At 41.8% G+C, this 144179-nt stretch overlaps 3 protein-coding genes across 10 annotated transcripts; 1 reads left to right on the top strand and 2 right to left on the bottom strand.

The window, feature by feature from the left end:
- Window positions 1-28560: 28560 nt before the first annotated feature.
- DYRK3 (dual specificity tyrosine phosphorylation regulated kinase 3) lies at window positions 28561-49908 on the bottom strand. 8 transcript variants are annotated; one of them, XM_044446306.1, is made up of 3 exons: window positions 49724-49908; window positions 47314-47425; window positions 28561-33947 (listed from the first exon to the last, which is right to left on the bottom strand). In XM_044446306.1, the coding sequence occupies exons 1-3, from the start codon at window positions 49810-49812 to the stop codon at window positions 32376-32378; spliced, it is 1773 nt and encodes a 590-aa protein (XP_044302241.1). In that variant the 5' UTR covers window positions 49813-49908; the 3' UTR covers window positions 28561-32375. The 8 variants fall into 8 exon arrangements, with proteins under 8 accessions (XP_044302241.1, XP_044302249.1, XP_044302296.1 ...); XM_044446314.1 differs by having other exon boundaries at window positions 47314-47429; window positions 49724-49904; XM_044446361.1 differs by lacking the exon at window positions 49724-49908 and adding an exon at window positions 49027-49048 and having other exon boundaries at window positions 47314-47429.
- Window positions 49909-61080: 11172 nt separating this feature from the next.
- EIF2D (eukaryotic translation initiation factor 2D) lies at window positions 61081-86033 on the top strand. The gene is made up of 15 exons (XM_044446282.1): window positions 61081-61285; window positions 64177-64367; window positions 65790-65873; window positions 67936-68026; window positions 68921-69028; window positions 70523-70809; window positions 72908-73025; window positions 74020-74065; window positions 74461-74564; window positions 80495-80653; window positions 81108-81197; window positions 82320-82415; window positions 83841-83961; window positions 84483-84657; window positions 85839-86033. The coding sequence occupies exons 1-15, from the start codon at window positions 61230-61232 to the stop codon at window positions 85907-85909; spliced, it is 1797 nt and encodes a 598-aa protein (XP_044302217.1). The 5' UTR covers window positions 61081-61229; the 3' UTR covers window positions 85910-86033.
- A 951-nt stretch (window positions 86034-86984) lies between these two features.
- Window positions 86985-142533, bottom strand: RASSF5 (Ras association domain family member 5). Its single transcript, XM_044446296.1, has 5 exons — window positions 142033-142533; window positions 96958-97071; window positions 93835-94132; window positions 91909-92024; window positions 86985-90241 (listed from the first exon to the last, which is right to left on the bottom strand). The coding sequence occupies exons 1-5, from the start codon at window positions 142150-142152 to the stop codon at window positions 90089-90091; spliced, it is 801 nt and encodes a 266-aa protein (XP_044302231.1). The 5' UTR covers window positions 142153-142533; the 3' UTR covers window positions 86985-90088.
- Between the last annotated feature and the right edge of the window lie 1646 nt (window positions 142534-144179).

Genomic DNA, 144179 nt, shown 5'->3' with positions numbered 1-144179 from the left:
CCTAGCACATTTCCTTGAGCCAATTCCACTGAACTCACTGGGTCTTACTTCCAAGTAAATGTGTGTATCAGCTTGTAAAACTGGGCTCAATAACTTGGGGCCTTCTCACCATCTTGGCCTTCAGCTCTGATCATCCCTAACAAGTGTACCTATTAATGAGGGAGTATGGGAGCTGTTGGAAAAAAATACAGAGTCACAGGTTGTGCTCTTCTGCTATAAGAGATGCATGAAATATGGAATTGGGAACCAGTTATCATTGTCAATTTCCAGGAGGCTGTGGAGACAGAGGAACTTGATGTGCTTTGATCCATGAAGAGTTGGACATGGCTTGATGACTGAACAACAACAATAATTGTCTGGCCAGGTAGATCCTTGGTGTCACTTTGGATCTAAAGGTAAACTTACATAACAGAAGATTGTACCGAAGATTCACTGGGTGTCATAACTCCAAGCGTCAAATCTCACATCACATGCTCAGCTTCACAGTAGGTCCCTGATGTATGTGCTTGAGCCTTTTCCAGTGGATGAGGTCAGAGCATCTGTATTAGAACTGTTCTATAAAGCTCCTGAGAGCTACCCTCTAAATATGGATTTAGCAACATTTGGCTTCATCCTGGCTCTGGGCTCTACCTAAATATAACTTCATGGATTTAAAAAAACATATTAGGGGTGCCAACCTATGCATGGTTAGACAGAAAAGGCCTTGTAAATCCCAGGTTTTTCTGGCCAGCAGTGCTGTCTAGGGAATGCTAGGATTGGCAGGGTTTTTGTTTGTTTAAACTTGCATAGGATTATGCCTTAAGAAACTTGAAGAACAAATAGCTAGCTTTGTAAATCTGTGTCTTGAATAGGTACTAGCAAGAGAACAGCATTCTCCATTGTACATGAGTTCAGCAGGCTAGCTTAGGGGACTTAAAGCTAACAAGGTACCATACAGAGCTCATTCCCCCAGCATCCCCCCCACCTCCCCCTGCCTAAGGTAACTGCCTTGCTTTGCCTAATGGTAGAGCTGGCCCTATTAAAGACCTTCATAAGACTACTTTGGGACCCTTGAGAGGATGGAAGGGCATCTATGCATCTTTTAAAAAAGCAATAACACTTCCCTGCCTAGAGCAGTGGGAGCTGGGAAGAAAGATTGTGGCAAAAGTGTTATAATTGCTCATTTGTCTTCTCTCTTTAAAACTGTGTAAAAAATACATCAGTGTAGTAGTAACACAAAAACATCACAGAGAGAGAGAGAGAGAGAGAGAGAGAGAGAGAGAGAGAGAGAGAGAGAGGGAGGGAGGGAGAGGTCCTTTCTCCTTTTTATGGAATGATCATAATCTAGATCAAGATGGTCCGTCAATATCCTAGGAAGTCAAGAAATATGGTGTTATAAAAGGCTTAGGGCTTTTTCTCCCTGTGCATCCAAAGCGATGGGTGAAAGGATACTCTTTGCCTGGCTGCATGAATGGCCAGCAAAGCGAGCTATTCACTAAGCCAGGCGATGACAGTAATAAAACCAGCTGGGGAGCAGCTCTCTTCATGTGGCCGTCTGTTGGGCAGCTTCATGTCAGCAGTTCCATTATATGCTTCATTTTTGGGGGATTTAGAAAGCTCAGCCACAGAATAAAATGTGTTTGAGGCTATATTGGGGGTGCACAGCCTTGTATCCAGAACAGCAGTTTATATGAATTCCAAAAGGGATATTATACAGGTAGACTTTCTTGTTAAATATGACCCCAGTGAGTAAAACCTCGGCCAGGGAGATGAACAGGCTGCCACTAAAATGGTGCAGTGGGCAAGCAGGAGAGTGAAATGACAACTCTCTGCTGCAAATGCATCTCTTTCGTGCCACCGTTAAGGGGCTGCTTTCATTCTTACGCCATATAAATAGTTCAGATTAGCACTTCAATGGTGGGAGCAGAGAGGAGGACTCTAGGCCATTCTTTCCACCACTCCTAGAAGGATGGGTGCCACCTTCCTTGAAATAACTCGCACTGTTGGCACCAGGGTGAGGTGATAGAAAGGATTCCTCATGGGCACTACTGCTTTTAGGGAAGGAATGTAGCCTGCTGTTACTCATAGCAATCTCTATGCTTTTTCCACAAGTGGATCTACTCAGACAGCAGGTGCCAAGTCAGTCACTCAGAGCTATCCCACTAACTTGGGAGTCCTTATAGCTTGGTCAGGGGACTCTGGGGTTAGGAGGTAGAAGAGTGATGACAGGAGAGGCTTGGAGATAATTTCCAGGTATCCTCAAGAGAAGGACAGCTCCAGTGGCACATGTGTAATACATAACATTTGTAGAGGTGGAGCTGTGATTGCACCCACTGGTCCTGCTGCCTTCTGCTTATGAACATCCAGCATAACTTGTGAAAGGAGTCATGTGTTCAGTGAATGACTCTACCTCACAAATCTGTCCAAGGATGGCATTCCATAAACAGGGCCCAACAACAGGGAAGGCCCTTCCAAGTAGTCTCTGAAGGCAGAAGGACCTAGAGGAGGGCCTCTACAGCAGGTGTTAAAAACCTGGCAGGTAGCTAAGCACAGGTGTACATCTGCAGGTTCGCATGAAAATAATCTGCTCAAACTTTTATTAATAACCGTGTGACTGCCTACTGACTTCTAATTTTTAAAATCGTTTTAGCAGTTAAGGGTTAAAGATAAGTCTGCCTCAATGAAACCTACAAAATTGAAATGGGTAGGGGATGTGGCTTGGCAAAGACATGAATTCAACTCATTCCCAATGATTTGGAATCTGCAATTGGTGCTCACTGTCATTTGTTCCTGCTGCCTGAACTTGTAGCTCTGCTGCTACTATGACTAAGCCTCTGGTGGTTTTCCTACCTGCCTGCAAACTGCTGGCCCCATTCTTGAGCAATGGCCCAAAATGGCCATAGCTATAACTAGTGCATTCATGTGTGCATGCCAAGTGGCAGTTGGAGGGATAGGAAGAGATGCCAACAATGTAAGCATAAATCCACAGCCCAATGTGCAGCTGTGGGAAATAACAAGCAACCACTCACAGCTGAGATTTCCCTCATAACATTGGAATTATGTGATTCCAATAGAGAAGTTTCATTTAGATAAGCAACGAGATTTAGCCATGTTTAGAGAGCTACTCAACGACTTATGTGCCAAGCTGATGGTTCTCCTTAATACTTTATTGAAGTGCTTACTACTGTAAGTAAAACATAAACATGCATGAGGCTGTACAGGCCACCTCAGGAATGAACCGTTATTAATTTATTTATATTCTACTCTTCCTTGAGGGAGTTCAGAATGGCATACATAAGTCCTTTCCACTGCTCCCTTTATTTCTTACAACATATCTGTGAGGTGGGAAAGTCTAACAGTTACTAATTGGCCACAGTCACCTGTAGTGCTGACTCATCCTGACAACAAGCCATGGTGGATTGGTTGTTGTGCAAACTACCAACTGAGCCTGAACAGACAACTGGGCTCGTCTCATGGGTTGAGTCCCTCCATTTTGTTCCCTTCTGTCCTCCTGCAGGTATCCCAGGGGACACCACAGAAGGACCAAATTGCTTCCTCAACCCCAACCATGACTGCAAGCTGTTTCAGGCTGACCTTGACGGTTTTCTCTTTCAGTTTCCCTCACTCTTCAGACTGCAAATTCATAATCCCCATTTTGACAGATACAGACATTCCCTTCAAAATACTCCACTGCTATCATGCAGGGATGCCTATAATTGCCATAAATAATGTTTATTTTATTTTTGCCCCTCTTAATTTTCACCAATACCACTGAAATGTTGTCCCTTTTTTCTTTTTTGCTTTCATCTGTGCATCTGTGGGATTTGCAGTTGTGCTGGAATGGAGACCCTCATGTGGGCAGGCACCCACCTGGGTAGATAAGTTTCTTTTTTTCTTTGGTTGCATCTGGGTCTATGTCTGCAGCCACCTCCTCCATTCCCTCCCTCCCAAAAGTATATTTCATGTCCAACTGCTGCATTACTGGTTCAAGTGATTGCAGGGGCGGGGGCTGGGGGGGGACTTTACAGTCAATTGCATCAGTTTCAGATTGTTTTAAAATTTTGACTCAGCCTCATAAGGAGAAACGATACCTCCCACAGTGGCATAAGTTTTGGTTGTAAGCTTCTCATCTGATAAGATCAGCTCACACAACATGAGAATACTTTCAAACGCGCGCATGAAACTGATGTGGCAAAATTACCTCATGACAAATCCGAACATGTTCCAGCAGGACACGCCTCAGAAGATAGGCCTCGGAAAGCCAAAGACCCTTACCTTGACTTTGACAACTTATGTAATGGTAGCTCGCAAGTTAGTCAGGGACCTTATTTGTATAAGAACACATTAAAACATTAAAAAGAAACTAGGAAGATAAATGGCATTTATTCAGAAGAGCTCAGTTGCCACTCCACTTGACAATAGGATGCTTTTCTCCAAACCCTTAGTCCTGTGTTTTTCTGAAAGGTATTGCCAGAAATAGTCAGACAAATAAACGGTCATCATCCAGAAATTAACTTGTAAAATCAAGTTCTCAGAATAAACAAACACATATCTTCAAATCATCCTCTCTCTCCATTTCTCTAAAAAACAATAAAACCAACATGTTGTAATTACAGTTACATATTTGAGAGATAATTGAGACATTCTACTTAAGCAAGCTACTGGGAACTTGGCCACATCCAGATGTGTTAGCACTTTCCCAATTAGGGCATGTATAAGTCATCTGATCTGACAAAGATTCAGAGAAAAAGTTGAAAGGAGGACAAAATCTGAACAAGAAAATACAGGGAATGGCTCCCTGCACCAATAAGGAAGAACAGTGAGCACAAAGTAATGCAGATGTGGTACCCATTCCAGGGAGATTTCACAAAGTGGCTGCTGTGCTGGGGTGTAGGAGCAGTATAGAATTAGAGCCTGGTAAGCCTGGTATAGAACAAGAGCCATGCCAGTATATGCACTGCAGTATGGTTCATTGTAAGTCACTTGTGCTGAGTTGATCATTTATGGGAGGAAATTGTGGTCCTGCTAACACTCAAAATGCTAAAAACCAGTTCTGAAGCCATTGAGCATGGGCCCTATTCAGAATTCTCTAGGATGCATAGGAACAAAAAACACCAGAATAAATACGTGGGACTTAAATTCCAAGAAGGACCTCAATGAATTCTTCCTTCTGTTCTTTTATAGGTTAAGATAATGGAATGTCATTTGAAGGGCATCGTCTGGAAGGAAGAGCAGGCTAATCAGAATTCTTTCCTCTACTCACCATTTCCCCCAATGCATTCCTCTTATTCATTTCTCCATGAGCTGGCTCTAAAATGATTAACATGCCCCTAGAAATGATTCCTTTCTGAAAAATCCAGAGTATGGCTTCAAACTTCTCTAGGAAGCTTCTCTCCCTAGTGCAGTTACCCATCAGGTAGAAACTTAGCAGGTGAACTTTTCTCTAGCTCTTCATTACTGCTGTGGGAGTGGGGGGATGATTTGTTGAATTTCTGTGTGTCATGCAGCTCTCAAAAGCATGGGAACCATTCCAGGAAAAAACGTGGTAGTGATGGGCTGCTGATTATTTTATGGCCTTGATCTTGCTAGCACTTAGCTATTTTGGCAAGCAGCCTGTAATGTGAATAACCTAATTCTGAGATGTGTCTGTTTGACAGAGCCTAGCCGGTTCCAGAGTTATTCCTTTAGGAATGTTAGATACCTCCGCAGAGCCATTACTACCTCCTGCAGAACACAAGTGCAGAATCCACTTAAAGCTTTCCCATCCATCAACCCCCACTTTGAAGTAGTACCCAAACTGAACAATATTACCATCCTTGATGGGTTTCTTTGGGGAAAAGCCAAGTAATTAGGAAGTAATGAACAGCCTGTCAACCATTCAAGGTGATTCAGGGTTAGACCGATTACCGAGAACAGGTTAGGGTTGTAGGCTGGCTGCTTATTCTCCCACAAGACTCTTGAAGACTCCTCCCTGCATGAAAATTCTGAAACCACTTTTCCATTCATGATAAGTGGCCAGCACAACATCTCTCTGGCATAAATCTATCAGTTCATTTCCAGCTCCTCTGATGGGATGAAAGAGCGGAGCTTGTGTGCTAGCAGCCGCTGCCGTGCCTTCTCAAACCCTTACCCCTCTGCCAGCAGCAAAAGGGTATTTGCCCAGCACAATTTACAGAGATTAGCTCTATTAGCAATAAGCTGCTCGAGTCACTGGCCTTAATCCAAGGGGACATATGCAGGCCAGGTCGTGTGGCCCACATGGTAGCATTTATTGTATATATTGATATGCCCTCCAGGGCACAGCGGGGCTACAGGAGGTTTTTTCCATTAGTCAGGCAGCAGGCTGGAGAATCAAGTGACCCTCCGAATTCTTAAAATAAACGACACCTTGTTAGGTCAGCTAGTCACTGACCTAGTTAACCCGATCAGAAATCTTCCCTCCTTTAATTTGGTTTAAGATTTCCATTTTGCACATTGCTCTGAATTCAGGATAGCAGCCATGGTGGGCTGTTGCAGCAAAACAGTAAAGGCTTCCTCAGATCAGGCTGCCTGATCGGGCTCCCTCAATCCCATGATGCAATGAGGCTAGGTGGGGCCCACAATTGCCAGCCCTAGGTTGGAACAGGGTTTCAGGTGTTAGAACAGAACAGCAGTTCCCACACATAGGTTAGTGCAGGCTCTAGGGCTGAGGCTATGGCCCCTGTGAGGCAAGTGCAGCCACCATTTTGCATATCCAATCTCACTTGGAGGTTGCTGCATGATGCAAACCCAGCAAGCCTGGGTTATTTGAGTCGAAAGAACCCTCACAGAACCCTCAAACAGACCTAGTTAAGTAACCTGCAACAAGCTTGCAAACCAGGTCATTCAGTCAGAAAATCCCCACAGCCAGAACTTCTGTTAAGCAAATGGATTCACACACACCTAGCAAGAGTCCTCTACTCAGACTCTTCCCTAATATGAGCCCAGCTGACTCATTGGCAGAAAATGGGACAATTTCTGCTAGAACAAAACATTGAGAGAGTGACCATGAGTCCTTCCAAAGTCTAATTTGTACCCTTATCACTCTGCTTTGCTGAAGTGCAGAAGCAACCAACAACTCTTCCATAGCTTTTTAAAAAATAAATTGTAACCCTACTGACTTATTCAATGCCATTTGTCAGGCATTGATTGCTTTCCTGCATGACCCATTTGTAATAAAGATTGGTTTTTACTTTCTTCCTGTTTTGCTTCCTGTTCACCCTCCATGAGCACTAATGCTGGCATGTCTACTTCAGGCGCCAAGGCAAATGGGTTTCACTGAATGCAGGGAACCAATTTTCCCTTTCCCTCTCATTTAGCTGATACACACTAAGCTTGGCTTCAATCTTTCCTCCTCAGCAGTTTCTCTAAAAAGCTCAATCCAAACACCAATTTAGCAGGAATCTCAGGTTTACGGTACATCAACACCCAGCCCCCCTGCTCCACCATCTAAAGAGACAAACCTTGCAGTTTCACTATGAACTGGAGGAGGGCAGATATTATGCAAATATAATTGGATCTACTGATATTTGAGTTTTTCCATCAGTCAGACTTTATTTAACAGAAGGACAAAACGCTGTCTGCAACCATTGCTGGTAACAGAAACTGGCAGGGTCAGAAAGAAACCAAGACACAAACCTTGCAAATCATACTCTGCCCAGGGATTCTGATAGACATTACTTTTACAGGAAAAGAAAGCAACGCAGAAGGAAATGGCACTGTTTCTAATCTGTTCTTGCCCATCCAAAAGTGCACCCTGTTTGCTCCATGCATACCTATTAAAGTATCATATGACTCACACTTTATGATCCCTCAAATCCAGAGTTGACTCTAGATGAACCAAGCCCAGAAGACAAAAGAATTTGCATCTTTTCTTTTTTCTTTCTTTCTTGGGTTAGTGTATTTGCCCAGACAGGAATCATCCTAGTCTGATTCTAATTAAGTTTTCATTGGGTGACTCCAGAAATATTAAACAGTCATATATTTCTGCAAAGGATTATAACATTTTTGACGGCCTAATTATCTCCCGTCTTCCTGAGGAAAAAAAATCTCCTACTCTCAGACAGTGGCACAAAGGCCATACAATGTGTATCAGGGTTACTTGGGGTCCAGCTTCATTGCTCCAGAACCTAAGAGTATTTTGGCATAAGGTTTTAAGAGCTGGGTGTTGCATATTTACTAAGAGACTGAGTGCTAAGGTAAAAACCCCTTGTTACTCCTACCAGGTTTTCTCTGGTCACTTCCAGATTCCTCAGAAGTACCCAAAAGAAAGTTGGACATGATGGACACTGGTTGGGTGTCATCTCCTGCAACAGCAAATCAGTATCAGCTCCCTATGACCTTTCTCCTCCCACCCCCACAGAGATCACATGGTCCAGCTTGACAGCCAGGCCTCAATTTCCATTGTGATAGCCACTGACAGTGCTTGAGCAGCACATGAGAAGGGTTGTCAGAGGCTGATAATTTATTTTTTTTTTTTTAAATGCACTTACTGTAAGTATTTTTTAAAGGAGGGGTGGTGGTCATACACAGTTCCACAAGTGCAAAAATCAGGATCCTTGACTGAGGGTTGTGGAGAAGCGAATAACTGCTGTCAGAAAACAGCAGGTGCGGGCCCTGGGTATTGACTGAAAGAGACTGCAGATGGTGTTTTTCTTCCCTTTCCTGCTTTCAAAAGGCAAACTCTCAAAGAAAAGCAAAGGGACAATTATTATTAACTTGTAAAAAGTAGGCTGTACATTTTATACCCCATTCACAGCAAGATCCTCATTTTTTTTAACCCTGGTGATCCTCAGGGTGATTAACATTTTTCACTTGGGAAGATGCAAAAGCTCATCGTACCACTTTTTCTGGCAGCCAGCTGATCTGAAAGGAGTTTAGCTGTTAAAACTCTAGGCAATCTAAGAGCAACCAGGCTATTAGAAAAAGCGCAAAATGTGTATCACCCTGACAGCTGTTGGGAGAAAGAAAAGATAAGGACCTCACCATAAAGAGTGTACATTGCACCACCTCATTTTTATAAGCTAAAATCACTCACACCTTTGCTTCCCTTCAACAGTTTGCCTTTGGACAGAAACGGGAGAAACCCCCTACCTGGAGCTTCTTTGGGTCAATGCCCAGGGCTGGCACTACTGACTCCTGATTTTGCATTCTTGGAAATACTCCTCCACATTCCAACATTGCCCAGCTAAGGACCTGCACTCCTGCATAATTGTGCAAATGCAACCAATTTATTTTTAACAAATCAAATGTTTGCCTATTCAAAAGACAAGATTTCTTTTTTAAAAATGGCTGCCAACCCCGACAGCACCTCCATTGTGCTGCCCAGACACATTAAGGGGGCTGTCAGTGGCAGTCAATTCAGAGGTCTCAAAAACCTACCTATCAAGCCAGATTTCTCAGTGTACTATGCCAACAGTTCACCTGACCCCAAGTATGGATTTTGGGGGCTTCCTGGAGATGAGAACATAAGAAACCAGCTGGGAGTTTAGGAATTCAAACACTGCATGTTATGAGAAGGTGTGACATCTGAACTGAAATAATCAAGATGGTCAGATCATACTTCATTCCTACTTTGAGTGGGTGGGGAACACAATCACTTTTGGCATTAGATGCACAGATGTAACTAGAGAGAGTTTTACCCTAAAATAATTGTAAAGAAATAAAATAATGGAGAGGAAACCATAGGATTCTTTGGAAACACCCAATATAGTCCATGGTACAATATCAGGAGGAGGACGCTGGAATCTGATCCCGACTAGTTCTCTGCCACCATGGAAAGAACCAGGTCAGCTACATCACAAGGTCATGAAAATGTCATGGGAAGAACTCAGGGAGGCCTGGAAGGTAAGGAAGGGCATATGAGAAGTTCTACAGCCCCTTCAGCCTCAGCCTCGCTAGCATGTCTCCTCTCAATGGACTAAGAGGTGAAAATTGTCCCCTCCCAGCCTGCCAACAGCGGTCTGCAGGCCAATGAATACTCGGAAGCCTCTGAGATCATGGTTTCCATGGCTGAAGAGGAACAAGTCCTGCTCTGCCCCCTTTTTTGGTGGTGCATAGCAAAAATACCACTACAGTTTTCTAAAAACAGAAATGCACCACTAGAAGCAGAGAAGCGGAGATAGGAGATAGGCATAAATGTTGTATATGCTACCATATAGTTATACATTTTATATTTATCTTTAGGAATAAAATCTGCGATTTAAGCAGGGATAAGTGGGGTGGAATCCTGTGTGTACGCGAAGTCTGCAGCCCCCTGCTGATGGGCTACCCTGAGCCTCCTCCTCTCCCATCTCATGGCTCTTGATTTTTAAGCTTGACTTGGATAGGACAGCCCTCTAAAGAGCAAATACCTCGAAACAGAGGACTGTGCTCTGCAAACGAGGATAAGTGGCCACTGTATAAAATTAGAAAAGATTTTGTCAGGTTTCTAGCAATCTCTGCCCTGCTGGACAACATTCCTGTGTCAGACTCAGGCCTGTCATCAGCTTGTCTTAGCAGCATTCCTTAGCAGGTGGCAGCTATTTCAGCCCCAGGGAAGGAATATCGGCTATTTTTTGTTGCTGATGAAAACTTTCAGACCAGCAATGGACCTTGGGTGGCAACTGCTGTTCTGGTGGCCAGAACAGCTGCCCTCGGGTAACACTGAAGGAGCTTTCAACTTGAAGTGGACGAAGATTGCAGCAAGTATAAACCCATCATGAAGGATTACACAGCCCTGACCTACAACCTGGTATGTGGTCTGAGCCAGAAATAAAACTGTTTACATAGTAACCAATGTAATAGCAACGGCACACTAGGTTAGACATATCTATTCTCCCCCCGGCCCCCCATAATTATTCCAGGTTGTTTTTTTTAAGATTAGTTTGTTTACATTTGAAGGTTCATGCAAGTCTTTGGTTCTCTACATATATTTCTTCTCTCTCTTTTAAAAGAACTTATGAGAGAGTCAGCACCAAACTTGGTTTTCAACTACCCCACCTTATAACCTCAGAGAGCTCTCCAGCTGTTAGTGGTTGTTTAAAAACAAACAAAGAAATTTAAAGCCACGAAAAGTACGATCGCCAGCTGCTGGCACCATAAACGACTTCAGCTAGTATGCCACCTATGGCCCAGCTATGAGAGCTCGGCCCTGGTGTTCCAGGCATTGGCAGCCTCAAGACAGGATCATTGTAGCATGCTCTATGTGGGGCTACCCTTGGGCTTGGTCCAGAAGCTGCAGCTGGTGCAGAATCCAGCAGTAAAGCTGCTAATGGGGATCTCCTTTCAATAGCATGTTGATAAAAGAACTGCACTGGCTGCCCAAGTGTAAGGCATTGTTGTTAACATATGGAGCCCTAAACAACTTGGGACTGTGTTACCTTACAGACTGTTATCTGTCCTTACCTGGCAGGGTTGGCCCAAGACATTTTGCTGCCTAAGGCAACAGAGAAGATGGAACCTCTCCCCATTCTGTGTGCACAAGCCAAACTAACTGGCAGTTAAATCTTATTTTGATACTCCACCACATCTGAAGGTGGAAGACTAGTTTAAAGAGTGTGAGACAGGCTGCACTGGCGTGCACCATTCTGTCCTCCAACAATTTGCCACTAGTCCTTGCCCTCAAGTGCCTGCAATCCAAGGCAGCTGCCTCATTCTGTCTCATGGCAGGGTTAACCCTGCTGCCTGGTCTTTGTGATTCTCAGAAGGAGCAACTTTGATGGTTCCACATGGTCCTGAGCTTAATGTTTCTGAGTACTATCAGCAGAATATGTTGTGTTGCAGCCTGAGAACCCTATTATCTGGAAAGCATTTCCAGCTGAAACGAAGCAGGCATCGTCTGTTTTCCCTTTTAAACATTTCCAGAAGACTTATCTCTTTACAGATGTTTCCCTGGGGTGTGACCCAGCTTAGAGTTAGGGTTTTATTGCTGAACAATAGCATTGTTTCATTGTTGCATTTTATGGTTATATTTGAGTGAGGAATTTGTTGCTGTGTTCACTATTCTGATAATTCCGTTGGAAAACACTATATAAATTTATGAAATAAACTAACAGGGTTTCTTTCAGGTAAAGGAGAGAGCCTTAGAGTGCCTCCAGTTCGTAATGCTGCCTTTTGAAAAACATTGTGCGCTATTTTGTGATTCCCTTCTCAACAGATGTTTTGAGGTAAGAAAAACCATTGGAAGAAACAGAACTTTTCTAATCAAGGCTGATAATTGCCATGTCTACTTTGGTTTTCACTGCAGAACTGAGATCCAAGCACTACACAAAGAGCTTTTCCTTTCCTGCTTTTTCGCTACACAACCTCTAGGTGAAACTGTGCGTTAGTGGAATAGCAAAAACACACAAGCAACAACTGCACTTTCAGAAATAATACCCCATTTTCCCCTGTTCTAAAAAAGAACGCTCTGAAAAAAACAAGTGAAACTGAAGGATCTCAATATCATCTGAAACAAAAACAAAACCCATCAACTATCAGGAGTAAAGAATCACAACTCCAAATAAATATTTCATGTAGAAAAGCACACAGTGGAAAACCAGAAGCATGGTTCCAAGTGGACAGCAGTGAACCTCCTTGGAAATTTCTGTGGAGGAGGCATGGCAACCGCATGATAAAAACCCTGAAATGATCTGAACTTCCTTTTCCATGGAAGACATGGTAGCATAATCCTCTACTAGATTCATGGTGGTTTCTACCATGGCCAGATGAGACAAGTTTCTTTTGTTACAATCTAAAGCAGGGGTCCTCAAACTTTCTGGAAAGGGGGCCAGTTGAAAGTCTGCGGTGACCGACCATTGCAGGCTGGTGAGGTGGGGGTGCCGTTGGGCGCGTGCGAGGGGGCAGCGGGCACGCATGGCGGTGGCTCACCCGCTCGCTCGGAGATCTCCCAGCAAGCCCAAAACCATCTCCGAGTGAGCAAGTCACCACCTCCCTGCCCGCGCTGCAAGGCAGCTGCAAGCGCGCATGTACAGGAGGCAGGCGGCAGTGGCTTGCTCAGCCAGGGGCCATCTCTAAGTGAGTGAGCCACCACCTTCCCACCTGCGCCGCGAGGCAGCGGTTAGCACACACATACAGGAGGCAGGCGGTGCTGGCAGCTTGCTTGCTTGCTCAGGGACCATCTCTGAGCGAGCGAGCCACCACCTCCCTGCCCATGCAGCAAGCACGCATGCGGGCAGCAAACGGCGGCATGGGCCTGATGGATGGCCATGGCGGGTCAGATCTGTCCTGCGGGCCATAGTTTGAGGACCCATGATCTAAAGCATATTTACTTGGAAATAACTTGCATTGAAAAGCAGTGAGACATACCATATTTTTCCAGGTATAAGACGATACTTTTTCTTTAAAATATTTACCTAAAAATGGAGGGGCGTCTTATGCACAGGGGGCCACGCTGGGAGGGGGAGGCGGGTGTGGGCACACAGGGGGAAGACTGGCGTGGGGAGGAGGTGAGGCAGTGAGGCAGTGGGTGTGACAGCAGCTTGTTCGCTCGGAGGTTGGTAAGAAAAGTGGAGGGCATCCTATACATGGGCGCATCTTATAGATGGAAAATACAGTATTCCCAAGTATCTAGGATTGAAGCATGGGTTTGTCTGAAATATGGCCATCTTTGCCACGCATATGGTGAAACACAGCTTGTTTAAAGCAGAAGTGGGGAGATAGAAGTCATTGGGATCTTATATCGCAGCAAGGTTTTATAAAAAGTGTTTATCCCAGTTAAGAGGTGAGGGAAAGATGGGCATCTGGGGCTCCAGTTTAGAGTTTTTAGCGTGGATTGGAAGGCTTGCTGCTTTATTGTAAATTACCTTAAGATGGGAGTAGGCAACATACAGCCCATGGGCTGCTTTTTTTGTACACCCCCCCCCCATTGTCCCTGCCACCTACTTTGCAGCAGATTTATAGCAGCAGTGAAAGGGAGTTATTTTAAAGCAAAATAGCTCCTCACTTTGGTGTTTGGTGTTATTTTTCCTCACTGGATGTAAGGACATGTCCCAACCCACCCCTGGAAGTTGCCCTCTCCTGCGTTAATAACTTAGTAAGGCTAACACAAACCTCAAGCTTGAGTAATGTCTCTAGATTTTATTATCTTGATTAATTCAGTATACTCAGTAATTTGTCTGCTTAATTTGTTCAACAGAAAAGAGATTTTAACATTTAACAGTCAATCACAGACAGGATAAACTGACAAGCATGCTAATTAGTTGATCAGAAAATTAATCTCAGACAATTCAAATATATAATAACCATCCCCATATACACTTCTCTAGCACTAGCAAAGCAACATTTGAATTGAAATTTAAATTGATAAAAATCTGTAAATCTCTGATTTTGATTCCAAGTATTAAAATTGTACTTTCTGTAATGCTTCCAGGGTGTAACAACTACAATTTTATGAATCCTCTGGTCAAAAATACTGATCTGGTACCTACTAAGTTCCAAGAAACATACATTGAAAAACTTAGGAGCAAAAATAAACAATTTAGCAAGGCTGTACAATTAGATAAGGCTTTGGCCAGCCACACATAGTTAATTTAGAAAATATTGAGGGTATAGTTCTCAGGGATATAAGCATCAAAGGATTTTTTTTTTCAAAATGTGTGGTTCTTTAGACTTTCTGTCACATGGAGCTTTGTCAATAGGTCATGCTTGAACCAAGCTCTCCCTACCATCGCCAGAAATAGCAAAAGGATTTGGAAACAGTTGTGATTAAGCATACCATCAAAAGGAGAGGAAAACCGACATTACGTCCCCTTCCTGCAATGCACACACATGCAGACTTATCCATTTGGTATTGTCCTATTTCACCAGTTGGTCTCATCTGCCTCACACAGAGGGGAACAGCTACAGCAACTAGGAGATGGTGCCACGCGCTGCTTGCATTGGACTGACACCAGCCACGTAAATTGGATTTCCATGGCAGCTTAATTCTCCACAACTGTTACTGCCAAAAAGTCATGAACACCACCAGCTGGCTAAGGGATGGATGGATGCTGCCAATATTCAATCCTTCCTCCCTCTCTCCACAACTCCTAAAATGCAGAAGTCCCCTCCCTTTGGACTTTCTTCCACTTACTAAAACCAGGAGAAAATTAGTATTATTAATTTCATTTCTATAGTACTTAATAGCCAAAGCTCTTCATGTAATGTGGGTTCTGTAGGACACTGGGTATACATATTTGTCCATCCCTGTGTATTAAACATTGGAATTGGTCCAAGACACAAGACAAACCACACTTATTATCTGCTGTCAGAAAATATCTATCTAATGTATGTTAAGGACATTAATCACTTCTTGTAATCTTGGGCAAAAATGAATTATATATTTATAAAGTACAACAGTTAAAAGTAATCCGTGCTACTGGACCTAGGAAGCTTTGGTTAACATTCTTTATAAATTGGTGTAAGAAGTATGGATGTCTACTTCAGTGCATGCACTGAATTTGCAAATTGTGTTTGAATATTCCTTTTTTGCAGAACACAAGAAAAGCAATCAACACCAGAACTGACTCAACTATTTCAGCTCCTCAGCTAGAGTTGATAAAGAGTTTCCCCCTGTGTATTGTGCTTAAAAAAAAGATATTCTGAACCAGTTCCTCATCATCATCAGAAGAAAAGCATTAGATTTGCTATTCTTTCTTATTTTGGAAGGTTAATTCCCTCTGCAAGCCATAAGGGTAGCAGGAGTGTCACAGAGAACAGCCATCCCTTGATCCAAGCACATCTTTTCCATTAAGCATTCCTTTAACTTTAGAGATTTCACAGACATTGCTAAAGTCTTCAAAACTACAAAGCACATGCTACTAAATGCAATCTGAGATTTTCAGAATATGGAATCCTACCCCTCCCCCATTCTAAATGTTCCTGAGCATGTGCAGAATTCCACAGCAGCCTCCTTTTAGCAGCTGAATCTCTCAGAAAATATGCATGATTGTGAAAGAATCAACATGTCTTCATTCTACCTAGCTCAACCAGATTAACTGAGCTAGCTGTCCATCATCAAGCCATCTTAGGGACTGTAGTTCTGCCACAAAATTAAGATTCTATAGGGATAGGAGCTAAATAACACAACTGTGGCACCGAAATCCCAGCACAGCAAATTGGTACTGCTGCTTGGAGTGAAGAGAGGGACACCACAGGGTGTTTAGAAAGAAATAAACATGGGTGTGTTTCTAAAGAACCCCAGTGCTTTAGAAAGGGGTTCAGTTGTTTGGCAAAGAAAACACACGCTTGGAAGACTTCTGGGTCAGGAGAGGGAGAGGGAGAGAGAGTTGCAGTGAGTTCAAGGCAGCCAAAGAGTTAAATGCACAACCCTCTTGCAGTTTCTTATTCAGCTTTGGAGAAAATTGGGAGAGTCATTTTTGGATTTGGCAATATGAGCTTATGCTTAGAAGTTTTTTCTTTCAGCAGCTGCCTAGAGACAATAGCAGGAAGTTGATCTTCATTTTTTCCAGCTCTCAGAATTCTCTGTATTGATGAATGATTCTAAGACAGTGCAGTGACTGTCAAAGCTAGGCTTCAGATTTTCATTTTTAAAAGGAACCCCAATACAAATGTAAAGAAAAGGAAGGTAAAGTACGGCAACTCCTGCTTTTGTTTCCGTTACTAAGCAACCCAGGCTTCAAACACAACTCTTAAATGCCTGAGTGTGAAAGGCCATCTTCAGTAGCAAGGCTCTTGCCAACAGAAATTAGCAGGGCATAAAACGAGCCGGTTTTCTTGATGTGTTGAGCTCTGGATGGGCTGGGTCCCAGATGGGGTGGATTCTGCTGAGAAATGCCTTGATTCGAACACATGCTGTGCCTGCTTCCCGGGATGAGCGGGTTGCTATTGCCAGCATAGCTGTAACTACATCAGAGCTCAAGTGTACACTTATTTAGAACAGACTGCTTGAGAGAACTTTCTTTAGGTGTCATCACATCCTCATTATAGATAATGGACCTGCTAAATTTGTGAGTACTTAACCCTTCCTCTCCCAAAACAAACGACAAAACAACATTTAGGAGTGCAGAGGGCCATCATTCTTGAGACTTATTTGTCAGTCCTTTAAGGAGGTTTTTAGACAGAACATTGAGCTACTTAGCCCACCACAGGGGCATCTAACTTCTTTCAGCCTGAGTGCTGCGTGCAATTTTGGAAAACTCTCAGGGTTGCCTTCCAGAGGTGGACTGGGCATTTCAGCCTTTCAGAATGGGGAAAGCATGCACAAATACTAGGAAACCACCCAAGGATTTTCAGGGAAAGGGTTCAACCATCTCCAACACCTGGAGGGCTGGATTTGGATCCCAGATAAGCCAGGTTTGGCCTGCAGGTTTGAAGTTCAGCACCTCTGGTCTACTGGCAGAAACTCAGGAAAAATCTGCTCTTTACATGTTCCGCACCCTCCAACGCCAAAGTTTGTATTTCTCTGCTTTCAATGTATTCTATTATTCAACATAAGGTAGTAGTTACTGGTTTGTAACACAGTGTGGGTTATTGTGTCATCTAACCTGCCCATTGTTTCCTGCAGCTCCAGAAAGCATTACTTTGGGAAGCTTCTTGATAATTTCCTTGTAGGATCCAGCTAATGCAGGCACCCAAGCAAAGGCCTTATTTTAAATTTAGCATGCACACAAGAACCTGTAGCATTTAACAGCCACTCAAATAAGCCAGAAACAAATCCAGAGGAATATATCAGGAACATTGCAGAAGTAATGAAGACCAAATGATGAACTTGACAATTATGTTTAAAAACATCCATATGGAGATATGACACACTAAGTGTGGGAATGGGACGTCAATTGCCTTTATCACTCTTCTTCACTACAAGTGTTGAGATTACCTGATTTACACACATTTCTACCACCATAGCCTAATGTAGGCTGTATTTAGGCTGACCGATAATCCACATAAACAAGTTATAAGGTTATGTGATACACACAGAGAGTTGGGAACAATCTGGCATGTGCCTGTCTTCAAGCCAAGAGTGAGGTTATCAGGAGGGCAATGCAGGAAGAATTATTAATGGCATTAACAGCTATCGTTAACAACAGCTGAGCAGCAGAAAGAAGTAGCAGGCTTTAAAAAATCTTAACTGGCAAAAATACTTCCTAAGTGCAATGGCAGTTCATAATCAGCATTAGGCACCATAAGCAATACAGAGATTGAGAAAAAGTAGCAATTTGAAGTTGCAGTCCTGAACACACCTGCTGTGGATTAACTCCAGTGTGTGTACACATGAGGAATTATTTCTGAACAAACATGCATGGGAGTTCACTGTTCCTTTTGCAGTATCCGGAGGAAAACAGCTTGCCAAGACCGAATTGAAGCAGCATTGAACAAACAAGAAATCCCATTCCAAAACTTACCATCGAGAAATTTCTTCCTGAAATTTAGGATTCCCACTTGATATTGACTCCCCTATCTTTAGTTCCCATCCTCTTTTATTCAATTTCTTCAGCAATACCTGACTTATAAAGCATATGGGAATACTCTCACACTTCCAATTGATAGCAGGATCAGTCTACCTCAATGTCAGTCTCAGATCAATATTTTGGATTCACCTCCACCTTTTGGCCAAACTCCTCCCTCCTTTTGGCTGTATCCTTCAGAGGCCCATGAAGGGATAGTGCCATTTATTTTGTAGGGTAGGCTGCCTCAAGATACTCAGCAAGAGCAAGCAAGCAGGAAAGCAAATTTATTGAACTTGGCTAGAGTTCATATGAGATTTTCTGAAAGGCTTCTCCAAACTGGGCACCCTCATACAGTCTTCCCTATTGCAGCTTCTCTTGCAGTTCCAGGGCTAGACCTCATCTCAATCCAGAATTGAGCTCAGGTCACAATAATTGAGCTCAGGTCACAATAAAGCAGTATCATCAAAGTAAACCAGACCATTAAAGCAACTCAGTCACATAATTTGCAACCAAAGTAAAAATAAAAAAGAAAGAGTGTGTACATTAGGTAAGCAGACATATCTGGGCAATGTGTATAGTTCTATATAAATATCTGGGTTTTCTAGTGCCCTGTAACTAGAGAAAAAATCCACCAACAATATTCCCATTAATGCAAAAGTTGCCACTGAATATCTGATGGACACATTTGGGCATTGATTTCAAAATCCTCTGAATTGGCATCCATTCTTGATCTTCATTATTAGAGCATCATTCTGTCTGCAAAAGTAAAGAAGTCAAACACAGAATGTTCATCAGGGTGGCTACAAAATAAGTATAACCTATACAAGAAGCAGAAGATTATACAAAAGAGAGGAATTCAACACCAAACCTTTGCAATTAATACTTGTGCCACATCATTAAGTTTCCAGAGAAAAATGATGCATCTATTCAGCTCTGATAAGAGCAGCTAGCACAACTACACATCAAATTGGCCCTATAGATTAATTGTTATTGCAATAAACTGATACACTTCAATAGCAGTAAAGATTCCATGAAATGTCCATAACATGCCTTCTCCACTTGCACTTCTATATTATACTTGTACCTATTTAGTTACAAGTTGATGCAGAACACCACTGGTGCAAATTACACAGGGAACTTTTCCAATTTGAAAAGTTCCAGCTTACTGGATACACAGAGTTCAAATATGTCATTTGTATTACTAGCTATCAACAACCTGCAGTAATCCAAGATGATTGTTTTTTAACTTGCACAAACGGAATCCAACATTATAACAACATAGCAAGTTCCAAGATCATGGTGTGTGTCCAAAGAGAATTCTTTGGGTATCATCCATTTGACTAGCAGTATAAAAAGCAGAAATGAAAAGCAGAATTCAGAGTTGTCAGATGAATGTGATTAAAACACGAGAAACTAAGAGGAGCTATGGTCTCTCTTACACACAGCCACTGTCATCTTTCTGTGGCCCCTGGAACCACTCTGTTGATTCGAACTAAGAAAGTACACAGTATTTATGTTGCTTTAAATCTAGTTAGGTGAACCTGAAACTTAGAATTTAACTGTCACCATTTCTCCTTAGCACTGAGCTCCTTTTATCAAGCCAATCTGAGCCCACATGCTCCATGAAAGCATTTCAGGCCACAGCAGCTAGCAGGGCTCTGCCTACACCCTTTCAACAAAGACTTGATGTTATTGTCCAGGATGTCAGGCCTCCATTAAGCACCCTCAGAGAATGAACTTGCACATTCTGGGCCAGATGTCCCCTGGGAACAGGTCACCAAGCACTACCTGATTGTCCTGGGTCCCAGGGGTGAAGCTTTCAAAATTTGCCTCCTCAGGATGCAAAGAGCTCAGTTTTTGAGGCAAAGGGGGACACTGCAGCAGAACCTAGGACCCGAGGATATCAGCACCTTAACATACAGGCTAGGATGATAGGCGTCCTCAAGACTAAACGACTTCTAATGAGTAGGGCCTTCCAGCATAGAAAGCTTTCAGTCATAGCCTACAGCATCTGTTAGTTCCAGTGCCTTGAATTCTTGCTGCTCTGACCTTGCTGGACTTTTATTTCTGTGTGTGTGTGCCCTTTGCCTATCTATTGACTTTGGCTCACCCTTAGTTTGCCCTCTCACTGAGCTGGATCTCAGCATAACAGAGTTAAGTCAGTGCAAGTCCACCATCAAGAGAGGTGAAGCAGGCAGAGGTCAGGAAGGGGACTGTCAAAGGAGCAAAGCTCACATGAAGAGCACTGGGTTCTCATATCCCAGGGGAGCAGATGATGTTCACCGCCCATAAGTTCTGTTCATGCCATTACATATACACTGTAATTCAAGAAAGGGCGCAAAGTTGTTGAAAATCCCAAGGGGATAGCACTGCCTAACTTCTTTCCACCAAAGCTGCCCCTCACTGGCCACAACATGCATGTGTAGGGGATGCACTGGGGCTTATAATCCACACAAGCCACGGGCAAGCGGGGTTAGTCATGCTATCTCACAACCTCCTCATGCATGCTTTCAACCTGTTGTGTTGTTCACCAATCCATGACTTATAGACCATGGTTCTAAATCCGGTCTGACAGAAGTTGCTCATGGAGCTCAAACTTCAAACCCCATAAGCACCCATTTTGCATCCAGCTACCCAGCACTAGACTGCTCACCCAATGCAACATCAAATGGAGGCCAGAGGGACTGCTACACCTCAGTTTGCCAAGCCTCACAGTCACCTCACAGTGTATCAGAGGGGATTTGGAGTGGGGAGCTGAACATGGGGCCATGGGGAAATGCTTACCAATACAGTTTATACATTATTGTCCTAGATGAAGATCTCTGCATCAGAGTTGGGTTCAAACTGGCTTGTAGGGCAGAACAGGAAGGTTAATGTTCCATCCAGTTTTAATGCTTGAGTAAGAAACCTCCATGTGGAGTTTTCCATGTAGAAATACTATTAACACCCAGAGATGGTTTTAATGGCCTAAAGTCCTATATCTTTATGTAGCCATTATCCTTAAGTAAACTTTATTAAATTTATTTTTATTTGGATAGGACACATCCCCAGCAGTCTCTCACATTGTCACCACAAACTCTGGAAAATATATATAAATATAATGTGTAATCAGCTGCAGAACACTGCAATTTAGGTTTCTACATAAAAGGAGCAAAGCTGCAGCACAAGAGGATTAAAACCAAAGGAGGAGTCCTTAATCTGATGACACAAAGGTATAGAAGCATGGTTGCTATAACCTCGTCAACCAAACCAGCAAAAAATAATTCTTTTGTTAACATTAAGGATGAACAAATCGTTGGTTTTGCTTTCTGCCACATTTACATTTTTTAAATCAAGTTTTGGCAAATTCTTATTAAAAATGCCAAACCAAACCAAATTCTTACCCATCCCTAACTAACATACAACCTCTGACCAAGCAAAGCAGTTTTAGGCTGACTTTTTCTAACTGCAGAGAACAGCTGTGGCATAGATTCCTTGAAGTATATACATGGAATAAAAGACCTGGAGAATATACCATGCAAGCCAATTATTATTTTTCTCAACTCCTTTCCTGTTCCTTTTCTCTCTTCTTCCTCATCTTCCACTATGCCCTTCCCCATTCAGTGTCTCTAGTCCCACTTTCCCAGAAGGATCAAAGTGAAATAAGCAGCATGTATCACATGAAAAAACAAAATGGCAAAATAAAGAGGTGGAAAGAGGGAAGATTGTGAATCAGTGGGTGGGTGGGTGGAGAAATCAGGAAAGTATAATTATACTTGCTGTAACAAATGCCAGGGGAAAAAACCTGTTAACAGCCAGGAAAGTATTAGTGTTTTCTTCCATCCTTAGATTGTTTAGAATGTTTTTACAATGTTATATAAACTACTGAACTTGTTCAAGTTTTAATGAAAAAGAATGAAGTGGACTTGCATACCTTCACTACAGATAAAAGTTCTGTAGTATTATAAAAGACATGGAAGTAGGTTTGGATAAGAAGATGGGGTTGTATTACACCACAAGCTGTACACATGGAAATTAACCACTGATACTAGATCTTGTAGTAAAAATATGACATACCCTAGAAATGTAGCATTTGTGAAAATAAATGCAAAAAGGGTCAAAATTAAATAATGTCATCTATTGACACAGAACTACTTATACCAGCTATGCTTCAGTTTGGGCTAACTGCATTACTTTAAGCCATGGAAATGCATTCCCAGACTAAATTTGTGCTATGAGATGAACTGGTAGTTATTTCTGCTGAGCTTGCACTAAATACTGGCTTTTGCTTCTTCACATCCCCTCGTGTTCAGTCTGCAGCTTCTCCATTTTCAGTCCTGTCAAATTGTATAAAAGACAGTTTCAGTCTTGTAAAAAATATGACTATTCCTCCTCACAAAACATTTGTTTTCTGTTCTGATCGCTGCAGTCTTCACTTCCACCCAGCCTTTAAATGCCAAAAGTATTCTTTTTGCTCTAACCATATGAAGCAGCTATTTAAATACTGCCTTCTTGTCTTGTCCCAGATCCTGTATTAACTTCTTATCCTTACTTTCCAAGACCTGCACGGTCTTAAACTTGCTTATCTCTCCACTCCTATATTGCAGTACATCCAGGCCCAAGATATCCCGTGTTTAGCCCAGAACCCTTTAAACATTAAAAATCCTGATGCAGCCTTCCCCTTGCTGGTACTCTGCAGAAGTTTTGGACTTCAAGTCCCATGAGTTCTAGTCAGCATGTTAAATGGTCAAGAATGTTGGGAACTATAGTCCACAACATCTGAATGTCATCAAGTGGGTGAAGACTGGTCAACTGCCACCAGAAAACCCCTTCACCTTTTCTCTCTTGCTTCCCTTTATGAAGGGAAATGCCTCTCAGAATGTCCCTATGATGTCATTTTTACTTATTTCTAATCCGCTCAGAATCAGTCTGTGAAGTCTTTGGCATATGGGTTGTATTCCCTAAATCCTACCACAACTAATGGTCAACCTTTCCCTAAATCCTACCACAACAGCACATGATTTTGTGCTGTTAAATATGTGACTTAGAAGCACGTCATATTTTGTTTTACAACATTTAAAACTAGGGTCCTGGGGGATTTTTCATCATCACTGAAGAATGTGGGGAGGTATTTTTCACACCTGGATTTTTAAAAAATCTGATTTGCTTCCAAGTGATCTTTTTACCTTCATGCCCCAGGCATAAGTACATGAAGTTGCAATAGTACCACATTCTTTTTTTCTCCCCTTCCTCATAATTCTTTAACTACTATTTCTTCCCACACTTCGGTATGAGCTCCTTTCTTATTCAAGATGGAAAGGCATTGTCTTTTTCATTCACTGCTATTAAGTAAAGCATGGAAAATCCAGGTGTGCCTACAGTGCAAAAATACAGGCCTCTCTTTCTCTACAGGAAAGAATTAAAGATTTCAACTTGTATAGAATGAAGCTTTCCTACTACTTCCAAATTGGCTGAATTTGTTCTCAATTGAAATAAACTGAGCAGCAATGCAAAGCAGGGGGCTGTATTGCCCATGGAAAGTGGGGTCATTCCTAAATCTGTTGCACCATGGTTTCCCATTTTACCATAAATGTTATCATGTTTTGAAAGTGGCCTAAAGCATTAGATCAAAAATCCTACACAAAGGAGTTACTGGCTACTTATTGACAGCAACTGATTTCATGAAGATTAAATGTTGCTCCACAAAACTCTTGAGCTTATCTTCTTGTATTTCACAGCTGTGAAAGCCTTTTTACAGCATGTAACTTCAGCTCCAAAATATGTAGCTATCTAATTGGGTAACCTCCTGTAACAAAACACAAGCTTTGATTCAAAGAAACTCAATCTTACATGATTTGTGCTAGATTTTCCTCCTCAGCAGCACTTTTTAAAAAGCACTCTGAGTTTCTGTGAATTTCATGTGAAGAGTAACAAAGAATCCTGGAGTGTCTCTAGAATTTCCAATCCCATTGTACAAAAGAACCAGAACTGATGTTTGGCAACTGCAGGCCGAAATCATACCCAATTGCTTTAGGAAGGGCTGGGTGAAGTACAAGGTGGGGAAAGGGAGGGAAGGCAATTACCAGTAACTCCACTGAGAGATGTGTAAAGTGTTGCAAGATCTGGCCCTTTCCCAGGTCTAATACATTAGTTTAGGTGATGTATATTAAAAGTAACTGCCTGTGCTTACACATAGGCATGACCAACTACCCATGGCCAATACCTGCAAGGCTAATTTGCTTCAACAATATTTACAAGTAAGCAGTATCATCACTTGAGGAAAACCAATAGGTGCAAAATGGTGCTTGAGTTTCCCCCACCCCTGACCCAATCACAAATTTGGATGTCAACAAGGCTTTCCTATTTTTCTCACACATGTACATACCAACTGACACTCCTTGCAATGCACTGGAACACTCTGTTGAAAACTCTGGGATATTCCAGGCAGGGCCATCTTAATGCATGGACCTGATGGGCACTTGCCTGTGGGTCCCATACTAAATTGTGTATGTTAACCCTTGGAAAATTGGAAAACTTCCAAAATTAACAGTAGTTGTAGTTGTCGTAGGGGCCCCAGTACACTGCTTTGCCCAGGGCCCATAATGCTGTTAAGATGGCCCTGATTCCAGGAGGCACTTGTTGGAAAATATAGAACTAGAGCTGCAATCTGAAGGGACTTCATATACAGCTTTCTTTCCACAGAGCCCTTTCAATGCAAGTTCTTATTTAAGAAGAGTTGCACATATTCTGCCCTAGGAGTAAAGATCAAAGCTAAGTGTTCCTGAATTTTGCACCAACAAAATTTGCACTTATATTTTACAGAGGTATATATAAAATGTCACATATAAATGTGTTCCTTCTTAGTGCATACTAATCATGGCCTGGGGACAACTGTGTGGCTCCTAATTTAGAGAAGGCACCAGTATCCCGCTTGCAGTCTACTGGGCTTATTTCCACTGGATTCAGCTATATATTCCCTCTGCCTTTGAAACTAATTTTTACCATCTCTCAGGTGATAAACTGGCTTTAAAAATGAAAGATTCTCAGGATATGCAATTCCAGTGACAACTTCTGCCTTTGCACTATGTTTATGAAACATACACACATACTTGTATGCAGTGAGACTTACCCATGGTAATAAAGGTCTGCAATTATTAGCAATGTGAAATACTATCTTTGAAAATCTAATAACTCACAATGCTTTATTTTATTTTTCCGATTGGTCTAGGTAAGGTTCTTGTACCATGTAGCTAATTTGACTTGGACTAGGATAGCATATTTACACCTGCTTGCATTTGTTTCCCTCTACACACATCTTACAACAGCTCCCATAAGCCACAGTGAGCATGACCAATAGTCAAGAACTAGGAGAGTTGTAGCCCAAAATACCAGGCGAGCAACAGATTACCTTCTTTGTTTTACATTAAAGTATTTCCAACAAACTAGTGAATGTTGCTGCTCTAGGTCACAAGACTTTTTACTAAAGTCTTTGTAGAGGAAAATTGATTTTGTTTCAACTTTATTTGGATATGCATGCAGCCTGAGGTATTGCATGGAAATAGCTGCAATAAACAAATGTACAATAAACAAGAAAGGGAACATTAACATTGTTCTTTTAACAGTGCACATTCACTAATTCTCTTAAATTAGTCTGAATGGACATCTGTTTAATAAGTATTATTGCACCCTGTGTATGCACAATTACTTCCTTGAATGCCTGACTATTCAGAGATTTAGACTTCTTTTATAATGGAGACTTGGAAACAAACACACAACATGATTAACATCAATGGAGTTTTGTACTGACAGAGACATTCCGTCTCACCTACAGTAATTACACCACATGACTACCTCTACTTTGGGCTGGAGATATTGTATAAGGCTGAAAAGATTAACTTATGGAAGAAATCAGATAACACATTGAAATGTCAACATTCAATTGGTTCTCCTATTTGAAAGGATACTCAAGGCTAATAGCACAGCACCCAATTGACGACATGTGTTGGGAATAAGAAGGATGGCAGTCTTGGGCAATAGTTCCCAGACACTGCTGGCTGCTTTCCAGACAATTTAGAATTGGAAAGTGAGACATATTTCAGTGAGACTGGGGAAGACCGGCTAGGTCAAAATTCTGAGATGCAACAGGCGGAGGTGTTTTATCTTAAGGCCAGATGCTTCGTCAAACCAGACAGTTCCTGGAAATGACCAAAATGTACAGTCAGTGGGAGGAGACCCTGAGGATGAGGAATTCTTGGATGCAGACCAGCCCCTGCCCTCCACTCTCCAACACAAGTTGAGGTGTCAGCAGTGAATGGAGGCAGAACTGAATGAGCAGCATGGGGAGGAGGCATGCTCGTCTTCTGAGAGCCCCCCCTGAGGGGACGGGGCCCAGGCATGTTCATAAGGAGAGTTCCTGGAAGCAAACACTAGATTGGGTCCAACCAACTGCTCTGTGTATGCTCAGAGATCCATTCTGGGAGCCCGTGTGTGTGATGCAGAAAGACCACTAAGAAGAACCTTGGTTCATGACATGTGGGCAGTATCCAGTGCTACCATAATACTAATGTAGATAATGCTGAACTCTTAAGGCACTTTTAGTGTGACAATAATAGCTGGTGTGATGGGATTCTTAAACTAGTGTGCATCATAATTCTTACACTAGTGTGCACCCATATGTGCCTACCTGGCCTTTGAGATCTATGCAGGGGGCCCTCCTGTGGGAGCCGTTCCTTAAGGAGGTGAGAGGGATGGCTGCTAGGAGGGCCTTTTCTGCAGCTGCGCCTCATATTTGGAACGTTCTCCCCAAGGAGATTCCCCTTGGGCCTTCCTTAATCTTTTCAGCAACTTTTAAACAAAACATTTTAATAATTGCCATAGAAGTTTGTTTTGTATTTTTTACTTTATTTGTTGTTTTTAATGTAGTGGTTATCATTGTGTTTTTTTTATCTTGTGTTGTGAGCTGCCCAGAGGTGCTGTGGCACAATGTGGCATACAAATGTTTTAAATACTTCCCCTCTGCAGCCAGGCACACGCCAGCTATCATACCTGTGTGCGCCAGGTATGAAGGCAGCACATCCTGGCAGGCATTTTCTCGAGGCAGCCTGTGAGCATCTGCTTGAGAGTTCTTTGGATGGTTGCTTGAAAACTATTTGTCACAGTTTTTGTTGTGGGGGGCGGGCAGGGAACAGCCATGCTTCTTGGCAGGACCCAAGTACTGTCAAGGACAAGACAGGAGCAGAGGCATGGGTGGGAGGTGGAACAGGAGACAAGGGCTCCTTGGGGCACCCACCCTGTTGGCAGTATCTCACACTGTCCATGTGCCTCCTGTGCAGGGCAGCCGAGACCAGAGCTTCTGTGCACCAAGGCATAGAAACAGAGTGAGTCAGAAGGGGCCTCCCGGGCCATCTAGTCTGACCTCCGGCACCAGCCGGCTCCGCTCACAACATGCCCACCATGTACATGTCAAACCATGTAGACCAACCAAGAACCACAACAGTACAGTGGAGCAATTGGAGAGGAGTGCCAGGCATGGGCACTTCCAAGGTTGTGCTGCTGGAGGTGGCGTGGTGCAATGCACTGCTGCTGAGATTCTGAAGCTGCAGGTGGGCATTCAAAGGCAGCACATGGAAAAGGTGGGGAAATGAGCACAGAGCAGCCTATCAGTGCACGGCTGGGTACAGGTCAGCAGGTGCTAGGCAGTCTTGAACAGCAGTAAGTGCAGACTGGCAGCTGTGGCCACTCTTTGTGCAGTGCACCTGCTGCAGATGTAGCCACTCTGTGCAGAACTCTATGGAAACCACGAAGAAACATTGTTTCTGGGTTCAGACATGCAAACAAGCCATAGTGAAATGTGGAAACCATACCATTGTTTCTCTCTGTGGCTCCAGGGAGGTCATCCTTATCATGCTTCAAACCATGGTTGCTGGTTTCAGACATAATGACAAGCCATGTCCCCATTTCTACTATGACTTGTTGTTAGTTTGGTCCTAGCCAGTGTTTGGCATAAAACAGGAGTGGCCAGACTTGCTCAACAGTAGAGCCACATACTGTAAATGTCAGATGTTTGAGAGCTGCAAATAGATTCAAAGAGCTGCATGTGGATCGTGAGCCTTGGTTTGGCCACCACTGGCATAGAATCAGGCCACCTAGTTCAATCCCTTATATGATACAAGAAATCACCAATTAGTTAGATTTAAAAAAAGAAATCTAACATTGCCAAAGTTATCGATCTCCTTTATCAGAAAGGAGGATTGAAGTCCAAGCAACTCTATAAAAAAGACTAATTGGAATAGAAGATTACAGATTCTTTTAGGTTAAGCATCTGCTTTTGCTCTTTACCGACTAAGTAGTACAAATCATTCAAGATACATTTAAGCTCTTCATTCCCACATTTCTATTGATCTATTCCAGACAAGGGAACTTTTGCAGCCAAGCCCTTTCAACATAAAACCCTGGGTGCACAGTCAGCCTTTTGCTTGTTCTCCTGGAATTAGCAGAGCTCATCATTTGTTTCTTTTCAGTCAAACTGACAGTGGACAGGATGCCTTGACAGTTACCATTCTAAAGAAAACAAATGCATTTGCTATTGTTATTATTAAGCTTAAAGGGTGATAAAAGTTTTATCAAGAGTTTATTTCACTTCCCAAGTGGACTGGATCTCAATCCTGGTGACTTAACTACATAAGTGCAGATAAGTGAGCTTTACTGAAACCAATACAAGATATTAACAAGCCACAGATGTCACTTTAATAAATTTAAACAGTTCATAGCTATCCTTGGGAAAATCTAATGTTAGTGTTTCATAGGACAGGTGACAGAAAGAAAATGATAGCAAGATGATAACTATACTGAACTATAAATATGCAACTGACTCTTAAGACAGCATCTTTTAATTTTGTATTTAAGTAAAATTAAATTAAAATGATCTTATTAATGTATTTTATATTTTAACATTTGTGAACTACCTAAAGGCCTTTGGCTATTGTGCAGTACCAAAAGGCAGTAAAAATAAAGGACACAGCCCTATTAACCTTGCCCTAAATGTGGATAAGCCTCAGAACAAGGCCCTGCTGTGCCTCACACCCCAACCTGTATCTAACTGACTACTGAAGGAGGCTGAGAGGTCATTAGGAATCAAGTCTTTGGCTGAAGCCTCCCCTCTCCCCATTGCACCCTTCTTTCTCCACTCTGAGGCTCATCTGCAACTGTGGGGTTGCAATGAACATTTGCAAACCATGGGGTTGCAAAAGAACAGCCAGCAGTTCTTTCCAGGCTGATTGGAACTGTGGGGGAGGACTGACTTTTGGATCCCCATCTTCAAGATCACAGGATCTTGGAACTGGGACTTCAAATAATCCTATGCTGCCCCCCTCCAACAATGTTGGCAGGGCATGGGAGTGCACCTTTCGTGTCTTGCAGAAAATTCCATATGTACTTTCTTCCCTAATCTGCAATACTAATATCTTATGCGCTTATTTCAAACCATTATAGTCATTACCTCTTACATATAGTGATTTAACGCATGCAACACAGTACATGTAAAAAATAAAGCATATAGGACCATGATGAATTCTATATTTAATTCTCCTGATATAAAAAACTTTAGGCAGATAGGTGGTAAATTTACATTTACTATCACAGCAAAGATTGAGTGCAGCCTGTAATGACTGGGAAACCAATTTGGATTTGTCAGGTTTGTTAACACAGAGAACAAAAATATAAGACACTACCACAAAGACATTATCACTGCTTTTGATAAAGCCTATTTAACCATAGTAGTGAAGCAATTTCAAAGCTGGTTGCTTTCTGCAAACACCACTATCAATTGGCCATATAGTTCATAGAGAGTATTTTAAGATAACAAGTCAATATAACACATATATTGAGATTTCAGTAGGTCTCTGACACCACCCAACTCCTATGAAGTTTATCTACATGCAGGAACATTAAATTGTCATTTTAATTTCAGTCCTATGAAGTTCAGTTATAGCTACAAAAATTCAAATAGAGGCATCCAGCTTTTTTGCTTCTGAGGACATAAAAATACTTCGCTGCAGTACAAGTTCCCTTTGGCTGTAATCCTTTACATGTTGTAGTTAGCTAGGTGTAACACCTGTTAAACTCAACGGGGCTAACTTTTGAGCTGGACACATACAGGATTCCATTATTACATTCTTCTTTTCTCCACTCACAATATTTCCTCCTAAGAATCCTTTTGTCTATGAGCTATCTTAAGGATTCCAATCAATAAAATGGCTGTATCTATACTGTGATAATTATAAGTGTTGTTAGATTTGCAAAATTAACAATGTATCAAATTAGAACCTCATGTGGATACATATTTTATCGCACTCTGATGACACACAGGGAAATTTAAGTTATTTTATTTTGAATCAGGGTAATATGTGGGTGAAGTACCTGAATAACTGAGGTGTCTGAAAATATAATTCTCACATTTGCCCAGTTATAAAGGTCTATCATCAATGCTTTGCAACGTTATACAAAAGCAAACTTCTATTCAAATAAAAGTCATTTGTGATAAGAGTATATGACATGGCACTTGTAACTTGTGTACAAATAACTAATTCAAATGCAAATTGAAATACACATTACAACTACAAGTGAAAGTCATCTTAATTTAAGATAGGCAGGACTTTAGAGAACAGAATAAATAGTCTTATGGTATGTTCCAAGTAACATTCATGACAAAATAATGAAGCAATTTTGTCTCTCAGTGGTTGGCAATTATATTACATTATAAGATTTATAAGCTATTAATAGTCTCTGAACAGGTCAACAAATGAATGTGACCAAATGCAGAAAACAGAATATAAATTATTGTTAAGATCAGTTGCTGTAGTTAACCAACTGGTTGACATCAGACCCAAGGTTTGACCAATTATGTCTTTGGCCTTGGACACTAAGAATTCCTTCTCTCAGCAAGCAGTTTCATTCAGGGATATCTGCTAGGTTTGAACAATATTTCCACAAAATATGTCTCATCATCTATGAGGCTTGGCAAAAGATCAGGTGTTGAGGATTAAGAAGCAACTGAGCTTGGAGGGGTGAATTTCAGAAGCAAGCTTGGATTTATCATTAAAATATATCTGCTACTTTATTTTTCTAGTATTCAGATGCCATTCATTACATTTTACTGCACAACAGTTCTGAAACATCAGTCTGCTTATGTGAGTTACTCAGAGACAACAGGCACTGTCATCTTAAGTTACTGGTATTTCTACCTTGTCCATACTTTTGGTAGAGACTTGAAACCTGCATGACTAAAACAAGAGTTTGTGCTTCAAGGAATTTTGTGCAATTCAAAGCAACTTAGGCTGAAAGACAACAAACTCTTTCTGGAGATTCTGACTACTGCAGAGATGAAAGGCCAATTAATTGAATGTAGCATGATCAGATGCAGAAATAGAACCACCTGAGTTAGACCTAGAGCCCAAAGACCAGTCTTTTCATAGTCCTGTGTCAACACCTACTCTTCTTATGAGTGCTTTATTGCCATGGACTGCAAGTAATTTGAAGGAGGGTCCTTCAGTGACAAAAGGCTTCCCAAACATTGACAGCTGGCACTCAATAATTGAACTTACAAGAGTAACCAAAAAGAGAGTAAAATTTGTGCTTTTTGACCAGCATTCTGTGATGCATTCACTAGTTGATCAACCAAATGCATAGCTTATCTTCAAAGTGGCTTGCAGCAAATTGTCTGCTGAGACTGTCCGCATGAGAAGTGGTTTTTGAGTTTTATTACAACAGCGCTATAAAATCCATCTGTTTCACAGTGTGTAACTTCACTGAACAAATGTGCTGACTTATCAGAAGTGATGTAACAGGCATCACATTCCATCTGAAACAACTTGATAAAACAATCATAGCCCTTATAATGCTTATGTTTTGATTTTTTTAATACAAGATTTAGTGCTCAATAAAAATTATTTTTTTCAGACCTCTACATCTTTTGTATTTTAAGGAGATAATTAAAAACACAGCATATCTACTCTGGGGATATGTAATTCTCTATTAGCTGACCAATTTTGGTAGCACAGTACATAGAGGTATATTGGCATTTGAGTCAGACATTAGATTAGCTCGCAATTTGCTGGCTACCCCAACAACTGGGGGCAATCTGGAACCTATCCCTGGGAAAGAGCTTGTATAATGAGCAATCCGTTTGCCTGTTGTTTTATCCATGCTGGGTGGCTTAGGTACTCGTTTACAAATCCAAGGATGCCTTAAAGCTTGGCTAGGAGTCATCCGTGCTGAGGGATCCCAGTTAAGACATTCTTTTAAGAACTCTATGAACAAGGGGTCATCACAGCCTTTTAATGCTGTAATCCAGTCCTTGTTGCCTGGAGCACCACGCATTTTACCCCTGCGTGATCTGCTGCCATTAAGAGTCATTTTCCCATCTGCCTGTGTTGTTACAGTGCAATAGCGAGGATGACCTTTTGAGTTGATGAAGTTTTTGGCTCGTTTGGACTGGTCCAGCAGCTTCTGTGGGGGCATTCCAAGGAGTTCCATCATACAAGCTAGCTGGTCACCCTCATCCTCTCCTGGAAAGAGAGGATAACCAGTCAATAGTTCCACAAGAATGCAACCAAAACTCCACATGTCTATGGGCATTCCATAACGGCTTCCCAAAATGACTTCTGGGGCTCTGTAGAAACGAGACTGTATATAAGTATAGACTCTTTGGTGTTCGAAACAGCTGGATCCAAAATCAATAACTTTGATTCCACTCCGCCCTTGCTGCTTTAGGAGAATATTTTCAGGTTTCAGGTCACAATGGATGATTTTGTTTTTATAAAGAGCCTCCAGACATTGCAATAAAGAGTGAGCAAACTTACGTACAAGCTGCACACTGAAACCTTGAAATTTATTTCTTTTGATCAGTTCATACAGATTCATGCTCAAGAGCTCAAAAGTCATACATATGTGATTTCGAAAGGTAAAACTCTCTAGCATGTGAATAACATTCATGCTTCCAGTTTTATCTTGCTTCTTGAGATGTTCCAAGATTCGTATTTCTTCTGCTGCTTGCCGATGAAACCTCTTCTCATTGCGTACCATCTTCAAGGCCAAATGCTGGTGATGTTTGTGGTCATAAACTTTAGCTACTTGGCCAAAACTACCCTTTCCTATTATTTTAAGAACTTCATATCGATAGGCAAGATGGTCATGAGGCACATGAATGTAGCTGCCTTGTTCATCATCATATCCACCATTGTTTGGGCCACCAATGACTCCTTGCCTTTTCTTTGCATTTGGACCCACAAAATAAATTTCAGAGTAGTTAAATATTTCTTGTTGCTCATAGGCTGTTAATTGCGATTTGTATTGTTTCAGTATTTGATCTGGAGACTGACCATTAGTTTTCTGTACTTTTGTTGAGCCACCACTATTTTTGGTAGTAGTTAGGCTGTCAAAGCTTTTATCTTTTGCTGGAGTTGGAAAAGACCTTTCAGAGCCATTTATTCCAGAGGACTGTAGAGTACTGCTCCTTCTGTTGCCAGAGTCTTCAAACAACTGCTCAACTTTGACCTGGCTCCCACTTAAAGGATGATCTTTCATTGTGATTGTGTTACTAGTTACCTGTAAGGGCGAAACAAAGCAAGTCAATTAGCATTCAGTTCTCACTTTAACAACTAAGAAACATCAGGAACTCTTCAGATAGAATAAACACAAACATACTAATCTAATCTTATACTAGCATACATAAGGAGCACCCATGCAGCACCTACTCTTTAACCATAATAATGTCAAGTACTGAAGGTTTAACATAAACCAACTAACAACTGATGCTCCTTTGCTAACTTACAACCATAGCCAGCAGACTAAAAAGAAGTAAAATTAGAACACATTACAAATAAGCATACAAAGGAAATGGACAAGCAGAAGGAGGTTATGAGAGAAACCTTTCCAAAAGGCAATCAGGAAAGTGGCCAGGGCAAGGGGTGAATGCTATTTTGGTTACCAAGGATTCCATGTTACTTTCAAGTTATCTGAATCTGTATATGAGGCATAACTGGGTTTTGCATCTCTCCTAGAATATCACCCTGTCCCAGATTTAAGTCCTGCAAAAGAAACTTTTTGTTATCCTAGGCCAGCAAGAGACTATTTTTCCTCTAATAAGAAGAGTAAATTGCTAAAAAACATCATGAAGAATAATTTCTTTTTTGTTTGATGGAATGATTTCAAATACCATCCCAGGAAGGGTAACACATACCTGTATGGTTCATATTAAATTCTATTGTGCAACAACTGTGAGTAGTGAAGAAACATCTGTTTTCCATTCTAGCCTCTAATCTCAAAATAGAGACGAGCCCTTGAAACTGAAAATAGCAGTGTCTATTTCAGAAAAATATACATGTATCCGCAGATAGCTAATGAGTGATGCAAGTAATGCTATTCAATTTCTTTATAGCAAGTTACTCTGCATCATCCCAACATAACAATAAAATAGCAACTCTTGCAGAATATAACTTGCATACCCCTTTTCACTGAAATGCAAACACAAAATCTATGACATTGGCTCAGAAAACACAGAGCTTTAGGTGATCAAGATGTATCTTCTTCCTGATTACTGCTTAACTACTTTATCTGTCTGGAAAATGGAAACAGTACGATTTAAACATACCTTTCCAGGAAGTCATAGAAAATATGATCCAGAGAATTAGCACTTTAGTACTACATTCTTTGCTGATCTTATGGCTGACCTTTAGAGGAAGAATGATGGACAATTTAAAATTCTGAGTAATGTGGTCCCTCACTGAACATAAATCAAAATGGCACCAATTCTCTATGCATTAGAAAGGAATCTAGGTTTTGGAGAGGAAAAAAGCTCTATATTTGGAAGTGTCTGCTCTCCTGTACCAACTACAGTGTGTAATATTCCAGACAGATTCTTGCTATACTTTTGCACACATTGTTGGGTAGTGGTGATGGAATCTATGGATATGGTGTTCAACTGAACCAGAACTGTTAAGTTTGTCCAGCATTGAAATGTTAGCTGTAGCCAACATTTCAAAGAAAATTTCAAAGTTCACTATGGTATTTAAAAACTGTTCCCTGCTTGAGAGTAACATACAAGAATGAAGTGACATGGAATTGAAAGGAGATATTCTGCTACCTGTTAAATAAGAAAAGTTAGAGCAAACTATCTGGCAACAGACCAAACAAGAAGGACGAAGGGAAACTTTGGAAATGCATACCATGTTAGGCAGCAGGATGCCTCAGACTGAACTATTTCAGTATCCTCCCTTTAGAAAGAACTGAGAAACATTCTTCCACTCAGACCCTTGTCTGTTAGTCCCATGAGTGGTGGAAATTTTGCCTACAAACTATGACACATGAAATATGGCACAAAAAATGTTGATGTGTTTTTATTATTTTTAAAGCAAGCTGCTAAAACATGGACATGAGAGGAAAACGCACACTTAATAGATTTGGAAAGCTACTCATTAATATATGGTGTTTCTGTACCACTCCAGATCCCTATTTAGCTTCACAAACACAACCTTAACCCTGATATTTCTGTATTCAAAATACCAAGTGTAGTGAACAAAATATTTTGATCAAATTAACTTTTACAACATGCACTGCACACAATTCATTTCCTGAAATGCATAATATTAAATGCCTGTTCAAAGTCAATTACCTCCTTTCCCTCTCAGTTCTGAAAGAGTTTATGGTTAAACTTTATACCTTGGAACAATATTTTGTTTTTCAACATCTTTTCCATTTTGACTATCATCCCACAAGGAAATTAACTGAGGTCATGCTGATTTAAAAAAAAATTGCTAGATTTTGTAGAAGACAATGGGTGCATCCTCTACATGTTTAAATAGGAATAAGGCCCTATAACATCCAGAATTTTCCAGGCGACATGCACAAGACTGTCTCCTACATTACTAGTCTTCTGCTTCTACACACAGAAAACACAAACTCCTCACACAAACTTACAGAGAATTCTCAGAGAAGGCATTAGTTCAGGAAAGCTCCACTTCACATTTTCTGCACTGCTTATAATATGGCATTTGCCTATATTTTCTAATATCAAGCAACAATTCCACACACTATGTCAATTTCAGCCCAGTACCCATTATTATCCACTCATTTCCCTTGAGCATGGTGGGTATGGGGAGAAAAGAGAAGAGGAAAACTAATCTTCTCTCCTGAACAAACTACAATTAAAAACCTATAAAACAGAGCATCTGTTTTGTGTTTTCTAACCCAGAACTGTCAAAAAGGCATTGAAGCATGCCAATGGGCCTTGAAGGTCCAATTAAAACATATGTTTTAAGACTGTAATTACTAGCCAGACTAGTCATCTGTTTAACTGCCTGATCTAGTCTATGCAACCACTATTAATAATAATCCAAGAGATCTAGAAAAATTCTTTGAATGTAATATTCCCCAATGCATAAGAATTGTCTCAGTTTGAAAAGAAATAATTCAACAATGATAACTTTTAATAATATCTTTTTAATATTATGTACGGAAGTACACAGGCATTGTTAGTCCAGTTATTCAAAGTATTTGGCAAAAATAATGTCTGAATGTCTGCTATTTCCTCTTTTCCAAAATGTTTACAGACCAGGTTCAAAGGTAAGACATTTTGCCTTAGTCTGCACATCATAACACTAACGTATAGTTTCTGTATAATCAGAATCTGGTCATATTAACAAACTAAGTTTTGCTAACAAAATCCATTGTTTGTTGTTGGGCTGTGAACTCTGGGTTGTCTAACTATGGTTTGTCAGTGTATGAAATTAGAACTGTGTGATTGTTCATGGGCTATTTTGCCAAGGCTACAGAAAGAGGGCCAGAGTGGTTAAAAAAAGAATCCAGTATATAGAGTCCCAGACATTCTAGATACCAGTACCGCAGCACTGCAAAGACATTAGGAATACTGGGAGGGAGTGGAAAAGGAAGCAAACTCATAGACTTAGTATGCAATGACTATCCAAAGTATGGGTTGTTATTGACTTGTTGGTTGCTTTTCACATGCAAACCCTACAGCATGTTTTAACTATTTTTAACCATGAACAATCCAGAGTTCACAACCCAACAACAAACCATGGATTCCCTTCTTGGGTTATTCATGGTTAACATAGCTAAATCATACTGCACAGTTTACATATAACAGCAACCCACAATTCAGTGACAACTGATAATTCAACCCATACTCTGGGCTGTCACTATTCGCAAACCAGACCAAGGATAGAGAAAACAAGCCACAGATTGTTTGATAATCTGCCACGGGTTGATAATAAGTGTGAACCAATTTAGTGCGTTAAGGGTTGGTGGCCTTCCTTTCCTGTAGCAAGTCAATGGGAACAATGGCAACCACAACATAATCTGTAGACCCCAACATATTGTGAAGTACAACTGGTCTAGTAATTCTGGATACTACAATCCCTGCCAAAGTTAAAATACAAACGTATGGAATCCTGCAACATACACTGCAAGTGGACAATGCAGGATTGACCATAACAACCTGTTACTGGCCTATCCTTAATGAAAAGCCTGTCAGGGACTGGTCCTGTCACCCTTACAATCTACAACACTGCAAAGTCTTATGCTTCAGTGATGTGATTCCCCCCTCCCCCAAACAGAGCTCCCTAAACAACCTCCTAGATCAAGTGGTGAGCAACTTGTGATCCTCCAGATGTTTTTGAGCTGCAACTTCCACCCTCTCTCACCATTGGCCATACTAGCTAGGATTAGTGGGAGATACAGGCTAGCAACATTTGCTGTACCACAAACTGCCCACCTCTGACCTAAAAACAGGAGAATCACATTACTGAATGAATGCAACAAGTGTAGGCAATGAGAGTCCAGCAACTGAAAGCCTTCAGATATCCCATTACACCATACACATACAGCATAATACTTCTAGTTGGTTAAAAATTAAGTCACAAGGCTGCCAACTGGAGTCAGTTAAAAAAAGATGTTACCTAGTCCTTGTACAGGTTTTACCACTTGCCTTTCCATTCTTGGAGACAATTCATGGTGTTGTCTTCCTTAAAAGCACGAAATAGTTTAGGAATACTTTAAAAGACCACCCCAATTAAATGATTCTGCCTTTCTCCTGAAATCCATTGAGATCATTTTGCATATCCCACTGCTGGGACAGTGGTTGACAAGAACAAGTCCCCCACCCACACTCCTATGCAGGACATTTCTTTTGCATTAATACCATTAATTAAACAACTCCTCCTAAGAAACTTGCTACAATTCCTCTTCTATGGCCTTCTGCCACCCAGTGAAGACTTTCCTCTTTATCATGCATTTTGCTTCATCTTTTTATCCTCTCTTTCTTGGTCGGTTTAGTGCTTATTAATTCATTTTATAAGATTTTAATGAATTCATTTTGTCTTGCATCATTTTTAAAATATTATGCACCTCTGAAAGCATGAAGGAACAAACATCCTGTAATAAATTGATGATACTAGCTATGTAAGAGGGAAGGACTGGCAATACAACAGAACCACCCAGATAACTCACACCACAGAGCTCCAGGATACAAAACAGGCAAAGCAGGTTTTAGACCTACCAGAGGGATGGCAGAAGCAAGACCACACCTTTTAATTCCTTGCCAGCAGCCATATATCAGAAACCCCAAAAAATAAAAAATTAGAAAGTGGGGGGAGCAGGTAGGACTGAACCCACACAGCACACAAAACAGAACAGCTGAAAACACAGCCTAGCAATAGGCAGGGGATTCTATGTCCTACCACAGCCAGCAGCTCATGGACCCAAATACACAAACCAGGAGAAGAAGGCTGAATGAGAATAAGAGTGAACAACAGCTCAGTTGCAGAGCACACTTCTACATACAGTTTTCTGTTTTCAATCACTGCAAACCCCACATAGAACTGAAAAATCCAAAAGGAGCCACAGCCAATCCACTGTCAGGCAATGCTATATTAGATGGAACAACAACATTATATCATGTTGGTCAAGTGAAAAGTGTATTACAGAGATCTGGGTGGGAGAAGGGGCGGGTGTGTTTCTCTTACTCAACTGTGCCAACCCGGGTACCTGATCCAGCACTAGCCATGCCCTGGGGTGGGGGAGGGAAGGGGGTAGCCCTGGTTCACTGACCTTCAATTTCTCTCGTGGGGCTTCTGGTCCCCTCGAGACCAGGTCTAGAGTGTTTATACCTGGCGTTGGGTGATCGGGACAGATTAGGGATTCTGCTGGTGTACCGTGCACCCTTCTTGCCCATCTCCCTGCCTGAGCTGACAGGGATCATCTCGGACCTGGTATTGAGGACCCCCAGGATGCTGGTTCTGGGGGACTTCAATCTCCACACCGAGGCTGTTCTGAGCGGGGTAGCTCAGGACTTCATGGCTTCCATGACAGCCATGGGACTGTCTCAACATGTCACTGGCCCAACCCATGAAAGAGGTCACACTGTGGGCCTGGTTTTCTTGACAGGGCAGGAATACAGTAATCTGGAAGTGGGGAACTTATGTTTAACTCTTTTGTCATGGTCAGAACATTTCCTCATGAGGTTTAAGCTCGGGACTGACCTTCCCCTCTGTAAGGGGAAGGTCAGCCCTTGGAGCAGTATGAATTCTGATGAATTCCTGAGGGCTCTGGGGGATTTTCCGGTTGATAAAGCTGGTGCTCCTGTCAATGCTCTGGTTGATTTAAGGAATGGGGAAATGACCAAGGCAATCGACACAATCGTTCCTAAGCATCCTCTCCCGCCAGGTAGAGCCCGCTTATCACCATGATATACACCTGAGTTACAGGCAATGAAGCAGACTGGGAGACAATTAGAGCGCAGGTGGAGGAAATCTCGGGATGAATCTGCCCAAACATGCTTACATACTATCAAGCCTATGCTGTGATGGTGAGGGCAGCGAAGAAGAAATTCTCCGCTTCCATTGCCTCCTCACAATGCTGTCCAGCAGAGTTCTTTCAAGTGGTGCATGGCCTGATACATTCTGGCCCAAAAAAAGATCCAGTGGCACCATTGAGAGCCTGCTGTGACATTTTGCCCAGCAGTTTAAGGAGAAAGTTGCTCAAATGTGTCATGAACTGGACTCGACGGTTGATAGGGCTCCATTACAGGAAGCATCCAGAGCCTTCATCATTGCTGGATGAGTTCCAGTTGTTGCAGCCTGATGATGTGGCCAAGGTGCTTGGACTGGTACACCCTACTACCTGCTTGCTCGACCCTTGCCCTTCCTGACTGTTTACCAAAGCCAAACATGGAATTGGTACCTGGATCCAGGAGGTTATTAATGTTTCTCTGAGGGAGGGCCGGGTCCCTGCCCCTTTGAAGGAGGCGGTGATCAGGCCTGTCTTGAAGAAGGCATCCTTGGACCCAGAGGTGGCCGCCAATTATAGATCAGTGGCCAACCTTCCATTCTTGGGCAAGGTGTTGGAGCGGATAGTGGTGGGACAACTCCAGGCACTCTTGGATGAAAGTGATTATCTGGACTCATTTCAGTCCACTTTCAGACCCAGTTACGGTACTGAATCTGCCTTGGTTGCCCTGTATGACGACCTGTGCAGGTAGAGGGACAGGGGGAGTGTGTCCCTGTTGGTTCTCTGGGACCTCTCAGTGGCTTTCAATACCATCAACCATGGTATCCTTCTGGATATGCTGGCCTCTTTGAGAGTAGAAGGCACTGCTTGGCAGTGGTTCTGGTCCTATATGGCTGGCCAATTCCAGAAGGTGATGCTGGGGGACTATGGCTCAGTGGCATAGCAACTCTGCCATGGAATACCACAGGGTTCCATTTAGTTCCCCTTGCTGTTTAACAACTACGTGAAAATGCTGGGAGAGGTCATCAGGAGGTTTGTGCTGAGGAGTCACCAATACACTGATGACACAGAGCCCTATCTCTCTTTTACAACTAATCCAGGTGAGGCAGTGGCTGCCATGAACTGGTGCCTGGTTGAGGTAATAGGCTGGATGGGGGCCAATAAACTGAAACTCAATCCAGGTAAAATGGAGGTCCTTTTGGTAGGTGGTTCACGTTTTCAGGTAAGTGATTTTGGCCCTGTCCTGGATGGGATTGAACTCCCTCTAAAGGACAGGGTGCGCAGCTTGGGAGTGCTCCTTGACCCGGAGCTGTCCCTTGAGGTCCAGCTGGCAGTGGTGGCAAGGAGCACTTTTCTTCAGCTTTGGCTGATCCATCAACTGCATCCTTACCTGGACGAACACTGCCTAGCAACAGTGACACACACTCTGGTAACCTCCCAGTTGGACTACTATAATGTGATCTACATGGGGCTGCCCTTAAAGATGGTCCGGATACTTCAGCTGGTTCAGAACAGAGCTGTCAGGGGCCAGTCGTTATTCTCATATAACCAGTCCTCTATCAGCTTCACTGGCTTCCAATTGAAGCCTGGGCCCAATTTAAGGTGCTGGTATTGACCTGTAAGGCCCTAAACTGCTTGGGACCTGGATACCTAAAGGAACATCATTTTCCCAATATGCCCACCTGCTCCTTAAGATCTGCAGCAGAAGCCCTACTCCAGGAACCCTCCTTGAAGGAGGTTAGGAGAGAACATACTCTGCGTGGTGCCCCACCTATGGAATGTGCTCCTTAGAGAGGTCTGCCTGGTGCCAACATTATATGCTTTTCAGCACCAGTTCAAGACCTTTTAATTCTTCCGTAAGTTTAACATTTAATATTTTAACTATGTTTTATGCTCAGTTGTGGATTATTTTGTATTATTTGGGTTTATATGTATTTATTGGGTTTTGACTTGTTAGCCGTCCAGAGATCTGCAACATATTGGACGAGGTAAAAATACCCAAATAAATAAAATAAAATAGCCTGTGTGGTGTAGTAGTTAAGAGCACAGGACTGGGACTCAGGTGACCTGGATTCTAGTCCCCACTCAGCCATGGAGCCAGCTGGATGACTCCGGGCCAGTCACAGACTCTCAGTCCAGCCTATCTCACAAGGCTGTTGTTGTGGGGTAAGACTGAGAACAGGGGGAAGAGAATTATGTAAGTCACTTGAAGTTTGTTATAAGAAAAAGGTGGGATATAAATCCAACCAATAAATATTGGATGGAACAACATTCTGACTAGTATAAGGCAACTTCATATGTTCTTATAAGCCCTAACCCTGAACAACAACATAGGTCTCACAGGCAAGAGATCTGAGGTTTTAAGCCTTAAATGTGAACTTGCACTGGAAACAGAGAAGCATTCAGAGCTAATCAGAGTGAGGGCTGCATGGACCACTTACTTGCCTCTCACAAGTCACAGCTTGCCGGCTGACCCACCTAAGGTTATCCATTACTCTATCTGTTTGCCCGGACATATTCAGTAACACCTCCTCCCCCCCCCCCCCCCCGCAATTCACGATCTCATTCATCATGACAGCAGTGATCAGACAGCTTTAACTCCACTAAACCTCAACAGGCCAGAGAAGATGCAGATTCTAATCCCTGGTAGTACAAGACATCTCTGCTCTTTGTACTATTTAAAGTCTTGTCCTCAGGTGAGAAAGGAATCACTTCCACCCAAGTTCTATCTGCTCCACACCAGTAACAAACAACCACTGTGACAAAGCAGCTATGTTTAATAACAGCATCAGAGATGAAGTGATGCTTCTAAAAAACACACATGGGTGAAATTGCCAACTTTCTTGCTCTAGCATCACTTGTACAACTTTAATAGCTGCACGACAGACAGCAATATGGTAGCTGCTGTTTGCACCCCTTTCCAATTCTGATACTGGGTATGGCTTCACTGCAATATATGTCTGTTAAGCAGCTTATACAGATATAGCACCTTCAACCTTCATCAACATGAAGGTTGCCAACCCCACAGAGAAAAAAAGAGAATCAGTCTGGTTACCATTGCTGGTCATGTTACAGGCTTCCCTTGATCTGCATGCTGCTGGGACTAAGGGCTATCCTTATCACTATACCTGTCAGGGGACTGCCTATGGGGAGTCAAGGAGCACAGAAGAACATCAGTGATCAGCAGTCAGCAGCTGCAATACATATTTCCTAGATCCAGATGCTCAGTAGATATTTGTAAGGAAGTACTGACACCTAGGTCTACCACCAATGCCCTTCCTTCAGCCCTGCTGGGGAATGAACTGTAGTCACTACTCACTAAGACAATACCCACTAATCCCCTGTAGGGAATTTACTTACTTGATTTATATCCTACTTTTTAAAAAAAATAATGAATTCAAAGTGGCTTACATCATTTTTGTTCTGCTGCTCTGAATCTTATCCCCTCCACTACAACAACCCTGTGAGGTAGGCTGGGCTGAGTATCTGTGACTGGAGAGTATGGAGCCAAGAGTATCCCTGCTTGGCTCCATGACTGAGCAGCGACTAGAACTCAAGATTGCCCGAGTCTCAGTCTTGCACTACACTGGCTGTGGGAGTTGCAGTCAAACTCTGCATGCAACAAACTAGGCTGTGATCTCCATCTTCAAAAGGAAGTGGAACATCTGGTATTCATAACAGAAACACACCTTCCTGACCACCAGACCTCTCCACTTTCTGCATGATGTCTTCATCCCCTGTGCAGATGACATTGCTGCTAGCAGCTAAGTGAGGTAGGAGAGTTGGCCAATAGAGTTGGCCAGTGTGCACGCATGCGCAAGTTGACGGGGAGGCAGAGGAGACCTTTGTAGCAACTGTAAGGCAATGTATTTTCTTCCTCCTTTTCCTTACCCTCATGGAGTATGTTGGCCTTGCAGCCCTAGCTATGCTGGTGGAACAGAACTTCAAGTTGCTTGTGTGAGTTATTGTGAGTTTGAGTAGCTGTAGGGGTTCTGAGATGATGACTGTTAGCAACCTGCTCTTCCTATAGATGTCCTGAAGCAAGGCAGATTTTGTGAAGCATTTTTTCTTCATTAATACAATTATATGGTATTATATATGGTATGCCCTATCATCTCAGTTATGTGATCCCAAATAAATTCTGCTCTTCACAAGCTGCAAATAAGAATGTTAGTATTGTGATTAGAGCAGCAAGTAGAGGGAGGCAGTGTGTTCAGGAGGCATATTTTCTCTCTTTTTTTCAGTATAATTGTTGTCGGTGTCAACAATTGCAGGGACCCAGGAACAGTGTATCAGATACAAGGAGGTATTCCAGCAGGCACTATTCTGATAAGACTGCTGAATGTCTTTCTTTCTTCTCATCCATAGTGTTTGCCTCTAGTTAAAAGGGAAACTCGGAACCTCCTTTCACTCCACTATCAAGATGTTTTGCACACAGAAGTCTACATGTTGTTGCTCAACTTTGGTAATCTTACTGCATTTGGACAGCTGGGATATGACAGATCCTCCCTCAAGTAGAATGATCCAATGCCTTTTGCCAGACTGACCCACATTACAAATTTAACTTCAAGTTCCATTTCCAATCAGATGACTTCAGAGTAACCCGTTACCCTGCTTCTAACACTTCCTCCTGCAAAAGCTGGATCATACAGTTTACTCAGCTCATGGATAGACTAGCTATTAGCAGCCAAGATAACTGATTGACAACACATGTGGTGTGTTGTTCAGGTCAGCTGTAGAGTTTTTGGAATGCTCCCAATACATGCTAGACTTGGAAATAGCTTGCTACATTATATACACTATTTCTGAGTAAATATGCTCAGGGTTGTACTTTAAGTACAATGGACATTGAAGCATTAGATATTAACTGTTGGTTTTGAAGATATGCCATATTAAGATTTTAAAACCACTGCATACACACAAGAAAGTTTATTTCCCCATATAATGCTCATGATGGAAACAGATAATGGGCATTTTAATCTTTTTTGATCCAAATCCTTATTTATAATGATAGAAAGACAAAAAGCATGGCAGTTTACAGATTTCTCATTTTCAGTTGTGCTAATCATGCTAATGCCTTTACATATATCTCATTCTAAAAAGAGGACAGCAAAGAAGGCACTACATTTAGCACCTAATATTTAGCACCTCACAGATTTCTCATCAAGAACAAGCAACTTACAGCCTGACACTATACATGTTTACTCTGAAGCAAATCAAATTGTTTCAATGAGACTTACTCCCATATGTGTGCACAGGATTAGTCTCAGAAGACTATTACAGAGGACTGCAACAAAAACATTTCACAAACTAGAATCTCTCGACATCAAGGTGTCTTCAGCAGGAGGCACATCAGAATTCCTATTTATATGAATATGATTTATTTCAAATACGAAAGCACACACTTGCATTTTGCTTACCCCACCCCCCGCCCCTGAGATCAATGCTGGGCTGTGATTTGACAGACATCAGTTTATAACATGCATTATCTGACCCAATGTATTTGTTTTCAAATCTCTTTGTCACATTCTTTTCCATTTCTTCCCTCTGGCTTTTAGTTACACACTTCTAATAAGTGATCAGAGCATGAAGGAATGACAGTCCATGTACATGTTAGGTTTTACTTTCACTGATCAGACTATTTAGACAAGCTTTGGTTTTACTCAAAATAGAATCCCTTGTTGCTGGAAACTATTTACAGTGCTTCTTGCTGTTAAAGTAGTTGGCACAGCTGGGTATCATTGCTGAGCCTAACCAAGCTATTACAGCTAGTTTAAAAAGTTGTAAGACTCTGATTAAGACATCGATCATTTCTACAAAAATAGTATTCAAGTCACAGAGCACACTACTATTTCCAAAACAAACAACATTCTTGTTTGACTGTGAACACATGAAAAAACTGTTTCTTTTAAATAAAGTTTACCACAGAACCAATACTTACTGGACATAAACTCAAAAATACTTTTTCTTCCCTGCAATTAGGCACTTGCCTAGTTAGTAGTTACAAATAAAAAATGTTTGAGGATACAGGACCAGTTCTAGTGCTCCTGTCTATGCACTGAGGACAAATGTAGCAGTCACAGATATTCAGATAAAGACAGCACAGTACTACAGCTGTAATGCAATTTCTCTCATTTCTGAGCCACAAGAGACAGCAAATGCAACAGCCGATCTTAAACTACATTGTTTGCTTCTTCCCCAGTGGAAGAAGTATTTACTGCTACTGTTTTTACTTCAGTCTAGTATATTCTAAAGTAAATTGACTTCAATAGCCAGAAGACAAGGCAAGATTCAAGTTTACCAGTCACAAAAACCCTACTTTTGTCATATTCATCGTGAAGCAAGCTAGAGAATAAATTAAAACATTACATTGAATGTTTTAGTATGTATGTTGATGTTTGACCTGAGGAAAACCTTAGAAAACTAGGAGTCAATCCTATTAATACACTTTTCATGCATCAACTGAATATTCAAATGAGTAACTTTCTCAAAGAGGAATGGATCGGCAGCTAATGGAATAGCACTTATTATTATATAGACTGTGTGTAATGTATAGTAGATAAGCGATACAGAGAGAACATGGAGGAGAGTAAAAACAAGCAAGGAGAATGTATTTCTAAAGTGGCGGGTCTACTGGCTGCCCATGGGTTCAGCAGGGCAAAAGTCTGTGGGGCTGCTTTGATGAGTTCATTTTCCTGCAGTTGCTAAGGCTGTTATATGGGTATGCCCGTTGAAGTCACGAGGTCATTTCCAATGCCAGGAAAACCTTCCCAGGCTATGATATGATGGTGGAGGGAAGAAGGCACACACTAAGACAAGCAGAATAGCAGGTGGGTGACTACCCCAGAAAACATAGTTGCAAAGATCCATTTGTTAGAACAGGAACGAGTTACTAACAGAGATATGTACTTAGTTTCATCATGGTATTAACTACTGTACTTGACCATGCTGAAAAATTTAGGGAAACTCCAAGCAAAATACAACAGCAACAACAATAATGTGATAATAGTAGTAGTAAAAGCAATAATAGCAACAACAATGCACGGCTTTATTACTGTCTTCCTAAATAATGCAGATGTATTAATATACTGCTTTGAAAATGGGTCTAGTTATAAAACTTATCTGTGTTGTACCATCACTAACACAATATCAAAAGCTTCAAATTACTTACATTAGGTCTTCCCAGTGCAGGAAATACAGAAGGGGTACATTCTTCTTTTGCAGGATCTGAATATCTAATCTGATCTATTCTCATGTAGGAATCATAAAGGCCATCTCCAAACCTGGCTGGAAATAACAAAGATGGTCAATCAAACCTAACACCAATTCATCTAAGTAGTACTTTCACTTTATTTTATTTTTCATTTGCACAGAATAAAAACACAGCAACTATTACCACAACTAATGAGTCACTTGCTAGTTCTTAAGGGTTTACTTGCTAGTTCTTAAATGAGGGTTTACCTCATTTTGGAATTTTTTTTAATATGTTCTCAAACTAACCATCACATGCTGAAATGGTAGTTTTAAAAGCTTTCACCCCAGCAATGTGCTTTAAATTAAAAACTGTGTTTAGCTATATATGAGGTAAGAATTTTTAAAGTTATATTGCATTGTTCTATCAGCATTTATGAATTTACTGACTGAAGCACAGAGAATCATACTCTCAAAAATGGTGATGACTTAACAGTCACTTCATATTAGAACACAAATTCAATAGTTTATCAATACCTTATTTAAATGAAATTCAAGAACTCAATTTTAAGATGTTTTTAATACAAAGGATGGAATCCACTATACATTTATCTGGAAATAAATCCCATTGAACCCAGTAGCACTTGCTTCCAAATAAACATGCAGATGACAAGAATATAAATATTCTCTTAGAGCACAATCCTGCACAAACAGAAAAAGTCCTATGCCTCTCAGCATTTTCCAGCCATTGGAAGCTGTAGGACTTTTTCTGTCTAATCCAGCATAAGATTGTGCCATTAATTCCTCGGATTAAACCATATCAAATTATACCTTTCTCATCTGAACACTATTCACATATTTTGGATTTTAAAAAAAACCAGAAACAAAATAAATGTCACACAGATACAAGAATATGATAGCAACATATACAAAATGGTAGGATAGCCATTATTCTTGAAAGTGCTCTACTTTTAGAAATGTGCACACTAATACTGAAAAACCTATAATATGAAAGGAATAGAAAAGAAGTGGCTCCCCCCCCCCACACACACATGCAGAGAAGCTGGCTCTTTCTAAAACTTGGATTTCAAGCAAAGCCACAAACACATAAAACAGTTACACGAGAATTACTGCTGACTGCAAGGAAGGAATGCTCTGTTCCCAACGTTAGTTGAGAACACAGTAAAATGAAGCCAACCAATTTGCTGAAGGAAAAATGTCAAAAATCTTCCTTATGCAGAATTTGGCAATGACCTGAGAAATCTGGCCTGCTTCAAGTCTCTTAAAGTCAAGTAATAGAGACCATCCCAGACCCACGCGGATTACTCTTCCCCAGCCGTTAAACACGCTGAGACGTAACAAAGCAACTGTTACAAAATTCAAGAGTCAAAGCAACGGGAATCCACGCCGTTTCTTTTGTGAGGTAAAGGCAGCCCCGTCAACCCTTCGGATTCAGGCCAGCTTGTCCGTTGGTTGCGGACGCCGTCGGCTTTGTTGTTTTTTTTTTTCCCCCTTTTCTTTTTTTTAAAGCCTCTCATGTGCTGGGAGTTTCCACTGGTCTCCTGGGCAAACGGTCCTGAACATTTGCTTCGCTTTTCCGTCGCTAGAGTCCATCCTCTCCAGCTAAAATACTCATTCACTCTCACCAGGGCTGCAATCCCGTTGCACGCCTCACTTGGGAAATGTGTCCCACCTCGAGGCTTATCGCTGAACAATCAAATCCGCCCGGGGATCGGGCTTTAACGTCCCGCCGAACCGTGCCTTTTCCTCCCACGTGGCTCCGCGATCTGCCTGCGAGAGACCCGGCGGCCCTTTATGGCAAAACCACAACCTAGGCTCATTTCTGCCCCCTCTTCTCCTTCTGAGGAAGCCTCCCCATAATGCTGGTTCCCATCCGCACCCACAGCCCGATTCGCGTAGCCAGCCGCCTTCCGCCGCAGAGCTCTCCTCCAAATGGCTCAAAACGGTTTAGCGACCTCTCCGAGCCCGCACAATCGGGCGGGCAGGGGGAACGCGGGGAGCAACGGGAGCAGCGCCCCCTCTTTGGCCCTCGCCGCCGCCCGACGACGGATTTCGTGGCAAACGGCAAGCCCAGCAGCGGATGGCTCTGCGGACAGCCACCCTTGTGGGCGATCTGCACAAAATGTGAATGCAGGCGCACGTTACGCTCTTCCTCTGCCATGATACTTTGACCGCAGAAGCCCCTGCCCGGAGTCTTTGTCGGCGCGCAACGGCCCTGTTGCCACCCTGCCGCGGAAACAGAGAAGTGGAAGGCTCCATCGCCGGCAGCGGGAGGACGGGGAAACGAGTCCCAAGGTGAACCCAGAAAGGGCCCCACAAAGCTCCCCCCACCTCCCATCCCCACATGAACTAGGCCGGCCGATTGTTACCTGCGGTGAGGGGACCCTCCGGCTTCCTGCTCAGCAGCATCATGGCGACGACGGTGGCCGGGGGGAAGCCTGTGGGCCGTACGCCCCATCACCCCGCTCAGGCCTGCACGGCGGCGCGATCCCCCACTTCGGCTTCTGCTGGCTGCCTCGCTCGCCTCCAGCTCCTCCGAGGCTGAGGCAGGACGGGCGGGGCCGCGGCAGCGCTCAGGGCGCGGTTGCTAGGGGAACGTGCGCTTGGGCCGCTCTGCGCTTGCGCGGCAGCAGGAAGGGGCAAGGAAAGGGAAGAAAGGGCGAAGCCGGGCGCGCTGGCAGGTTCCTCGAAGGCTTCTGCACGAATCTGCACCCAGATGCATGTGCACGGCGTCGGCGCATCACGGGGCGCGCTCCAGCCTGTACACAGCGGATTCCCGCAGTACCCACGACCTGTGCTGTACCCTTGGGATGCTGAGGAGGGCGAGGCAGGCTTGAGTTTGTGTGTTTCAAGAACATAGCTAAAGGGAGCCTTCGGCTTAGCGGTCGGTTGCCTCTACAGTGCGACGTGGTATACGATAAGCACGCGGGGGCCTTTTAAGACGGCATACGTATTTGGAAGGATTGCAACCTGACTAAAACCAAGCCAGGTTGCAATCCTATGCATGCTCTTACTTTGGAGGAAGTCCCATTGAGCTTCGTGGACTTTCTTGCTAGTAGACAAGCATACGATTGTCTTACCCGTTTTGAGGTACCTGAAAGACTAAACATACGCTTTTGTAGATTGAAGTCCGCTTATCAGATGCATGAAGAGTTGCCATAAGTCGGAACAAAACTTTCCTTGTAGTGCAACAAACTGATACCTATACTAACCTTTTGGAAATCAACTTAAAATTAGCACAGTACTAGTTAAGAGCCACTTTTGTCCATCAGACAGGCTTAATGAAAAAGAGTAAGGCAAGAGGGAGTGAACAAACGGGTTGTAACGGTGGGGAGCAGGGGAATTCCACTGGGCTATTGGCAGTTGTCCCTGCTGGGCTGTGCATCCTTAGGTGGCCAGCCATGTGGTCCCTCCCCTACGTGCTCCATACTCTAAACCTTTGTCTACTGCCTTACCTATAGACAGTAAAAATCTGCTTGAGTTTTTTGTTTGCCAGCTTGTTCCTATTTGCAGAATAATCTAATTTGTTTTCAGCACAGTCTGTGAAATTACAAGAAAGCTATTTGTAACATTTGTGCTCCCTGCAGATCCACATGTTCTCCTCTTGTAAAAATAGGAGGTTAGCTTGGGCTAGTGGCTACTGCCTTAAGGCTAAATTTAGCTGGCATAATCCTTCCTTTCTGCATGGTGCAGGAATGTGGTAGTTCTGTAGAAGTTTGAGCTAAATTAAAATTTATGCCAGAGGATTCAGTACATAATTGTTGTGCTCCCAGAGAGCAAGAACTACAAAATAAAGGGGTTTTTTGTGGGGGGTGGTGGCATTTTTTTCTATTTGACAGGTTTGTGTAACTTCCAGGCTTGAATATTTTCAGCAACAGACTGTGAACAAGGTGAACCAAATACATCATTGGTTTACCTTGTTGCATTGCATTATTGCATTTCTATATTGCCCAATAGCAGAAGCTCTCTGGATGGATTTACAACAGTTTATAAAGAAGAGCAATATAATTTGGCAGAAGTAATAATAACTATTGACTTTTTGTGAAACTTTCTAATATTTGTGCAAAGTCCCTTGAAATCTTTTTCTTCTCTTTTTCTTCTTTTTAATTATGAAAATAATTACAATTATAAAAAGGACAATGTAATAAACTAAATGTAATAAAGGACAAGCCCCATTGTAGACACACACAGGACTGTGATCTTTTTTTTTAAGTAAGTCTTTTTCTGGCATTTTGCAACATTTATCTTCAAAACCTTTCAGGGTGTGATCCTATCTATATTCAGACACAAGAAAGTCCTGCATTTCTCAATACTCTTTGTCTACAGATGCATAGGATTGTGCCTCATATACTCAACAGGAGCAACAGTAGATGGCAACCTATTCAGTCTTTCACACAAGCCAGTTAAAGCTAAACTACATAGATGTTCAGTATAAGTCCATTCAGAAATAAGCCCTATTGAGTTCAGTGGGGATATTTTTAAGCAGGTACGGCAGATTTCTAGGAGACCTGCAATAGATCAGCAAGGGTTCCTGATACTAACAATAGCAATACAAAATATTATCCCCCCTTTCTTAAATTAGGCTACTCGAACAAAACTAGGATTTGTGTGTGTGTGAAAGCACTGAAATCACACAAATATTTCTTTAGCATTACAGAGATCTTCTGTGCCTCATCATCATAAGCATACAGTGTGCAAACAAAATACTTCATACATCCTATTCTCACATTAAAAATATGTTCTGTTCTAAGAATGGAAAATACTGCCATTATCCCAAACAAGCATTTTATGCTGGGCTATGCCTGTCTTTATCTGTACCCCTAAAGTAAGTTTGTACCCAATGGTCCTTCTTTTAAGTGAAAACTCCCACTGAGCTCCACACAGTTTTTAAGGATACCTTTTGTTTATTCTGCTTAAAGGCTTGAGTAATCAAGCCTTGTATAAAATACTTTAAATGAATACCCAGTCCTCACCAATATCATTACTATTTTCTTTCCTCTTTAAGGGCACATGAATACTTTTGCATAAAGGAAAGCTGAGAGCCATCTGGTGCTGTAAGCAGGGATCACAACCCAACTTTTGTCCCTTGGAAAACAGGTGCTGTGCCATGCCATTTTCCCTAATTTTCACACCTTTCATCTTGCAGGAAACCCAAGGTGGCTTACATAGCCCCCTCCACTTTTTATTCTCACAACAACATGCTTGTGAGGTAGATTAGGCTGAGAATGAGTGACTGACTGAAAGTCACCCAGGGAAGATCATAACTGTGTGGGCACTAGAGCCAGGATCTCCCAAGTTCCCAGTCCAACTCTTTAACCACCACACCAAACATTAACCTTCCCTCCCCAAAATAATGCTTGAACATTTCAGATGGTGTTCTTTAGAATCAAATTGCAACAGTATTCTAATGCTTTCTGTCCTTTGTAATCCTATCAGGAAAAACAGTGGCTGTGTCTACAAGGCAGGGCAGTCCATCTAGTATACTGTGTGTGTCATGTCACAAGTACTTTTTCCTTCCATACGGTTTAGATCAGGGGTCCTCAAACTTTTCCACCAGGGATCCAGTCAAAAGCTGCTGGCGCTGGGTGCGGGCCAGAAAGGTGTTGCTGGTGGCACGCGCGGGCCGGTGCGGGAGCGGCATGTATGGGCGCGCGTGCTGCAGTGGGGGTGGGATGTGCGACGAGGCAAGGTGAGGCGCAGGCGTGCAGTGGGGGGAGGCGAGGCGAGGCAGGGTGGGCATGTGCTGCGCGGGGGGTGCATGAGTCAGCGGCTTGCTCGCTTGAAGATCGTTTTCTCCAAGGGAGCAAACTGCTCACGTGGTGAGGTGGGCGGCGGTGGGCGCACGCATGGCAGGTCCAAATGGGCATGGTGGGCCGGATCTGGCCCCCGGGCTGTAGTTTGAGGACCCATGGTTTAGATTAACCCAGGCCACATAGGCTCCACTTTGGAAGATGGGGACAGGTCCACTAAATTGTCTCTTGAGATACATGGCTGGATTTTGCATTTGTGGTACTCCTGAAAGAGTGGTAAAATGGTGCTTTCCTACAAGAACAGAACAGTGAAAGTATCATCTTTATAAAGACCACTGATTAGTGATACCTAGTTTTTGACAGACTTTCACTAGAGAGGATTAACTATATTGCGTTTTTGGGCAATGTGCTGGAATGGGTGGTGGCGGGACAACTCCAGGTACTCTTGGATGAAACTGATTATCTGGACCCATTTCAGTCTGGCTTCAGACCCGGGTATGGTACTGAATCTGCCTTGGTCGCCCTGTATGATGACCTGTGCAGGGAGAGGGATGGGGGAGTGCGTCCCTGTTGGTTCTCCTGGACCTCTCAGTGGCTTTTGATGCCATTGACCATGGTATCCTCAATAGGCTAGCGGGATTGGGGGTCGGAGGCACTGCTTTGCAGTGGTTCCGCTCCTGCCTCAATGACCAATTCCAGAAGGTGGTGCTGGGGGACTTTGGCTCTGTGCCATGGCAACTTTGCCATGGAGTAGCACAGGCTTCCATTTTGCCCCCCTTGCTATTTAGTATCTACATGAAACCACTGGGAGAGGTCATCAGGAGGTTTGGGTTGCGGAGTCATCAATATGCTGATGATACCCAGCTCTCCCTCTCTTTTTCAACTAACCCAGATGAGGCAGTGGCTGTACTGAACCAGTGCCTGGCCGAGGTAATGGGCTGGATGAGGGCCAATAAACTGAAGCTCAATCCAGATAAGGCAGAGGTTCTGTTGGTGGGCAATTTGAGCTCCTGGGTAGGTGACTTGGGCCTTGCCCTGGACAGGGTTGCACTCTCTCTAAAGGACAGGGTCCTCAGCTTGGGAGTGCTCCTTGACCCGGAGCTGTCCTTGGAAGCCCAAGTGGCAGCAGTGGCGAGGAGCACTTTCCTTCAGCTTCGGCTAATCCATCAGCTACGTCCCTACCTGGAGGAAGATTGCCTAGCAGCAGTAACACACGCATTGGTTACTTCCCGGTTGGATTTCTGTAACATGCTTTACGTGGGGCTGCCCTTGAAGACAGTCCAGATACTTCATATGGTTCAAAACAGAGCTGCCAGGATGCTGTCAGGGACTGGGCATTATTCTCATATAACCCCGGTCCTCTATCAGCTCCATTGCCTTCCCATCGAAGTCTGGGCTCAATTCAAGGTGCTGGTTGTTACCTATAAAGTCCTAAATGGCTTGGGGCCAGGATACCTAAAGGAACGCCTTTTCCCCTATTTGCCCTCCTACCCCCTGAGATCAGCAACAGAAGCCCTCCTCCGGGAACCCTCTGTGAAAGATGTTAGGAGACAGATTACCCGGAGGAGGGCCTTCTCTACGATGGCGCCCTGACTATGGAATACGCTCCCCAGAGAGGTCCACCTGGCGCTGTCATTATATGTTTTTTGGCACCAGGTTAAGACCTTTTTATTTAATCAATATTTTAATAAGTTTTAATATTGAATTGTATTGTTGTATTTTATTAATTGCAGCCAGAGTGGGTCATCAATTTATTTATGCTGTTAGCCATCCAGAGATGTTAGCAATTGGATGGCATACAAATTTTATAAATAAATAAATATATTGCTATTACCAATGTCAGAACACAGGCTACTGGGAAAGCAAAAAAACAAAACAAAACAAAAAACAGTCTGATCCACCCATCTGGGGCACAAATATGAGAATTATGGAGGCTATACATTACTGATACCTGGCAATCTAGGCAGCAACCCCAGTACTAAATTGTGCAGAATATTTGTGGAAACTTATTTCTCTGTATCTATGTTCCTGTTGTCCAGATCTTGTGAGATTTGCTGATGCCAATCAGAAATAATGTTAAGAACAAAACACTGTGAACAGTGAGTTGCTGATTCAGGACCTTTTCTAGAACAGCATGAAGCAATGTGCCTGTGCAATTAAACTAGGACATAGTTTGAGAGACAGAGAGATGTGAGCTTCCCTGCATGACATGCTCTCTTAAGAACCACCCTTCACAAAATTTGTTATGGGATAGATAGGACTGCCAGCCAGCTACAGAAAGGATTCTTACTGGTTGAATAGAACAGCACTAAATGTAATTAGTGTAATTTCAGAAACTTAGCAAGTGCAATTTGAGAACTGAAGAAACTTACCCCATGTCTAATGAGATTGCATGTATGGGAAGAGGTTCAGTTTACAAGTATGTACTGAGTTCCCAGAAATGATGCTTGAACCCTGGGACTATTTCTGTGGTTGTCAGAAAAGTAATGCTCATATTTTGTTATACTGTAAACTGAACAGAGCTGGTGTGGCATAGCAATTGGTGTGTTGGACTAAGAGCCAGGAAATTGTAGTTCAAATCCCCATTTGAGATGAGCAGGAAGATAAAGGGGTAAGTGGGAGAGAAATAGCAAGAAAAGGGATTGGGGAAGAGAAATAGGGAAGCTAGATGCTGGGAGTGGAGAGAATGTATGCAGAGGGGACAGGTCCATGTAGAAAAATGGATAGGTCAAGAAGCAACATCTTCCATTTTCTCCTCGCTTCCAACTTCACAATTTCTCTACCCATACCACCTCAGGCTCCTAAAATAGTCATTATACAACTAGCAACATCCTCCATGGGGCCACCCATGTGGGGGTGCTCAAAGCAGTTTCTCAGATTTCAAATGTGCCTATGGATTCAAAAAAGTTGGGAACCTTGCTGTACAGCAAGAATGTTCCTCCACCCACAAGCCATTTTGAGAATTCAGAGTCATACTTACAACCTGTAATTTTTATTTCTTTTCACAAAGTTGTGGGGTAGGGGGAAAGTATGACCTTGCTGAAATATATCTTACTGTCCAGAAGTGTCTCCAGCTATTTTCTAGACATTGTGGGCCATTTCTCTGCCATTTCGGTAACCAAAGATGTGCCTGGAAACTTGGCTGCTGATAATTATGGAAGATTAATGTTATCAGTCATGTTGGCCCTATTAACTCTCTCCAACCAAACCACGTAATATATCTGAATGTATTAGTCTAATTCTCTTGCCTTTGGGACAGTCTGAAGGCACATAATGTAATTATAATAATTAAGCTGGGTGTCTGACCCTAAACATTAAACAGATAGAACGCAGAGCTATATGCAAGTTGTTGCATCTATATGCACATTCGAATAAAGAATTCTTGACCGACTTTACATAGCAACAATAATTCTACATTGAAAATGAGTTAACTTTTATTTATTTAATCAAGTATTCTTATTAGCATTTATACTCTGCCCTTCCACTGAGATTAAGAATTTGACTTTGTATAGTCAGTATATCTTGAGTGCAGTATTTTAGTTTTTAAAGAATTCAGATTTGTAGAAAGTGGTGGTGGTCAAGGACTGGAAGCAGCAAAATGTGGAAAAATGAAAGGAAGACGGTCTGTATGGGTACAGAGGAAAGCAGAAATGGTAGGGTGATTGGAATTTAAAGCCATAGGGGGAAAAACTGAGCTTTTTTCCAGTCATTTGTCATTAAAGGCCTTAGTCATTAAGGGCCCAGTCCGGTGCATATTTATGCACAGGGAAGTCCTACAACTCTCCGCATTCACTAGCCAGCTATGCTCTCTCCAGGATGTTGGCAGTTGCAGGCTTTATTTTTGCCTAAATGTGCACAGGATCACACCCTAGAAGTAGTACCTTGTAAGATCATGTTTAAGCCTCTACACCTTCAAAGTCTTTAAAGTATTTCACCACAGTTTTGATTTGTGCACCCTTACCCTGTCTTTGGCCAGGAAAAAGTGAAAACTGTAAGTCTTACAAAGCCAGATACCCATTTCCAGGATTCATGCTTTATTTTGTAAGCTTATTATGGAAAATGAACAGCTGTGAACATGAATGTAGATTAAAAGCACTGCTTATTCCTTCCAGTGATCAAGCTACTGAGCAGCATAACATGAAAGTAATGAGCAACAACCCTGCTATTACTAGGTTCCCTTTCCCTTTGAATCAAAACTGTGATTGCCTACTACAGTAATCTCAATATATTTCAGAGTGTGAGCTAATGGTTTGCTATTTATTATATCAACACAACCTGGCCACTTCACAGAGCATTGTGTATAAAACCAACAATAGTAAAAGCATTAAAGTATGACATACCTCATTTCTCACATCTTTTAAGAACTTTTTTTGGGGGGGAGGGAGGGTGAATGAACTGCCAACATTTTTAAAAAATCATGTCTTGATTAACATATGGCAGAGCTACAAAGGACTATATAAAATCACACAGCTCACTAGTCACTACTTTGTCTTCCCTTTGCTATCACAGGATTTTTAACAATATAAGCTTTTGTAACCTGCATGTGTTTAGACACAAATCTGAGGCAAGAACCGGTTGCCGATCACTCAGATGGCTTATATTCGAGGGATGTCTCACCGTGGGGGTAAGCAGCTTGTGATCCTCCAGACCTTTTGGCCTAGAGTTTTCATTAGCCCTAGCCAGCTTCGCAAACAATGAGAGAAGTTGTAAGCCAAAACATCTGAAAGGCCGTCGGCTGCCCACCCCCGCTTATATTATCAGTGTAGTGGTGGGAAGAAGATCCTCACCAGCCATCTGCCAGCATGGTATCAGGCAGAACAAATTGGTCTGAAGGCAGACCTCGTTCATACCTTCCTCTTCAGAGCTACATGCCTGCAGTAGCAGCGCCTTGGCAGAATTCACAATGGCCAATGTCCTTACGTTTTTATGCAACCTCCCATTCTGCACATACTTTATGTTACCACCTAAAACCCCATTAGATTTTTCTAGACTCCTAATATGGTAGGACCAAACTTCTGTTGCCGTAGACAATGACACACTTCTCGCTTAACTGTTGTGAACTGCCCAGAGAGCTTCACCTATTGGGCAGTACAGACATACAATAAATTTCTCTCCAGTATAGCACAATTCTGCTGCTAAGGCCCTGAGAGGCTGTGGGTCTCTGGTGCCACACATGGTGTGAGTGTCTGCTGTTGTTGCCATTGGCCCAAACAACCAGTACAACTTAGATTGTAGTTGCTGATCCTCTGTGGAAAGAGGCAGTCTGAAGAATTAGAATGACTGAGCCATTTGCAAGCTCTTAAGAGCTTTCATCTTATACTGCTTTCGAACTCAGCAATGGTGCCAAAATCCTTGCCAATACTCTGAGATTGTCCTCCAGTATTCAGGATTTAGAGGCTTAATCCCCAGGATGCTGCTGTGAGCCATCCATGAAGAATGTTAAGAAATGTGTAACATGGATACTAAATTGGGAGTTCAAACTACATCTTGTTAATTCACAGAGACACTTTATTCAACTTTGAGTCCATTGTGATAGTTTACTATGCATACTGATTCTTATTTTCTATTGCAGAAAAGCTATCTCAGCTTTTGAAAATCAATGTTAGGGTTTTCAGTTAAAAACACATATGGAAAAACAGTATCAAGTGATGAACTTTCCAGGAAAAAAAAAATCTGACAGCATTATGGGACTCAGACAAACATCCTGAAGCATATTTTAAATTCAGCCAAAAACATACAAGGCAGAAGCAGTGGCCTGAATTCAAAACACAAAACTACTCTTTTGACCCCATTTTTTCTGCTGCAATAGGCTCAGAAGGCAAACTGACGAGGCTCAGAAACTAATGTTCAGTTCTTTGCCCAAGTTATAAGGGAGAGATGAGATGTGAGCCCCACATACCAAATCACATATTTGCCTCCAAAAAGCACAACAAAATACTCATTTCACAGAAAACAAAACTGATGCTAGAGTTGCAAAACATGCCCTTATCAGTTCCAAAGTACACACAAATTGCACTCACAAAAACCATATGTGAATCACAGACAGTATTTTTAAGTAATGCAGCATGCTAGCCTCCCACTCAAAAATAAAATAAGATATAGCTAGCTTAAAAAGAAAAAAATGCACGCTCGAAGGGGAAGGGAGATGGAGGGGCAAGCTGAGGACACATTGGTGTGCATAGGCACCATACCGGGGACCTGATACTGCACTGGTCCTGGTGTGCCACAATACCAACCAAAGAGAAAAGCTGTTTAACATGGAAAAAAGTTACAATGAATCATTACAGGCTCTTCCAATTTTTCAATAAGGTATTTTGTTGCAATTTCTTAAGTGTCAAACCAGGAGATGATGTGGCTTTTTTTGAAGCTCTAATAGTTATTTTAAAAACTTGGCCACTATGTAGCATTTTTAGTATAATGCAATATAATATAAGCCACCCGGAGAGCCTCTTGGGTATGGGGTGCAGCATACAAATGCAACAAACAAACAATATTAGACTGTTCAGTTGACTAAGGGTGCAATCCTCCAACTTTTGGGACAGAAAAATTCCCAGAGCTTCCTCAGTCAGCCATGCTGGCTGGGGGATTTCAGAAACTATAGGACTCTTTCTGTCTAAACATCCATAGAATTGTGTCCTGCATCAGCCAGCTCTACATTACTTTTGACAGGGGTACAGGAAGAAGCTGTGGCATTTTAAATATGAGGCTCTGGCGTTCCTTACTAAGATCTACTCCACCCCACCCCCACTTCCTGTATATTCTATAACACAACCAAGTCTTCTGTCAAGAAATGTATCACCAGGATACCAGTAGCTCTGTGCACTGCTACCCAAGTTGCACTCTTGTCTGAAACTTTGCCAGTCAAGCTGCAACTTTGCTGAAGACTGCATGCAAGATGTGGCATGGTGTTGCTCGTTCCAGAATTCCAGGATCGGAACTCCTGCTTTTCCTGGTGCAATGCTGCACTCCCGCACCTGAACATTTAGTAACCTAACCTATGATGGGAACTACTATCATTAGGTTGCCACATTATTATTGCTGCCCCACATCCATGGGAACATCCAGGGCCCTCCATGCTAGTCACAGCTTAACCTGAAGAATGCACATTTGTCAGATAAGTCAGTGAGCCAGAAGCAAGGACTTGATTGACACCGAGCAGAGAAACCCACTTGTACAGCTATCAGTAAGGCTGATGCTTTTAGTACTCACCCAAGAGTGGCAGCCAGGCAAGGCTCCCATTTATAGCACCTACACTTCCAGCTGACATTCGCTACTAGTAATCTTGTAAATGCAAACTCTGTGGACGTAAGGACTAAGTTTACTCATCCATAGTGCTGATGGAAAAGGCTTAACATGTTTTGGGGTCAGAGGTGAAAACTCCAAATGGTGCTTGCCACTGTAGGGGAAAAATTGTGAAAAAATGAAGGTGGGATCCTATGCGAGTTTAGACAGAAAAAGGCCTACAACTGCTAGTGTGCATCAGACAGTTGTATACTCTTTTTTTTTGGGAGGGGGGCCGGACGAAGCATGCATAGATCAGCCCTAAACCATTGCCAATTTATAAGATGCCCTCATCGACTCGGTTTCTATTACCACCAGTGAAGTTTACAAGCATACAACAGAGATGCAAATATACATCAAACACGGGCCCTAGTCTTGGAACTAGGTCCTTTACAAAATTCATAATAGTCGATGAGAAGCAGCCCTCCCCCAAAATCCTAGCGCCAAAACTCAAGATGCGGCTGCTTTAAATGAAGTTTGCGGCTGCTGCTAGGCTTTCTGCTTTCTCTGCAGCCAACAAGCCTCCGTTCGTAATTCTGAGCGAGGCAAAGCGACGGGGAAGGCAGCCTATCACGCTTCGACGTTGCTCCTAACAGGCGATCACCAGAGCAGGAAGCGGTAGAGGCAGCAGCTGCTTCTCGGGGGTGTTCCTTGTTGCTCCACGGACTCATTTCGCTGGAACACTGCATAATGGCTGCGCCCATGCAGTGAAAAAAGAGGTCGGGGGGAATCTCGTCGCTTCGTTCCTGGGCGCTGCCTTCTAACGATACGTGCCTCGCTGGGGAACCCGCAGGAAACCTGGGAGATTTCAGCTGCCTGCTGAACCTTGGAACTTTTTTTGACCATGTTTGCCAAAGCTTTTAGAGTGAAATCCAACACTGCTATCAAAGGGTCTGATAGGTGAGCTTTCTTCTTTTTTCTTTCGTAGTAGGTTATCTTAATCGTTCAGCTTTTCAGGACCGCTCCCATCCGTATTTAAATTAAAAAAAAAACATGTTGGGAATTTTCCTTTTTCTAAAGATGAACAGGATTCTATGCAAAGGCTGTTTGAACGGAGGAGTTTTGAAAGCAGATGGGGTGAAGATTGTAATTCTACATAGTGACAAAGATTGCTTTTCAAATGGCTTGTTAACTTAATGCCACCATCAGTGTAATGCAGTCTCTCTTACCCTTTGATTTTATGTTTTGTTGCTGTTATTGCTGCTAATGTGAAATGCCAAAGTTGCCAGTTGATGAGGAATGTATGGGAGTTTGATTTAGTTATGTGTGTATGGGAGTTTGATTTAGTTTGATTTATCTGATGCGCATCTTTGAAGAGTCCTTAATTTAATGGTCTATTTAAAAAAAAAAAAGTTGAGCAATTTCTCTTCTGGATTTAAAGCAATAGACAAGAGTTTCAGTAAGTGGAGATGAGTAATACCTTTAGTAGGAGTTTTATTGGTCTTAATAAAGGTATCCATCTATGCTTGAGATTGCTAGAAACTCAGTATTGCAGCATTGGGGTAGAGTTTAGGATTTTCAAAAGTTAGAACCCAAGAACTGTGTTTTAAAAATGGTGAGAGAGAGAAAAGAAAAAGTGTTCTGTATCTCCAAAATGCCAGATCAAATTAAATAATTGACATAAAATGGAGAGCCATCTTTGACAGCAGACCTGCAACTTTCAATGTTAGCATCAACCCACTCTTACTCCTGGAATCCACTCCTGGCCTGTATGCCTTTTTGCCTTCAAACACTAGCTCAGAACCTATAACTTCCATGAAGGGATGACCTAAACTTACAGTACAATCCCAAATGGGTTTGGGGTAGGAGTGAAGTGGCCAATCTGCTACTTCCAAAGCCTTGCTGGCTTACACTGCCCAAGACAAGAGGTCTATGTGAGTGTTTGGGATGGGTGCAAGGAAGAACTTTGCTGGGCTTTTCAGCCTGGCAGTTTTTAATTTTTTTTAAGTTCTTCTCCAATATCACCAGCTCCATGTTAGTGTAGCTGTAAGGACCAGTCTGGGCCACACTTGGTATCAGAGGAACTTTCAATCCCTAAAATCCTTCATCACACATTAAGAACTGAAAAGTCAACACAATATTGGGGAACCTTTCCCAGCCTGCTTTCCAAATGTATTGGGCATCAGCTTTGATCATTCTCAGCCATTACGGTTTTTAATGTATGGGCTGTTGAAAACATAAGGTCATGCTTAAAATTGCATTTTCCTGAACTTGCCAACCCTTTTCTGGACTATACCATGCTACTAAAGTCGCAATGGATAATTTGAGTACTTGAATGTTAGAGTTTTTATATGTAATTATCTAAGTTACGTTACTGTGATGTACTCTATGTGGGACAGCCCCTGGAGACTGTTCAGAGGCTGCAGCTTGTGCAAAATATAGCAGCAGAGTAATACACAGGATTTGGGGCATGAGCACATAATAGCAATTGTGGCTCACTTCATTGGCTTCTCAGCCTGATGGAAAGTGCTGATTTTAATCCTTCATACATGGCTTGACCGAATTCCACTCATAACCTCAGTGTACTATTAACTACTGTCAACATCAGACCCTTCCACTGAGGGCCATCTCCAAGAGTGGCCTGGAGGCTGGTAACTAGGGGTAGGTCCTTCTTGGTGATAGGCCCTTGATTGTGGGATGTTCTCCCTGGTTATCCTTTTGGAGCCAAGTTAAGAATGCTTTCTGTACTGAGGCATTTAAAGATATAAAGTTATCTAATGGCTAATGGAGGTACCTATGTCTCATTTTTTTTTTCAACGGGTCTACTTTGTATTAAATACTGTTTTAGTTGTTAAATTGTTTTTAAAATATTAACTGTTTTTGCATTCTACTTTAATGAAATGTTTTATTATTTTTATTGTCTCATGGTTCTCTTTAGGAACTCTTGTTAGGCTGTTATAGAACTATTAGGTAGTATGAAAGTTACTAATAAAAACATTTTTTCATGCTGGGTAGGAAGTATGGGAATTGCAATCCAAAACATTTGGAGGACACCAGGTTGGGAAAGGGATGGCACATTGCTCCAGTGAAGGATATATTTTTTAAGAAAATAGCATGGGCAGAAGATGGCTTCTGCATGCAGAAGGGCATCTTTGGATCCAACTCACTGATTTTAAGAGAGCTTTAAGACAGACATTAAAAGTAGGCTAAGATGAAAATAGCAAAGAAATGGAAGGTGACTATACATCATGAATGGAAATGTTTCTGAAATGCCAAAGCTCAGCTCGTTTTGATGTGAAAAGCTAGACAGAGGATGATAACTTTGTAGTGTAATTGTTGCTTTTTAGGTTAACAGAAGAGAAAGTGTGATTAAAGCACTGGTCCTGAAAAATGATGATATATGATTTAAGAGATAGGGTAATGATTTATAGTGAACTTACTATTTTAAAAATGGATCATGATCTTCTCTTTTTCAAGTAATGGTGCAATTGGATTGTTTGTATGGTTTTGTAAATTGCCACTGATGGAGTGGTGGGATAAAAATGTATAGTTAAGCCCTTAAAGGTGCCATGCTATGCATGTAGAACATTTTCTGACTAACAACTCCCAGCCTTCCTAGCTGGCATAGCTATGGGAATATGAGGAGTTGTAGGACATTTTCTGTCTAAACATGTATAAGATCGTGGTCTGAGACAATGAGCATTGTCAATTCAAGTAGTAGACTGAAAGTAAGCAAGCAAACTTTCAAATGTTTAGCAGTCTCAAGCAGGAAAAGAAACTAGATGAAATGTTAGTGTTGACTATATTTCAGGAGGTATTTGTAGTAACAAATGGCTGATTGACTCTTGCAGGCGGAAATTGCGAAGTGATGTCGCAGCGACGTTTCCTACCCTCACTCCTGAACAGCTATCTGAGCTTGTGCCAAATAAAGAGGAGTTGAATGTTATTAAATTGTATGCTCACAAGGAAGAGGCTCTCACAGTCTATGCCAATAGCAGAAATCCAATCCTTTTTGAAATAGAAAAAGTGCTGTATCCAACAGGTACAGAAAACTTTCAGTGGACAATTTGTTATTCAAGGACTGGGGCGGTTTAAGTTTGGTTTTCTGTTTCACTTTGGACCAGTTCCATGACAGATTTAATCTTGATGATACCAGCTCCCTATTTCTAAAAGTGGAAGGGTACTCCGCTACTTCTCAGTTATGCTGCTGACATATTGATATTGAGATAAGTCGTTCGTCTGCTTCACACACTTTGTTGACAGTGACTGGCAATGATTCAATGTTTTCAGAAAACATTTTCTAGCTGTGCCTTTATATGCCAGAGATAAGAACATAAGAAGTGCCATGTATGATCAGATCAAAAGTCCATCTTGTCTAGCATTTTGTTCACAAAGTAGCCAACCACCTGGCCATGGGAAACCCATGCAGGACAAGCACCCTCCCACCCATCTCTCCACTGGAGTAATTTTCTATTTATTCCTACTCTCTGTTTTCTGTTCTTTGACAGTTACTGAGCCATTAAAAGATCTTTTGCTTTTATTCCATGGCTGTGGAGTTTGCTAATGAATCTTGGGTTTGTGAGTTGTCAAAAACTTTTTGAACATCCAATTAACAATGGCTATGAGGTCTCCCTGTCCAGAAGTAATTGACACTCTGAAAAAATAAAACCCTCTAAATTATTAGCAAGATAGGACATACCTTTGCTGAAGCCATACTGATTCTTTCTCAGCATGGCCTGCCCCTTGGCATGCTTACTGCCTTTATCTTTGATAATACTTACAACCAATTTACCTAGAACAAACTGAACCTGGGACCTTCTGATGCAAAGTGTGTTCTCCTGATAAAGTGTGGCCACTCCCATTATCAGTCATAGATGAAATACAAATACGTATGTGTTTCAGCCTGCTCCAAGAATAGCACATTTCTTTAGATATTGACTGTAATGTAAACCCCACATACCTTCTTTCCAATGGGATTTTCTCCCAGCCGGTTATGAACATTAGGCAGAATACTTAATTTCCTTCCCTTTTTTCTTATAGACACACACTGATTATTCCTTGCTAAAAGATTGAATTCTTTGTGGCTTCATAGCACTAATGAGAGCTGGGAAGAGACAGATAGAACACAGTCTCTAAAAGCAGATGGTTCCAGGTTCAGTTCCCCAATTTTAATTGCCAGGTAGGATTAGGAAAGAATTATACCCAAAGTCCAAAACACTGGTGCCAGTCAGTGTTGACAATTCTGGGTTAGATGGACCAATGGTTTGGCTCAGTATAAGGCAGTTTCCATATCAGTACAGATATTAGCTTGAAATTAAGGTTGGGTTATGCAATCTGGCTTCTAGTCATGTATTTATTTCTTGATTCTAAGCTTGGATTAATGATACATTTTGAGAAACGGGGAAAATGAAGGCAAGCAAAGTATGTAATACCAACATTTCCTTTTCTTTTCTCTGTTGGGCAGTGTACACCTTGTGGTCTTATCCTAACCTTCTTCCCATCTTTTCCACGTGGCCACCTGTTCTGCACAAACTAGCAGGAGGAGCAGGTAAGAGGCTGAGCTGAGATCCTCAAAATAAGTCTTTATGGTACCATTCATGCCTTTTGTGGAGTTGGTCATGAGTTGATTGATTAAAATGCCATCCTAACCATGTTGCTTGGATTTAAGCTCCTTTTGTAGGACAGTAAAATTTACTTCCCAGTGGGTAAATGTCCTTTTAACACTGCAATGACAGTTTGAGAGAATTGCTGGATACTTCTTTAGTGTGTTACAGTTCAGCGATAAAACATGAATGGAAGGGAAAGTAACCAAATAGTGTGTCCCAGTCCTCTTTGCCTTACCAGTCCTGTAACTTTTTCTACTGGCACCTGGTGGAAAACTTTTTCCTGTCTGCCTCTATCAAGCCAGCCTGAAAGCTTCCTACATCTTGGAAGTAGGTAGTACTGTAGTACCCTACAGTAGGTAGGGTGAGGATTAGCTGTTAGACATAAATTGCATAATCCAAAAGAAAAAAGACCAGAATATTTCAAGTAACAATTTCTAACATTATATGGAAAAAAATTGCTAATAGGAAAAAGTTTTAAGAACTGAATGGATATAAACCTACAGACAAAATATGGGTATCCAAAACAACAACAAAAAATCACATCCTTTTCTTCCCTTTCCACCTCACTCCCATTCTATATTCCTCTCTAACATTCTTATCTTAAAATTGGTTTTTCTGTAATCCAGAGGATAGTCATTTTTGTTCACTTTTGCAACTGCCATTTCAGTCTAAGTTCTTTCCCTGACTTACAGTTGAACTTCCTGCACACCCTTGCCTTCCTGAGCAAGCATGTGGATTCCTGTACTTATAATTTCCAAAGTACTGATATTTAGGTTGAAACTGACCAGCACATACACAGACAGACACCCAAGATTTTATCCCATAATATCTCAAAACCAAATAAGATACAAAAAAAGGACAATTCTCATCTTTTTATAGCCTTTGTAAAAGAAAAATGTCAATAACACCCAGTTTGTCTGTGTATTATCCTCTGTTGAAGCCTTTCTCTGGGTAATTCTGCAGTCAGCTAAAGTGGGTATTGACCAGAGAGAGGGGCTCTTCAGCAGAATGGTTATGTCCTCCCCTCACCCCCCAAAAAAGAAGCATATCTGGTGCTTACTGTATTATTTTTTTAGGGACCCGGCGGAATCTTTCAGATCTAGCAGGCTTTTGAACTCCCCTTTAAATATTCAAAAACTGGAAGGTTGATTACTGCCCAAGTATTAAGCCTGTATTGTATCCCTCATCAGCAATTCTGGTCACTGCTCCTGAAAAAGGACATAAGTTGGAAAAAGTACCGAGAAGGGCAACTAAAATGATGAAGGGGTTCCTCTCCTATGATGAATATTTACGACAACTGGGATTGTTAACATAGAAAACAGGAAAGTAAGGGGAGAAAAAAAAAAAAAAACAGAGATGTTTGAAAGTGTGCATGGAGTGGAGAAAGAGAAAAGGGAAACATCCTCCCCTCCATATTAGAATCCGGGGTCACCCTATGAAGCAGACGGTGGGAGAATCAGGACAGCTAAAAGTATTTCTTTACACAGCCCATAGTTCAACTATGGAATTCACTGCCACAGGAAGTTGTGGTGGCCACCAGTGTAGATGACTTTAAAAACAGAGTGGATGGATTCACGAGGGAGAAGGCTACCAGCCTTGCTGGCTATGTACTACTTCGGTTAACAGAGATAGTATGCACTAGCTGCTGAGGAATGTGGGCAGGGGGAACTCTTGTACCTGTTCTGGTTGAGGGATCCTGTGGAGAGCTGCTTTGCCAGAATGTGAACAGCGTGTTGGACTGGATAGATGTTGGACTGGATAGACCATTGGTCTGATCCACCGTGACTTTTTAATGTTCTTAATGTACTTTGTTATCCAATTATCAATGTTTTTGCTCCTGTCTGTCCACCTGCCCGCCTGCCCGCCCGCCCACCCTCCTTCCTTCCTTCCTTCCTTCCTTCCTTCCTTCCTTCCTTCCTTCCTTCCTTTCGAGGAGCAAGTGAGGGAGATGGGGTTACTCTATTGTAAAAATGTTTTGATGTTAATGAAGCTTCTTTTCCACAGATTTAATGCTTCCAGGGGTTACAGTGTCCCCTAGTGGTCTTCCTCAGGTAGAACAGGGTACTCTCTGTGCTATTACCTTGGTGGGAAACAGGTATGATTTCTCTTGAATGCAAATATTAAAACATTTAATCTCTTTGGGAACACATTCTTATAGTCTATTTTCACAGGGTAAAACAAAGAACAAAGCCAACTCTATGTAGGCAAAAGAACAGCACAAGGCTGAGCAGGTTGCATTAGGAAAAACTGCATAAAGATTTGTTCAATTTTGCTGGGACATCTTTAGTGCTTCAGACATTTTCTTAAATGTTGTGCATTTGGTAGATGGTGAGATTGTATTGTTCATATGTCAAACAGTATTGAATGTTTTCATTCTAAGGAACATGTCATCCAATAAAACCTAGTTCTAAACCAGCCTAGTGTCCCCCAGATGTGTTGGGATATGCTGCTCATTCCCAATTCATGCAGGCTTGAGATGATGGAAATAGTAATTCAACACATCTAAAGAATGCTGGGGAGGGAAGGTTGTTGCTGCTGATTCATACTCATAAAAGCCTTTCCTCCAATTCTTGGGAGCCAAATGGATTTTAAAGAAGGTTCATTGTTGTACAGTATCTAAAGAAAGAGTATCAGGAACCATATTGGGATCTGATATGTGCAAACCATAGTTTGCATTGAAACTCAAAGTGAAAACCAGTTTGAAATAGATTTCCAAATCTTGTTTGGAGGAAAAGCATGGCCTGCCAGAACTATAGTTTGCCTGACTTGGCCATCATGGCAATCTGTGGTTGCCACAGTGAACCTGTAAGTAGAAGAAGGTGTGGGAATGCAAGCGAAAAAAGGAACATGTGTGCCTAAAGCACATGTCCAACAGCTGAACCATGACTTGAAACAAGAGATTTCTTGTCTGGGAGCTGCTAATGCTCAGCATGCTTTTGGCAGAGTGAGAATTTTGCTGTTTGCTTTCAACATACTTTTTTTCCCCCAGAGCCCCTGTGGCTGTTGGAATAGCTACGATGTCCACTGCAGAGATGGTGGCAGCTGGAATGAAAGGAAAAGGGTTCACAGTGCTGCATACGTATATGGATCACTTATGGTGCGTGCATAATAGGATACTTTACAAAATAGGAGTGAACCTGTAGGCAGCTTTGCCAAGATATTACTCAAAGGGTTTGGCAAGCTGAGTTCCAAAACTAAGGTCAGGAAAAGATATGCCCTGAGCATTGCAAAATGCAGAAATAAATAGCTCTATGTAGAATTTGAACGGTCAGTTCTGATTGTAGAAGGTATTTCATGAAAGCCTGGAATGTCAGAGGTAGAGGTATTTTCCCATTATCTTAAATCAGCAGAGATGTATGATTTTGAAGAATAGTTAAGAAGTTCAGGTTTATAGCACCAATCCAGACAAATGTGAGAACTATAAACTTGCTAGCTCTGAGCCACCCAGGTAAATGTTATGTGACACTCGATGGATGGATGGATACTATACTGCAGTGAAAGTATAAGCATTTACGACTTTGCCCATTGTTTTCCTTGAGCTCTTGTGAGAGGCTTCAACCTCTGAGCCTCAGTGAGCTATTAAATAGGAATGATGCTCCCCTTTTCTTCCTGCCTCCTGCCAGTCAAATCAGTGTTTTGGAGAGACGGCTTTCCTTATAAGTTTCTTGAACTACCAATGACTTACTAGCCTCGATCTTCCCTTTGCTTTTGCTGTAATCTTTTTGTTCAAACACCATTTTAAGAATTAGAGTTTTTAGATTTTTAAACTTAACAGTTACATGTTTTATTAAAAATTAAATTTAAAAAATCTATGAATAGCTTGCACATGCTAGACTGCAATATAAAATTGCAGTTTTGTAGATTTAATCTCATTAGAACTTACTTTAAAAGTGAGTCTGCACTATACCCAGTGGGATGCAAAACCAAAAGGGTGTGGGATTTTGGGGGGCTTCAGGTCACATTCTAGTTCAAAATAAAAGTATGAACTTGATGAAGATTATGTAAGCAGGATCTTGTTTTGGTTATGTCTGTTTGGCTTCTTGCACATCAGTCAAATTAAATCATGGGCTCATAACCTCAAAACTGGGGGTCAGATCGAGACCTATAGGGTTCCCCCAGACTGCCACCCTGCACTCCTGTGATCACCAAGCATTTGGTTGTTTCCCAGCTTTCATGCAGCTTCAGCTGAAATGCCTTTCCCTAAGGCTTGGCTAATAGCAGAGCATTAAGCTAAAATATGCCTGTACATTGGCCATATACCTTCTGCCATCTACCAGGCTAATGGAATGTGTCCCCTAAGAACTTCTGCAAAACAGAAATCAACCCTTAGGCTGACATTCAACACCCATGCATTAATTTGGTGGAATACGCTTGTTGATAATCCTTTTGGAGCAGGTATTTACAGGCATCTGCTGCTCTTTCTGTTCCTTGGAGCAAGTATTCCTTTTTGTGATGGGAATGATTCTTCATAACAATATATCTTAAGTGGTTCAGTCCTGACTTTTTTTTTGTTATGAGTGCCTCTTACTGAAATTGGAATTTGGAGTAAGATTTATTCTGCCATTTGTTGTTTCTTTTTTAAATAAAAAAGGGCTTTTGGTGACAAGTCATGCCCTCCCACAATAGCCTCCATAGAAACAGAACCTTCAGAGATGGTGGGTGCTGAAGAAGAGGAGCAAGAAGATAAAGAAAAGGAGGAAGTCAGTGTACCCCAAAATATCCTCTCTGCTGACCCATCCTTGCACACAGACTTTGAAAATCTAAGCACAGAGGAAGCTGTTCATTGTGCTGATATGGGAGAGAAAGAAGAACCCAATGAAAACAGAGCTGCAGAAATGATTAAAGAGGCCAACCCAGAAAATAGTAGGCATCTGCAAGGTAAACCTGCAGGAATGTGTACAGGCAATTGTTTTCTAGATGAGCTCCATTAACATACTTTTGCTAAAGAGAGCAACAGTTGTAAACTGCCCAGAGAACTTTAGCGATTTGGTGGTAAACACATGAAATTAATAATAATCAACAATAATAGTAATTACTTGTTTATGTGACAAGACAGCCTTGGTCCTTCAAATGTGAAAATAGCATGCTCCCTGGCATGTTTAAGAGGGTTATGGATGTATTTTGAATGCACAAATAGCATACATAGTGTGAAGAAACACAAGCCTCAGGAGAGGTGGCCCACATACATATGTGTGTGCAAATTCCAGTGTACATGCCCTTATTTCAATGTTTATAAATACTGGAAGTCATGCACATAATCATATGCTTGGGCATGCTCCCTCTGGAGGCTTAATTGAGGCAGGTTGCTTAACTCTCAAATAGTCACCTGCACATTCACACACATGGGCTCTGCTCCTGCATAGAGACTGTTAGGAACATTCTGCCACTGAGAGAGTTTTGGTGGGTCCCTCTCCGCACGCTCAGTGCTGGTATATAGGACAGGTTGTTGTCCATTGCCTTAGTTCACTCAGGACCAACATTGTGACCTTGGGACTGAGGGAGGAACTAACTGATGGACTGACTTCAGTATTGGTCAAAACTGATCTTTATTGACATGTTTATTTCAGTATATGAGGATGGTGGGTATATTGTGTGAATGCACAGATGACCTCTCAAAGGACAACTGTTAGAGGTAAGCAACCTGCCTTTTTTCTTCATGGTCTCTGTGCATCACACATATGGGTGACTAGCAAGTTTACCTTTCCAGAGGCGGGTTCGTGCCATTACCAGAGAACCAAAGACTGGACTGCTTGCTGAAGGCACAGTCTGCTCTGGCATGGGCATCACATCTGTAGTGCTTCACCAAGGTCAATGGTGTAGACCAGGTAGCTGCTCTGCAGAGGTGAGGCAGAAGAATCCCAGCAAGGAGAACAGTGGAAGCTGCTGACACCTCTGTAGAACAGGCCTTCAGTGGGCCTGAGATCTCTCAGCCTAGCAAGCTTATAAGCTGGGCTGCCAATGTTTGGGAAGACATAGGGAATCCTATGTGCTTGCCACCAGAACAAATAAAATGTTTCTGAGAATAGTGAAACAAGTCAGTCTTGGATCAGTAGTACACCAGCGCTTTATGAATGTCCATTCTATGCAAAGTTGGTTCTATTGGATTTGATAGAGAAGCATTTTTTTAAAAGGCTGGCAAAACATTGACCTAATTGATATGAACATTAGAATCAACTCTAGCTCAACTGATAAGCCTTCTCCTGTCTGGTTTGATTGACATCTCTACTTTTCTTCCCACGTGGAAAGCCATAACATTGGATAGGTGGATCCTCTCCATTGAGGAGAGAAGATACCAAATCAAATTTGAAACAGTTTTCTCTTTGTTCTGTTCATGTCACTATCCTTCTGTCCTAACAGTGGAAGTTGCTACACTATTTTCAAAGGGGACTGTATAGCCCATTCTTCCACCTGACCTTTGGCACTGGTTCTACTCCCAGTACTTTATGGTACTAAAGAAGGATGGGGGCCTCTACCCAATCCTAGATTTTAGAATTGGCCATGTGTGATGCACCAAGACCAGGAAGAAAATGTCATTTTGTACTATGTATGGTGTTTTAACAACAGGAGGAAAACATTTCTAATATGCATAATAGATTACATACAGTATGCCCACTAACTTCCTAAACATGAAGAATACTTTTATTAAGTTTCCAGTGTGATCACTGTCTTTCTGTAGTGCAATGTTACTGGTATTATGCTTGCCCTTTGCATTCTTCTCAGTTCATTTTCAGTTCTGTTTGCCTGTATTACCGTGGCTAAAAGCAAGGCATAAGCTATTGCATGAGTCATTGTGCAAGTACATAGTTTGCAATTGTGCTCTGAACTGTGAAACCCTTTTCCCTTTTTTAACCTAGATACAACTCAGAGGCAGAAGCAGAGAGGGTCACTCTGCATGAATGATATGTTGTGAACTGGCTAATGTTGTGTTCTGTGCAGAGGTTAATAGGGAGCAAATTGTTCTGTCTTTTTCTTACAGAGCAAATGGATGTGTTGCTTAATCAATGCTTCTTCCATGCCTTAAAATGTAAAGTGAAGAAGACAGAGCTCCCTCTGCTGGCCAGCACCTTTCTGCGTAATTACATGTTCTCATGCTGGTAGGTTTAACAAGAACAATGTTACACAAGCCAGATGCAAGTTTGCTGCTGAAGTTTGCTTATGCTTGGACTTCTTGATTTTTATCTAAATCTATTGTGCTTCACATTTCAGTATAATTTAGTTCTTCAAAACTGAATTCATCAAATTAAAGGGCAAAACAAATATATTGCAACAAATTAATATACTAATCCAAAGCTGATATTTCAAAACCCAGCATCGTATAAAGAATTTTACAAAGGCATCAAACAACTTTAGCTCAGCCCAGAGCTGTTTCTCCATGGCTATTTGTTACAGTTTTATCTTGCTATCTCATTTTTTTTGCTGCCAAAGGTAAAAATGCTACTTTGTTTCCTGCATCAGCATTTAATTGGGAAGAAAGCACGATTTCTATAGGAACATTCATTGTCCCATTGGAAAGCAAAGGTTTCCAAACTCTTCTTTCATTAGAATATAGTCCCTAAACTTTCTACTTGTTTGTGGCCAAAAATTCATGGCTCTTGGTCCATTGGGATCTTTTTACAATGGCTGGAAAGATCAACTGGCATTCATTGAAAAAGTAATTCAATGAACACAATGTTGCAATAACATAGGGATGTCATGGAAATCTGCAATGGATTCACATGAGTTCATATTTCTACAAATTTGACTGCAGAGTCTACAGCAGACTGGCTTTTTCTGCAGATCAAAGCCCTCCAGATGTGTTGGTCTACAGTTCCCATCATCCCTCACCACTGGCTATGTTAGCTAGGGCTAATGGGAGTCATAGGTCAAAACATTTGGAGGGCCACAAGTTTCCCTCCCCAGCTTTATATGGAATTTAAACTCTATATTCTCAATCTCAGTATGTTAATGTTTTCAGAAAATTTTAACATGAGAGGTTGGGGTAGATAGAGGGAAGCCTCTTTTTAAAGTGTAGCCATTAATGAGAGATCTTTAGGCTTGATTTCTGCTATTTCTTGTATGTAATTGTTCTCTCCTTTAATTTACCACTAGTCCAAAAGGTCAACAACTAGACATAAAGAAATCTAGCTACAAAAAGGTGAGTTGGTTTTTCTGAGCCATGGAAAGGTTGAGAAATGGAATTATGTAATGCTGATAAGATTGTGTAGATTGCTGTCTGCCTGCTTCTCACCTCTCTGCCTGCTACATCCCTGTCAGGCAGGCCATCCTCAAAACAGTAGGGGAGCCACTTCACCTCCCCACTCACTGCAACGGACATCCTATGCAAGCTCATGATAATATTAGAATCTGTACCTCCACCAAGGCTCTACCTGCACTACAAAGATCAGGGACTCTCATTTTCTTCCTCTTCTGTCCCCAGTCAGTGATGGAAGCTCTGAAAGGCCTGGCTTTGTCTCCTTTTTGCAGCAAGCAGCCAGCTGGCACACACACATTTGTCCCAACATCGAGGTTCTAACTGCCTTTCTCTCTTAGTTCTCCAAATTCCTGCAGTCAATGCAGAAGCAGAAGATCATCCAGGTGAAAGAGCTGAGTAAGGGGGTGGAGAGCATTGTGGATGTCGACTGGCGACATGAAAGGTAATATCCTGCACCCGTTCTAGCCAAAGTCAAAATTGAGGGGCAGAAGCTCTAAATGGATGGTTTTCATAGTGGAGCTGAGAATGGATTGAAGGGTGTGTTTTGTTTGGAATGATGTAATACTCTTGAATGAACTGAGCTGCATTTAAGAACAAAGTAATAAGCAGAAATGTTGCCTTTTGTCATCTCAGTCCATGCTTATTCATACATTCATTTGAATCTATGTGGAAAGTCAGGGATTGAACCTGGACATTTTGATCACCATATGATCTACCACTGAGTCCCTTTTCCAACCTGATACCCTCAAGATATTTTTGATTTCATATCCTGCCTGGCCAGTGGCAGGAATGGGAAAGGCTGAACTACCTGCTGGATAGCCATAATACAGTCACCCTTACGTTCAAAGTCATACTACTTGGGAGAAAATATTAAAAAATAGGCATCAGGTGAGCCTCTCCAGGAAGGTCATTTCAGAACCAGGGTGCTACAACTGAAAAGGCCCTCTCCTTAGTAGGCACCCAGAGAAGGACTGTAGGTATTAACTTTAGGAGAAGAAATGAAATTTTAAACAAGAGAAGCTGCCCTACTGAGTATGCTGGATGTACAGCTGTAAATCCTCCTTTATAAAATCCAAGTTTAAAGCAAGACCCCTACTTTAAGATCTAGTGGATGGGTATGTGGTGAGGAGAAAGCGAGGAAGAGAATTTAATATGTAAAATCACTGATGATTTGATAAAAATAAATGCATACTCATCAAACAGTTTATCAGTTACCACAAACAGCAGGCTTAAAACAAGAAGATTGTGTGTGCTTGCATGTGTGTGCTGTGCACAATTACATCTCTGTGTAATTGATGGCAAGTTGTACTGTCAATTCATTGAGCAAAAACTTCAAGCACATTGAGGGTGCAGTCCTGTACAACTCTAATGATTTCAGTACTTTTTTGTTTTAAGTTACACTAACATGTCCAAATATGTTTAAACATGTCTTTTCTATCTGAACATGCACCATATAATGGAGATAATAATAGTGGATACTGGGACTGCATTCTAATGCTTTAGTTTACTTTAGGTTCCTATTGTTTTTAGTTTTGATTATTTATAGGTCTTAAGTTCTGTATTAATGAGAGAGGATTTCTTTATTGAGAGCTATGAGCAAGTCAAGTATTCTGTTTACATAGAAACAGAGAGAGTCAGAAGGGGTCTCCCGGCCATCTAGTCTGACCCCCAGCTCCAGTCATGTAATCCTCAACATGTGCTTGTCCAATCTTTCCTTGAACACCCTCTCTTATGGTGCCTCAACCACCTCCCTTGGAAGCCCATTCCATATCCTAGGGGTCCTGACTGTCAGGAAGTACTTCCTAACATCCAACTTGCAGCCTGGTTCCCTGAGCTTTGCTCCATTGGAACATGTCCTGTCCTCCACTGCAGGGAAGAATAGGTCATGGCCCTCCTCCACATGTCATCCCTTCACATACCTATAAGTTGCTAAAAGATCCCCTCAGAGTCTCCTCTTCTCCAGGTTGAATAGAGCCAGTTCCCTCAATCTCTCTTCATGTCATCCCTCCCAACCCGGCTAGCATTCTTGTGGTCCTACACTGGACTAATTCTAACCTAACTATGTCTCTTCTATAATGTGGAGCCCATAAAATTTATTTATAAGTATTACTTATAATACTTATACAAGTATTACTTTCCAATGGGAGCTAAATCAGTACTTTACCTTTTGTTGCATCAACGGCTCACATTGGAAATCGCTACTTGGCATCAGCAGTAATACTGACTTGCGTTAGTGACCCAAACTAGGTATGGAATCACCATTTCTAAACTGTTTAACACATTTGTTTACAAAGTTGCATTGCACTAAATGCAGATTTTAAAACAGCTGTCCTGTTGTATGCACGAGTTATTTAAAAGCAGCCATTTTTCCTGGCAATTCCATGGGTAGATCTGGTTCACACAACACAGCAGTTCATTGTAGATTAATTTACCCGTGAGAAGCTGTGATGCATGTCAGTTGCCATTACGAATATGCACCCCATTGGGGTTGCCTTAGCTATATCCTATTAACCCACCTAGTGGTGTTTATCTGAGGGTTAAACAACTGTTACAACTCCTGTGGTTTAACTCTCAGATAACCACAGCTGGCCTGGTTTTCCTGCTTAGCCATAGCAACCCGACTGAGGTTTGCATATTCGTAATGGCAGCTGGCACACACTGCAGCTCTTCAAGAAGAAATGAATCCATGGTGGACTTTTATGTCATGCAAACTCCCCCACAGAGTGCTCTGCTGCTGCATAGGTTTTTTTTCCAAAAGGAAAATAATATTACTCTATTTTTAAAGTCTGTTGCTACTATTTAGGTACCTCTTACCCAAAAAAGTTTTGTTAATGTTTTACATTGCTCAATTCTTCTACATTTCTCTCTCTCTCCCCCTCCCCCACCAAACTAGAATGGAAGGGGGAGCAGGATCTTGTATCTGTTGTGTTGTTTCGTTGTTAAAAGCAATGTTTAGTGAGGGTTGCTTTTGCCTGATTGAAACCTTGCCGATTTTCAGTTTCTAAAGGCATGAAAGGATTTTCAAAACCAGGCTTTTGCAGTCCTGATCAATTTCCTTCTATAATGTAGCTTCTCATTGCTGTTTGTTATTAGTTATTCCTTTTTATCTGCATCACCAACATTATCTTAAATCGAGAGTAAGCTAACCAAAATATATACCATTTTTAAATTGCCTTCTGTTTATCACTAGGCTTTGTGGATATCAATTAAATATTAGCTACCCTGAATATTATGGACCTTTATTATGCCAACCATTTAAAAGATTTCAAAACCTTTAGAGCTAGTATCTTTCAATGGGTATAAAGAGAATACTAACTACTACAACAAAAATTAATTCACTTTACATTCTGCTTTCCCACAATTCTCTTGAAGTGATAATGGGCAGGATCCTTAGTCATATGTTCCTATCTCTGCTCTAGACACTCTGTGTATGAGTAATTTACTCTGGGTGTGAGTAATTTACTATATCCAGTACTTTTGACTGCAGCAGTAAATAGGCATGCATTACAATATGCAACTGTTACCTTTTCATTAGTGCAAATTATGTTGTGCTAGCAGAAACTTGGTTCCAAACTATGCACAAAAGGAGACTTCAACCAGGTTGCACAAATGGTTGTGCAAGTATAATGCGCAAGTACTTGGAAAACAGAAAGATTAGGTGGACATCTGTTAGCAGTTTTGAGTTTGTGAAATGCTGCTATTGGATAACTGCCGTGTATAAGTACCATTACCTATTTCGGATGTGGACTTATTTAATCTACTCATTACCATACCACTGCATGCTGTTATCAGGGAAACTGTAGATGCTGGAGTATTAACAGCAGAGAAAGGTGTAGAAGAATGATGATTTAGAAGAGGAAGTGAACAGATAGACCCTTCAGGAGACTGGTATGGCTTTCAGACACTTTTAGCTTTATCTTCTCCCTACCCTATACATCTCCATATGCAAGCCCTACTATTTATTTATTTTTCAATTTATATCCTGCCTTTTTCCTACAAAGGGCTCAAGGCAGCTTACATCTCCTCCTCCATCTTATCCCCACAACAACAACCCTGTGAGGTAGGTTGTTCTGAGAGTCTGTGACTGGCCCAAAGTCACCCAGTTGGCTCCATGGCTGAGTGGGGACTAGAACCCAGATCATCGGAGTCCCAGTCCCATGCGCTTAACCATTATGCCACACTGGCTCTCTGGCCACACTGGCATCACACTATCTCCCTGTAAGAGTTGGAAGCAGGCGTGCTTACCTGTCATCTCTCCCTACTGCTGCCCATGCTCGTTTCGCAAGTCTTCCTCCCACTTCCGCTAAAAGTGTTGAAGGATTGGTGATGAAGAAGCACTGCAGCCCCTCTTCTCCTTTCTCCTCGGGGACCATGGGGGTTGGCTCCTTGATTCTGCTCTGTTGTGCGTCGTGTTCTTTGCAGGGTTCTACACTGTCCCCATCACCACCCATCTATGATGTCATACATGCATAGCATTATGGAGTTAGCATCTTACAGTAACTTTTAAAAGGTCTTATTTGTGCTTCACCTTCATAGATGTGATGGCAAGGGCTCCTGCAGTAATCTGTGAGAACAGCCAGCACCCTGTCACAATGGCCACTTGTGATGTCAGGGAGGCTGACAGCTTGTATAGGCATGTACGACAGGGAGACATTTAGATTATGCCTGCATATGAGCTTAGCTAGAGATGGCATCCATGACTGTGGATGAAACTTTTCTTCACCCTACCTCCAGAGCTTGACTTTACTGGAATCAGGTCTAAGGAGCTCCTGGTTTCCTTTACTATAGAATAATTCTAGGAATGCTGAGAGGTACTCTTTTTAGTACTTTTCTCTTCCAGTCCCCTTGTCCTTGAGTAGTTTGTGATTTACTCTGTTGTGCTTGTTTGTAGATGAGAGTGTATGGGGTGAGGGAGGGATCTTTCTTTTCCTAGAACAATAAAAAATCCTGGAACCTTCATGGTAATGATAGGTCCTTGTAAAATCCCTTGTTCCTATTACTACAAATGTACGAGTAAGAAAGCTCTCGGTCTTAGCTCTGTTTGTTTCTGCATCTTCCTTTGCTGCTGGGAAGGTTGTGGTTGAGCCTTTCATTTCCTTCCTTGTTAATTGGAACTTTCTTGCATCTTCATGCCAAAAGCCTAGTGGAGTAGAGTGAGGTGGGAGCATAGGACAGCCCAAGAAACCTGGACCCAAGGTATGAATGACCCATCCCTTGGAAAGAGTAGGCTCCCTAACCCAGGTATGTCACATAGCTTTACGATCTGGTGTTAAGACTGTGCAGAATAATAGGGTGAAGTTTTTTTCTGATTGGAACTTTGTTTTTGCAAGTGAGCCTGAGGTTTTGCACAATATAGAATTATATGATGTGCAGAGGGAAGAAACAAAATCCACAACTTTTTAACACACAAAGTGTTTAACTTTGTAGGGATAGCAAAAGTAATTTTTTCAGATAATCCAAATTATCATAATCCAAACCAATTCAGATAATCCAAACTCATTCCTAAAACATGACCATTTTAAGAACTCTCAAAATGAATTAAAGTTTTCAGTGGGTTCATTTGCCTGACTAGAATGGGGCTTGGCATGTGTCAAAGGCACAGCTAATTGCAGAGCATGTTCCAAGCAGGTGAGGCTGTTGACTGAGCTGCTTCCCTTGTCTGCCATGGCAATGGAGGACCTGCACACTTCATTGAAATATTATTATTACATTGATGCCCTGCCTTTCTTCCTCTTGCAAGGAACCCAAGGTGTTGTACAAGGTGGTTCTTCTCTTATCCTTCTCCTCTTTATCCTCACAGCAACAACCCTGTGAGATAGGCTAGGATGAGTGTCTGTAACTACCCCAAAGAAACCAAGTGAGTTTCATGTCTGAGTGTCAGCTGGAACCTGGATCTCCCAAGCCTCAATCCAGCATTCTAGCCATTCGCCCCACTGGTACTGGCCCTTTCTTCTAAGCACACTTTATGATAATCCAGATGGTGATAGTTCCACAATAGCAGTAATTGTGAAACCATTTGTTGAATGTAGGAAGCTAGGCATGTCTGCAGCAAAAGCAAAACCAGCCCCAGTTGCTGGCAACCAAGTAGATAGATGATGTGGGACTGAGCGACCCTCTGATGCTCTCCTGATTCCTCAAATGAGTTATTTGAATGAGCCTAAAATGGTCATGTATTTGGGTCTTTGTCGAGCCAATGGAAAAACTTGGGTGTAAAATTATGCAAATAAGAAAGCACCCACTTCACCTTTTCTTCTTTTTGTGAAATGATCTATGTGTCAAATAGTGTAGTTCAGTGGCTAATAAGCTGAACTATGAACCACAAAGTCCTGATAGTGTTTCCTGCTAACGTAGCTGATCTTCTTTGCATTTCAGCATCAGATCCTTCATAGTACCTGAAACAGCAGCCTCTGAATTGCCTGCTGAAAATAGTAAAGGTGATGATGGAGAACAGCCATACCGCTCTCCAGAAATCATACCACTTTATGGTGTCTCTCCCAAAATGGCTCCCATGTTCCAAGACTCTGGATACAAGTAAGGAAACCAACCACTTGAGCTGCCTGTGATGTTATTAAACGTTCCTTTACATCTTGCCTGACATGATGGGTAAAGGACATTTGGAGAGAATGAGACAGTCAAGTGTTTCCAAAAGTAGGGTGAGGGCTGTGTGAGTGTGTGTATATCAGACTCCAGAGTGAATAGGCAGATGCTTCAACAAGAGACACTTCTCCACAGCTGAGGTTTGCCAGTGAAAGTGTGTAGCATTTTGGAAGAATAGCCTGCCAGGACAAAAATTAGAAAACATTAATGTTCCTAGGTGCCAAATTCAAGAGTTTGGTTCTCACACTTAAAATTTGAATGAAGAAAACATTAAGCATTCTTCTTTCAAGCACAGTGTTTCTGCAGTCTCCATCTTGCAAGGGCTGAATAATTGGTCTTGCTTCCAAAGCATAATGAAGCAAGTAACAAAGTTTACATTTTCCTACAGGAAAGGCGACACCTTGTCCAGCAGTGAAGTGAGAGACGCGGTCATCAACTTTGTGAAGATTAATGAATTGGTTGATGAAACAGACAAAAAGTATGTTAGAAGCAAAGCTTCTTGGGACAGAGATAAAGGGCCACCAACCCCATTGGTCTATTCTGGTAGCTTACAGAGAATGCAGCAGTTGATTTTGCACTCTTAGCATCTTGTGTTCTCGGCAAGGCACTTCTAACTAGGGGGCAGGATTGCTGCTAGAAGGAAGAGCACTATTTTCTCATATAACTCACCAAATGCCAAGTCTGAATACTCAGTCATTCACGCTGTATGATCTGTTCTGGCCACTCTTTTATTTCCAACTGCATTATAGTAGGGAGTGAATGCACATTCAGGTTTTGGTGCTGTGTGGACTGCTTGAATATGTATCTACCACTGCTTGGTGTGTACACCCATAAAACTTGTGCAGATGTACCTGTGCATGATTGAATCAGTACGTTTTAAAACTATACCACTTTTTCAAAATGTTTAGGGCTGCTTGCTCAATTTAAAGGAATCTCCATTTACTACTCAAATGAATTTTAATTAGGTCTGCAACATTTCTGATTATTAATCATGAAAAAATGGTGCCTTGATTTATCAGATTAGATTTTTAAACATTTGCAATTACTTTTAATACATGTGCATATAAGAGGAGCAGATGGCTAAAAGAGATATTCTGTGCCTTTTGAGGAAATTGGAAATACCTCTTCCAGGCTAGGAACATGGGAAGTTGCCTAGTACTGAATCAGACTATTGGTTCATCTAACCCGGTGTTGTTGACATTGACTTGACAGGAGCTCTCCAGGGTTTTAGGCAGGGGTTTCTCTAGCCTTACCTGGAGATGCTGGGCATGATGCCTGTCATCTTCTGCATGCCAGACATGTGCTGTATCACTGAGCTGTGGCCCTTTCCATGCATCATCAAAAACCAAAAAGGCTTTTTCCTTGACTATTTGAAATAGCTCTCATACATTGTAAGCTGTCAAGTATGGTTCTAGCACCAAGCTGACCATGTAATTACACAAGAGCTGTAGAAATCCTGTGCAGTTTTCAGCAGTACTAAAGAGGCAAATAGTGTCTGAGAACATTAGACTTTTAGACAGTCTTGACGCTGCATTTCCAGTTTGTTGAGCAGATAGTAGTAAGATCACACTTCTTTTTAATTGGGGTTCTTTGATTACAGCTTTGTAAAGGTGAATCCTCTCCTCTGTGACTGCTTGCTGAACAAATCAGAGCAAGATGAAATCGCAAAGCTCCGATGGGAAGACCTCATGAGCAGGTGAACAGTTCTTAACTGCTGCTTCACATACTTTCCTGAATATCTTGCGTAATACAGGCCATGCTCAAAAATGCCTCTCTTCGTACTCCTCTATATATTCTGGTTTTATGAATTAACCTCAACATGTGGGAAATCTGAGATGCTTTCTAATACATGCAAGGCTCGGACCATTCAGAAAAAATCAGGCTTGGCGCCAGATGCTCTGTTGCATAGCTTTTAGCTTTTGCAACTTTAATCTGGATTCCACTAAGGCTGCCACTGGCAGGAGGGTTTGGCTGTCTTCTTTTATATAATACACAATCATCAAGTAATAGTTCAAGTGAGAAATAAAACTTTTCTTGGGATGCTCCTGTTTATGAGGTAGCCTCATAAGATAGATAGAATTCCTCAGCTATTGTTCTGTTGCCCTCCAGAAGATGGCCTGCACACATCTTCTCCAGCCTGGTGTTCTCCAGATGTTTTTGGATTACGACTCCCAGCATTATTGATTATTGGCCCTGTTGGCTAGGGCTGATGGAAGTTGATGTTAAAAATGTCTGGAAGGCACTAGGGTGTGAAATGTTGGCCTGAATACGTCTTGTCAACTAAGGTGGGTAGAGCCAAGCTGCTTCTGGATCAATTCTACAAATGTTATTGTAGAATCAGAGTTGGAAGGGGCCTATAACGTCATTGAGTTCAACCGCCTGTTCAATGCAGGACTCCAAATTAAAGCATCCCTGACAGATGGCTGTCCAACTGCCTCTCAAATGCCTCCAGTGGTGCAGGTGGGGGGCGTGGGCCGGGTTGGGGGCGGGCGCGCTCATGCAGAGATCGTTTTCTCCGAGCGAGTCCAAACCGATCTTGTGAGGCTGCTTGCCACTGCATGGAAAATTCCACGAAAGACTGAGCTGCGGACGCTGAACCACGACTTCACACGGGTATACTGTATACTTCTTTTAATGCAGTCCAATATAGCACTACCCATTTTTTGCAGCTGCATCAAACTGTTGATTCATATTCAACCTGTGATCTATGAATTATCTATTATAATTCCAAGATCCTTTTTTGCTTGTGGTATTGGTGAGCCAGGACTTCCCATCTGGTAACTGCAAATTTGGTTCCCTTTTCTTAGGTGCAGAACTTGGCATTTGTCCCTACTGAATTGCATGTTGTTGCTTTCAGTGCTCCAGCCTTTCGCGATCACCTTGAATCTTGTATCTGTCTGCCATGGTATTAGATATCCCACCCAATTTTGTGTCAGGTGCAAATTTGATCAGCATTCCCTGCACCATTTCATCAAGACATTAATAAAAATGTTGAAGAGTGCTGGGACCAGGACTGAGCCGTGTGGTATCCCACTTGGTAGTATAGTGCATGACTGGCTAAGTCAGAGATGCTTAAGTCTGCTCTGGATACACTTAAATCTTAGTATCACCTTTCTGGCAGGTGTCTGGACCAACTACAGCCCTTTCATCAGGTGATTTATTTTGGACGTGAACCTATTGTGAGGAAAGGAAACATTGCCCCCATTAATATAACCATAGCGCAGAGATCGTCCAATAAAAAGGTAAGAACAAGAGTGCATTTTCTGAGCAGAGCCATATTACACTACCCAAGAGTCTACAATTCAGCAAAGTGTTTGTTATTTTTTTCTGAAATTTGCTTGGCCAAATGTTTCCTGTGTTACAATACTATTATCTGCAGGTTTGTCCCTGAAAAACACTCTTTGTGGTGCAGGCTGCCTTCCTTGTAACCGAGAGGAGAAAGATTGCCCAACAGACTGAGACCATTACCCTAGCTCTTTGAAGCCTGGTCATAACTGTCAAAACAGGAATTCTCACCATAGCGAACGCAGTACCTGGAGTATCATACTGTGTCAACACAAATGTACATTCCTGGACTTAAAAACCCCTGCCTCTGGTTTTTTCCTTAATTATAGTGGATCAGACACAAGGGGCCTATAAACACAACCTTTCTGATGCTATTAGATCAAATGAATGAAGAAAACGTTTAAGTAAAACTATCAGAAAAATTATATTGTTAACATGTCATAATGCACTGTATAATCCCTTCTCTTGGGGCGTTTAGGTAACAATAATCAAGAATCTTGAGCTGTATGGTCTGGACCCACAGGCTATTGCCAATACTCTTCAGCAAAAAGTCCAGGCTGGTGCCACCATCACTGCTCTCCCAGGAACAAAGGACAGAACTCAGGTCCAGATACAAGGCAATCAGATCCACCATCTTGCTAAGTTGCTGCTAGGTAGGTATCTACCGCAAGCTCACCATAGCATTTCTTAGGAAATGAGGGTTTCATGTTCTGTCCACTGCCAACCCCCCTCAATGCACACAAGTTTCTGAATTTAGATACTTGCCGAGCACCCAGTGGCCAGAACAAGGCATGATGGTGGTGCATTTATATGGATGGCCATTTTCAGTTGTCCTGGGGTGAGGGGGAGAAAAAAGCCAAGATGCCAAAAGGAATCAGTCCAAGTCTACCTCACAGGCTTCTCCCCTCCTGAGCTTTTCCAACAAAAATCCCACCCCCTCTCTCTCAGCCATGTTTGTGAGTGGGCTGGGCTGGGGACTTGACCTCAGTGCTGGGACTCTGCCGAATCCCGTGGGCCCCCAGATTATTCTCAGAAGGCCATGGTTTTGTGCCCTTAAAGAGTCAGATTAATAGCATAGTCCAGTACAGAACTATGCAGCCATCAGTCCTGTTGAATTCAGTGGAACTTATTCCTAGGTAGGTTTGCATAGGATCGCATTTGGGCAGAACAATCCTAAGGAGTGTGTGAGCTACTAGTTCTGCAAAATCTTTGACTACAGTCCAAAGGCCAGCTGATGGCTTATAGGGCTGCAGCCTTCCTCAGTTCTCAGAACTTTCTAATCAATTAAAATATCCCCGATTAAATTGGCAGTTTTGAAAAATGTTATTTTTAGTAGAGTCACTTACAAAACTAGAGGTAGCAGGTCCAGTCATAGAAATAGTCCTCCCCCTCAGGCAGGATAGAGTGACTGTTGCAAAATATGCATGCATCATCTGCAAATAAAAAATGCCTTTGTTTTGGGTCTATAGTCCATGAAAGCTAATGCCAGAATAAATGTGTCTTTAAGGTGCCATAAGCCTCCATGGTTTTTGTTACAGTAGACTAACACAACTGCTTCCTGGAAAATATATTTTTGAGCCTTTATATTATTTATGTGCAGCTTTAATTGATTAATGAAGACTCATAAGATTTAGCAGCTCCCATGGCCACTAACTTGGGAGTAAGTTCCATTGAACTTAGATGCATAGGAGTCCATTTACAACAAAAAACAGGCTGAGCAGCTTTAATTAGCCTTTATATAGCATGCTAGGATAATCTATGATTGTGTTTTTTGTTTTAAAATGCCCTAATTGCCAAGCACCAGATTACTTGTTCTGAACTTATTGTGTTGCAGAGGACTACCATATACCTCGCAAATACATCCAGGGCCTTGGAAAGGCACCAAAGATGGGCCGAAAGAAGTAGCTATGGCTGAAGATCAAATTCAGAGCTCTGTATGAATCTTTTATTCAATGGGAATGAGTAATCCAATTGCCTTAGCTATATGGTGGTTTTTATTTAAAAGATAAAATAAAAAATCCTTTTTGCAGATATTTTGCAGAGCTTTTTATATAACTTATTGGGGGACTCATATTTGTAACACAGCGTGTATTTGTTTAAATTAAAACAGACCAGTCATATTATGTTGACTTCAGATAATTCAGTGGTTGATTTTTCTTTTAAAGAACTCCTGTTATCAGAGTAGAAGCATGGCACATCCTATAGACAAAGGATAGACCACTGGAACAATGGATGGAGATATCCAGCCCCTGAAGTCTGCATGTCGGGTTGCAAACGTAGCTCGTGCAACCCCACTCCAGCACTCTTTTCTCCCAAGGTAAAACACAATACAGACCTAGGCGTACTCAGAAGGGAGTAGTAGATCTCTAGTACAGGCTTGGTTAGTTCTCTCTGATAAATCTGTAGTACAGAGGTGGGCAACCTATGGCCTAAGAGCCTTTTTAGATGTACATGTTATTGCCAACTCATTCTTTTCTATACTGATTCCTGCTGTTGTTGCTAAGGAAAACTAGAGGGACTATGTGTGTGAAAGAAATACGTAAATAAGAGCCCTGAATAGGCTTGAATGTCCTGTCATGCAGTTACATGCCTTAGGCCTTTGCTTGCATTTCAACTTAAAAGAAGGTGCATCTTTAGCCCTTTTACTGCAATATCAATTGGAGTTTTGGCAGTCTCTTTCTACACTGTGCCCCTCTAAGTTATTCTTTCACATGCATTAACAGAGGAACACGTTATTAAATAAACATAAAATGAAGATAAAGACTCTTCCAAATTCACGCTGGGGCAGAGGGAGCTCGCCAGCTGAACTGAGACTGAGGCAGTTTGTAAAATCAATCGGGCGAGTGTTTCAGCACTTGCTCAGCTGACAAGTATTACCTCTGCTAAAAAAAAAAAAAATAGTTGTTTAGCCTTGAAGTAGTTCCTCTGCCTGCATAAACAGAATACTGGTGAGTACCACAAGAAGTCAACAGGAACAAAGTTCTTGAAATAACTTTTCTATTATTATTTTTATTTTTAATAACTTCTTACACAGTTTGTATCGCATGAACACATTGGTCAGGTGCTTCAAAAAAGCTGGAAGGTGACTTCCTCAAAATAAGGTCATAGGGTTGAAACAGTAGTAAAAATAAATTACAGCGTTGCAAAAATGTATTTACCACATAAGCTTTTGTTCACTAATTCCATTCTATACAGATTGTACATGTTTACAATTGACCATTAAAGAGAAAAAAAGTAACACGCATACAGATGCAGGCAACACAACATACTAAACAAAGGCACTGCCAGCAGTCATCTGCATAACTTAAGTTGGGGCCTTTGCTGCCTCCTGTCTAAGGCTTCTGCTCTGCTACAGACCAAGTGGCTCAGTTTCTTCTCACAATCTGAGCTTCATAGGATTTTCTCCTTTTCTTAATGCCCCATAGCAATATAATCTTTTAAAGAAAAACAACACCCACCTATTTTGCAGCAGGTTGAGTAAGCAGCATTCATATACATTGCATAAAAAGCCATGCCTTCTATAAAAATGTTCAAGACATGCCAGGGACAGCAGGAGGAGCAAGAGTGCCAGTTATCAAAAAGCCATTTCCCCCATCCCACCTCAATGAAAGGAAATATGTAACATTCTTAGGACAATGTCAATGACTGAACAAAATTGTCTTTAGGTCTTGTATGTCTCTTGATAGTGGCACCTCCGGAAGCATCCCCTCTCTGTGTGCTTGGCCAACAATTTCTGCAGTTATTAGGAAGGGTTTGATTGCCTTCTCCTCTGGGTTCTAGTCTTATGGGCTTCTTGCTTTCCTTATGCTGTACTAATGGCACTTTTCAGCCCTTTCCATTGCAGATGTATAGCTGCAACCCTGTTCTGCTAGAGAAGAAGAGTGGTCTTTTGGGTACCTGCCTGCCCAAGCATAATATTTTTTGCAGATACCCGAAAGCAACATCAAGCTAGGCCATACAGATACTGAAAAAGATTGACTTTGGCCCTCTTATCTTACAAAACGAACAGTGTCCAGGCAAATGACCAAAAGTAGCTTACCAAATGCATGGAAGGGAAAAGGTCATCCTTCTCATCTTAGTCAAGGACCACTTGTAGGCTACATGCTGCCCACCCACCACTGGTTGAGGGTCTTTCATTTTTGCCTTGGGTTTGCCTAGGCAAGGGCACAGCTGGTGCCAACACAACTTCTCCGGGTGAATGCACTGGTAGCTCACCAAGGAGAAATACCTCAAATCTAGTTTGTTAAGAAAAGCTCATATTGAAATATACTCAGAGGGGGAATGGGGTAGCAGGAAAAAGAGACCCATTCCTTTGTCTCGCACAGCCACCAGCTTAGTTCTAGATAAGCAGGCAAATAAGATTGTCTCCTGTTCTACTATTCTTGCTTGCAAGATGTATCCACTTTCTTGGAAACATCAGGTGCAGTCTTCAGGTGTATCCACAGTGCAGCTACAGGTCTGCATCCTGTGCAGGCCCAGAAGCAGCACTCTCTCCCACCGAGTCCTTCTCCACTCCAGCTGCATGGAATCTGCTCACAGAAAAGCAGTTCTCATATAGCAGCTGCAGCTATTCCTACAGGTCACCTAAGTCTTCTCCCAAGTTAAGGTGACTAGCTTTACAAGCAACGAATTCTGTCCAGGACAACCAGAGATCAAAATAATTACCTGCACAGTTGGACACCAGAGTTCCTCTGCCCATTTCTCATCATACCAACTCTATTGTCACATACTACTTCTTAATTCTCCAGTGTCTCATATCTCATATCACTACCAATTCTCATATCACTACCAAAGACAGAGGAGGCATGCTAGAAGCCTTCTTACAATTCATGACTTGCCCAGGTGTCCAGTCACTTCACTACGAAGAGAAGCAGCTCAGAACTTACTCATGTAAGGCGAACCTTGCCATTGTGGAATTTAGACAAAAAGGGTGCACCTTGCAACCACTTTCAAATCTGTGTGTGTAGCCAGCAGGTTAAAAACTCAACAGCAGGAAGGAACCCATAGAACTAAACAGTAGCTGCAGGTTTGAGGCTCATATTTGGTGCACATGTGCCAAAAACAGGAATGGCCCAAGATTACTCTTCCCCCTTGGGGTCTTGGCATACGTCTCAGACCAAAGAGTGACTGACTTTTTAACGTTTAGTGCTTAAGGGACAAGTGCCAAAGACAGCTCACCACTCAACCCTGGTTCCAGTGCTTCTGGCAGCCTTCCCCAATGTCGCGCACACCTTCCAGATGTGGCCATGCCTGCTGGGCATTATGGGAGTTGCAGTCCAACACATCTAGAGGATGCCAGATGGAGAAGGCCATGACTTACAGCATGGAAAGAAACTGTCCAAAAAGTGGGGCTATGCTGGAAATATTAGGCCCAGGACAACAACCCTCCTGAGTTACCAGAACACAACAGCAGCAGCAGCAACAAAGCCAACTTTCCCCCTGAGAAAAGACAGAACTCTTGCTCAAAATAAAAAAATGCTCAAAAGCTCCTCACAAGACCTGCTATATTTAACAGCATTCTTGGCATCTGGTTTGTTCACATCACGCAACAGCCTCTTTGACGTCTTGTATGGTGTCTGCCCAGAACAAAGCAATCCTCCGCTTACTGATGTGGGACTTCCAACAGGTTGTGTGATAGGGAGCACATTCATCACACTTCTGCTGTACAAACATGCACGCACTCACATGCGTACATACAAGCACATAGAGGTCGAGCAGGTGAGGTACTGGGATGGCAGGAGAAGGGAGATGGCCAACTGTCTCTCTTAATAAGTATACTTTAAGCAACACAGTTCCTTGGACATTCAGTACTGCCAACAGTTCCCTGGTTGGTGGCATTCAGGAGGATCATGCCGGATGGAGAGGCAGCATTTCTTTTTGGGTTTTGGAGGGGCAGTGGACTGGGAGATCAGTTCCCCATACAGTAATAACCAGTTCTAATCATACCTTGGACTGCAACCAATAAAAAAAGTGTCCTGAGAAAAAAAGTCTTGGTTGGGTTTTGTTTTTGTGGTTTTAAATTTTTTTGTGGTTTATATATGTAATTTAAATTTCAGTTTATCATTAGCCGTACTGCTGGATTAGTTATCCGGGCTTCATATTTGCTTCTTTCAAGGCTTCCTGCAGTCTCTGCTTAAACTTGTCATATTTTTTCTGCACCTGCTGGATTTTGTCTTTTTCTTCTCTTTCTAATATCACCAGGAAGTTCTGTAACTCTGGAATAGAGAAGTCATCCCACTGAGGAAGAAAAGAAAAGCACATACTTGAGATTGTTAGATACAAAATGCATATTACTCCAGGTGGGTGAGGGTAAAAAAATTAGATGTAACCTAGCAAACTAAATTCATCCCAGAGCCTGCCCCAAATAACAGGTCCTTCTCAATCCTACATAATACTTCACCCCATACTCTGAAGCCTTCAGGGAAAGAAAAGAAGCCTCCCCCTCCCCCCAACAAAACATGCACTATATCCTTCTCCAACATTGCTTTCAATCATAGAAAGCGTATGTGTATATATTGGTTCTCCAGAATATATTTCCCTAGGTTTTTATTCATCACTCTTCAGTTCAATGGTTGCAACTCAAACTGTATGAATAATGCATCGTAACTAGAGAATAATGCATCGTAACTAGAGTTATAACTGGAGGACAGCCACCAACCCCAAAGGAACTCTAACCCTGTGCCTAGAAATCAGCTTGAGAGTTAGCACAGTGAATTGCAAGAAGACGGTCTCTTCCATCTTCCTCTGGAGGATAGCCTTCACTGTCTCTTGGCCGATTCCACTGAATGGCCAGTCTTGATTTAACTCACTGTGTATGTTCACATAATTTTTGCAGGGGCTCTTTGGTCAGTTTTCTAAACTGAAAGTATGGCTTAGGAACTTGTTTTGTAAGAGCAGTTTAAAGGGAAATCCAGAAAGCTTGCTATACAAATATTGGTCATAATTAAAATATTCTCAAGACAAGCACCCCAAATCTAGTTTTCTAGTCTGAAGTACAAAGTGCACTGGTGTGTTTCTTTCAGTAAGGGCATCTTCTGAGTAAGATTATTGGCAAAATCTGCAATGGGCTAAAATGAGTCTGGATTTCTTAAGAGTTGGCCCCTTAGATTCCCAGTGGACCAGCTTTCCCAGGTCGTGCAGAGTTTGCAAGGCTTAATAACCGTTTTTTCTTATTTTACATATTTTGTGCAATTTTAGCTGCAGAGAAATATGCAAAGTAAAAAAAACACTGATTAAAAATGCAGACATCCCATCCCAGAATAAATCATTAAAATATGTGCTATGGGGGGAACTGAGCATTTTTGGATGGTTTACACATTATCAGAAGCAAGAATTTGTGCAAATACCCTACAATTCTATTCTTAGAGCAAGCCTTTAATTTCCAAGCACAGTGGAACTATTTTCCAGAGCATGGGCAGTGGGGATTGAGGACACACAGGGAAAAGCAATTTCTGTCTATGATCTAACTAACACAAGCAGTAACCTTTAAAACAGCACTCAATTATGTTCTCAAGATTAATTGTGCCCCTTATTTTTGCTACATTTTAAAAGCAAGCTTCAAAAACCTTAATTATCCAAAACTGAAGACCATCCATACAGGAACAAGTTAATTCCAAACACAGGAAAATTTAAATAGTGACAAAAGGGAATTAAATTAATCCTAAAATGCTCTAGATTAAAGCAGCCCCTTTCTTTGCTTCAATATTCCTCCTGCCTTAGAAAGCTGGTACTTTTTGTTGTAACAAGCTATGGTACCATAAGGGCTGGATGATTACATTTTCCACCCACTCACTTAGGTTTGGCCCCCATGGCTGCAAATCACTGCTTGTTTAATGTGGCTGCATGGTTTCCCAAAGTTGAGCATGTTTGGGCAGGTTCAAAAGCCAAGCAACTTCCAGTCATACCTCGACTTCCCCTGTTTCGTTTTCCTTCAACACAAAACTTAGAATATCCGTGTCAGGGCCCGCAAGCAGTCGAAGGTACAGAGGATACTCTGTTACTGGGAGCTTCTGCAAAAGAACTAGAGAAGGACAAAAACAAGAGGGTCACCTGAGGCCTTTGGAGTGCTAATTCACTGTCAGGAAAAGTCCCCCACTTCTGTCTATACTTGAAAACACCTGTTCAGGGCAGGAAATTCTGCCATTCACTTCCAGATAAGATTTTAGATCTGTTCTTCCTTGCCAACAAAGGATTGATCCACTACAGCACTTTTAAAACATTCATTTTAAATTCTCCCGAACTGAGAGGAATCACTAGTCATTCATATTCCTCACACTCAAAAGAATGAAGCACCACAAACACCTTCCCACAGAAACTGCCACAGCTGAATTAAAGCAGAATAAAGCCGAGGCTAGCCCCTGCCTAAGGATATGGACTTCCCCAGTCTGATACCCTTTTTACTGGGCTTGCCAGAGACTGGACCTGAAACCTTCTGCATGCAAAGCCTATGACCTGCCTTTGAGTTAGGGGGCCATATAGAGCATAGTCTCAACCCTGGTAGCTGCAGATGAGCCAAACTTGTCCCAACACAGCTTGATGCCATTTTGGCCTGGGGAAGGAACACTGACTTAAACCAAGATCTCTCAGCAAGAACAGGATGTCAGCTTTTAGCTCCCTGATCCAGTTCGTGTGTGATGCACTGGCCACCAGTTCTTCATGTCTTTAATGCTTACAACCCATTACTTTGCTATGTGTACTTGCCCACATGTATCCACATAAGGCAAGATTGTGCATACAGGTAAGACACGGGCATAAGCAGTAGCGTTTCCTCCCACAAACATCTGTCAAAGTAGCATGTCAAACATTCCTTGGATTAAGGAAAGGCATCATATTTCAACATATTAGGGATTAAAGTCTATGAACAGGTAGGATTTTTCTAGAGAAGTTCCCTCAAAATACGCATCTCTGAACATGTCTGATTGTTGGATCATGATGGCTACATTTAGGGTCATGCAATATGCAAAATTAGACTTAAGTGAACATCTGTCTATGTTGGCCTGCAATTTGAGAAAACTATTTCATTCCAGGAAAGTCTTCATTCCATTTAGGGTTCTACCAAGGGGGCAAAGTGGATATTACTTTGTAGCAACTTGGACCTCTTTGACCTTACCATAAGCTCAAAGGCCACTATTTGCACTATAAATTCCAGTTGTGGGATTCCAGATTGTAACTGAAGTGTAGAGGGGGAATTAAAGTCCCCCTCTCCTCCATGCTAGAGTCCAGACTGGGGGCCTTGCGCTTACACCAAGTTAAAATGTTGCTTGCTGCATTTTTAATATCTAATTTGGCCCATAGTCTATGGATAGATTTGGACCTATGATTCAGGAAGTTTTCTAAGCGTATCATTTGTGTAAAAAAAAAAAAAAAGCAACCATGTGGGCTGTTGGTGTCCCTTTTAAAATGCCCCGCCTTCCCACCCCTAATTAAGATTTTCTAATAGTTTCTCCATAGAAATCTTTGCTATTGTTATGTGGGCTTTTTCTGCTGAAGGGGTAGTGGAAGCTCCACGCACAGGTGGAGCATACAGATGTTATCCTTATGTACACTGGGCATCACGGCAACAGCTGACTGGAGTAATATCCCAGCACATCTGGAGGTCAGAGAAGGCTGCCATACACAGTAGCAGCACCAGGTTTGAAATGAAGTAGCTCTTTGAGCTATGAATAGGTTAGCTCAGGTATGAAAAATGTATGGTCTTTACAGTTGTTGCTGGATTGCAACTCCCATCAGCCCCAGCCAATGCAGCCAAAATCAGGCTAGATGGCCCTCTAAATGTTCTCTGCAGCCCAGAAACACAGTTATTTTTGCCTTAAAAGAAAACATGAACTTACCTTGACCATCTTTTTGCATCTGTTTAAAAAGTGCAAATTTCTGTGGGTTGTCAACCACCATGAATTTCTTCAGAAGTCCCTGGATCACCTCACTCACAGTGGTAGTGCTGCTGATATGCAACTGTTTGATGGCATCCAGTGGCAGATAGAATGAGGTCCTCTTCTCTGTCATGTTGGCCAGGTTGACTTCCTTGAGAGCATCATAGATAGACTGTGGCCTGATCCCTGCTGGGACGGTCACAGGCCGGCGCAGTTTCAGGTGTACTTTGATGAAACCTGTGTAAGTGCCATCCTCATTCTGGGTTTGGCAGGGAGAGGATGAAATTAAAAAGAAGGTTAAAAGACAGGGGAGTAGCGGACTGGGTGGTATTTTATTTGCTGAGTTGCTTGAAACATGGAAGCAGATTATTTCCACGAAGAATCACAGTCTAAAGAATGCAATCCCCTCACCTTTCCATATATATTATTGCTTGTTCATACAAAATATACGGCTAGAGTCAACTACAGGACCAACACACCTCTATACCTGATACTAGAAGCTAAGCAGGGTATAGTACTTGGATGCAACCCAGAGGAAATACATAGTAATTAAAAAAAGTGGGGGACAGCAGTCCTGTGCTAGAACACATATATTGATGCAGAAGGCCCAAACTTAAATCCCCCTGCATCTTCCAATGGGCCTGGAAATGCATCACAGAAGAAATTATGGCATAAGGGACAGAGTTCTTGGGAGTCCAGCAGGCCCATGTGTTAGAAAGATGGCCAGCTTTCTCCTAACAGGATAAAATACAATATAGAATACAAAATAACAAGAAAACTACTGTAAAATGCAATACACAGTTCTAAACTGAATTTACAAAACTACAATAGGTTACACAAATTAAATTGCCAGACCTCTTAAGCAGTTTAGTTTTATATTTTATGCCCCAATAAAATATAAAACCAATACCCTGTCCTGTTATAGAGGACCGTCTTAACCTGGTGCCAAAGAGATATTAGAGATGGCACTAACCTGGACGCAGTGGGGAGAGGTTTTCATAACGGGGGCCACTGCTGAAAAGACCCGTCTCCTTGCTGCCACCAATCAAGCCCTCCTCAGGGACGGCAGTAAAGGGCAGGCTACAGATCTTTACTGGAGTGTTTAAGCACTGTAGTCCCAAGCCATGTAAGGCTATATAAATAAAAACTGGCACTTAGAATCGGGCTCAGAAACATGTAGGCAGCCAATGCAAGTGGACCAAAACTAGTATTATGTGTTTGGAACTTCTGGTCCCTGTTATTAATCTGGAGGTTGCAATTTGCACAAACTGCAGCTTCAGAACAGTCTTCAGGGGAAGCCCTATGTAGACAACACTTCAGTAACCTGGTTTAGAGACTACTAGAGCATGGATTACTGAAAGCAGACTATTCCCTTTCTGGATAGGGCTGTAGCCAGGCCACTAGCCAAAGCTGGTAGAAGGCACTCTGTGCCACTGAGGCCACCAATGGCAAACTACTTCATGCAGCAACCCAAAGTTATGAACCTATTCAATCTAGAATTGGTTGAGTTCATTCCACCTAGTCAGAAGGACCACAGTATCTCAGCCTTGTCTGGATTTATGTACTTATTTTATACGTTCTTATATATCTTATAAGCATCCTACTTTTGCACATGGTAACTGCATGAGGTAACACAGTATGATTAGTTATTTAGCAAACATTGTGCAATGTTTTGGGCTCCAAGTGAATTTGAAAGGTCACTTCATGCTAAGTTCCTTTGTTAATACTATTTTCCAGCCAACTTCCCTTCTGCCCTCAATTATTCTTTTAAGATTTGTTTTTTCATTTTTAACAAAATAAAACAAAAACACAAAATACGCAGAGCCACACAGTAGCAATCCAAGATACGTTGAACCTATCTTGAGATGCCCACAACTACTTTTACAAGCCACATAATGCCCCTGACTTGCATAGACATCTATGCATAGAGAGATCTAGAGAGCCTAGAGAGCCTAATAACCTTGTAGCTGTTTGAAACCTGGTTAAGCAAGATTAGAGGCTCCTCAGTTAAAGAGCCTTCGTCAGTTCTGTTATGGTCTACTGAAGCCTTCTAGGCCTGGATGTCCTTCAAATGCACTGGGCTACCAGTCCTATCCTGTCGGCCAATGGCTATGCTGGTGGGAATGATGGGACATGCAATCAAATGCTTCTGAAGGAGACAAGGTTGGGGAAGGCTGTTCTATTGTTTAGCAGCAGGAATCCTTATAAAACTTTCTCACCATGGGGCATACATTGTACAAGGTATATCCATATTATTAAAAGGCTAAAAGATTGAACAGATTGATTGCACATCTGTGCTGCTCAAGATGTGATATATCAATTTGGTGGTGACAGTGTGATAGGGCGATATTGATCAGTTAAACACAGGAGCATCCCTGAAATAATGTACAATCCAAATGCAATCACACATATTGACCAAACTGGTGTGAAAAGAAGGCACAGACTGGAGCCTAGCTCTCAACTCTCAAAATGCAGAGGAGAAAATGAATGAATGCCGGTTCCTTATGAACATATTGATTATGAATAGATGAATTACAGACGTACAATATGACTTTCCACTTTATGCTCTGAAGAATAGAGAAGGGAAAAAAGCGGGGAGACTTGTTTTGCTTTTAAGTCTCACCATCCCACCCTTTCTACCAAATCTTAGGTGCCGTATGTGGCAGAAGAAGAGTTAGAGAGCACAAGAAGATGGCACTGAATCCAGCAAATGACCAGGAAAGTAACAGTTCTCTGAAGAGTCCAAATTTATTAAGGGTGGGTGTCTTGCAGAAAACATTTTTTCCTTCTGTCGGGGCATTTGGCAACCTGCAAAGTTAAACTCCCAGCTGTCTCATTATTTACTTTGGTTAATGATGCCATTTATGGTGAAATTCAGCCTGAAGAAATCAGAGCTTCATTTGTTCTTTGAGTTATTTGGAAAAGGGAAGATGGAGATTTATTTACTCTTGGGCTTAGACAAGACTCTACCACAACTGCTCATGAGAGAAATAGGACCAGTTTCAATATAACACTCCATGCTTGTATGACAAATGCCAACATGATAATAAAGATAAAAGGCAGCGCAGAAAATGTAGTACAAACCAGCTTCATCAGCAAACAGTTGTTGACTTTTGAATTGTAGTTCTCAATCTTCACTTTCAGTTCTTCTATGGTTGGAGCTTTAGGTTTCTCCTCTTCCACTGTTTTTGTTGCATTCTAGAAGAAAACATAAACGCCATGAGAGATGCACCTCAGGCAGCCTTTGCAATCATGGTTGCCTAACACAGAGTTTGCACACACCCTCACTCACCCAGCCACATTCCATTTCATCTCCCACTGCACATTTTGTATGTGTACACAGGCAAACACCTTAGCTATTATAATTTATGGTTGAACTCAGTTTTGGGGGGCAGGGGGACAGATTCCCGTGGTGACCTCCCCCACACCCCTGTTGTAATGATGGTGGTGGCGCACCTTGCCAGTGCCATCACAATTGCCCTCGTTTCCACTGCTGCTGCAACTATCTGGCTGCTTCCCAGGGCAGCTGGCAAGGCCTGGAGGGTGGTGCTGAAATACCCCTGTCAACTCCTTGCCTCACCATCTTACTTCTGCTGACTCTGATATTTGGGGGCAGAGCTGCCATCTTTTCGCTGGCTGTGCTGGGGCACTTAAATGCACAGCTGCCTGGCTACTCTTACAGCCCTTGCTGCAGGCTAAATTGCTTGCATCAAGGGCAGAAGGGGCAGGTACCTCCACCATCAGCACTCAGTGGCGCTCAGGGCCATGTGCTCCACGTCCCCAGTACCACAGTCTCCATTACCCCTGGCCCACCTCTGATAGACACACATTGGGGGTGAGGACAGATTATTGAGATGACGGGGTAAGTAATGCCTGTACATGGCTCACAGCTCTGCTTAGTGCTGCACCCGAGTCCCTGCCAGCCACCGGGGGTGACCAACTGGCTATGGGTGCAGCATCCCCGGGCTAAAAGAAGCAGCACTGGGCTGTTAGTGTGAACAAGCAGAATTCATTGTCTGGCCTTCTAGGGCCCTGGCATTTGTCCAATTATGCCACTTGCCAAGATGCCTAAAAAAGATGGGGAGGATATGGAAACAAGCAAGCCCAAGTACTGATTTTAAAAGTGACATCATTTGCTTATGCTGATTAGCCTAAATGAGAGCCATTCAGTGAAAGGAGGAGCCAAATGGTGATGAGTCTCTCATGCAGCAGGTGAGGGCCCCACTATTCTGTCTCTCCCTTTGCATACATATACAACCCTCCTGAGAGAGCTACTTGTGTAAGGTTTCCAATTTGCACAGTGTATTTCTACCAAGTCCACTAAGATTGAGGCAGGGTGCCAAAAAGAGAACAAATGAACAAAAAGACAGGGTAGGATGAGGAAAACCTTAAGATCTTATCAGGAAGCAGCTGCTGCAAAGGGCAGGTCACATGGTCTGGTGAAAGCATGCACAGGCAAAATGATCTAAAACAAACCAAACAAGCTAAGCGGGGTGGAACAATAGCCAAGAGAGGAGCCATCAAGACTTCGTGTAAAGCAATGAAGCAAAGCCATGTACCTTTTAAGATTAGGCATGAGCATATGGAAACAGAATGCAAACAAAGATCCCAAGATGCTGTGCATCGTGTACCTCCAGCTATGCTTACTTCATAGCTGCAGATTGTGCAAAAGAAAAAAAAATCCAGTCTGAATGCATCATTAGGCAAACTTCCTCCACCGCTGACACCCACAGGCAAACCCAGGGCCAGTTGCAACATAAAGTTTTGTGGCTTGTACAGCAGTTCCCAGAGAAGCATGCAGGTAAAACTGAAGAAGAAGAGCTGTATTTCACAAAATCTGATCAAAGATTAGGGTTGAATTGGATGAATCAGCAATTAGGAGAAAAGTGGGGTGCTAACTTCAACCCTTAAGTTGTTGACGGTCCACTGGTGGAACTGAAACCACTGGTAGAACAGTTTCCTACCCTGCTTCATACCCCCAAATTTACTCCAGGGGAGCGGGGAGGAGAATAACGCCAATCATACAACATTGGATTTAAGCCTAACATGGCACAGCTTGCCATTCCATAACACCTGTGGGAAGCTGAAATACTGTAGCTGACAGAATTCCCTCCATAGAAAGGTACAGGAACCCTAAATAAAACCCATCCATATAAAATCCATTTTCTTCATTATTGATAATTCCTTCCCCAAGCCCTAATCAAAAAGATCATCAGGTGAATGGTTGAATGACCTTGTTGCAGGGCTGGATGTTCACTGTGGTAAACCCATTTCAATTTCTCTACAAAAAGAATACCAACAGTTTGGTACTTAAATCATTTTACTTGTGTTTAAACACAATGTATTGCCATAACATGCCCACTGGAATATTACATTTGTTTTTTGTGGGTTTCTCTTCCTGTCTTTTTTATCCTCCCCCCCTCCCGCCAAATTCAAAAATATATTGGGAAAGTCTGGAAAAGAAGAGTAGGACCCTAGATATTGCATGGAAATTATTCAGGAGCTGGCATGAAGGAAAATAAAAGACCAAAATTGACACAGAGCCTAAGCAGCATTGACTTCTTCTTACGATCTGATTTTTTTCCTACATCATCTTCAACAGATTTAGTTATACTCCCCCTGTTCCAAACTATGCTTAAAGCAGCTCACAAGAACAGTAAACAAATTACCAATACATAGGTGTAACAAACACATAGTCATACACATTTCTAACTCATTTCATACCTTAAGATTTCTACCCACATAAAGAAACCTCAGTTACTCTGCTGCAACTCTTGCGTACTGTTAGAGAGCAGAGTATCCAGTGTAACACTCAAGTGTTCTGTAATGCCTAAATTACGCCAACCTGGTGTTTGAACCACTGGGTCCTTTGCTGTGATTGCATAGCTTTCCATGATGTGTAAGATATAGCTGAAAGCATTTTTGAATAAATCTTAATAAAAGCCAAAAGGTATGCTGGGAGTTGCAGCCTGCTTTGTTGCGCTGGTCCAATTGCTTTGAGATCTTGTGCATTGCAGGCCAAATGGAAGAAAGAAAGTCAAGAGATATTTATAGCCTACTCTCTGAAGGTCTTGGGAAGCTACTTGTCATGTCTCCACTGGAGAAATCCTTGGAAGAATCCTTCTCAGAGAAAGAACTCACAGAAACTGAGAGCAGCTCAGATCTTTCACGGTCAGCAGAACAGGAGGATCCTGATCCTCTGGGGGAGGTGGGTACAAATCCACACCTGTAGGGGCAGGAGCTTCTGCCTTTCTGACAGCAGCTGAGTGCTCCCCTAGCCTCTAAGAATCTCATCACTTCAAGCAGCAGGCCAGTAGTGCTCTCATGAGAAGGAATATTCACTTTTAGAGAAGGATTCCTCAGAAGGCAATAACTTCTCCTAAGTAGGGCTTCAGCTAGCAAATTCTAATATACTGCACTGAGCTCAGGGATGAAGGGAGCTCAGCAGGTTCTGGCAATAAATGTTTTCAGTGTCTGCCTAACCACTGCTAAAAGTGATACCATTCTGTCAGCTCCAGTGTCTTCTACCTTGCATCCTGGACTTGCTCTGTGATTGATGCTCCTGGGACTCCTGCCAGATTCTGCTGCTGGAGTGTGCCATTTATTTGACTGCTTAACTATATTTTGATCACCGCCTGCTACTTTGACCACTCTTGCCTTAGCCTGGTCCCTGCTGGACTGAAGCCTTTGTACTTGAACATTTCCCTGTATCATTATCGCAGTCTTTGGGCAGCTCTTTCGCTCACATTTGCTGACTACTGATCAGCTCCCTTGTCTGTGAAACATCTCAACTGATGGCATATCCATAGTTCACAGACCTGTTTTCACAGCAACATTTCAATGCAGAGAACTTGTAAGGTTTGCACTGTGTAAATAATACTCCGTAGAAGCCTCCGGAAGGAATATCTTCAGGCAAAGAGGAAGGAGTACTGATTGTAAAGAACATGAAATGGCTTGACAGAACTAGAACTGTTGTAGTTCTGACATACTGACACCAGACTATTTTAAATAAAAAAGAAAACCATAAAAACAAATGAAGGAGACAAGCAAAAGTGTTTGCTTAAAAATGCTTGCTATTACAGGGCAAATATATCTTCAGAGCTAAACAAAGAACAAAGCAAGCCAACAAGGAGGCTTTGTGCTGCATTTAATTTAAGGACAGCATTGCCAAGGCTTCTCAGGTCATACTGTGGCGGGTTTCAATGTAATGCTAAATCACAGTTTCTTGTTACAAGCACCCCCACCCCATGCTCACATACTCTCCTGTCCCCTTTCCTTTCATAGTGTGGCTACAAAGAACATTTAGATACATTTGCCTCAGTTTTTCATTAACCACAGCTTGCCATATCTTCCAAACACGGACAAACTGCAGCCAAACTTAACTCTTGTTAGTGGAAACAAGCCAACTTCAAACTATAGCGTATGATACTGGCTTGCTTTCACTAATCATCATAAAAATTAACCAGAGTTTCGGAAGAGGCATCTGGCCTTTTTGGACCCATGCATCATTAGGGAATTTGAAAAAACTACTGAGGGTACCACCTCAACATGACTTCCATGGAGGATGTGACTGGTTACAAAATGTCTGCCATAGGGACTTGGCTAATCAAAGCAAGCTAGAGAGATTTGTGTATGAAAGAGAAACAGTGATGCTAGAGGACAGGAGGAAGAAGAAAATGGGAAGGAGCCATGTTAGAGCCAATGGAAGAGTATTAGAGCAGTAGAAGCCATGTTAGAGCAGAAGCAGTGCTGGGCCTTTCATTTGATCCTGCACAATTAGTTCAACATTCTGTTCCCACAGTGGTCAATCAACTACTTGTGAGAAAATCCCAGGAAAGACATGAACATCCTCCCTCTCATGTTCTCCAGCAGCTGATATACAGGGGCATACAACCTTTGCTGTTGGAAGTAGTATGTAGCCACCGTGAGGAGCAGCCATTGACTCTTATCCTCCATTAACTTGTTTGATCTTCTTTTGAAGCCATCACCACATCTTGTGATAGCACCTTCCACAGTCGGACTATGTACAGTTCTATGAAGTCCTTCCTTTTATCTGCCCTGAGGCTCCCACCAATGGGATGACCCTGGGTTCCAGCATCCTATGCACTTTTCCACCTCCTGCTCTCCTTTTTGTATATAGTTTTCTATTGTTTTCATAACTAAGATACAGAAAGAAAAAAAGGTATAAGAAAAGAAGTAAAATAAAGCCCTTTGATCATTTTGGCCACCATTTTCTGTAGTTTTTGCAGATCTTAAAATATCCTGTTTTTGTGATGTGATTGCCAGAGTTGTGCACTCTATACAAGGGATGGGATTATAGTATATTGCTGCAAAGAACAGTGACACATTACAAGTTCATAGTGGGTCCAAGACAAATTCATTGTCCTCCCTGCAGTGTCAGTGCTTTGGAATGAGAGGCTGCTAGTGCAGAGTCTAGCAGAAGAAGTGCAGGCAGCAGAGCAACTGCAGCACGAAAAACAACAGTATCACCCACAAAATCACTAGTACATTTCTCTAGCTCGCTCCTTGCCTTCATGTTTGATAATATCATCATTTCAGAAAACAGACATTTGCCACCTCCAATACATCATTCTGCTCCACTCAAGCCAGAGCTACACAAAGCTGGAGTTAATAGGCACTCTGCTACAGTGTAGAAGAAATCAATGTGCAGAGAACTGATTGGGTCATAAAGTTAATTGGTGGAATAGAGGAATAGCATCATGACTTTGCTCTAATTAGTATATCAATTTAAAAGTGCTGTGCTACCATCAACGTGTAGTTCTACTTTAAACTTCATTTTTGTACCACAGGATGCAAGTGAAAGCTAACCTCAACATCACTAGGGTCCACATGGGACATCCATTGTGCACTCATGGTAGTTTGTGGGAGTTTTATATGATGCTGCCATCCTCCAAGGCCTTGCTCATGTTTTGCAGCAACTTTTAGATCAAGCAAGGATTTCCTAATTTCACAATGAAAGTTTATGTATTTTTGAAGTTCTGCTATTTCACACCTGTACTATGGGAGCCACCTTCTGGTCATGTGATGGAATATATAGCAAGGCAGGGAAAGAGAGCCCCCTGAGGTGTGGGGGAGGAACCTGTGTAAAGGACTTACTCTTAAACCTGCAAAGAAAATGGAAGAAGACTTAGTAAAGCAATAGGTTAGATAAGCCCTGCATATATATATTTAATTCTATTTCATTTTATTGTTGAAAACCCTAGGACATCCAGGCATATAAATATACTCACACATGTGCACATGCATATTCTCCAGACAAAGCATATAGCTATAATTATATTTGGTTTTATGCAGCACTTCCTCCAGAGATGACAAAAGTCACATGAAATGTTAGCAACCTGCATGTGTAATTCCTAAGCATCCCCTTCAATTCACATCACAAATGAAATTCAAGAATTTGCAGCCTGGATTAGAAATTGTTTCTGGAAGAAGCACAAAGAGGGACAAAAGCATTTCTCTATTCAAATTCCTTTTAAGGGAAGCCAAATAGGTGGTATTCTCATTTGGGACATTATGCAAATCCATTCATTAATGGTTAGATGCAATCGACCACACCAGTAATCAAGACTTGTCACAGGCAGAGACACCTCCAGGACACCGAAGAGAAATATAATTAAGATGTTCAGAAAATGCAGCAGAGAAACAATAAACAACTTTGGTTACACCTGTCACAGCAGTGGGGGGATATGGTGGTGGCTCATTAAATGAACAATGGGCTGATTGTCACAAGCATATGTGATACCCGATGTAAGAATGATTTGACGGAACTGCAGGTGCTAAATCATGAAGCTATTAATGCATTTGATTTTCTCATCAATTTTCAGGACAATGGGAGTTGCACAGAGTAAGTGGTTAGGTCTAACTCCAGCGCTGAGATTCACTGCAATCAATACAGTCGCAGTGAATTGCGCAAGCGTAAACCATGTTGTGCTGAATTTCAGTGCTGTAGATTAGTAGGACACAGATACTTATCCAGAGGTGGTCATGAACACAGAAAATGGAACAGCAAGGCAGGCTACATTATAGCAGTGAAGGAAGGTGACCAGATGGGGCTTTATTTTTATGGATTCTAGAATGGACTTCCTAGATAAATAAAAAACAAAAGAGGTAACAGCTCAGTAAAGATGGGGAAGTATTTTGGAGCATTCTCTAAAGAAGGGATAGAGATCAGTAACTGGAGATCTACTTCTTTTTTAACTAGAACCCTGAGATCTGCCAGAGCCAATGCAAAATAACAAAAGCAATGGCACTTACATGTAAGAATTTAAAGCCAGAAATTTGTTCTGAGAAACAAAAACTAAATAGAGCTCATAGTTACTCTGCAGACACCCCCTCCTCATCACCTCAAGCTGTTTTCATTTCAGAAGTCTCATTTAGGGATGACTGTACAGGGTGTGAGGTAGTCATTTTATCACTCCCATTGTCATATCCAGGAGCCAGAAATTCTCAGATATCTATTACAAATTGCTCAGGAGTAGATCCAAGATGTACTTTCTGCTCATCCCAGTTTTAAATGGCTGAAGAGGGTTTAGATGTATTTGGAAGTAATAAAAATTAATAATATGCCCAAGACTCAACTTTTCACATGCCCCTGCCCCCCGCCATGCTGCTTCTCTGCACATGTTGCTCATGTCACCTTGTTCATGTGGCACGAAGCTTTTGCTTTATCTTCAGTGTCCCTCTCCCCATCTCCTCCCCAGCCTCAGCCATCATTAAGTCATGTGACTTCTCTGTTTACATCGTGTTGAAAATAGAGTACTTTCCTCTCTCCTCCTCCTCATCCTCAGTGAAAACACAAGTTCATACTCTGGACACCTCTCACCATGCTTGTAACTTTCTTCACTTTAATCTTCCCAGTGTCACAGTAAAACTTTAGCACAAAGATTATTCACTTCTCTTGTTGCTTGGACTCAAGCAACAAGACTTAAACTTAAAGCTTGGACTTAAACTCCTCCCCTGGTTTCTTGAAGCTTTTCTATATGAGGTTACTAATCTATTGTTTTTACTTTTGTCACAGAACTGAGATCTGAGTTCTACTTGGGGATTTGTCTTTCTACTGCATTATTTCTAGGTAGAACTGTGCTAGGGTGGACTAACACAATCATACAAAGAGAAAACATTGTCTTTCACTTCCACAATAATATTGCATTGTTCCTTCTCTAAAAAAAATGCAGCAATGCTCTTTAAAAATGAAAATGAAACTGGAGATTCATAAACCTATCCAACGAGCCTGTAAACAAGCAGAATAAAGAAGGGCAAGCACACAGTAAATAGCTGGTGAAGAAAAGTTTTGGGTGTTAGCCTGGACAGGGATGAAGATCAGAGTGAGGTTGGCTACACTAATTAAGATGACTCAGATACAGATCCTTACATGTAAGGCTTTGCTGCTCCCCCACCCTCTCTCTTTCCTTCCCATCACACGGTCTCATATTCCAATGGCTATGGTGGCTGGGGATTATGGAAAATGTAGGCCAACATATTTGGAGGCCTGTGGATTGGGAAGAGCTGCAGCAGGTTTACCAGATCAGGTGACCAGTAGTCTGACTCAGTATAAAGTAGCACATATGTTTATATGGCTGAGACTTATACAGCAATAGCTCCTGGGTGCTTCACCTTCTACTTTAGTATTTACATTCTTTGCACAGAACTTCTTTGGGCAGGCAAATGATGCCATTCAAATCCAGCTGCAGGGCAGATGAGTTTGGGGGAGGGATCATGCCCCACAGACGTCATCTGGTCCCAGTGGAGTGTGTGTGTGGAGCAGGTGTGCCGTGAAGCTGCCTCCCACCAAGACACCCAGAGCAAGGCACGAGCAGAGGATGGAGCATGTGGCCAACTGCTCGCTCTTCCATTCTTCACATCGAGTTCCATATACTTGCCCAGCCATAGCAAGGCATGTGTCTAGTCCTCCCAAATGAAAATATCTGTTAGCCCAGATATTAAAAAAAACCAGGTAACTAGCAGCTGTCATCAAGCCCCCTCCCATGAAATGTGCAGCTATCCATACTGACCAAGAAACTCCAATCTAGAGTTAATCTCTTCTATCCAAACTATCTTCCATCTTGGTTATTGTCCTACAGTCCCATCTCCCCCATCCAGTGACTTAATGTAACCCTTTCAGGCATCTTGGTGTGCTTTGTCCTAGCAACTGATCACAAGGGAAAACATGAAGCTGGTTTCTATGGAAATCAGGAGCTGATTATAAAAAAGTAAATTCTTATCTTCACTAGTTTCAAAGGCAGGAGTCAAACAAATCAACAACTGTTGAATAATGAACCTCAGCTCCAGTGTTTTTAAAGAAATCCATTTAAAGCATCAATGTAAGCATTTCTGTTAGCCACTCTTTAACACTTCCCTAGGTTAGAGACAGAGAGAGATGCTTGAGAAAGGGGCAGGAGAATCAAATAAAAGGAAAACATATCTGGGGACAGTTTCCAGTGCTGAAAAACACCCACTTACAGTTTTGCTAATTTATAATCAGACCTGCTTGAAGAAAATGTGCTCCAAACGGTAAACATTCCGCCTTCCCAGTATTACCATCGGACTCATAGTTTATTTCTGTCTTGTTATACTTACATTATTGGATGCAATAAAATACTCAGCACTGATTGACCGCGTGTGGAGAGGAGGACACCGAACAAGCAAGGTAATGATGTTATCCCAAATCTCTCAGTTAAGCCTGATGGATAACATTGCTGCTGCTAGATGCTGTTTCTACCCAATAGCCACATGTGATTGTATACCAAATCAAGTCCAGAAGACTTACTGCATAAGATGAATTTGCTCTATGAGCTGTGGAAATCTATCTTCAACACAGGCAAGGCAAATGGGTGGCAATTTGTCTCCACCTCCCACAAAGTTGAGAGAGAGTCCTTCTGTCCCTTGCTCTGAAAATGGCAAGATGATATTTTCCCTTTCAAGGTGACATTTTATAACAACAAACGATGCAGCACTTTAATCAGACTGGTCATAGTGGTGATGTAGTGGTATTCTTTAGAAGTGCAGGCACTCCTTATGACAGGCACCACAGCCACCCCTTCAAGAAGAGGCTGAAAATCCAGTTCGCAGTGTAGTGATTAATACAAACAAACCAGTTCTAGAAATTTGCATCTCCCCTAGAAAGAGCAATTTTGCAGGGCTAATGAATCTTATCTACCCATTCAGGACAAAACCACTACAAAATACTCTGTATAACAACACAGAAAGTTCAGAACTATATATTATGGTGAGAAAATCTGTTCACCATTCAGCAGATGGCTACACTCAGAAGGAAAAGGGAAAGTCTGAAGGTGATAAAAGATGTCATCAGCATCCCAGCTAATCAAAAAGTCCCAGAACAGTATCCCTAAGAGCTCCTGCTTCATTACACCACTGATTTCTCCCTCTGGAAGAATACATATTCCTTCATAAGACAGTGTTGAGTTCTGTCATGCAGAGAGACTCCTATATAAAGGTGGGTCTTGCAGGTGCTTGGACCTCGTAGCTGTGTGGGAACTGCCTTTCCACAGTTATGCAACCAGATGGACATGGCCATGGACATGTTGGGTCAATCCTCTGGAACTGGCACTTGAAGAAACCAGTCAAAGAACTAACATAACCACAATTGGCATGTAATTGTGTGTGGACATCATTATCACATCTTCTCTCTGTCTCCCCACTCCATCCCTGCCCCTTCAGCCCTCCTGAACATGATGCAATCAAAATGATTGGGTCTACAGCTCCCAATCAGTTTCAGTCAGAACTGCCAATGATCAGGGCACCTAAAGATCTATTCATAGCTAGCTACTCATTACTGCCATGTCTGCCAATAATAAGAGCATTTTACAATCATAAAAACCTTTTACAGTCTAAATGATGAAGCTGCATCTTAAATATTTCTCACACAAGTGCTCCATGGGAAAAAAAAATCAGGGGACAAAGTACTGCATGTTATGTCAATTGATGCTCCCCAGTGTTCAGGTATTAAACAAAGCAATGCTATTTTTAAAGGAGGAGGAGAAAGAAGTTTGCAGAGAATCCACCTTTCCTTTGCTAGCAGTCTAAAGGTAAAGTCCTTCATAAACCAATCCCAAATGAACCTTTATGGTAGAAAGAGCTTGTGCCTCCTACACATCAATTGTCAAGTGTCTTGTATATTCTAGGTTACATCCAAAACTACAGCTTCTGCAATAAAGACACACACTCCCAGAGCTTTGAATACTGTGGCCTTCAAACATAATAAAAACAGGATGAGGCTAGTGCGTTTTACATGAGCTTCAGTCCCTCTATGCATTCACTTCTTCAGACAAAGAGGATTTTGGTGAACACAGTCACATTAGCAGGGGATTTCCTTGGCCAGAAGAGTCAGCATAACTGGATGCAATAGCTGACATTGGGCTTCAACACCGAAACCATTCCATGGTTCATGTCAGCGCTGCAATAACGAACCAGATAATTAGGTACAAGTAGGCTGCTCTCATACAGCCTAGCAATTCTAACTTGACTGGAGGAAGAATAATTCTCCTTTTTCAAAAACGCAGTACTCTCAAACGGAATGGTGCACCACCTTCAGCCCTTGCCCCTACATGGTATAAAATCCTTTAAAGAAGTGGACAGAAGGTCAGCTATGGTCCAGTGCTGGATCACTGTCCTATTTCTTGTGGACAAAATAGCACATAACACCAGCTAGTTCCTGGGATTCTTGCAAGGAATGCTGGACTAGGAGGATCTTGTTATTTTAATTGATTATTCATTTCATTTATATCCCACCCCCAAAGTCAAACCTCCCTGGACAGTTCACAACAAAATGTTATGATGATCCTTCACAATAGTTCTTGCATTTTCAAGCAGGAATTCATAGGAAAAACTGGTACGTAAAACTAGTAAAACTCAAATGTAAGCCCATTTAATCGTATGGAAAGATCAAGTATTTAGAATTAGGGGGAAAAGAAACTAAGGCAGTAACTTGTCATATATTTCTGGGCCATTTCTCTACCCAAACAAAAGAACTTGGTTTTTGTGTAGCCAATATAGCTGAGAAAATACCATCTGATTAATTATAGGCTTATAATTTGCACAGAGAGTATGCCCTTTATTGGGTATAGAACTAACTAAATTACGGCCTCATAATACATTTGAAGGAATTTAACTAACAGTTTCTTTATAAACCTGTTGAAGCTAATAAATCATCAAGTTCTTTATACCAATCAAATGGGTAACTCTCATTTATGTGTTTTTAATAATCCGTTCAATTGTGGGGTTTTTAGTTTTGATTTAACTTCTGGAAAGGGAACCCTGTTAGTCTGTAGCAGCAAAACCAACAAAAAGACTTGTCCCACCTTAAAGACTAACAGATTTATTATACCATGAACAACTCTAGGCCATGAAAGCTTATGCCACAATAAATCTGTTGGTCTTTAAGGTGCCACAAACTTTTATTTTTATATTGAGGAGGGAGTTGAAGTCAATGATGCATGACTCATGTTCATGCACCCTTGTTATAAACCAGCCAGAGAGCTTTGGCGACTGGGTGATATAGAAATGAAAATGATGATGACAGGCAAAGAGAGGACTTGACATTTTGAAAAAGGACGTGCATTTTAACCTCCTCAGCTCCATCTTAGTGGAAGATTTCCCAGCATTTTACAGACAGATAACTGGGGCAAAAGAAGACGTGTACTGCCCAAGTGTCACACGGGAATGCAGCACGTCAACTGTGCATGGGACCACCACCACCTGGGAAGCTTATCCAGCGCTGCACAGCTCTCTAGGCTTGCTCAAACATTCTGCAGACATTGTATTAAAGGTGCAGCAAGCTGCAATGCCTTGTTTCTGTTTTGCTCTAGAGTAAGTACAGAAAGCCTGGTGTAGAATGGGACTCTAGCATGCAGGGCAGGGGAGCATTCATCCTTTCCCTCCACACTGTGGTCCCTTTCTAGATTGCCCCCCGTCCTCGATCGCAGACAGTGACCAGTTACAGTCGGTGGATCACTGTTTGGCCATATAAACTGTAGATGTACAAGGGATCCAGATTGGGGTCTGCATATGGTGGCGGGGGGGGGGGGGGGGCTGACGGCAAAGAATTAAAGGCTCCATAACCCCCACACTTGGTTCTCAGTTCTGATCAGATTCTTGCACTTATTTCAGAGTGAAACAGGAAAAAATAGATACAGCTGCTTCCCATGTCTTTAAACTAGTATTTGTTTTGGGTCTACGCAAGCATAGAGGAAAAGGGATGCCAGCACCCCATTATCAACCATGAGCTTTACAGAATCATCATAAAGGATGATAGGTTTGCATATAACTGCCTGAGGCAAATGGAAGCATATGGATAGCAGCATGGAGATAAGGCAGCAAATTAAATCAAGGCACTATGTATCTGAATGTCAGTGCCTTTTAAATCTACCTCCTCTTCACCTTCACTAAAATGTCAGCCGTAAAAGAACCAGCCTATTCAGTGCTCCACAAAACCTGCTGTTGGGTCCTGCAAGTGAGCATTTTTTAAAAAAAATCAAGCTGTGTTAGACTAAGCCCATAAAATTGCAAATAAATTAAAAATTTGTTGTTGTCCCTAAATTAATAATTCCTTTTGCAGTAGGTGGAAGTATTGAACCGTGATATAACAAATGTTGCTTTTTAGAAACTTTGCTCAGAAAAGCAAAATCTGATGCAAGAATAGTTTTGTTTTGGTTTTTTTTAAAGAAAGGACACTGTCACTTTATTAAAGACCATTCCAGTCCTGGAGCTCACACAACTAACTGTAGATAATACAGAAATGCTGCAGGCTAAAGACGATATTTCTTTCAAATTAGGCAGCAGAAAGAACCAATTTGAAACCATGATTGCACATCTCAGCTTTCATGAGTGAAAGGTAAATCTTCGTCTTTAAGATAGACTATAAATAGTTCAGACACCTTAGCAATCAAATTGTTATTAGAATCAAAGAAAAAGAAAAGCAAAATGCACATGCAAATATATTTCACTAGGCCAACTTCTACTGCTTAAGAGGTGTGTGTTTGTGTGTGTGTGTGTGTGATTTATACTGAATCCTCTATGAGGCATATTCAGATAAGATATTGACTGTGTACATCAACCTTCCCCAAGCTGGTGAGATCCAGATATGATAGACTAAAGCACCCATCAACCGCATCCACCACAGCCATCCACCTGAGGATTATGAGAAATGCATTCCAACACAACTGAAGGACACCAGCTTGGGGACAGGTGGTTTGCACAAAATGATAAATATAACTCACACAAACATTTAGCTTAAATTATGCATTTTTATGTGTAACTGCTAGTTGTGCCTTTGCAATTTATGGGACAAGGCAAAGTATTATGACCCAACACTTGATGTCCTGTTCCATGGCCACTGGAAAATCCTCTCAGTTTCTGGAACTTTCCTTGCATGATCCACATGCTATTCAAACGTAGGACCTTTAAGTTGCCCAACAAACATCTGAAATTGCTGAGTTGTGCACCCAATTGCAATGGTTATAGTGCATTGTAGAATGCACACAGCATCAGATATTGCACCGTGTTTGTTTTGTTTTGCTTTTTTTAAGAATCAGCAAGCTATCAAGTAGTAATGATGGTGGCTGTGAGACTAATCTTCTAAGCACGCTCTGCCATAAAGGTAAATCCCTCTGTTGCTCTCTCCTCTCAAAACAGCTGGCTTCTTCTCCCCAATGCACCAGTCCAAGAAAACACTATCACTTTGTTTCCAGTAAATAATCCTACAGCATCTACCAGGAGAGATGCAGTTGGGGGACATCTGTCCATGACATTAATAAGCAGAGATGAGGCAGATGCTAATTACTGCATATTTTGGAGGCACAAAAGTCCATAGCTCCTGGGTTTCCAAGTGAGAAAAAGATCTGGAACTGAATCTTTATCATTTCAAGTGTCACTTGGCTCCTCAGAAAAGGAGGTTTTTTAAGTATGCACAATGTGAAAGTGACAGTCCTGTTGTCGTATTTTCCTCTCCCTGAAAACACATAGGATTGCTTATCCTATATTTGTGACCTCTCTGCATGGGCTGGATTCCTCCACCTTAAGCTCACATCATTAACTGCAGTTAGCAGAGAAGGAGAAAACACACAATGAATGACTTTGCACAACACAACAACCCCTCATGGATTGCTACCCATAAAGTTTTTTCATCTCATGCAGACCTGGAGGGTTTCTCATAGGGTAAATTTTTTGTAGAAAGCATGCCCCCTTGACACTCATGAGTTGGAAATGAAAGAGGCAGCTGTTCTTGGTGTGCTTTGCAGAGCCAGGGTGAGGATGATGATAGTGAGTTCTGGGGAAAGAGTTCTGGGCACAGGTGGTGGAGGAGGAAGAGACTATCTCAAGGTCACGGTCTTCCGGTATTCAGGCAAACTCCAGGAACTGGCAGGGGTTGGATGTGTGACCCGGGGGGGGGGCATGGGAGAGGAGCCAGAAGAGCCTGGCCGATCCTTGACCCCATGATACAGTGACAGGAGATAAGGGCAAGCCAACTAGAGAGGCCACATAGATCCAGAAGGCTCATGGAAGCTCTAAGGATTCTTTTGCCCAGGAAGGGTTGCTATGTCATCTGAGCCCAGCTGACTGACCCAATCCTGGATACAGGAAACGAAGCAGCAACCCACTTTGCAAGAGTAGCAAAACACCCTCACTACTCTTACCAAGTGTATCCTGGCACCCAAGCAGCTGGCACTGACTTCTCCCCTCTCCACTGTGACTGAAAGTAGTTTTGGGATCACTGCAACTTTTTTGCACTTTACAAGTCTTTTTCCTTGGAGATCCCAAAAGCTGGCTATCAAGCCAATTGTCATGAATTCCATTTGGCAGTTCATTCAGCTATTGGCAGTTCATTCAAAGCGATTTAGTGGCATCTTGAAGGAGTTGCCTGTAATTAACAAACCACTTTTTAAAAATTCCCAATTTTCTGCAAATATTTGCATTTAAAAAAAAAACTTGCACAGCAGTTGTATGGATATAGGAATAGGGAAACCTGGGGGAACTATGTGCAAGGAAGTGTCTGCTAGCAAAGTCCAACAGGTACCAGGACATGGCCCCACAAAGACTGCAGGCTGAGTTTACTCTCCCCTTTGGAGACATCTGACAACTGTCAGAAGACAAGCAGTGAAAAGTAACCAAAGGGACAGGTGAGGTATGAAGGCACGAGAATGTGAGTAATTAAAAAAAATGCAAATATTTCTGAAATTAGGAAGAATATTTGGCAACCAGCAACTTTTCCAAGTCCCACTGAAGCACTCTGAATGGACTGTCCATAGCTGTCAAAGTACTGATCATGAAAGTCTGCTGGACAGCCAGTTTTCCTGATCTCCAGAAAAAAGGAAAGAAAGAAGAGTGTAAAGTATATAATAGCTGTGAGAAGCCTGCCATGGCTTGTGGCTGAGGTAAGGAGGGAGAAGCCAATTTGGCCCTCTGGCAGTGTTCCCTGCAGGAAGACCAATGTGGGATGAGTCGCCCAGCAATCCACAGTGGGCCCAATGACCTGTGAGACATACATACCTGAACTGTTTACATAAAAACCAGCCCACCATAGCTGACTCCTTGTGTGAGTCAGCACAATGATGGAATGTGTCCAATGATATGGTCCAGCATAATCAACCAGTTTGCTGAAGCATGGGTTGCCTTCATTTTATTATTATTATTAATAATAATATAGCATTATTATGTGTGAACCCAAAACTATAAAGAACCCATACTTTGTTGTTGGGTTGTGAACTGTAAGCTGTTTAAACCATGGGATGATGTTACATATGAACATGGGTCATTCATGGGTTGTTTCACCAGGCTACAGGGGCAGTTGTCAAGAGCAGTAACAAAAGAACTCCGGCTCTTCGCATGCTTATTTGAAGGGCTGTCAGAGGACAATCCTTTATTTGAAGGCATCCACTGTTTGAAGGACTCCCCAGTCAAACTCCAGTTTCAGAATAAAGCACCGTAAGAACAGAGAGCAAGAGCCTTTCAGTTTTCCACCAGCAATTAGCACTGGGGCAGCAGACTGAGCAGGCACACAGCACCTGCTCAATCTTCCTCACTAAAGTTGTAAGCCGCCCCGAGGTTTCGGCAAGGGGCGGCATAGAAATGTTATAATAATAATAATAATAATAATAATAATAATAATAATAATAATAATAATGTGAGATGTGATGCATGTTATTGGCCACAAGGTAGGCATGGCTAGACCCCTGCTTTGGGCCAACATCCCCAGCACAGGCTCTCCAGACTTGCCTCTCCTCAACACCACTGCAGTGTGCTTGTTCACTTGCCTCTTGCTGTGGCCCAGTCAGGAGGAGGAGGAGGAGGAGGAGGAGCGGCAGTGGCAGCAGATGCTGCTGTCTACTTAGCCACTGGATGCAAACAAGCAAGAGGTACCAGTGATTAAAAAAAAGAGCAACAGCAGTGGTGGCAGTGAAGAAGCAAAGGGATGCATTGAGAGCCAAGAGCCCTTGCCCAAGAGCCCTCAAAACCTGGAGAAGCACTAGCACCACTGCTGTATTTTTAAATTTACATCCAAACCTATAAAACAGCAAATGCAAGTCTATATATCCCTTTCTTTTCTTCTTTTCTGGTATATCTTCTTTTGCGGGCACACATGTTGTCCCCAGCCTGTAGATGCTCAGAAAATTGCACCTTACCTTCTTTCTCTAGGGAAAAAGGAGTTTTGACAACTTTGACAACTAGCTGTCAAAACTCTGGGTCTCAGATTAAAATTTAATCAAAATTAAGAAGGGAATTTTGAATGGAAAACTGGGTTTTGAGGCTGGGAGATACTTTTCTAGCGATGGCTGTGATATTTCTCTGTGCCTGTACTGAGGGGGCGGAAGTTGCAGACAGGATGTAGATGCATATTACGAGGAAAGCGGTCAATGGAACAAATGTGCACCCATCAAGTGCCCTATAACGATACTCCATAGGAAGAAGCTTGGTAATGAAAACATGCAAACTTAGTCACCTCAGTGCTGATAATGTTGGTAGGTAGATATGAAAGATGCTGGGCGTGTGTTTCATGAGTCATGTCTGTTGAAATAAATGATTAGTTGACCTTAATACAAACTGAGATTGCGGTCTCCTGTTCTGAAACTGCTTTATGGAATGAATCAGTAGTGCAGCATTCCCTTTCCTTGAGCTAGAGCATAACCGTAATCTTATTGCTGGAGGAGCAACTTCAGATATTGCTTTTGGTTGCTTTGCTTCTGAAGCAGTTTCTAACTTTGAAGTTTACAAAGTATTTTGAAAGAAGCATATACAGTTTCTCCAGTCTGTCAGTCAGTCTCTCTCTGTGTGTCTCTCTCGCTCTCTCTTTCTTGTTAATTTTCTGTTCAGGATTAAAATGCCAACATAAACAAAAAAAAATCCTCCATGTTGAATCATTATACATAAACACATGCATTAAATCTTCCAAATATTCAAATATCACAGTAAGTCAAAAGTGTGTGCCATTTCACTCATTTGGTTTTTCCACTGTCACATAAATATTGGAGTGTTTTAAACAAAATGTGCTATGTTTGTCTTTATTCCCTTATATAAGCATAGTTCAAATAGCTACCTTCAGTACCAGAGACGGTACGTCCTGTTTGTGAACATAATGCTAGCCTAGATGGGGTTTAGTCTGATTTAGTGCTCTTTTTATGCTCTTTGTAACTGAGTTACAAATGGCCTATGTACATAGGTGCTGTTTTGTCTTCATTTCCTTTCGTTACCCATGCAAAAAAAAAAAAAAAAGGCACAGGCTGAAGCTGAAAAGGTTTCTACCACCCTACAATAAGGGAACAGTGATAGAACCACTTTTGCATATAATGTACAGATTTATTTTCTCCTTGCTTCAAAAGCCTGTAAAACTTGTTTAACTAAAGGCAATACTAAAGAGACATTTGCTCAGTGATTTGCCTCTTATCTTCTCCAAATAGTGCAACTATGATAAGACCTCACCCTCTCCCTTAAACTTTCTGACAGACATAGAAGGTGTCAGGGAGAGACAGATTTCTGGTAGATATGGGGCCATCTACTTAAAGGAGCCCACATGGTCATCCCCCAAAAAAAGGCCAAAGTTGACATTTGAAAAGGGGAGCAATATCATAATGATAAGCTCCCTCTAACAACCCTTAGCATATGTGTAGATCACCATGGTATGTATGCCTGTGCGAACGCCTTTATGAGTATGCACACATTCGAAAGAACACACATATACAGTATGAGGTGTCAACTATACTGGTGCCGCCATCTCCATGCATTTATTTTACCTTTGTAAATCCATGAAAAGGGACTACATATTCCTAAATATAAGAAGCTCTTGCACAATCTTCTTAACCTGCAGCACAACATAAAACAGCAAGAATTCATTTGTATTCTAGCCAGCACTACAGCAGGTTATATGTAAAAACTGGAAGGCACGGAGTGGGGGTAGTAACAAGAAGTAAAGCTGTTACCTTGAAACAAAGTGGGTTCACGCAGATTGTAAACAGTAGGCTTGGATATACCACATTATTTTTCAACTGAACAAATATGAGTTTTAGCAGTCCTGGCGTTTTTCTCTAGGGGGTCATTTAACAAGTCAACTTGCATGTGGTGTGGAATTAATTTGTTCGTATTACACCTCTGCGTTAGTGACAGATGGTTCAACTGTTCCATTGCTAGCAAACAATTTAAAAGAAAACACAAAAATCGACCTGTTTTAGAAACTGATCTGTCACCCAACAAGGACACCACTGTAATTTTGAGTTAGGTTATTCAGGGGCTGCCAACCAAGTGCTCACTATTGTGCAAGCAGTACACAATAGAAGGAACAGGCAGACATGAAAAACCTCATGTTTTATAGTGCACTACTTCAATGGTACTTAGTAAGCATGTCACCCGGCTCTATGCGGAGAGACTGATTTTACTCACTGACATACCTTATTTTGTTCTTTTTATGGAAAACAAGAGTTCTTATTTTCCTGTGCCAACAGTTGATGGGCAGGCTACATTTTTGTATTTATTTCCTCCGCTACCCCTTTGTTTAAGGACTTGGGTCACTGTGGTGCATTCAGAACTGAGGGCATTTTTTTCTTTTTCTTTAGCATCTGTAGATTTAATCACATGTACTCCTTTTAGTAGATAAAGGGAGTGAGATTACCTAGCCAGTGCTTGTTAACAGATTTTTTTCATCCTCTCCCTTTAAAAACAGGAAGTGTGGCAATATTTTTAAGGGTAAGCTTCTGCTTTTAATACAGCCACAATATATAACAGAAAGCTTGTCCATGGATCCTTGAATGAGAAACTGGAGAAAGCTGCTAAAATCGGTGCCTTCTGTTGTAACCATTTCCAGAGGGACAGACTCTAGCAATTACTCTACAGTAAATGAAACACAGTCTTGTGTCAGCTTAGACTAACACATTTCTTATGGCCTAAGTGTTTGTGAATTCCATAGGATGACACCGATGACATGGATTCTGGTCCACAAAAGCTTACAGTGCCACAAATGTCTTTTTTATTTTACTATTTTTAAAGAGGAGTTATAATTGATTGTTTTGTCACACACTGATCAAACTGGTCTTGTTCCACATAAGGTATAACAGACTGAATTTTACAATGCAAAATGCATTACAGTTTTTTTTTTTTTTTTTAATGGGCAGGATCCTCATTTATACACGCCATCCTACAATCCTTCTTTATATTTGGTTAGACCATTCCATTATTTCTACAGCCCATGTATTACTGATGGAGTTGTTTAATCCCTTTATCTACACCGGCCTTTATTACTACAGGGACACACTGGCTATGTTCACACACAGCTTGTCATTAGGCATGACTACTGGAAGCAGGATGAAATGTGGCACATTTGGTTACCATGAATTACTAAGGAAAATCAACAGTTTCCACATTTCGGCATTGCTTCTCATTACATGTGTAGCCAGCTGCAGTGTTACTCAGTTAGGCAGCAAGAGTTGCAGTGAGCGCTGCTGCTCCAGCCGCCATTTTCCGGAACCCCATTCACTAGCTACAGCTGAGTTGCCAGCAGACAGGCCCCGGATTAGCTGCTCTAGCATGCCGTGCCCTCTCTTCCAGTGCACACTCCCTAATGCCCAGTTGCCACTCCGCCACCATGACCACTACCTGGCCGATCACCCATCTCGCACACTGCCCGGCCAATCAACCGACTACCTCCTGCGCCTCCTGGCTGAATCCAAAAAGGCCCCCTTGTGCACCACCGCTGTGCTATGCCTTGCTAGTGCCTGACCCTAGCGTGAACGCTGATGCACTGTCCCCATATCCCATACCTCCCTCAGGACATGGGGATCTCATGAGAGGAAGGGAGAGGTCTCCATCCCACAGACTTCGCGCAAGAGGTGGGCACTTGCGACGTGAGAGTGCGCACTGCTACACAAGGTGGACATCTTGGCAAGCACCCAGGCAGGGGATGAGATGGGAAACTGGCCAGCTGGTACTCATGGTGATAGCAGGGGGCCAGGCACTGGGGAGGCACACCAGGAGCAAGGACAGGGAGCACCTCCAGTGGCAGGCACTGCGGGGGCAACCAGGCATGGTGCCCCTGCCTGGTTGTTGCTCTGCTGTGCTACTCTATTGAGTAGACTTGGGCTCTGTGGAGCCCCTATTACCCCAATAGGTAAACAGGGATATTGCCAACAAAGAACAAAGCAGCAGCTGGCTGTGAACGCATGGAGGGGAGTGTGCATGGCCATAGGGGAGAGGCAGGTGGTGCAGGCAGGAGCAGTGCATGCTGGGATTGGTTCCCAGCTGGAGGAGCTAATGGGATGCACGCCGCCATTTGGAGGGAAGATGGAGGCATGCAGAAATGACCCATGAGCAGTTACTTCATGATTGTGTGAACACAGGGCACAAGGTAAGAAAAGTATCTTCATGGTATTCCTTAGTGTGATGTGTGAACCCAAAATAGCATAGAACTTCTGACTCAGTTCGTGGCAACCTTGGTTTCTGTCCTCGCTCAGCTGCAAAGCTCGGTTGGTCACCCTGGACCAGGCTCCAGCTCTACTTGGCTGCTCAAAGTGCAGCAAAAGCCATCATGTAAAGAAAGGGAATAGGAACGATCCTGCTAGTTCTGCCCCCTACATTGTTTTTTGTGACACCAAGTACAAATGGAGAGCAAGTTTCTGAATGGGAAAGCTTCCTGGAACTGCGGTGCTTCTCCCTATAATTTAGAACCCTGATTTCCTAGGGTTCTCCACCAATACAGAAACATTTCCGCTGCAGAAAACCATCCTCCAGGCACACAGGAGAACAAAAGGCATTTAGCATACCTGGATTTCAAGCTCTTGAATAGGGCCACTGTCTCTCAGCCTAAACTACCTCACAGACTTACAGTGAAGAAGAAGAAAAATGAAGAACCATGAAATGTTTTAGGCTTCCTGGAAGAAGTTGCTGTGAAGTTCTATGTCCATATATCACACATTATTGGGCTGTTGTAAGATTAATCTTTTCATATAAAATGGCTGGCTGCGGCACAAGACCAAAGCAACTACTCAACATCAGCACATCACAGATAGGGAGGAAACCATACTGCACTTTTCAGCAAATACTTGAAATATGTCCAGCAGGATCAGTCCTTTAAAAATAGAGTGAAATAAATGGAGGTATTACGTTCATCAAAACCACAGTCCATAAACAGCAAGTGGTGGCAAGCCAGTAGGGACAAGACAGGAGACATACTGTATTCGTTATCCAACCACTACATCTTCTGTAGGGCGGACAGTGGCACCTGCCCTGCAGGTATGACATCCTGGGCGAAGTCCCCATCACCTCCAGTTAAAAGAAGTCATGCTTTAGTGTGAAGAAATAGCCCTGCTCAAAATGTCAGAGAGAAGAGGTAAGATTAGCCTTCTCCAGTGTGGAACCTTCAGTGTATTCTAGATGACAACTCACCTGGCATGGTCAATGGACAGAAAGTATTAGCCTTGTAGTTCAAAACACCTGGAGAACATCACACTGGGAAGGCTGGGTAAGACAAGCAAATGTCCAGTTCTGAAAATCTTAGGCCAATGCTTTTGTCTCATGACTCCAAGTTTCTTTCTCCAGAACTCTAGTAAGAGTTTGCATCGATTGGGGATTTAGCAAAGGCATTTAGCACACCAAGATTCAATATGTTGCCCTCAAAGAACTGTTCAGCTTAACATGCCTATGAACTATTTCTAACATTTTCTGATTTTTATTTTTTCACATACCAATAAAGCAATTGTCACATTTGTCTATTCTTCAGGCATTCATATTGTCTCCCTGCTGTGAATAGCCAAATAGATCAAACAGGATGTCCCCTGTTCCAAAAACTCTGTCAGGTGGTTTTGCGCAATGCCCTCCAAGCACTGAAACAGGGATGACATAAAATCCTAGCTTCAAGCAATTCCCATATATGCCTTAAAAAACCCCTAATAAACCCAAATTAAATCCTTGAAAACTATCTGAATGCACCTCTGCTGAGAAAACATTCTCCTAGGGTCTATTTCCAGAAAGAAATGCAAAATCAAAACAGAGTAAAGAGTCATAGAGAACACATCTCTCTATTACAGCAATCACTTACTGATGTTTTATGAAATTTGTAATTATTGGGTTCAATACAGACATTTATCTCTGTCACAGCTCTGTTATGAGTTTATTATAATTTCCCAAGAAGTTATTCTTAGGATCAGAATATAAAACAAGATTTCGCAGGGATGCAGTCAGGGCAGATGCAGAAAACAGGAAATGTGTATGTGCATTTGCAAACTTAAAACACATTAACCCTCATAAAACCTCCCACAGATTATTGATAACTGTGAATAAGTGACCATACAATCTGATCTAGGAGGGGTTTTTCTCCCTTCCTTTGGCAAGTTACTTCTGTTTTTATCAACCAGTTCTTCTGATTTTTTTCACAGGTATTTATGTGGTTGCTGTGCCCCATTGGGATCTAAAATTCTCTTGTATTTGTGGGCAAAGAGCAGTTCCCAGGTCACTCCCCATCACAGATGGTAGAATGACCACAGGGAGATGAAACCAAAATACAGTTCTCAGGGGACAGCAAAATAATATGCATGTGCACAGCACAATCAGTGCACATGGATCAACATTTATTGCTAGAAGAGAACACTTCCTTTAATACTTACTAAATACAGGTTTAGTATTAAATACTTACTACATACTGGCGTTTCTTCTAAAATGAATGGAAAAGGATATATTTCAAAACAAAACAAATGTAAGTCAATTCAAATTAGTCACTTGATTATTTTTTCCATTGGTTTCAGCAGGATGAAAAAAAAACTAGAAATAGTATGAGAACAGTCCATGTTACAGGAAGAGGAGAAGGAAAAGAGTGAGAAAGAGAGAGATCAATACAATTGACAAATATAAGATAAATTATATAAGATCCACTGTCCTTCCTCCTTGAAATCTGCTTACAGTTTGGGTTTGGATGGAAGTTACAGGAAGCAGAAGGTTGCCCTGAGCTTTCAGGGAAATCAATGGAAAGGGGAATTAATGCATGCAATTCAGAGAAATTGAACAAATAAAAAATTTTCACAAAAAAAGAATTGTAAAATGAAACAAAAGAAAATCCATCACCAATACATGTCAGAAGTGCTGCCTTCCCTCTACGGATAGAAAGGAGAAAATTTATAAATATATGTTTGTAACTTACAAATAAATAAATGAAACGAATAAATAATTAATCAGATTGGTCAGTGATTTGTAGCGACTGGTGTGTCTTTTATGTATGCTGGATTCACTGAAGTCTTTCACAAATTGGGTTTTCCACTGGTAGAAAAAGTTTTGCTGGGAATTTCCCAGCCATTCAAAATAAAAGCAAAACACTCACACCTAGCGCTAGGAATGAGGGTGGTGATTGTTCTTGGGGTGCACTCAAGACAGAGGATGAGAGGCAGAGGAAGCCCAGGAATGTGGGGTTCAAGACTTTCATAGAAGCGCCGCTTATCTGAAAGCCACGCTCCTCAAGTGCTTAGACAGGCTGAGGACAGCCGAGACCCACAGGTGGGGGAGGAGTTCCCAGAGTCAGACAAATCTTGTGCAACTCCTGATCTCACAGCAAGGCTTCAGCAAAGGAGGAAACCCCAATTAGAGGCTGAGCATATAGAAATGAGACAGGTTCACTTCCAAACAGGCTCTTTAGAGGGGATTGGGCCTAGGCATACTCAAAACGAGGGTTGCTGGTAGTTCAACAAACTGCTCTGTGCATGCAGAGATACATTCTGTGAGGGTTCTGCTTGTCGGGTATCCTTTGCTAAATAAAGAGCTTAAATTAAAAAAAAAGTCTAAAAAAAAGTCTATTGTCTTGAATGTGCGAAGGGAGGAAAATGTGGTGCACAACACCTAGAGAGTAATATCAGGGCGATTACATGATTAAACTTCTTAATGGGTTAACTTTTTCATTATCTGTCAATTGCTCCAGTTTTAGCATCATCAGCATCATATATATATACTCCATCCAATCATTCTGTGACATTGAAATTGCGTAAAGTGGTGGTGGGGGAGATTATTATTTGATCTTATTCTGCTAACAACTTCTCCTAAGACTCATTTCAAGTTATTACATCTCTGGGCATTATGAATTATCTAGAAATAAAAATATTACTTGCATAACAAAAGAAAGTCCACATGAGCTTTACATATATACAGGAAACCACTGAGAGAGTTTGTTGTTCTGAGGTTCTATGCAACCGGTATACCAATGACTTTCAACTCTTTCTCCTTCCAACACATTCTATTCGGTGCTAAATCAGCAATAACAAACTGAAATTAACCCAAACAAGGCCAAAGTGTTCCTCGCTGTCCATTAGGTCTAGGAATGGGAATTCAGCCTGTGCTAGCCCGGGTTACACTGCCCCTGAACACACAGGTCTACAACTTGGATTCATCCCTGAGTCTGGCTGGATTAGATTTTAATACTAGCTTGAACTGTATTTGCACAGCTAAAACTAGTGTGAGATCTCTGATTTGGCCACAGTTAAACCAGCCTGAGTCACATCCTGGTTGGATTACTTTAATACATCCTGCATGGGGCTGCTTCTGAAGAGTGTTTGCAAGTCCAGCTGGTTCAGAGAGCTGCTGCTAGACTGTTGGCTGGGGTACACACAACTCCTTTGCTGAAACAGCGTCACTGGCTCCCAGTGTGTTTGCAAGTGCAATTCAAAGTGCTGGTTTTGATCTGAAAGCCTTTTACAGCTCAGAACCAGGATACTGGAAAAACTGTATACTCAGACAGGCCTCCTTCCCAGGCATGCTTGGTGGGAATGTGGAAGAAGGTTTCCTTGGTGACTTCCTCAAGGCTTTGGAACTCCCTTTCCAGAAAGACTAGATTGCTGTGCTCCCTCTTGTGATTTGTGTTCCAGCAGGCCTTTGGGAATAGTCTGGACCTGTGATTTTGCATTAGATTAGCTGTGTTGTTCATATTTTTGTTGCTGTTTTGGTAGCTGACATTATAGCTGATTTTCTTATAGTTTTAGATTTTGTAAATTTCTTTTAATGTTTGAATAGTGCAAGTATTTTAATGTTGCAAGATACCTTAAGTCTTAGTACTGGGAATCGGCAGCATATAAATCACTGCTGTTATTTTTGTAGTTGTTACATTACATTTATATCCTGCCATTCTTCATCTTGCAAGGAACTCACAGTGGTTTCCAAGGGCTTCCTCCTCTCTCTTTTATCCTCGTAACAACCACCCTGTAAGGTAGGTTGGGCTGAGAGTCAGTGACTGGATCAAAGTCATCCAGCAAGCTTCATGACCGAAGGGCCTAGAACCCAGATCTCCTGAGTCCCAGTCCAACACTCCAACCTACAAGGTCTCCCAGTGATGGTGGTGGTGCTGATGGTGATCTGAAGGCCTGTACCATTGTCCAGTCATAACACCATCTAGGATTGTTCCTAGGAAGAGTATACAACTGGAGTTAATGGAACCATGCCCATTAACGGCATTCTCCATATACGTTCCCCCACTCTTATCCCATCCACCCTCCATCTACACAAAGCATGTGACCTGCTAAGAACAAAACAGCACAAACATCTAATGTACATCACACTCCAGGGTCCTCATGTTTTTGACATATGTAGTTCATGGCCTAGTTAACCACATAATAACCTCTTAAGCAAAGTGCAGAGTTTATCTAATAACCCGTATTATTTATGATATGGGTTAATGAAGTTGGTGTAGAGAAAAGATGAACCATGATGCTTACTGAAGCATGGGGCTAATGAGCTGAACTGCTCAGAGTCTCCACACCATCCCCATTCTGCTCCAAAAAATACAATTTTATTTAAAACCACATTTCTGGCGTTTGATCCTTTACTATTTCAAGTATTTTCCAATAGTCATCACAGTTCTCAGCTAAATAAATGGCTCAGGTTTTCATAATGCAACCATTTGAAAAATTAGTGTTTTTTTAAGAAAACACATAAGATTTATAGTAAAATTATGGACCATACACTGCTTGCATAACATGAATTTGCATGTTGTCTTGTCTTTCCTTAACACAGAAAGCCTGATTTTAAAAAAGACAGAAGAGTAATACAATCTTTAGTGCTAATGGCATTGATATCTGTACTCTTCCCTGCTTTTTAAAAAGTGTGGTTTCAACATGGGCAGGTAAATAAATGCACCATAGTTCAGCATATTCTCAGAATAACTTTTGTTGTAGACCAATTTTCTTCACCTTTCTGTTTTTTTAAATCAGTCTTTGACCTAGCCCTAAGGCTCCTGCTCTGGCGAAAAATACAGAAAAAGCAAGTAAGAATCTCTATACAGTTACACCATGATGTCCCATACTAGCTGGCAGTGATAGGTATTTCAGTCCTACAGGTCTGGAGGGAACCAGGTTAAGAATGTAACAGCCAAACTGGATCAGAACAAGCTTCCATCTAGTCCAGCATTCTGGTCACATGATGGTAAGTCAGCAGCCCATGGAAAACTCTCAAGCAAGACATGAGTGCAACAGCACAGCACCCTCCTGTTCCCCAGCAACTGGTGCCCTGTTCCCCAGCAACTGGTGCACACAACCATACTACCTGATGCTGGAGGGAGCACACAGCCATCAGGACTAGCAGCCATTGATAGCCTTCTCCTCCATGAATTTTCCCAAATCAAATTTACGTCATCCAGATTGCTAACAAACACTGCAACTTGTGGAAATTAATTCCATCATTTAACTATGTAATCTGTGAAGATGTACTGCTTTTTTAATTTATCCTGTCTGCTTAATGGGATGACCCTGGGTTCTAATATTGTGAGAGAGGGGGAAAATGTGCTGCTATCCATTTTATCCTCACCATGCGTAATTTTGTTCATTTCTATTGTGTCTCCTCTTATCATGCCTTTTAAAAAATCAATCTCTCTCAGCTGTTGGAAGCTTTCCTGCCCTTCATTTATGTTGGGACAGATAACTCATTTTATCAGGTGTGTGTGCATTTGCACGTGTGCGTTTCCCCTTCCGTTTCCACTCACTGCCATTTTAATAAAGTGGAGAATGGCAGTGACCAGAAAGGCAGTTAAATGATTTTGTTAAAAATAGCAATATAGCCTTCGAAGAGAGTAGCATACTAACTTCTAATGCTAGTTTAAAGAAACTGTTACAAAAAGAGTTACATCAAGAAACCACCCTATTGCTAATTACACGCTTCCCCCAAAAAACCCTTTTATTCTCTGCCTAGTTAAAATGGAAGCAACTGGAAAAGGAGTTCCTGCCATCATAATTAATGTGGAGAAAACCCTATAACACTTCTTCATTTAAATGGTGTTTTATACCTTATTCTTAAAAAAATAGCATGAAAAGTAATTTGGCACTACTGAAAAGACTGTTTAAAATAGTGGTAACAGCAATGTCCACTGTGAAGGATACAGCAGATGTGTGCTCACCTGTGTGATAGGGTCAGCTGCCCAATAAGTCCTACACATATAAAAATCACATCCCTAAAAAGTTGGAAAAGAACCACCAAGGCACTGGTAAGAGCAGAACCCAGTTGAATGTACACAGAAAAAATGAATGACATATCCCAATTCTGTGGGACATTAATTGCATTTCTACCAGTAATTTATGAAGAAAGAAAAATTATCAGTGTTACAAGCTCCCTGTCTTGAAATGCCCCCTTTCACTGATGGCCATTAAAATTTTACTAGAAGGCAATAGGCTGCAGAACTTGTTGGATGATGAGTTTCTAGGCAAATTGGCTTGGTAGATTTCCTCACTGTTTTAATGCCAATGTGCTTCCAGCCCTATATCATCATGTTTCAACAACATGAACTGACAGGGAATCTAGTCACTATTTTTATCTTTGTCAACTGTCCAGGACTTTCAAATGAAACCAAGTCTTACCTGCTTATCTTTTCAACCATACCTTATTAGATTCCATTGCAAACATCACAAATTGTATTTTATTGAATCAGAAAATGTTCATTGTTCTGTGTGTGAGTGGGGCCGAGGGAGAGTTAAGTTAAACCCACAAGTTAAGAAATTCAACCAATAGTTATAAGACCTTTTATTCTTTTCCCCCTCAACAGCTGCCTAGTGCATTTATAAAAAGATTCAATGTATCTGCCTCCCATTGCTCTTCTTCCAAAAGTATGTGGGGGAAGAAGTTCTGAAACATAGTAATTTAGAAGTATTCAAGATTTAAAAATAGTTGTTTGCTTGGGGGCTGACTTTTTTGGAACTAAACAAAACCACCCAGCAGGATCAAGCAAGCTATCCATCTTGACAAACTGAAGGGGGTGGGAGGAATGGCACCTACTTGTATTCTTGAAAGGTTCAAACAAGTGAATGAAATATTTAGTGTTTTTCAATTAATATACAGAGTGCATCCTTAGGAACACCTTTGTTATACTGATTCACAAGCCATACAATTAAACTAGCTAGAGTTCAATAGCCACACAAGTTTAGTTCAACTCTAAAAAGAAAAAAAAAATCACTGGATATTAAAAAACAAGTAATTTCAGAATATTTCATCTATAGTGATAGTTACCCACTTTGGTTAGAAGATTGAGAAAGATGACAGATTGTTGTCATAAGATTCACCTTTACATCAAACTAAACTCTGTTCCAACAGAAATAGTGCTCCTGAAGAGATCTGATAGACTTTCCTGAAATATTATATTCAATCCTTAGTATTAGTATTTGACCTGCAATAAAAGGGAGAGCATATTTGTTGATCTGCAGTTGAGTATAACAAGTGAGAATTAGACAGGACACTTTCTAGTCCAGTATTGATTTTCCACATGTTCATATTCTCAGATCACTAGATTGCCTGGTCCCTTCCCTCACCTGAATATTGTTTCGTTCAAAGATACCAAGATCTTTGCAAAATACATTCCACTGCCAATGGTGCCAGCATTATCTTCACAACAAAGCCTCCAAAATTCACATTTAAAGCGTTAAAATTAAGGATGTAATATCACATGAAAGTTACACAGCATCTAATTTTCCATACTGGCCCACCAAGTTCTAAGAGGCAGTAGGACAAGAGTGGCATTCAGAGGCATGTGGCCTCTGATCCAGGAGGTAAGTAGCATATAGCATAAGAGCATATTTGAATAATAGAAGCTGAAATCTAGTCTCTGCTCATTGTTTTGATGAGACATTGAACAGGTTGTTTAATGTGAAAGGATGTCAGCAGAAAACTTTTTCGTGGCATTCCCAAATGACATGAAGATGATTTTCAGAATATAACAGACTAGCTGCTTAGGTATTTTATAATTAAGTGGATGCTATAAAGAGAACATCCTTTCTATAAAATCTAGGATATGCAAAAATATTCTTGCTTATCTATTTTTGGAAGTGGGGATGGAAGACCCTTTAGATAATTAACCATTCTCCTTTTGCCTAGATCAGTGGTGGCGAACCTATGGCATGTGTGGGCATGCAGAGCCCTCTCTGTCGGCACATGAGCCAAGTCGCCCCAGCATCACCCCAGCAGCCGAGCATCGGATAACAGTGCACACAGGGGCCATGTGCATGCTCATTAGCTGCAACTTGTCCGAGGTTTTGCATGGCTGGTCAGTGCGTGCCAAGGATATATATATATGTTTGTATCATTGAACGCTCTGTATTTTTCTTTTAAGACAAAAGATGTTAATGTATGAGTTGTCTTTTCTAAACGAAAACCTCATTTTTCAGGTTTTATTGCAGTGTTGGCACTTTGCAATAAATAAGTGGGTTTTGAGTTGCAGTTTGGGCACGTGGTCTCTAAAAGGTTTGCCATCACTGGCGTAGACTGACAGAGCAAATTTCTAGTTGGGCTGAGTTTTTTAGTGTAATGTTTAATAAAGGGTGTAACCACAAAGAAATTGGCTTTGAGGCTAATCATTGTTATTCTTCTGGTAGCTAATCTGCGTGTTGACTAGAATGTCCCAAGATTTCACACAACACCCTAGAGAACATATGTACAGGCATGCACAGTTATATAACCCTCACTCTTTGCATCCAGGCTTGAGTGCCTTCTTAGAACAACTAAGCTTAATGGAATTCATTTAGACTGTTAAGTCACAGACAGACTGCCAGGTTCACTTTACTCCAGTGACCACTTGATCGGAACAGCACAGGGAAAAAAGACTACCAACCGAATAATGTCTTAATGAGGGATGCACTGTCTGCTTAGACCAAAGGTGCTTTCTGCTGACTTTGCTATATGCAGCCTTCAGAGTTTCATCTTGTCTACATGTTTATCAATGCTGTGAAAAGAAAAATAAGTTTATGAGCATCTAGGAAAAACTGTTAATTTGAAATGCTAAACATTCCTTTCTGCCTCTAACAGATGTGGTTCCAGAAGTGTAGGGCACATCTGTGATCAAGACAGTAGGCACTGTTTGGAAGTCGCTTGGGCTTTTTAACTCTGTGAAGAGTAACCTATATTAACTGGATATACTGCATGGAACTCGTTCGTTCTATAGAGCAGCCATAATAAATGGCACTATGTATTAGCAGTCAATCTGTGATTTAGCAAATGTGCTTTTTACACTATTCTGGCAACATCCTGATTCAGACTTCCTGGAAAGCTTGAGTACATCATCAGAGTAAAATGTGATCCTGAAGTTTGCACAGCTGTTGCTGCATGTGGGCCTTAATGGAATATAGACTCAGAGGGGTTAATATTTTGCCATATCCACTCTGCAGCAGGTATGCATTAGCCTGTCTCCATTGCTGTTCAGACAGTCTGATAGTTCATAAATGCTGGGAGTGCTTTGTTTTTACTTCTCATTTACTACAATGAGTTCTGTTTGTCAGGAGGAATCTAGAAGGACCTCTGAGATTGGGACAGGAGCAGGAGAAATGTCACAATGAGAATGATGATATTGGATAAGCATAAATACGTCTGTCATTATGTCATTATACTTTGCCTGAAGGTTTGTGCTTTAGAACAAATCCCTTAATGTGTGGAATGTTATTAACAGAAACTGAAGCTAGCTGTAAAGGTATTTGACCGAGATGGAGGTCTGGGGAATTTAGGCTGAGGTCAGAGAAGGCCTTGGAGGCTTGTAAAGGCAATAGTGATTATTCTTTAGGACTCAAGAGACACCAAGTACTTAACTTTTGAACAGTCCAAGGTAAATAATAGCAACCCTACATGTACACAACACCCCTTTAATAAATAACTTGTTTAGTAAGCATCCAGCACTTAATCTATTACAACAATCCAGACAGTGCTTTATTTAGGCCAAAACTAGAGACGACACAAAGCCATGGGTATCTCTCCCTCAACTGTTTCTTAAGCAAAAGCAGCCTCTGCAGACAATGGGACTGACCAAGGTGAGGACTGCTGCAGAACTCATTCCAGTCCAGCCATTTCTGTGCTCAAAGCTATCCCCTGGCACTCTTTTTCTTTTGTCAGGGAAAAGATACAGTGCTAGTATCTTGTTCCCTGCAGGCAGAAGAAACAGCGTGTGAGAGGGGAGAGGGCAGAATCCCAGAGTGGGACTGCCAATATGTCCCACTGCCAGAACCACCTCTCCCCAGCATTCACATCTCTTTCTTCTGAGTTGACAATCAAGGGGCCTTCTGGCACTCCTTAAGTAGACTGAATATGGCTGTGGGATCTCCAGCGGCTGATCTGTGTTTCAGAACAACACTGCTGTAAAACACTGAAACAGTTTTGGCTATTGGGCACCACAGTAATAAATACATTTAAAAACAGGTAAATGCGGTCATTTCTTTGATACGCAGAGTCTGAGCATGAGGACTTAACTTATCCTTCCTGTTTTGGCTGCATATTTCAAGAACTGTAATGTATGAACTAGACTCACAGAAACGGAACTGCAACTGAAGCTACAGAAACTCCCCTGATGACCCCATTATGCTGCAGTTTTAAAATACTGTTTCAGACAATGTTGCATTGTTATTGCTACTAGCCACCCGAAATAAAGGTGCAAAAATACAGTAACTGTCTGCCCAGAATTCATCTCCAGGCTGGGAACTTTGGTGCAGGACCTTGTAAATAATTTAAACAATTCAGTGACGTGCCTGCAGGGATGTCTGGAAGCAGCCGAGAAAGAATACAAAGCCTGCTAATGGATATTGCAGTGAGTGCTAGAAATTGGTTTCAACTCTAGGCTGTTTTTACTTTAAGTGCATTCAGAAGCATATGATAGATGGTCTTAACAATTCTTTCTAGCCAGGGAATAAAACAGTTTATGGAGAAGTTCTTAAAATTAAAGAGCAGGAAAATGGTACTATCAATATGGAGGATGGGAATGGATGGAGCAATCAACAAATAAGGAAATTATCACCACTTCGTTATGGCTATTGTTAGGGACTCACAGTATTATACAGTTTGCACCCTCTTACCCTCTGTCAGCAGCAGCCAAGGATGTGGAACATGGGCAGGGAAACACACAATGCAATGCCATCACAACAGGGAGGGAAATGATAGTACATATCACAGGGGGAACTTGATGTAAACTTGCCATTTTCAGTAGTACCTTTGCATCACCTATAATAGTTAGGTTCTTCAGCAAGCCTGGCTTGTACTCCTCGTTATCAAGGTCACTTTTGAATGCCCTTTGCTTCAACCAATGAATATTATCTAAAGCTGACTTATAACTGAACTTAAGCTAGATGGTTCCAATAGCACAGTGATCCTTTTTTGGAAGTTGTCCAAGTGTTAGCACTGGGGAAAAAAGATGGGTGCCGTGTTGTAAGGATTTTCGCCCTGGGTTCCTAGTCACACTCAAAGTAGCCTAGCAAATCTGGCACCTCAGGGCTGACCCTACCATGAGACAGAGTGAGGTTGTTGCCTCAGGCAACAGATACAGGGTGGCATAAAAAGGCAGCACCCGTTTAATTCTTTGCTTTATTATTTTTGTTTTTGTACTGCCAGGGATGAAAAAAGGTGCTTATGCAATTTTCTATCTTGTACTAAAACAATGTGGGGTTGGATATGGTACACAATGACTTTGGCTGGGGCACTGGGGGCGGGGGGAAGCACCCTTTGCTGCTCTGCTTCAGGCCGCAAGCCATTTGGGCCTGTGCCCAAAAATTAGACAAGGGATGACAGACACTGGGGCACCTAGCACCTGCCCGTTGCTGGAAACCTATCCCCCTTTTCTCTTTTTAATGCCACACCTGGTCTAATTAAAGAAGGATGACAGTTTAAAAAGCCAGCTGATTTCTGAGAATTCTTAAAAATGTTAAGTACTCTTTATTGGACTCCATATGAGCCAGTTTGATGTGGCACTTAGAGTGCTGGATTGGGGATCTGGAAAATTCAAGTTCTAGTCCCCACTCAGCCAAGAAGCTCACTGGGTGACTTCGTGCCAGTCATCTGCTCTCAGCCTGAGCTACTGAGTTACTGCTGTGTGAATAAAATCGAGTGGGAAAGGATGATGTCCTCACAACTGCAAAAAAGGCAGGCCATAAATGCTAAACTATAATGACAATAGTAATAATAAAATAAATCCAGGATGAGACCCAGGATGCTGCGTGTACCAGGCTTCTACTGTACTGACCTATCTATACATAGAAAGGAGAACAGACTAAAGCTCATATGAACTTTTGCTCTCTGGTAGAGAGGTTCATTAGATAAATTAAAAATGAGGCTAGTGACCATAGCAACTATCACAAGGTGTTCCTGATCTTAAAAAAAACCAGGTTCGGTATGGACCTCTCCATAAGGTGATTGAAATGCACCCACTCAAAATGATTATTCCCCTCCCTTGAGTAGCATGAAATTCTATCACAATATACTCACAGGCAATTATATAAAACCACATCTATACAACATCCACTAAAAATGCTGCTTATAGAACAGTATCAGTAATCAGTATCTAAACAAGTTAAGCTGCTCATGTTAAGCTGGTTTCAACTGGGTAGTTACAGACCGTTCCCAGATTACGAATGAGTCCATTCCTGAGGAAACAGAATTTCATCTTTAAGTTGAATTGGCATGTATGTTGGATCATGAATAGTCAGACCTCAGAAATGGACAGACTGACTTTATTTCTTAAGGAAAACGAAGATACAGTTTACTACCAAACATGGGACTTTTTCTATCAATGGCTACAGAATTGGAATTCTAATATGGGTCTAAAAAGATAGCATTTGTAGGGAGAAATAAGACTTTGTACACAGTATGTTTGAAGTTCTTCAGAATAATTATTTGTTTAGCGAGTAGAAAACAATAAAACTTTAGAACACAGGGTGGAGAGTTTGCAACAATCATCCATCTCCACGTCCATTAAGCTGGGGCAGGAAGGTCCCAGCAGCCTCTGCCACCATGGCCAATGGTCAGGAAGAGTGAAAGCTGAAGTCCACCATATCTGGAATGTACCCTAACCTCAGAGGAAAAGGTAATCTTTAAGGATTAAAAGAGTAGGAGCTTGAATAGCAGGGCTACTATTAAGATATGTGGATGACCTCTGTGACTTTCAAAGGGATTAGAAACATCCATGGAGGAAAAAAATATCAATGGCTACTAGTCCTGGTGGCTGTTAGAGGTGTATGCTGGATGCAGGACCCTGATTTAGATGTCCAGAATACAGCCCAATTCCATTCAGATCACTTTGGTGACCACCTAGTTTGATTCAGTTCTGAATCACCTACTCATTTCCAAAGGCACAGAACTCTTGTCCCTTTCAGGGGAGTTCTGATGGCTGTTAGGAGATCTTTCTCCCCAACTAGCTTAGTGACCAAAACATCAGGTAAGCATAATGCCTATTTTGCATGTGAACTGCTCCCCTTCCACTTCCCATTTCAAGGGCAAATGTGAACAAAACCTCCTGCTGATATGGAAAGACACCAGCAGATTTTCTAGGCATTGTCTAAGAGCTAAGATAGGGACTACTGAGGCTTTTTATTTAAGCGTCATTTGAATTGTTAACCGTATTTGCTTATTTATCTGGCCAGGGCGACTTCTTTTATATTGTTATTTATTTTATATTGTTATTTTATATTTTATATTGTTACTATTGTAATTTTTTATTATGTTGTAAGCCGCCCCAAGGCTTCGGCGAATGGGGCGGCATATAAATGTTTTAATAAATAAATAAATAAATAAATAAATAATGGAGGAAATTATTTGTATTGACAGTTTAAATAAATGCTCATTATGAATGAATAGTCAGACCTCCACATTTGCAGGGGTTAGGGATGCAGGACTCTTGTGCAAGTGAAAAGATTGGGAATATCTCTATCTCATCACATGAACTCACCAGTGCCTGCAGCAAAGAAATGCTGAAGAGCTTTCCCTCTCTGGATGGGCATGCTTTGTAGACGTCTCTCACCCCTTTTGCTTCCTTACTCTCTATTGTGATAATGATTTTCCACAGTGATTTTTAAATTAATAGGCTTTATAGCAGTTTGTTTGTAAGTATAGCTTGTTTGTAACCTGGGAACTGCCTGTACTACTGATTTACAGAAATGGAACTTGCGAGATGTGGGTTCTAGCCCCTGCCCAGCCAGGGAGCCAACTGGGTGACTTTGACCCAGGCACAAACTCTCAGCCCAACCTGTTGTTGGAATACGACTGAGAGCAGTAGGAGAAGAATGAAGTAAGCCACTCAGAGGTCCTTAAAAGGAAAAGAGGAAGGATATAAATCTAATAAATAAGTAAATAAAAATGTTATTACATGATACCATTAGCATCTTTTTTATTAGTTTCACCATTGTAAGTATTTAAAAAGCATAGGAAGACTGGGCTGAAATTTACTAACCAGATATTTTAAGTTCATTTCTCAATTTTTCTAGATGAGACATTCTTTCATGCCTTTCCTCCTTCACAGTTTTGCCAGATCAAAATTTATTCAGTTCCTTTCCTCCTTCACAAATTTTGATTGTCTTGTCTTGAAAAGCTTTGATATAAAATAACTTACTAGAACTGCATGCTCACTGACTCATCTTATAGAAAATAGTATCTATTCACTGGAGGATGAATACTTTTTTTCAAGATTGTCACACAGAAACTATGACATATCAGTTCAATACCATCTTTAGCAACTTTATTGGTCAGTGTGCCCAACAGAAGACATTTGTCTAGTGAAACTTACATTCATTTCTTTAGTTTTGCCTTCAACTTTTGAGGCATTGCGTAGGCAGCAATGACCAAATATATAATGCTGGTTATCTTTGTGAATCTTTGAGCAATACATTTTGGTGTTGGGAGAAATTCAAATTCATATTTATTTGCATAATGGCTTTTTACTTTGTGTTGAAATCAATGTTACAGTAGAAGCGGAAAACATACCTCTGGTAAACTTAACTGCCATATTAGTATCTTACGCTTCATGCAAAAAACTGCTAAAAAAAACCCTGCCTAGGAACTTCTAAAAAACTTCTTCCCTGTTCCCTGTACCTCAAAATTTCCACTAGTTTTATTTCCACTATGCTATATGCAAAGACTCTCAATGGTCTTTCTATCTGCTTTGTCATAGCATATAGCTCTACTCGTTCAAGGGGCAGTACTGAAGTCTTTTGGTTAGTCCTGTTTCATCCTGGTGAAAGTCTTTAGAAACCGAGGACAAGTTAAAAAATTGAATCTTCCCAAGAAAAAGCAACAACAGAGGTATGAGGAGATATAAGGATACCATACAGAGTACATATATTAGGCACATGTACTTTGTGAAGAAAGCTTCAGATATCAGGCAGTATAGAAAACAAATAGATAAATAGATAGATAGATGGGATAGGATGATGGAAACTTGAAGAAGTACTTGGATTAAAGTATGACTTCAACAAAAACAAAAGAATATTAAGACTGATATACTTACAAAGGACAATGTTTGAAAGCTGAAGAGTATAGATAACCACTTTGCATAGTGGAAGAGGAGCACATTATTCTACATACAAAACTCTAGAAGTTCCTGCTTCTACTCTGTTTAGCCAACAGATTAATCAGGTTTGAATTCAGTGAGAGATTAGACAGGTGGAGGAATAGTTTCCTCATTTCAAAATTTAAAATGATACTGAAAGGGACATGGTAACAGACAGGAAAAATAAAAAGAGAGAAAGATGAGAGGAACATAAAAATTCAGGCTGCTTTGCCTACAATACGTACACACATTTCAGATATCTAATATACGTTTTGGTTAGGAGATACTGCGTAACACAGTGCACCAGGGTATTTTATCATAAATTCATGCATCTCAGAATTACATTTCCTGTCCTAGTCCCCATTTCATTATGAGAAGACAAGGCTAGAGAACTATACTCAACAAAAGACCTTTAGTATCAGGTAGCAGGTTCAATTTCGCTGTAATAACAGTCTCTGTGACTAAGTCTGTATTTGCAGGGACAAATAAGTACTGGGTAAGCTAATGATGATTCCTCCACACTGTTTGGATGAAATAGTAAAATGTTACAGACCATAGCAAGAAGACCTCCCCCACATATACAGCTTTTAGGGAGTCTTTTGTACTTCAGCCCCTCCCCCAACCCCATATGCTGGCATAACACTGCTGCGGCTCCTGGCATTCTCTGTGTCTGCGCAAGAGAGGCTTGAAGGCCAAATTCTAATGCTGCACCTGTTCTCCCCTCTAATAATAATCCCAGAAGATTCTTGGAGGAGCAGGGAGAAGAATTCCACCCACATGAACTAGCCTGTGCTTACAAAACAGCTTGCATTTAAAATCTGGACTGAGGAAACATTTAATTTATGTGATTCACAACTGCAGCTGAAATTGGAAAAGATTCCAATTAGATACATACAATACACTATTATTTGTTCCTCTCTTTTGATAACATTCAAGTTTTGTTCCAAGACACTTTTCACCTATTAGGAAGTTCCTGGAGTGATCAAATGCTTGAGGCTATCAATTATCCTTCAATTACCATTGCTTCTTTTACTATATTAGGACTTGATTTTGTTCCAAAATACTTTTGATCATAATTTGGTACCCTCATGCACCCACCTTTTGGTACATGCCATGCATGCCATTCAATTAAATCAAGCCTTCCAATAATAATCCATAAGTAATCATTCAATTCTAGTAGCCCCTTCTGATGACAAAGGCACAATTTCTTAAAAGTCCTAACCTAAATTATTTCCCTTCAGCCACAAAAGAGTGAGGTGGAAAGAAGACAGCTACTTAGAATTTTTATTGAAGCCAATGCAATATACCACACAAGGAAAAATCCATCAACAAGCAGCTAGATCCAGTAACACAAGAATCTTAGGGAGAAACATCATGCCATGAACTCTGTGTATATCTGAACATGTCAAAATTAGAAAAAGAAAGTTGAAAGTACATAAACTAATCCATGCCCACTTGCACTAGGTGTTCAATGTTTCTTCAGTCTATATCACAGACAGAAAAGCTTTATAATCTTGTAGAACTCATTGCCACAGAATGGGACTCTGAAGATCTTTTTTAAATGAGCAGTAGACATCCAATGAGCACCATGGTGCAACTTGTAGCACTGCACTGACCAGGATCCTGGTCTCTGGGGACGAGGGCACTGGCACAGCTAGAGCTGTGATGCCACTGCAACTAATTTCAGCAACTGTTGCTATGCAAAAGCACTTGCACAGTACTGGAGAAATGGAGAGAGATGGGGCACAGTGTTCTGGCAGTATCACATACCACCATACTGGCCTTCGACCATTAAAATAAGAGTAAAGCTTGCCAATCCTGCATATGACATATTTTATAGTATACTGAGAAAAGTTGCTTGGGCTAAGGATGCAGCCATCTAGCCAACTATTCCACCTGTAAGGAGAAGAGTACAAGTATAACCGACCTACGAAACTGCTACCACAAGAAATGTTATCTGTAGGATAGGGCTGTTAGGTGATCATACTTTTAAATATGCAGTTAAGATGTGCTGTTCATGGCAAGCTTCCAGGTGTTAAAAAGCTTTATATGCAATATATATTTTCTCAAGGTGCTAACAATTACCATATTTTTCGCTCTATAAGACACTTTTTCCCCCCTCAAAAGTAAGGGGAAATGTCTGTGCGTCTTATAGAACGAATGTGTGTGTGCCCGACACCCGGGACGCTGCTGGCCCACCTGCACCACGTGGCACCACCTGGCCGGCACGCGCTTGGCGCGCCTGCTCTGTCCCCCCCCCAGCGCAGGTGAGAGCTGTGCCGCTCAGGGGGAGTGGTGCGGAGGAGGAGGAGCCGCGGGCTTTAGCCCACCAGCCGCACGGAGAGACGGACTGCTCACCCCCACCGCCCGGGAACTGCTCACCCCCACCGCCTGGGAAGACCTGCCGTGCCACCCTGAAGTCCACCACCGGCACACTGCCAGCCCCACGTGGTACCACCTGGCCGGCACGCACACAGCGCGCGCTGCTCCCCCCCCCCCCCCCCGGCGCAGGTGAGAGCTGTTCTGCTCAGGGGGAGCGGTGCGGAGGAGGAGGAGCCGCGGGCTTTAACCCGCTGGCCGCACGGAGAAACGGACTGCTCACCCCCACCGCCTGGGAAGACCTGTCGCCTAGCCACCCGGAAGACCACCGCCTGCACGCTGGCACCTGGCTGGCATGCGCTCAGTGCGTCCTGCTCCATCCCCCTCCTCCGGCGCAGGTGAGAGCTGTTAATCACAGGTCGGTGTGTGTTTTCAAATGGTAGCCCGTCTTTTTAATGAAGCCCATGGGGAAGTGATGGGGAATGTGCCTGTGATTATCAGGAAGATTTCCATGGATCCCTCCTCCAAAAACTAGGTGCATCTTATGGTCAGGTGCGTCTTATAGAGTGAAAAATACGGTAAGTTTAGTTTGTGTAGCAAAACCTGAGTTTTTGTCGGGGAACACCCCTCCCCATAACAAGAAATACAAGGTCATTGTATGTTGGAAGTGGATGAAGAAGTGAGACACAGTCAAGTCTGTTTCACCTAGTCAGTGAAACAGAAACAGATATGCATCTTTGCCTTGTGTCAGTTGGAGAATCAATCAAACAGCTCACATTTTTCTACAGGATTCATGATTCCCTATTCTTGCCCTTTGGTCAGTCTAACTTTAGCCACAAAGATGGATCAGCCTCGGTGTACATGTCCACTTCTATCAGTCTGAACTCAAACCACTTGGGGGAAGGGGGTTGTTTTGTTTTTGTTTTGGGGGTAAAATGACAAGGATGGTCAGCTTGTAATCTTGCCACAAACTTGACTTTTCCAGATAAAGACACGCATGCACGCACGCACACATGCACACACACGCAGAGACCAGTTGTTAAATAGTTAATGCTACCAGTAAAATAGAGAAACCAATACTGAAGTTCCAGGCTTAAATCCAAATCAATAATGATTTCAGAATTTTTTATACAGAGGTAAATTATCCCACATAGCTGATTGTGATCTGTTTCTGTCTTCTTACACCCTCCTCTGAAGCATCTGGTACTAACCAACATTTGAAAGAGATTTGGCTATATTTGGCTATATAGTCCAATTCACTGATCTTGCCTGACTGTTTCTACACAGCCATTCTTCACATACTGCACTGTGATGTAAATGTACAGACAATCATTGTATTTTATATCGCCTACAGACATGACTCAGTAAGTCTTTTTATAAAAAATATGGCAACAGATAAAACAGATTATGAAACTAAACTAAGCTAAACCAACAAAACTCTTTTCTCATCCACAATTAAGCCAAAGGGAATATTGAAAAAGTTGAAAGAAGCATAAGATGCTGTAGACTGTATTATGGTTTGGTCCCAAACCCCTGGGTGGGAGGATGTTTGCAGAGTTAAATGTTTGTCTTAATTTTCTGCTGCATTTCAGAAAACAGGATCCCCCCTCTCCCCGCAAACTGCTGCTTTAAGGTTTACCAGTTAGGCACAGAGATATGAAAGGGGCACAGAACACAACTTATACACATTTCTCCACTGAATCAAGAAATAGACCATTGATATCACTTCCTTCTCTTGAGCTAAAAGCAGTCATGAGCTCAAGCTTTACCACATGTTCATTTTACACAGATTAAACCATTGAAAGTTTAGGGCTCTTTTCCTGTGTGAAACTAGACTTCCCTCTACTCTTTTAAGAAATGTCAGTAGTTGTTAAACCAAAGTCTCTGTGTGAGAGCGACTTCCACTTGACTGCTTCAGGGGCCTCAACCCCCGAAGCTTCTGTGCTTTGGTAAAGGGGCATAATGGAGGAAGCCAGCTTCATTTCAGGGGGAAACAGTTACTGAAGATAGAGGACCAGTTCCCTTAACTTTGAAGAAGCAAATAAATCCGGAAATGCTTCTTAAAGTACTGGAAGAGTGGGTGCACACCTTGTACACAGAAAAAAGGACACCTGACAAAGGTAAGAAATATTCATGAAGCAGAGGAGGGAGCGGCTGTGTGCAAGTGTGCAGCCTTCTATTCTTTCCTCCATTTTTAAGCAGCAACATGTGCACTCGGGTGGATAAGCCCTGGGATGGAGAAAAAGAATTGTGCTTCCTTTCATGGACTCCATCCAACAGATGCCTGTGGGAGTATCTCCAGGGTATGTGCATACATGTACAAACACACCCGTCGTAGCAGCAAGGATCTTTCAGTACAGTTTCTGATAGCCTGGAAAGCTGGTTTTATGCATCATAGGTGGACTGTACACAAAAACTGATACATATAAAATGCAATCAAAGGCTCCATCCAATGCTTAGCTCGTCTTGATACAGCTGCACACCATCCCTTTTAGGAAAGATACAATACTAAGGATACAAGAAAGGACAGATCAATGCAGCCTGGGGCCTCTTCTACGACCCCGAGAGCCACCGCTCAGATGGATAAAAGTGACCCTTCCATCCACCCATATATGGCATCGCTATTGAAATGCTCTACCAGATGTCCTTTTGCATGAGATATGCCAATTTCATCTATTCAAATGAAATATTTAATATACCCATGTTGAAGTTCTTATACTGAAATGGATGACCCTCCGTTGCTTCAATATGCCAAAGAATCTCTCCTCCTATATGTACCTCCTTGGTCCTTAAGTCAAGTTTGCAGATCCTCTTGTGGATGTTCTACCAAAAGATGATAGGTAAGTGGCTATAAGAGAGTTGGCCTTCTCAGTTCTGGCATCCCATTTATGGAATAACTTCCCTAAGGCATTTAAGTTTGTTCTCAAGTGTTTTAGAGATGGTAGATTTTACATTCTTATATATTCTGTGCTGTGTATTATTTTGTATTATGTTATATTAATTCTACTGTTTTTAGAATGTTATATTAACTTCTGTTTTTTCAACGATTTCTAATTTACTTATGGAACTTTTATTTTCAATTCACCCACCTCCCCCTGCAAAAAAGGTTAGAATTTCAGTGTTTCTTTTAAAAAACACACATACTGTGATGAGCAGTGGCAGAAAAAAGTCAAGCATTACAAACAGAAATATCTAAATATACAAATGATCATGCTGGGTTGGAGATGATGGAACTTGTAGTCCAACACAACTGGAGGAAGCCAGGATGGAAAAAGCTGCAATAGAACATGTACTGCATTTATGGTGCATTTCTTCCTGGAAGGTGACCCCTGGTACTGACACATTATCATAGGTGGTAGAATCCAGGAGACACTTTTCTCACCAGGCTCAACCAATAAGATCAACCCAGTTATCTTGCCTTCCTTGTAATGTCCTTTATTGATTTCTGTATTACATTTTTATACCACCCAATAGCTGAAATTCTCTAATTATCTGAGCTATTCGATGGATTCATTTCTCAAAATCATGAATATCAGAAAACTAGCAGGATTTACTCTCACGGAAAAGAACTATTTTGCCCAGTAAGTGTAAGCTTTTAGTTCTGGAAAGTTCTAGGTACTCCATTTTCAAGGGAGTGATCCTTCCTTCCTTCTCTCAATTCATGTGTACAGATAAACCCTTTAATTTCTCAACTATCCCTTGTCTACAAGTGGATATACATTAGTGAAAACCTTATTTTTAACTGTAATAGTAAACCAATTAGTGTGTTATTTCTTCAGAAAATATGTAGGTTACAAAATGGGAAGCTGGATTTAAACTGTTCCTTTTTGTGGTCATTTAAATATCCTTGTTTTAAAATGAATCCACCCTGCTGACCCTTCATTCATCTAAAAGCTAATTCCTAGCTCTTATAGTTACTGTAAATATATGACACATCATAACCAAAAAGGTTCATTTTATGTTGATTGAATCTCATAACCCTAAACCTATGTAAAACTGAATAAACAGACCAGGTTTTTCCACATACCAGTTTTTTACTGTTAACAAATAAGAATAAATAGAACAGTGGAATATCGCCTATCAGTGATACAGATCCTAATGATACACACATTTGCAAATTAGCCAGTGGCCTCTGACTCATGATAAATCCTTGGCCCTGAACATCTGTCCACACCAGGGCAGAATCTTCCAAGGCTAAAAGGTCTGGTTAAAGAATGCATATATATGCACATCAGTAGACTCAAGAGTACTAACAATACAGTTCAGTATCCTTCATGCACTTTAGCAACCAATTTCACACAATCTTTTAGAAACTAGATGTCCAAAAATATGACATGCCAAGGACAAGCACAGGGACTCAAGTCAGGCAACTCTGACATTCAGCTAATAGCAAACAGGTGTCAAAGTCAAACACATGGATGAATTTAAATCAAATAGATCAAGATTTGAAAGAGGGAAATGACACAAGGATAAGCTTTAGAATGACTGCAACTGAGAAAACTGCCCATTCATTGGAACGATCAGAAAGCTAATTCTGACAGCTAGCCATAGATATGCAGATAGATACAAGCTTAAGCACATTACATCCCATTTACCTTTGCAGTAAATTTGTTCTGGGGACTCCTAAAGAAGGTAGTCTTGGCTGTGAAAAAACAGTCCTCCGAGTCGTCATCCAAACTACAGTAGCCACTACTCATGCTGTTGTCGACAGTCATCTAAGAAGCAATTCTGGACCCTCAGAGCACGTGAAATCCTCCGGTGAGCAAGTGAGCAGGTAACCATCTGATTCTCAGCTCACTGCAGCAACAACAGCAGTACTGTTTCCCAATCCAGTTCCTGTGCAATCAGCAGCACACACAATTTCACCTCCTCCAGCTCCCACTTGCCATGCTTTGCAACAGTTTCTGCTGATCAGCAAATCCAGTGACGTCTCCTTTAAAAAAATTAAAACAGAGCAAACCTTGCCAGGGACAACCTTTCCTCACTCAGCTACCAGCCGTATTCCCTTTGCTGGATAAGCACTGACCAAAGGGGTGACAGACCCCAAGGGAGTTTTCTTCTGCTCCTGGTTCACAAATGATTCGCCATCTGTGGCTTGATTCTCCTATCCAGGAGCTCACTGAAGCCAGTTGTGAGAACAGCATCACCTCCCTCCTCCTCCTTTCTCCTCCTCTCTGCACCCCTTCCTGCTTGCTTTCTGTTGAACACAGTTGAGCCACTTCCTCTTGCAAGATTTCTCAGACTTCGCAGTGGGCTGTTAACACAGAATTGAAAGCATCTCAGCTGCGTTGCACCATGATGCAACTCGGGGAGAAGTAAGCCTGCTTCGGGCTCGCCAGTGCCCCTAACAGCATTTACAAAAGGTAGGGACAGAGATAAGAGCAACTGATTAAAAATGTATCACTTGAAGCAAAGCTCCAGTGCCCTACCCAGCCAGGTGAATATCCTGTGGCAATTTAATATGTTCCTTATCTTGCTGGAAAGCATTCCAAAACAATCCTCATTCATTGTCTTTAATCTCCACCCAGGAACTGTTTTAAGTAGTTTTTTGGCCAAGAAAACCAGAGAAGTAAGAACTACAGACTGGGCGGCACTTGCAGCAGGATGGAATATTAAAAGGGACAGCACAAACGGTATTTCCTAATACCATTTGTGTATTTCCTAAAGAAGTCAGACATCTTTCAGAGATTTTAAAAGCTGATCTCCAGCAGCCCAATTCAGCACAATGAGGCCTCTTTGCTCACAGCTAGCTCCATGTTTCTGACAGACTCTGCACCAGTCACCCTCACTGCCTCCACCCTCACTGAATCTAACATGTCACCCTCATTTTCATCAGCTGCTATTGCTCCTTGCCCTCTTCCTCATCATTGTGAGGCTCATCAGGTTGCAGTGATGAAGAGGAGGAGTAAGCCGGGTGGTGCTTGTCATTAGGTCCCTGTTGGGCTGTGCGGCCTTGGCAGGTGCACAGTCATAACTACCTTTAACCCTGGCCTTGACAATACCCATTCTTAATCCCAGCAATGAATCATATCAGTACATAATGCAGAGAGAGAGAGAGATGGATTCTCCTAGCAACACTTCAGTGTAAGAACCAGCCTGTGCCTCTGTGTTCTGCATCTAATTTTAGAACAGTCAAGCTGATTTTTCAACATAGCTAGCACCAAGAGGGGGCAATTTTGATCATAACCTTAGCAATCACCATTGATCAGGTTAGACTTTTCCATTTGTCCCCTACTGCTCTGAGATATTTTAGCACAGTTGTTTGAGATTTATTCAGAAAGACCAGAATCTTTTACTGCCTTAGATTTCTCCAGGTCTAGGCAGAAGTCCCACTATGAGTGATCTTGCTCAAGCTTCTGAGTTGCCAGGTCACCTGACTTCAAGCTCAGTTACATGTTCTTTGAAAACAAGGGCTTCCAACATAATTTCTTTCCTGCTGGCAATCTGCAAAGTTGCGTGAAGTTTCATGGTTCAGTATTAGATTTCCTTTAGAAATGATGTTCTCAAACATGGCCAGGATCACTCAGTACAAGTGACGCTGGTTGCACACAGCCTGCCTTGTAACTTTCCCACTTTTTTGCTTGCACACCCAAACCACCACCTAAAAAAGCAGGATTCTTTGCAACTTTGGTCGCTGAAGTAACAGTGCCACATGCAACCCAGGTGCCAAAGCAGACCATGTTATTCCCTGCAGTATTTGAATTCCCTGATAAAAGAAAAGACAAGTGTGATACAGCAGTGT

Source organism: Varanus komodoensis, unplaced genomic scaffold (assembly GCF_004798865.1).
Source record: "Varanus komodoensis strain SLA01 unplaced genomic scaffold, ASM479886v1 scaffold1, whole genome shotgun sequence".
Lineage (NCBI taxonomy): Eukaryota > Metazoa > Chordata > Lepidosauria > Squamata > Varanidae > Varanus > Varanus komodoensis.
The sequence above is the reverse complement of the archived record's forward strand: the minus strand, read 5'-3'. Positions and strand labels throughout refer to the sequence as shown.

Bases quoted from the DNA above. Each gene is read 5' to 3' on its own strand.
- DYRK3 (XM_044446306.1), bottom strand. From the start codon at position 49,812: ATGGGGCGTACGGCCCACAGGCTTCCCCCCGGCCACCGTCGTCGCCAT. The intron at 47,426-49,723 runs GTAACAATCGGC...ATTTCCAGCCAG, and splicing joins GGAGGGTCCCCTCACCGCAG to GTTTGGAGATGGCCTTTATG. The intron at 33,948-47,313 runs GTAAGTAATTTG...TCGCCCTTACAG, and splicing joins CTGCACTGGGAAGACCTAAT to GTAACTAGTAACACAATCAC.
- EIF2D (XM_044446282.1), top strand. From the start codon at position 61,230: ATGTTTGCCAAAGCTTTTAGAGTGAAATCCAACACTGCTATCAAAGGG. The intron at 65,874-67,935 runs GTAAGAGGCTGA...TCTTTTCCACAG, and splicing joins CAAACTAGCAGGAGGAGCAG to ATTTAATGCTTCCAGGGGTT. The intron at 82,416-83,840 runs GTGAACAGTTCT...CCTTTCTGGCAG, and splicing joins TGGGAAGACCTCATGAGCAG to GTGTCTGGACCAACTACAGC.
- RASSF5 (XM_044446296.1), bottom strand. From the start codon at position 142,152: ATGACTGTCGACAACAGCATGAGTAGTGGCTACTGTAGTTTGGATGAC. The intron at 97,072-142,032 runs GTAAATGGGATG...GTTTTCTTCTAG, and splicing joins AGAACAAATTTACTGCAAAG to AATGCAACAAAAACAGTGGA. The intron at 94,133-96,957 runs GTTTGTACTACA...TGCCAAACCCAG, and splicing joins ACTGTTTGCTGATGAAGCTG to AATGAGGATGGCACTTACAC.